General features: G+C 40.1%; 9 protein-coding genes and 1 pseudogene across 9 annotated transcripts; all 10 read left to right on the top strand.

Annotated features, from left to right (window-relative positions):
- Positions 1-12,774: 12,774 nt before the first annotated feature.
- LOC117259903 (extracellular calcium-sensing receptor-like) lies at positions 12,775-17,276 on the top strand. Its single transcript, XM_033631689.2, has 6 exons — positions 12,775-13,073; positions 13,392-13,689; positions 14,496-15,290; positions 15,399-15,626; positions 15,784-15,907; positions 16,363-17,276. Exons 1-6 carry the CDS (start codon positions 12,808-12,810, stop codon positions 17,274-17,276), a joined length of 2,625 nt encoding a protein of 874 aa, XP_033487580.2. The 5' UTR covers positions 12,775-12,807.
- An 8,204-nt stretch (positions 17,277-25,480) lies between these two features.
- Positions 25,481-31,533, top strand: LOC117259902 (extracellular calcium-sensing receptor-like). The gene is made up of 6 exons (XM_078167045.1): positions 25,481-25,674; positions 25,956-26,253; positions 26,349-27,143; positions 27,295-27,522; positions 27,723-27,846; positions 30,620-31,533. The coding sequence occupies exons 1-6, from the start codon at positions 25,643-25,645 to the stop codon at positions 31,531-31,533; spliced, it is 2,391 nt and encodes a 796-aa protein (XP_078023171.1). The 5' UTR covers positions 25,481-25,642.
- A 2,935-nt stretch (positions 31,534-34,468) lies between these two features.
- LOC117259318 (extracellular calcium-sensing receptor-like) lies at positions 34,469-39,328 on the top strand. The gene is made up of 6 exons (XM_033630586.2): positions 34,469-34,656; positions 34,888-35,185; positions 36,477-37,271; positions 37,370-37,597; positions 37,771-37,894; positions 38,415-39,328. The coding sequence occupies exons 1-6, from the start codon at positions 34,625-34,627 to the stop codon at positions 39,326-39,328; spliced, it is 2,391 nt and encodes a 796-aa protein (XP_033486477.2). The 5' UTR covers positions 34,469-34,624.
- A 15,788-nt stretch (positions 39,329-55,116) lies between these two features.
- Positions 55,117-60,719, top strand: LOC117259900 (extracellular calcium-sensing receptor-like). Its single transcript, XM_078167048.1, has 6 exons — positions 55,117-55,304; positions 55,528-55,825; positions 58,169-58,963; positions 59,127-59,354; positions 59,536-59,659; positions 59,806-60,719. The coding sequence occupies exons 1-6, from the start codon at positions 55,273-55,275 to the stop codon at positions 60,717-60,719; spliced, it is 2,391 nt and encodes a 796-aa protein (XP_078023174.1). The 5' UTR covers positions 55,117-55,272.
- A 13,619-nt stretch (positions 60,720-74,338) lies between these two features.
- LOC117260037 (extracellular calcium-sensing receptor-like) lies at positions 74,339-78,580 on the top strand. Its single transcript, XM_033631905.2, has 6 exons — positions 74,339-74,529; positions 74,753-75,050; positions 76,023-76,817; positions 76,998-77,225; positions 77,400-77,523; positions 77,667-78,580. The coding sequence occupies exons 1-6, from the start codon at positions 74,441-74,443 to the stop codon at positions 78,578-78,580; spliced, it is 2,448 nt and encodes an 815-aa protein (XP_033487796.2). The 5' UTR covers positions 74,339-74,440.
- A 3,211-nt stretch (positions 78,581-81,791) lies between these two features.
- LOC117259154 (extracellular calcium-sensing receptor-like) lies at positions 81,792-86,330 on the top strand. Its single transcript, XM_033630398.2, has 6 exons — positions 81,792-82,073; positions 82,298-82,598; positions 83,502-84,296; positions 84,395-84,622; positions 84,801-84,924; positions 85,417-86,330. The coding sequence occupies exons 1-6, from the start codon at positions 81,841-81,843 to the stop codon at positions 86,328-86,330; spliced, it is 2,595 nt and encodes an 864-aa protein (XP_033486289.2). The 5' UTR covers positions 81,792-81,840.
- A 5,228-nt stretch (positions 86,331-91,558) lies between these two features.
- Positions 91,559-95,772, top strand: LOC117259155 (extracellular calcium-sensing receptor-like). Its single transcript, XM_033630399.2, has 6 exons — positions 91,559-91,752; positions 91,987-92,284; positions 93,220-94,014; positions 94,115-94,342; positions 94,516-94,639; positions 94,859-95,772. Exons 1-6 carry the CDS (start codon positions 91,721-91,723, stop codon positions 95,770-95,772), a joined length of 2,391 nt encoding a protein of 796 aa, XP_033486290.2. The 5' UTR covers positions 91,559-91,720.
- A 761-nt stretch (positions 95,773-96,533) lies between these two features.
- Positions 96,534-99,590, top strand: LOC117260356 (extracellular calcium-sensing receptor-like). Its single transcript, XM_033632354.2, has 5 exons — positions 96,534-96,822; positions 97,021-97,833; positions 97,914-98,141; positions 98,258-98,381; positions 98,545-99,590. The coding sequence occupies exons 1-5, from the start codon at positions 96,568-96,570 to the stop codon at positions 99,459-99,461; spliced, it is 2,337 nt and encodes a 778-aa protein (XP_033488245.2). The 5' UTR covers positions 96,534-96,567; the 3' UTR covers positions 99,462-99,590.
- Positions 99,591-103,888: 4,298 nt separating this feature from the next.
- LOC117260357 (extracellular calcium-sensing receptor-like) lies at positions 103,889-107,186 on the top strand (annotated as a pseudogene).
- A 12,114-nt stretch (positions 107,187-119,300) lies between these two features.
- LOC117260082 (extracellular calcium-sensing receptor-like) lies at positions 119,301-122,020 on the top strand. Its single transcript, XM_033631962.2, has 4 exons — positions 119,301-120,077; positions 120,259-120,489; positions 120,784-120,907; positions 121,053-122,020. Exons 1-4 carry the CDS (start codon positions 119,382-119,384, stop codon positions 121,964-121,966), a joined length of 1,965 nt encoding a protein of 654 aa, XP_033487853.2. The 5' UTR covers positions 119,301-119,381; the 3' UTR covers positions 121,967-122,020.
- The last annotated feature ends 2,435 nt before the right edge of the window (positions 122,021-124,455 follow it).

Here is a 124,455-nt window from a genome sequence, read left to right as displayed (position 1 = left end):
TTGTTATGTTTGCCTGGAGTGGATCATGTGTTTAGTCGTTTGTGTGTGTGTGTGTGTGTGTGTGTGTGTGTGTGTGAGAGATCAGTGTTATTCGTACTGTATTTACACCTTAAAGGAGCTGCATGCATCATTTAGAGCATTAATGACATGTAGTGGCAAACAACTATGTTTTATTAAGAAACAGCTGAGTAAAAGCATCTTAAGCAGAGATTGGAGTTACGCTCCCTCTGTGTGTGCTGTAATCTAAGCTTCTTTGTTCATTGTCGTGGTAGTTGGTCTGGCTGCATGTGTATCTTACTGTATGTAACTCCATTTGCCTGAGTCCCACTGGTATTATTATGATTATTTTTCCAAGCCTCTACTGTCTTGTTTGAAAGATGTTTGGGAACCCTCTGGCTACGGGTGAACTGCAACTTTACAGTACTTAACTTTCCCCATCAATCTTTTTTTTTTTTTAAACTCTGGGTCATGTCATGGTGGCAGCAAAAAAAAGCAATGCCCTGCATGCTTCCCTTTTTCAGCAACCTTTTCTAGTGTTTCCAGGTTAGATGAGACATGTACTCACCCCAGCATGTTCCCGGTCTGTCCCAGGGTCTCCTAACAGTTGGACATGCTTGAAAAACATACAAAGAAAGGTGTCCAGAGGCATCTTGATCACATCCCCAACCACCTTAACTGGCCTTTTTTGTTGCAAAAGAGCATTGGCTTTTCTCTTAGCTCCCTCTAGATGTCTGAGTGCTTCACCCAGTCTCAAAGAGTGAGCCCAGCCATCATATAGAGAAAACTCATTTCAGCCACTTGTATCCACAATCTCATTCTTTAATTTACTACTCAAAGTTCATGACCATCAGTAAGAGTTGAAACATAGATTGATTGCTAAGTTCAAAACTTTGCCGTATGGCTTAGCTCCCCCTGCATCACAATATTGCAATGTCCCCATCATGCTGCACCAATCCACCTGTCAATACCATGCTACATTTTACCTTCACTTGAACAAGACCCCAAGTAGTCCTTCATTTGGGGCCATTATTCAATTACAACCCAGAGGGGGTAATCCAGCATGTTTCAGCAGCAAAACATGGCCTCAAACCTAGAGGTGCTGACTATTTCCAGTCACTTAGCAATTAGCTCAGCAGTCTTGTAAAACCAAAAAAAAAGCATCATCTATAAAGAACAGAAACACAATTTGGAGGACCCCAAACTGGACACTCTCCTTCCATTGGTGGCGCTTTGAAATCCTGTCCATTAAATTCACAAACAGATTTGGCAAAGAGGAACAACTCTGGCTTAGGCCAAAACCTAGGGAAATTTGTTTGACTAACTTTGTGTACTGTCCCAGACCGCCATGGAACACCAAAGAGGCATGTCAGCCAAGGCAGCCCAACAATGTCCAGATGTCAGACATCTCAGGGCAAATCTCATCCACACTTTACACTCTGCCATTGATTACCTGGGAGACAACTCTCAAAGATATGTTTGAGGTTATTTCTGAGTCTTGAACTCTGCCTCCTTCACAAACAACATGCTGGTTGAGTTCAGCAGGTCCTCAAAATGCTCTTTCCACCATTCAACAACATCCCCAGTCCAGGTTTGCAATTCTTTTCCATTGCTAAAAATAGCCAGAGCCAAACTTATTGAGCTTTTCCTGAGTTGCTAAGGGTTTGCCAGAACTTACTTGAGGCCCCCTAAACGTCCATCTACAAAGTCTCTTCAAACTTTTTCTACACCCAGGCTTTTGCTTTGGAGACTTCCATCGCTCTTGCACCCAGTGTTTGACTTGTCTGTTGCTTCAGGAGACCCCTGGACAACCAAGACCAGAAGACCTCTCCCTTTAGCTTGATGCCCTCCTTCAACTGCTCAGCAACAGCTAGCAAGTACCTGGTTTAAAAAGTAGAGCATTTAGCAACTGAAAAGATGTTTGAGACCAAAACAGAGCTAAAAGGAGAGCAGAGGGAGATATAGGTAACAATACAGGTGTAGTGACATTTAATGCAAGACAAAACTTAAGATTAAAAGTTGACATGTCAATTTAAGAAATGATAGCCATGTACTGTAATCTGATTTCAAAAGCATGGCATTTTTTTCGGTATCCCAACTGACCAAGCTTCTTTTTGCATGTTCTGACATAGCCCTCCCCTCCTCAGCACCGATTGGTGATGTACATCCTCATGACATCAAGCAGCAACCTCCAGGACTGAAAAATTAAGCCAGCATTGAATTGCCAAAAACTGCAATTCCTTGAATGGCCAGTTAATGCCTGGTATACACTTCACAAGATCAGCCCGATGCAGCGATGTATGGTGTCGGGATGGATTGTGAACGACAATGAGTGTCGTACGCGATAATCCATCATTTCATCTTGTGTAGTGTGTCATAGTAGACGACAACCCACACCATGTCTGAGACGCCTCATTACATTCCAACAGAAAGTCTTGCATGTTTGATTTTCTTTTTGTCGTTCACAACTTCTCCGGTCACAGCTGTCACTTTGACCAATAGGAACACAGAGCAGTCTGCAGCTGTAGACAACTGTACAGCAACAACACCCAGCCTTTTTGATATTTCTTCTAGGGATGTTAGCGCACAGAGTAAAAGGGGAAAAATGATGGCATCAAACAGCAGAGGCACTTTAGCAACCCAGTGAGTACTGCCATTAGCATCAAGCTAGCAAACAATGTTACTTCTTCATGATGGAGATGGACATAAAATTAAACAATAAAAAAATTAGTGGCTTTTACTCACCACAACTGCAGAGGCTACCAGCTTCATTTGAAACAGACTATATTAGAAACGGGCTGTTACTCATTATTCCCTCTGCATTTATGTTTTTACTTTTTATTCGCTCCCGTTTGCCTTGATAAAGTTAATGCATCATGCCGTCATGTCAAACTCAACACTTCCTGTATCTGTATGAAATTAAAAGCCCATTATAACTTTGGTTGAGAGAATCCCTTCATTTTCTAAACAGGCTTTTATTGTGAGACATTTGCAGGAACATGTTGTGGAGGATTCAGTAACTTGCACATTTGCGTATGGTACTTGGGGCAGCAATGAGTGTCGTACGCATAGCTCAGTCCATAGGGACTTGGGTTGGGAACCAGAGGGTCGCCTGTTCAAGTCCAGACCAAAATATGGAGTGTGGACTGGTAGCTGGAGAGGTGCCAGTTCACCTCCTGGGCACTGCCGAGGTGCCCCTGAACAAGGCACCAAACCTCCCAACCGCTCGGAATGCCTGTCATGGGCAGCCCACTCTGACATCTCTCCACTTAGTGCATGTATGGGTCCAGTTTGTGCATGTGTGTGTTCGGACCTGTGTGTAATTGACAACAGAGTGAAAAATTGAATTTTCCCACGGGGATTAATAAAGTGTACAGTACAGGCCAAAAGTTTGGACACACCTTCTCATTCAATGCGTTTTCTTTATTTTCATGACTATTTACATTGTAGATTCTCACTGAAGGCATCAAAACTATGAATGAACACATGTGGAGTTATGTACATAACAAAAAAAGGTGAAATAACTGAAAACATGTTTTATATTCTAGTTTCTTCAAAATAGCCACCCTTTGCTCTGATTACTGCTTTGCACACTCTTGGCATTCTCTCCATGAGCTTCAAGAGGTAGTCACCTGAAATGGTTTCCACTTCACAGGTGTGCCTTATCAGGGTTAATTAGTGGAATTTCTTGCTTTATCAATGGGGTTGGGACCATCAGTTGTGTTGTGCAGAAGTCAGGTTAATACACAGCCGACAGCCCTATTGGACAACTGTTAAAATTCATATTATGGCAAGAACCAATCAGCTAACTAAAGAAAAACGAGTGGCCATCATTACTTTAAGAAATGAAGGTCAGTCAGTCCGGAAAATTGTGAAAACTTTAAATGTGTCCCCAAGTGGAGTCGCAAAAACCATCAAGCGCTACAACGAAACTGGCACACATGAGGACCGACCCAGGAAAGGAAGACCAAGAGTCACCTCTGCTTCTGAGGATAAGTTCATCCGAGTCACCAGCCTCAGAAATCGCAAGTTAACAGCAGCTCAGATCAGAGACCAGATGAACGCCACACAGAGTTCTAGCAGCAGACCCACCTCTAGAACAACTGTTAAGAGGAGACTGCGCCAATCAGGCCTTCATGGTCAAATAGCTGCTAGGAAACCACTGCTAAGGAGAGGCAACAAGCAGAAGAGATTTGTTTGGGCCAAGAAACACAAGGAATGGACATTAGACCAGTGGAAATCTGTGCTTTGGTCTGATAAGTCCAAATTTGAGATCTTTGGTTCCAACCGCCGTGTCTTTGTGAGACGCAGAAAAGGTGAACGGATGGATTCCACATGCCTGGTTCCCACTGTGAAGCATGGAGGAGGAGGTGTGATGGTGTGGGGGTGTTTTGCTGGTGACACTGTTTGGGATTTATTCAAAATTGAAGGCACACTGAACCAGCATGGCTACCACAGCATCCTGCAGCAACATGCCATCCCATCCGGTTTGCGTTTAGTTGGGCGATCATTTATTTTTCAACAGGACAATGACCCCAAACACACCTCCAGGCTGTGTAAGGGCTATTTGACCAAGAAGGAGAGTGATGGAGTGCTGCAGCAGATGACCTGGCCTCCACAGTCACCGGACCTGAACCCAATCGAGATGGTTTGGGGTGAGCTGGACCACAGAGTGAAGGCAAAGGGGCCAACAAGTGCTAAACACCTCTGGGAACTCCTTCAAGACTGTTGGAAAACCATTTCAGGTGACTACCTCTTGAAGCTCATGGAGAGAATGCCAAGAGTGTGCAAAGCAGTAATCAGAGCAAAGGGTGGCTATTTTGAAGAAACTAGAATATAAAACATGTTTTCAGTTATTTCACCTTTTTTTGTTAAGTACATAACTCCACATGTGTTCATTCATAGTTTTGATGCCTTCAGTGAGAATCTACAATGTAAATAGTCATGAAAATAAAGAAAACGCATTGAATGAGAAGGTGTGTCCAAACTTTTGGCCTGTACTGTATATAAAAAAAAAAGAAAAACAATGTAGCTCCTGCTATCTGCTGGCACATGAACTGACACAGTGACTGAAATAATAGTAATAATAATAAAAATAGGACAAGAATAATCCAATGACATCACACATGTCATGAAAAACGACCAGGGATAATTGGTGTGGACCATCATGTAGTGTGTCATGTTGTTGGCCAAGTCACTGCACAATTTTATGACTCCACAATCGCCTAATAGGACATAGTGACTGTCAGAACGGACAGGGATATCGCTGTTTGTCAGTCTGGAAACTGAAGTCCCACAGGATCTAAGCCCTGTTGTTCTCCACCAGCTTTCGGTGGTATGTCCCACATTGGGATTTGGGTACTTGCAGTCTATACTGGGTACAGATGTTCCTGTACACTATCCCAGCCACTTGATTGTGCCTCTCCATGTACGCTGATCCTACCTGCATCTTACACCCTGCCACTACATGCTGGACAGTCTCAGGGGTATCTTTGCACCGTCTGCACCTTGGGTCTGATCTGCTGCGACAGACCCTGGCCCTTATGGGCCTTGTGCTTAGGGCCTGTTCTTTTGCTGCGATGATTAGCGCCTCTGTGCTGTCTGTCAGTCCAGCATTCTCCAGCCACTGGTAGGTCTTCTTGATATCAGCCACTTCCTCTATCTGACGGTGGTATGCACCCTGTAGGGGCTTGTCTCTCCATGTTGTTTGCTTCTCTGCCTCTTTGCCCTCATCCAGTTTCTGTTGTATGAGGTATTCACTTAGCAGCTCATCCTTTGGGGGCATCTTCTTGATGTACTCCTGGATTTCAGATGTTTCATCCTGGATAGTGGCTCTGATGCTCACTAGTCCTTGGCCTCCCTCTTTCCACTTAGTGTATGACTTGGGGTGGAACCCTCCATGCATGGTGAGGAGCTTTCTTGTCTTGATATCAGTGGCTTCTATCTCCTCCTTTGGCCAGCTTATGATCCCAGCTGGGTATCTGATGACTGGCAGTGTGTACATGTTGATGGCTCAGACCTTCTTCTGACCATTCAGCTGACTCCTCAGGACTTGCCTTACTCTCTGGAGGTATTTGGTTGTGGTCGACTTCCTTGCAGCCTCCTCATGATTTCCATTAGCCTGTGGGATCCCAAGGTACTTGTAGCTGTACACACACACATACACACACACACACATATATATATATATATATATATATATATATATATATATATATATATATATATATATATATATATTCATTTTCCATAACCACTTAACCTGTCAGGGATCGGAGCCAATTCCACCTGACATTGGGCACAAGGTGGGGTGCACCCAGGACAGGTCATCAGACTCTCACAGGGCTGACAAATAGAGACAGACATACCATTCAAGATCACACACACCTATGGCCAATTTAGTGTCACCAGTTAACTTAACCTGCATGTCTTTAGACTGTGGGAGGAAACTGGAGGACCCGGAGACAACCCATTCTGATATGGGGAGAGCATGCAAACTCCACACAGAATCCCCCCCTACCCCAAACAACCAGAAAAAGTGTTTGTACCAGGAGTATTTTGGTTATGAAAAAAACCTAATGGCTTGTAGCAATGGTCCTAGTACCCCACACTCCCCCCAAAGGACTGCCATGGGGACACAGTCCTAAGCCTTTTCCAAGTCCATAAAACACATGTTACACGGCAAAGACGGAAAGCACATTGCTCCCCATGGATCTGTGGTTTGACATCAGTCAGAGCCTCATTTTCAGCACCCTGCAATAATGTTTGTCATGGATGCTGAGTAGTGTGATTAAACCTGATAATTGGTGCACAATTTCAAGTCTCCTTTTATAAAATTGGGAACCACAATCCTGTTCTGCCACTGTACAAGCACTGTCCCAACCTCAACGCAATACTACAGAGGTGTGTGAGCCAATATCAGTCCAGATCCTTCAGCATCTCAAGCTAATGTCAACAACCAAACCTGGTGCCTTGCCACTGAGGAGCTTCTTGACAATCTGATTTCTACCAGGAATATGTGTGAAGTGTTCCCCTAATCTTCAAACCCTGCCTTCTCCACAGAGGACATGTTGGTTGGGTTAAGGAGTTCTTTAAAGTGCTCTCTCCACCATGTGACAATCTCTTCAGTTTAGATCCACACTTCTCATACCCTGCCAACAACAGCAATGTGCCAAGCCCTGTTTTCCCTTCCTGAGTCCTCTAACAATTTGCCAGATAATCCTGGTGGCCAGTCAAAGGTCCTTCTCTAAAGCTTCCCCAAAACTCCTTCCACACTCAGATTTTTGTTCTGGCAACCATTGTGGATGCAGCCCTTCTGGCCCCCATGTACTTGCTTGTTGCTTCAGGGGACCCCCGGTACCAGCCAAGGCCAAAAGGCCTCTTTTTCAGCTTGACAGGCTCCTTCACCTGCCCAAGCACCAAATATCATACAGGTAAAGTTAGCAACTAAGTGGTGGACAAAGTAAAGCATTTAGCAGCAAAATAGTTGGAGACCAAAACAGACCTAAAGGAGAAACAATATTGGACTTATATTGACCAGGTTCAATAGCCATATCAACTTTATAAGGTGATAATGTTCTATGTAATGTTTGTTTCTCTGCCCCCATCCATCCATCCATCCATCCATCCATCTGTTTTCATCTGCTTATCTGGGGCTGTATCATGGGGGCAGCAGGCAGAGCAAAGCACCCCAGGCGTCCCTATCCCCAGCAACGCTTTCCAACACCTCCTTGAGGAACCCAAGGCGTTCCCAGGCCAGATGAGATATGTAATCCCTCCAGTGTGCTCTGGATATGCCCCAGGGCCTCCTACCAGTAGGATTTGGCAGAGAACCATGGCCTCAGATTTGGAGGTAATGACTGTCATCCCAATCGCTTCACACTTGGCTGCAAATCGCCCCAGTGCATGCTGGAGGTCATGGTGCAATGAAGGCAATAAAACCACATCATCTGTGAAAAGCAGAGATACAATTCTGAGGTCCCCATACTGGACCTCTTCCTCCTCATGGCTGCACTTAGAGATCCTGTCCATGAATATCACAAACGGGATCGGTGACAAGCGACAACCCTGGTGGAAGCCAACACCCACTGAGAACATCTTTGACTTTGCACCAAGCACACAGACGCAGCTCTCACTTTGGTCATACCGGGACCGGATAGCTCGTAGCAGTGAGCCCGGTACCCCATAGTCCGGCAGTACCCCCCAGAAGACCCTCCGAGGGACGCGGTCAAAAGCCTTCTCCAAGTCCACAAAATACTTGTAGACTGGATGGACAAACTCCCATGACCTCTCCAGCAGCCTTGCAAGGGTAATGAGCTGGTCCACTGTTCCACGGCCAGGAGGGAATCCTGATTGCTCCTCCTGAATCCAGGGCTCAACAATCGGTCAGAGCCTCAATTCCAGCACCCTGGAGTAAACTTTACCCAGGAGGCTGAGCAGTGTGATACCCTGATAGTTGGAGCACACCCTCCGGTCCCCTTTTTAGAAAATGGGAACAACCACCCAGTTCCGACAATCTATAGGCACCATATCCAACCTCCACGCGACACTGAAAAGGCCTGTCAGTCCAACAGTGTCCAGAGCCTTCAGCATCTCAGGGCGAATCTTATCTACACCCGGCACCTTGCCGCTGAGGAGCTTTTTGACTACCGAAGCAACCTCTGCCAGGGATATGTGTGAGAGTTCTTCAAAGTCTTCCTTCCACAACCCAATGATATCCCCACTTCGGGTCAACTGAGCACAGCCTGAGACAAACCCAAGAGGTGTGAATGTTGTATGTAACACTTCTTTCACTGCCCCCAAGAGGCACTTAAAACAAAACAAAACAAAATTATAGCTGCTGCGCCGCAATGGTCAGGGCCAGGCAATTTTAGGCAAAATTAGGCAATTCTGAGCAACACCCACACTAAAACAAAGCATATCACAACATACAAGTTACATCATATAATTATGGCATGCCCTTCAAATTGTGGATGAGTGGTTGAAGTGATCAGACTCATAATATAACAAAGGAAAGAAAAAACTCAAGAACAAGAAAGTAAGAATAACATTAACTGCTAGCAATTATGAACAAACTGGCCTGATCTAGCTTAAAGCTAAACATTATCCATGGTGACAAAGATGAAAACATTTTTTAAAATGTAAAAGTAGGTATTGGATAGACTCTGCATATTGACTGATAGCTAAGCCAAATAAACAGGGAAAAGAGACAAGGGATAACAGGGAAAAGTGTTGATAAAGAGTATTTCTCTCTCCTCAAAACTGCGGAGAGACAATGGATAACAGGGAAAAGTGTTGATAAAGAGTATTTGTCTCTCCGCAGAACTGCCTGGATCATAATTATTTTAACCTTGGTAGTCTCTAATCCACATAGCATGATGCCTGAACATAGGACTTTCACATTAGAATGTCTGTTCTGCCTTAGCTGAGGCTTGAACTCACAATGTCTGAGACTGAGGTCTGTCTTTTATCTCACTGAGCTAACTGGCAAGTGACAGTTCATGTGTGGCTTCACAAATTGACTAAGCCAAGCATCAGGGTGCCAGACAGTAGCCATCCATGCCATGGAAAAGCAAATTTCAAAGTGAAAGTTCCAAAGCTGTAGCACATATGGTTGATTTGTTATGAATTTTCAAAGTTTTGACATTTAGAGGCTTGCTGTAGCGCCACCATCAGGACTATTGTCTTGTGTTTCCAGTTGAGGACATCTGGCATGGGACTGGACCTTTATGAAAAGTTGGGGTAGATTCCTCATAATGGAGATGTTGCACAAGCTGAGGCTTGAACTCACAATCTTCAACACCAAGAACCATCCTCTATCTCACTGAGTTAATGGGCAAACAAAAATGTCACATGTAGTTTCACAAATTGACTAAGCCAGTCACCTGTGTGCAAGACAGCAGCTGTTAGTGTGTAAAGGCAGATTTCAAACGGCTGTCAAAAATTCAGTTATTAAGACAAAAATCCGAAAATACACAAATTGCATCTAGACAGCATGGAGATGTTGGTAATTTCTTTTTAACATATCCATAAGTGAAAAACTGATGTTTAAAAATGTAATTTTTGCATTGACTCCAATTGTTCGCATGAGAGCGAAATTCAAAATACTGTAAAAAATTCAGTTTTTGAGATAAAATTCTGATATTTTCAAAACATCATCTACCATGACTCCAAAATTTTGTCATTTTTTTTAATGAACATTGAAAATGTATTTAGCAAGAATTTGCAAGTATATGTTTACAATACCGTTTACAGTCAAACATTTTGATGCACTGTAGGCTCAATTTTCGATGAATCAATAATCTGTGTGGATCGTTTGTGTAGGACAGTCTGAAGATGCTCTGCAGCAAGTTTGGTGTCAATTGAGCAAAAATTGTGGGAGGAGATAGGTTTAAGAAGTTTTACAGTTTTTGAAAAAAACAGAGTGATGGACTTCATAATTTGCAATAGGTTTAAATGTACAAAAGTTTTTTCCGTACTGGGGCTACATTTTGGTGAAAGTTGCAAATCTGTAGCACATATGGTTGATTTGTTGTGAATTTTCAAAATTTTTAACTTTAGAGGCTTGCTGTAGCGCCACCATCAGGACTATTGGCCTGTTTTTGCAGCTGAGGCAATCTGGCATGGGACTGGACCTTTGTGCAAAATTTGGTGATTTTTCGCGCATGGGAAGTATGATTTCCTTGGAAGAAGTAGAAGAAGAACATGCAGCAAAACAATAGGGTCCTGGCAGCTTAGGCTGCCCGGCCCCTAATAAAACCAGAAAAGTGCACTCAGGTGCAGATTATGGTTGATCACTGCCACTCTAGATGATTGATGATTCCAGCAGATGTGGTGCAACACTTTTCAGAAGAGTCTAACAAGCCTGTATGAATATGTAACTTGTTTATTTTTGACAAGGCTGTGGTGTGTTGCCCAGAGCAGACTGAGTTCACTGTATGTAAAATATAGATACAATGTAATTATGAGGATGAATGCATTTTTAAAACATAACCGCAAATCTTTGATCTATGTCATTCATGACTGAACTTTTGACAGCATTAGCTTTGTCTGTAGCCTACAGCACAACAAACTAGGAAATAACAACAATGAACAAAATTAAAATAGACACACGAAACCATTTAATTACAGAGCCTAATGACTTACTTTGGGTTGAAGCGCTGTGTGGTGGATGTACCAAAAGTGGGTCGCAGCCATGGTGGCCGGAACAGGGCTCAGTAGTTCCGGGTGGAATTGGTCCCTCTCTACTCCCTTACAGTCAAGATGACGTCAAGAATAACAACAACAACAACAAAAAATGTATTCATATGGTATCCTTCCCTAACTTTAGTGGATCATAACATATCGGATATAAAATTAATCTGCAGATGCTCTGGTTCAAAATAAGATCAAACATTCTATGGATGTCAGTTTTTAAACCACAATAAAGGCCTTAGCGTGGCCTACAACAGACTAAGTTAGGATTTTGGTTTTAAAGCAAGTTTAAGTTTTCCAGAAAATTTGCAGCACCTACCAGCTGCTTAAGAGGAGTGAGGAGTCAGGCGTCAATGATGGTATAAAGGAGACAATGACACAGTCTTTTCAACAATTGTGTATCATGAAAGGTCCTTTAGCATTTAGTCATAAATACGCACACAAAATATTAGACTGATTGTAACAGTAATCTGCGCCAGACCTAGAGGTATCTGGGCCAGCAACATGTGATACACAAGGTAAATAGCACTATAAATTGGTGGTGCACTGGCTGTAGATCAATAAAGAGACACACAATGGATTCAAGTGGCAGAAGCTTAACAATATAAACAATATAAAAGTTACTTTCAAGAACTTATGCTGAACTCATCTATAAACACTGATAAAGTGAAAACACAATTTCAGCAACATGAAAACACATTTCCACATCTCAAATCATTGCTATGAGATCTACAGGATTACAGCTGTGCTTTACTGCATGTAACAGGCAAATTAGAATGTTGTGCTGCATTTGAAACTCTCAGCAGATACAGACAATTAACTGCACACTAAAACATTATGTATTTGTCATAGTCATCCTAAAACACAGAAAACCAGTTTCTTATTCATCTTTGTGTGAGCATAAACTAGAGAGTTTAAAGGGAGTTTTTACCATACCTGTCAATCAATGAAGACACACATGATGGATAACCATCCTAATCGAGCCAGCGCCATTTTATTTCTGATTCGCGCTCAGTAGGGCCTGAAACAAATGACTTAGCCTGATCCACAGGGCAGCACAAGAGCCATCTACTGATCTGGTGGTGTAAATACATGATGCATTCAAGTCAACTCTGTTAGTGTAGTTCTTTACAGCGATATCTGAAGAAAATAAGGGGGGTGTTGTTTATTTTCTAAATAGAAACTCAACATATAGCATTTTCAACATTTTACATAATGTCAACAGTACTGTTGTGTTGTGGGGCACTTCAGTTTGCCTAATGACTCTTATTTTCTAAATGTTTCATCACCTTCATCCTGCATTATTTTTCAATAATTTTTCACCTCCATAATTTTAAAGGATTATTATTAAAAAAAAAGGGCAAACATTACTTAACACAACTGAATATTCTAATTCAATAAGATATACAGTTAAGTTATTCAGGATAGGCAATGGCCAAAAACTGTTTGTTGTTTGGACACCTTCATCTTGCCCCTCCTTGTAGGAGGATAAATGCAGAGATAAATCATCAGTACTCTTATTAATTATTATTATTATTTTATTTTTTTTTTTCATAAAGGCTGCTCCAAAATGTATAAATGCTGGTGCAAACGTCTTCTCATATTAAGTTACATGTGATGTCACCCAGTGGTTTAACTCTCTTAGACAATATGTTGTCCATGCAGAGGTGGCCAGAGAAGTGTTGGGCACTCTTACAGCTGTTGCTGGTGGTGTCTGTCTCTCAGGCTGAGGAGCTGGTGTGCAGACGGAGAGGGGATCCAGAGAACCCCCAGCTATCTACAGATGGAGACATTATGTTGGGGGGAATCTTCCCTTTTCACAGCAGCTGGAAAACCAGACAGGACACCTACATGCACAAACCACTGCCACTGCAATGCACCAGGTAAATTATACTGTAGAAATTTATTTTGAATTTAAATATATATGTGGAAGTTGGTAAAGATACAAAACAGGTACTAATAATAATAGTAATAACAATGCTAATAATACTAATACTGATAGTCCTACTACTGCTACTGCTACTACCACTACTACTACTATAATGATAATATATTAAAGGATATCTAATTGATCATTAAAATAAGAAACATTTCCTCTTGTTTGTATTAATAAAAACAATGGTTGTGATTTCTCATGTTACTGTTTCTTTTCCAAGAATAAATGGTTTGCAATTCCAATATTTATATCTCTCAACATCTAGTTTGAATTTCAGAGGTTTCCAGTATGCCCAGGCTATGCGCTTTGCAATAGAGGAGATTAATAACAGAACAGACCTGCTGCCTGGCGTCTCTCTGGGCTACAAGATCTATGATGCCTGTCGCTCCATGGTCAGAGCTGTGAGAGTTACACTGGCTTTGACTAATGGTAATGAGGTGTTATCTGCACCCTCGAAAGCACCTTGTACCAGACCAGCCCAAGTGCAGGCCATTATTGGAGAGGCCTCTTCCTCTCCTTCCATGGCTATAGCCACTGTAATCGGACCCTTTCATATGCCAGTGGTGAGTAAGATTTGTCAAAATGAATTAATGATATTAACTTTAGTCATTTTAACAACAATGCATTGATATACAAATATTGTTGACTAATTATTAATAATGCTAATATTTATGTTCATTAAACCGTTTATTATTACACACATTATGATTTTTTATACATCATACTCAGTATTTCTTCAGAATCTATACATTTAAGAAAAAGTATTGTATTGATTGACCAGATATTTGTAACACTTTGTTAATGCTTATTGATTGATTTGTAAACTGTTTATACCCATCATTTGGATGTTTATTATACAATTGCAACTGATGATTTTAATACTTTGTTAAAGCATTATTAAATACTGTGTAGGGCATCTACAAAAAGTGCAACATTATACTGGACAACCATATAATGTTTATAGATGATGCCCTCCGGGAAGGGGAACAGGAGCATAAAAAGCAGGACAAGCAGAATGATAAAGAGTTTCTTTCCATGGGCTGTCAGGACACTCAATACCTACATGATCTGAACTCTGAACTATCGATATGGTGCAAGACATACCTTTTCATAAGCTAAAATAACATGAGCAATATCTCACTTCTAAGTGTGTGTGCACTCTTCATTTTTTATATGTTTTATGTTATTCTGTTTTAATGCACCTTACAGAAGTAGCAAGCACAATTTCATTGTATAGGTGTCTATACAATGACAGTAAAGACTATGTTATCTTATCTTAATTATAGAGCTTTTACACATTGTAGTGTACTGTTTAAATGTTTTATATTTCAAATACTAACCTTGGGATATTTCTTCTTTTTTTTTTTAGATCAGCCACTTTGCCACTTGTGCTTGTCTCAGTGATAAAACCAAGTACCCATCCTTCCTCAGGACAATACCCAGTGACTACTACCAGAGCAGAGCCCTGGCACAGTTGGTCAGACACTTTGGTTGGACTTGGGTTGGAGCTATTAGAACAAATGGTGATTATGGGAACAATGGCATGGCCACATTTACAGAAACAGCCCAGCGGCTGGGCATCTGTCTGGAGTACTCTGTGTCTTTGTTTAGAACAGATCCACCAGACAAAATACAAAAGATAATTGACATTATCAAAGCTTCCACTTCCAAGGTGATTGTCACTTTCCTCTCCCCTGCTGATATCGACATGCTAATACACGAGATGTCTCACCACAACTTGACTGGATACCAGTGGGTAGGGACTGAGGCCTGGATTTTTGATCCCCAAACTGCAGCCATGGATAAGCATCACATTCTGGATGGTGCCATAGGCCTGTCCATCCCCAAAGCACATGTCAGTGGCATGAGAGAGTTCATGTTGGATGTGAAGCCTCTCAGTTCATCTGGTGATGAAGTGTTTACAGAGTTTTGGGAGAAATTATTCAGCTGTAAGTTCAAGCAGTCAAAGTCATCAGCAGAGAATCAGAGAGAATGTACTGGACATGAAGATCTGACTGGAGTGCAGAACAGCTTCACTGATATGTCGCCCATGCCGATCTTTAACAACATCTATAAAGGAGTGTATGCTGTGGCCCACGCACTTCATCGAATTCTCTGTTGTAATAAAACATGTAACAACAAGGTGGCACTTGATCCATTTACGGTGAGTTCATAAATAATTTATCAGTCTTTCATAGTATATTGCCATTAAGCCTTCCAGATGTGTGTCAGAAAATTATCTACATTGAGCCATTTCTCTTTTTTTTCCCAGATTTTACAACACATAAAAATTATTCATTTCAAAACAAAGGAAGGAGATGAGGTTTACTTCAATGAAAATGGAGACCCAGCAGCAAAGTATGAAATTATAAACTGGCAGCCAACAGAAAATGGCATTGTGGACTTTGTCACAGTTGGTTTTTATGATGCATCTTTACCTGCAGACAAACAGCTGAATCTGCAAAATAAGTCTTTAATTTGGGCAAACAACTCACAGCAGGTAAGCTACTGGAATAGTTATACAGTCGATTTCAATTCTTATTGTGCTTGGAACATAATGTTTGTTATGAATGTATCACAATAGATAATAGAGGCTTGCAAAGATGGCAACTTGTGAATGCCCAAACATTTTTCTCATCATCATTTTGTTTATGCAGGTGCCTGTGTCAGTTTGCAGTGTGAAGTGTCCTCCAGGAACTCGCAAGGTTCTCCAGAAAGGAAAGCCTGTCTGCTGCTATGACTGTTTAACATGTGCAGAGGGAGAAATAAGCAACATTACAGGTGTAGTATTATTTTGTCCTTTTAAAATTATATTTAATAAAAAAAGGTTTTGCTCAAACTAGCAGTCTTTAATTTGTTTCCCACCTCCTCATAGTAAGCAGGCAGATTATTGCAATTATTGAGATAGAGAGTGAATGAAATTGTGTGTGCAATTGGACTGAAAATTGACATTTGAAAAAAAGAAAAAGTTACAATGCTCAGTTATTAGAAACAAATATGTGTACAATGAAAACAAATAAAACCTCAATTCATGAATTTAACCTATTCATCATGACGCTTGTACTCACAAATCCAAATCATTCATGATGGTACCATGCAACTGTCATACAGCTGTCCATTTATTATCCAGTAATTATGTGCTGTATGTCTTGTATGCATGGAAAATAAGCAATATAGTGACAAAAACATCAAATGTACTGAGCAAGTCTGACACCTGCTTTAAAATCATTTTTCAGATTCTATCACCTGTGTGCAATGCCACCCTGAATTCTGGTCAAATGAGAGAAGAGATGCCTGTGTTAAGAAGGAGGCAGAGTTTTTATCATACCAAGAGATAATGGGAGCACTGCTCACTGCAGCGTCCTTGCTGGGAACATGCATCACTGCTGTTGTGGCATCCATTTTCTTCAGATACAGCAAAACTCCTGTTGTCAGAGCCAACAACTCTGAGCTGAGCTTCCTGCTGCTCTTCTCCTTGACTCTGTGTTTCCTGTGTTCTCTGACCTTCATCGGTCGGCCCTCTAAGTGGTCCTGCATGCTGCGACACACAGCATTTGGCATCACCTTTGTTCTCTGTATCTCATGTGTTCTGGGGAAAACTATAGTGGTGTTAATGGCCTTCAGGGCAACACTTCCTGGTAGTAATGTGATGAAATGGTTTGGGCCCGCACAGCAGAGGCTCACTGTTCTGGCTTTCACTTTTGTACAAGTAATCATATGTATCCTCTGGTTAACAATTTCACCTCCTTTTCCATTCAAGAACTTTAAACAATTTGAGGACAGAATCATCTTAGAGTGCACTCTGGGTTCAGCTGTAGGCTTTTGGGCTGTTCTTGGGTACATCGGACTTCTAGCCATGTTATGTTTTATTCTTGCTTTTCTGGCTCGGAAACTGCCTGATAATTTCAATGAGGCCAAATTTATCACTTTCAGCATGCTGATATTCTGTGCAGTATGGATCACCTTTATTCCAGCATATGTCAGCTCTCCTGGGAAGTTCAGTGTTGCTGTGGAGATATTTGCTATTCTGGCCTCCAGTTTTGGACTGCTCATTTGTATATTTTTTCCAAAATGTTATATTATCTTAGTCAAACCTGAGAAGAATACAAAAAAGAATATGATGGGGAAAGGGGGACCAAAACCATTTTGAAAACTTAAAATGTCATTATGGAAAATGCCATCACAATTTTGTCATAAAAATTAAAGTTAACAACTTTAAATACAACTTGATCAACAATTATATAAACTTATATGGTTTGAACTATATATTGGATTTTTTGTGAGTGTGTGTGCGTGTGTATTTTGTACTGCATTTAGACTTTAAAGAAGCTGTAGGCAACATTCAGAGCACTGATGTAGCAGCAAACAACTATTTGCTTTGTAAAGATACATTTGAAAATGTGTTTGCTGTTATCAAAGCATTTTTGTTCATTGTCATGGTAGCTGGTCTGGCTGCATGTATATCTTATTGCATGTCAGTCCCTATGTCTGGGACACAGACATAGGCCATAGGGATTATTATCAATGTCCCTCTATTTCCAAGTGTGTATTGCCTTGTCTGAACCATGCTTGGGAACAAAAAATTTGCATCCCCCTGGCTATGGGCAAACTAAACCATCATTTTTTTTTTTTTCTTTTTTAATTTCTTTAACTCTGGGCCATATCATGGTGGCAGCAGGCAGAGCAAGGAGCATGCTGGAGGTCATGGTCTTATGAAACCAATAGAACAGCGTCTTCTACAAATAACAGAAACACAGTTTGAAGGAACCTAAAGCTGACACTCTCCTCCCATTTGCATCTTGAGATCCTGCCCATGAATTCACAAACAGATTCGACAAAGTGGTATAACCCGGAGGACAAAAGCTACCAAAACATGTTTGACTTTGTGCTGAGAATACCCTGGTTGTACTGCATGGCCTGTAGGCTGGGGACAGGGTCATAAGTTATACTGTACAAAGGGCAAATCTCACCCACACCTTATACGTACCTTGCCATCAAGGAGCTTCTTGACTACCTGGGAACCAACTCCAGAAGATATGTTTGAGGTTATCCCTGAGTCTTAAACTCTGCCTCCTCCAAGGACAACATGGTGGTTGAGTTCAGGACATCCTCAAAATGCTTTTTCCACCATTCAACAACACCCCCAGTTCAGGTTTGCAATTTTCCACCCCTTCCAAAAGTAGCCTGAATCAAACCATTCCCTTCTTGAGTCATCTAAGGGTTTACCAGAACTTCCTTGAGGCCCACCCAAAGTCCTTGTACATGACCGCTTCAAACAAAGAAGAGCCCTGGAAAACCAAGACCAGAAGACCTCTCCCTTTAGCTTGATGTTCTCCTTCAACTGCCCAGCAACAGTTAGCAACAACCTGGTTAAAAAAAGTACTGCATTTAGCAACTGAAAAGATGTTTGAGACCAAAACAGAGCTAAAAGGAGAGCAGAGGGAGAAATCAGCAACATTACAGGTGTAGTGATATTAAATGCAAGACAAAACTAAAGATTAATAAGGTGACATGTCAATTTTAGAAATGATAACCTTGTATTGTAATCTGATTTGAAAAGCATGCCGTTTTTTAACCAAACACACACACAGAAAAAAATCAGTATCATTATATTAAAAATCTTTGCATCAAATATCCTAAACATATACCAACACATAATTCTGAAGTATGCTACATAATTGTATGCACAATCTTTGAAAAGCATATCAAGGTTAAAGCCCCAGTGTGAAAAATGTATGTAATTTGAGTGTATTTGAAATTTCATTGTTTATTGGAAAATGAGAAATCTCTGGTAAGATCAAAATCACCTTGTTTTCAGCCCATTCCTTCTTAGTCTTCTTTGGTCACAGCCATGGAGGGAGAAGGCAGGGATTGTGGCATATATTGTCAGCAGCAGTATATTAGTCAGTGCAGCCAATACAAGTCACAAGGTCAGAAATTACTAAAGATTCTGTAAGCAACATTTATGCTATACTATAGCATGCCACCATTTGCTATGCAAGGATATAGTTAAGTATTGGCATCTTGAGCAGAAAATGACATCATACTACCTGTGTGTGTTTAATCAAAGCTTCTCTGTGGTTTGTTGTGGAAAGCCAGTCTGGTCGTGCATGGATGTTAGTGTATGTGTGTATCCCCTTGGCCTGTTCATCACTGCTGCTTTGCACATTGCTAATCTGACAGTTACTACTGCTGAACTGGGAGGGCGTCATCGTGGAAGCATTGTGCCCGCCATCTGAATCTTCTTTGTATAACACTGTTAGCTCTGTCAGCAGTGTTGACATTATCTAGTGGTGGTTTATGGAGTTAGCAGTGCTACCTGCTAGCCATTTACTTAGCCACGTCAATGTTTAAAACTGCATCCTGACAAGTCATATGCTCTGAAGTTTGCAAAGAGCCACTGTAATTGTGAAGTAAATTTCAGAGTAAATTACAAAATGTTTATTAATATTAAGGCCTGTATAAGGGCAATATAATGACAATAATCTGGCACAGAAAGTAATCAGAAAATACCCTCCTGTCAAAAACTCTGGAGTGAACTGAACATCAACATCACATCTACTAAGTAGAATCCACTCAGCTAAATAAATCTGGAACTGAACCTCAAATCATAAAAAATGTAGCTAGGAGTGATTTTTATCTTTTGAGCTATTATTCCTTAGTTTCTCAGGTACACAATGTCATCACCTTAACTTTGTGTATGGAGCCTCCATGTAAAATGGTAATAAGAGATGGGCAACATCTGTGTTATTGTGTTTGAAATATGAATTTCATTTAAAGTAAAATTCAAATGTATTTGAAACAAAGTTTAGTGTTTTTGTATTTTTAAAATTCTCAAAAAAAAAAAGAAAAAAAACATTCTCAATTATTCATAAAACAAAAAACTACACTAGGTCAAAATCTAATATATTACTGGACTGTGTATGAAACAAGTCGGGGCTTTTATTTTAAAATGAGGAATATTCATTTGAAACAGGAGGTGGTGGCATTCAGTCAGTCTCAGACTGACAGGCTTTCATTCTGTTGTTAACGGTGCATCAAGGTAGGAGAAGAGTAACGCACACGTTGGGATTCACAGGACTACATATGATTATTTGTCATTTGGTAAAATCTAAACTGGAGATTTAAAGACTTCCTTCTCTGCATGCTCTTTGTCTTCAAACAAAGACAGCTATTTGACACCCATCTCCAGGAGGTCTCACCTCACACCTCAGTGAGACACAAGTCTCACAACTTGATTGGACAGGACTTCTACAGTGACATGTGACTCTGTGATGTCACAGGCCTGTAGAAGGCCTGCTCCCTTCCAACAGATCCCTCTCTTTATCCAGCTGCTAAACAGCTCACACCTCTTTCCGGCTGGGCCTGGACCAGCCCAGATGCTCAGACCCTTGCTCCTTGCCCTGAACCATCAAAGGTGAGGAAATTGATCACAGACTCTCTAACCTGAACCAGAAAGTTAGAGATGCAAGCACAAGGTTTGCAACTAGCTTTCCAGCAACAAGGAACTAAGTGAGTTAGCACCCAGCGTTTAACTCTGCAAGAACCCAGAGCGACTGGCTTCCTCGGATCAGAACCTTTGGAACAAGGACACAGCAAAGACTGCAGCTGGAACCACAGCTCTTCCCAGCCTTCTTCTGCCAGCTAACAAAGCACCACACCACCAAGTGACTCTTTCTTTCATCCACTCAAGAATCGGTGATGTAACAACTGGGTATAGCTTCATCACAGCTTTACAGGCTAAGCAAGACTGTTTAACTTGTTGTATGTGTGGGAATGTGGAAAATGTACCCCTTTCCCTGGCTGATTGCCTGCAGTCAGAGAGCCTTTTGACTTGGCTGCAGCACCTGTTCATGGTGAACTCTCCTCTCACACAGGTATGCAGACTCATCGCTGTGGTGTTCACTCTGGTAATGTTTTAATGAGCGCAGCATAAGGTTGAACTTTTGTGATTTTAACTTTTCTAGGGTGACAGCTAGACACGAGCGTCCTGCCTATCACGGGGGTACAGAGCGATATTGACGGTAATGCAAACCAAAGGCAAGCACAAGCTCAGGCTTGTGCTTGCCTTTTGTTTGTGTCTCACCTGTGTAACCACCTGTCTGTGTGCTGCAGATGCCCTTTGTGTTTATAATATTTTTAAATATACCGTAAATATAACGTTACTGAAAGTTATTGTGCATTTATTTATGTTTTGGTCCAGGATTGCCATGACAGCCGACGAGCTGCCAGGCCAGAGACCCAAAGATAACGTAAACAATAAGCTGCCATGCTAGAGACCCAAAGATACCAGTAAACAAAATACATGTGTTTATCTGCATTTTCATGTACTTTGAGATGTGTGGTATTTATAATGTTTTCTTTTAAATTAATAGTTGATGCATCAGATTCCTCCCTCTGCTCCTGCATTATTGTACCACGGGAGTTTGTGTACCTTTGCAAAGTAGGCTTATATTTTATTACCTTTTAGTGTCTTTTTTTTTAAATAAATATGTGTAATACATTGAACACTGGGCTGGCAACTAATGTATTTTGTGTTTTCTTTAAAGGACCAGGCCAGCCACTGTTTTCTACAGTTAATTTACATTTCTGTGTTTGTTTTATCTGATTTTAATTGTCCCATTGGACTGTGGGCCAAGCTACGCTGTACTGTAACTTATGTTTTTGTTTCTTTGGATGGAGGTTTCATTTCACATTTCTATCCTCTCTTTTGTACCTGCAGCTTGACTCTGTGCAAGGCCGGGTCCGTGGTGTACACTGCCTCCCTTCTGTGGTGGGACTGCACCGGTGGTAGCTACTTTGTAGTGGTGTGTATACTTAATCATCACACTGCATGATATTTGGCTGCAATAGATAAATACTTTGTAGTGGTGTGTATACTTAACTGACACTGCATGAATTTTGTTGTCATTTACGAATAGATAGACATTAAGATTTTAATGCATGCTTGGGTGTGAGATTTTTTTTGGTTGGCATAGCAGACTCGACCTTCTTATAAGGACAGTTAACTGATTTTACCATCCAGTGTTTTATTGTTTTGCCTCATGCCTGCATTTTATTGACATTTTATATATTTTTAGATTGTAATAAAGCCAATTACTTTTGCACAAGATACGCCTCTTGTTAGATTGTTCCTGTTTGGGGAAGTCAGAGTGGGTCACACATGTGCTGATCAAATATTTAAGGTTTAAGGGTTTCTCCTGCCCCTTAGCAGGAGGTGGCATTGTCAGGCACTTTTAAGAGTAAATCTTAGTTCCAGGTACTACATATGTGATTTAATGCTGTCGTTGAGTTATTGTTGTGATTGTTTGCAGTTAGGTCATTGATTAGTTGGCTTCGCCAAAGCTAAGTGTTTAGTTTGCTAATACTGTTCACTAACAGATTCTCGCACACAACTAAACAATCTCTGCACTAATCCAGACTGTTTGCAACACAAATCACCTTGACATAGACTCATTAACAAATAGGCTTTCAACAGAGCTACACCCAACCAGGCATCTCAAAGTTCCCGCTTCTTTTCCTTTGTCTTTGTCCTGACCACACGGTCAGACAAACACCTCCCCCGACCCGACGGCAGCTTTGATTCGGCCATTTGTAGTCCTCTGTTGTCAGCCATTTTGTTTTGTAGACCAAACGGCTCCTTGATCACCACACCTGCCTTTGTCTTTCTCTTCTTTCTCTCTCTCTATCTCACACACACACACACACACACACACACACACACACACACACATACATATATACACACCAAGCTTGTACATAGTTAGTTAGAATTTGTGTGTTTTGGTTTGCTTTGCTAGTTTGTGAATAAATATAATTCTTTGGAATCATACCTGCTGTCTGTTTAATGTTGCACAAGAGTGAATGAATAGTCAACCTCTGCTGCATCAAGAACTCCGAGATCCTTCATGCGTTACTGTTCATTTTGGTTGTTGTCATTAATTTAATTATTAATCAATCCAAATTAATAGTTTAGCATATTTAATGAGACTGATATCTTTAACTGGCTATCATTTTCCCCTTTACGGGAATGGTGCCCCACGAGGTGATTTAATGTTAATTAAGTCACATTATTTAACATAATTATTAATTATTATTAATAATTATTAATTATTTCCAATAGCCAATTAAATCCCTACATATTTGGTGCCTCTTGGTGAGACCTAATATATTGATCCCAACAGCAGATTGTTTTGTTGAGGAGCTGGTAATGGAAAAAGAGGGAATGCCGCACACTCAGCTCCAAGTACAAAAGGAATTTTATTTAGGACAACGTTTTGGCACAGGGCCTTTGTCAAGTCTTAACACGACGGTGTTAACAGTGCAGTCAAACCAAAACCTTTCGAACTAAACAATACATGATTAAAACAAAACAAAATTCTCACACAGCAAAAGTGGCCAGCTTTCTTTGGAGCTGTACCCACTGATCAAGCCTCTTTTTGTACGCTCTAACATTACTCTGCCCTCTTCAACACTGGTTTGCAATGTGTGACAAAGCAGCAGCAACCTCCTTTGGCTGTAACCAGCCCTTCTGAGTGCTTGAGGTCACAGCCTGATGAAACCAATAGAACCACATTGTCTACAAAGAGGAGAGATGCATTTCAGAGATCCCCAAACGGGACACCATCCAGCTCTCAGCTGTGCCTTGAGATCCTGTCCGTGAATACAATTGGATAAAAGAGACAATCCACGACAACCCACCAAAAAAGTGTTTGACTTTGTACCAGGAGTACTTTGGTTATATAAGAACCTAATGGCCTGTAGCAATGGTCCTAGTACCCTTTTTTCCTGCAGTTTTTGCACTGGGGACACAATCCTAGGCCTTTCCCAAGTCTATAATACATTACATGGTCAAGACAGAATGCACATTGCTCCCCATGGATCTGTGGTTTGACATCGATCAGAGTCTTGGTTCCAGCACCCTGCAATAAAATTTGCCATGGATGCTGAGCAGTGTGATGAAACTCAATAATTGATACACAACTCCTTCTCCTTCTGTACAACTGTGAACCACTATCCCAGTCTGCCACTGTGCAAGCACTGTCCCTGAGCTCCATGCGATACTGTAGAGGTGTGTCAGCCAGTATTGCCCAACAATGTCCAGATCCTGCCAGCGTCTCAGGGTCATGTCAAACAGAGACACAGCCAGAAAATCTTTGATCCACGTCATTCATGACTGAATTTTTAACAGCAATAGATTTGTCTGTAGGCTACAACACAAAAAAGTAGGAAATAACAAAAATAAACACAACTACAAAAATTGAAACCATTTAACCACAAAGCCTATTTACTTACTTTGTGTTGCAGCCGTGGTGGCCAGAACACAGCGCAGTAGCACCCGGTGGAATTGGTCCCCTTCCCACTCCCTTACAGTCAAGATGGTGGGCAAGAATAACAAAAACAATTTATTTATTCATATGGTATCCTCCTTAACATTGGCGGGTTGTCACATACCAGACATCAAATTAATCTGCAGATGGTCCGGTTCAGAGTAAGACCAAACATTTCTATGGATGTCAGTTTTTAAACCACAATAAAGGCCTAAGTGTTGCCTACAACAGACTGGATAAAGCTTCTTATTTCAAGGAAAGTTAAACTTTTTCAGAAAATTTGCAGCACCAACTACCTGCTTAAGAGGAGTGAGGAGTCAGCAGTCAGTGATGGTTTAAAGGAGTCAATGAAACAGTTTTTGCAACAATTGTGAATCACTGCAATGGTGAAAGGTCCTTGAGCACACAAATGTGCACACAAAATATTTGACTAATTGTTCTAGTAAGTATTTGAGATTAGCTGCAGACAGAAAGATCCATACACCTCACAAACACACACACACACACACACACATGATCCGCTCCAGGCTTGCTCCTGGTGGAGAAAACAAAAATCATTAGTTAATGTGATATTAACAGTACTGTTCTGTTGCCTAATGACTCTTATTTTCTAAACTTTACATCACCTTCATCCTGCATTATTTTTCAGTGTTTAAAACTATGATTATTAACTGAAGTAAAATTACACCTCTTCAATGTTAGAATGTTACTGTAAAAAAGGCAAAGATTTTGTGCAGCACAACTAAATATTCTTATCCAATAAGATATACAGTTAAGTTATTCAGAATAGGCAATAGCCAAAAACTCCTCTCTGTTTGGACACCTTCTTCTTCTTGCCCCTCCTTTGGGTCCACAGAGACAAGACATCAGTACTCTTATCATTTTCTTTTTAAATGCTGCTCCAAAATGTATAAATGCTGGTGCGAACTTCTCATTCACATTAAGTTACATGTGATGCCACCCAGTGGTTTAACACTCAGACAATACGATGTCCATGCAGAGCTGGACAGAGAAGTGTTGGGCACTCTTAGAACTGTTGCTGGTGGCGTCTGTCTCTCAGGCTGAGGATCTGGTGTGCAGACGGAGAGGGGATCCTGAGAACCCCCAGCTATCTAAGGATGGAGACATTTTGTTGGGGGGAATATTCTCTTTCCACAGCAGCTGGAAAACCAGACAGGACAACTACATGCACAAACCACTGCCACTGCAATGCACCAGGTAAATTATATTGTAGAAACCTATTTTGATTTCAAATATCTAAGTGGACCTCAGTAAAAATACAAATCAGGTACTACTACTAATAATAATAATTATAATAATAAATACATAATAGGTTATCAAATAGAGTAATGATATGAGAAATATTCCCTCTCGTGTGTATTAATACCATCAGATGTTTTTCTTTTTTTTTGTGGGTTTTTTTTTTAATTTCCTGTGCTACTGTTTCTATTTGAAGGATAAATATCTAATCTAATATATAGATATCTGTCGACATCTAGTTTGAATTTCAGAGGTTTCCAGTATGCCCAGGCTATGCTCTTTGCCACAGAGGAGATTAATAACAGAACAGACCTGCTGCCTGGCATCTCTCTGGGCTATAAGATCTATGATGTCTGTGGTTCCATTGCCAGAGGTGTGAGGGTTACGTTGGCTTTGGCTAATGGTAATGAGGAGTTATCTTCACCATCCCAGGCACCGTGTACCAGACCAGCCCGAGTGCAGGCCATTATGGGAGAGACCTCTTCCTCTCCTTCCATGGCTATAGCCACTGTAATCGGACCCTTTCATATCCCAATGGTGGGTAACATTTGTAAGGTGTGCAAATACAGTGTGTTCTGTAAATGTTTTATATTTCAAATATTTATCTCAGGATATCATTTCAATTTTTTTAGGTCAGCCACTTTGCCACTTGTGCTTGTCTCAGTGATAAAACCAAGTACCCATCCTTCCTCAGGACAATACCCAGTGACTACTACCAGAGCAGAGCCCTGGCACAGTTGGTCAAGCACTTTGGTTGGACTTGGGTTGGAGCTATTAGAACAAATGATGATTATGGGAACAATGGCATGGCCACATTTACAGAAACAGCCCAGCAGCTGGGCATCTGTCTGGAGTACTCTGTGTCTTTGTTTAGAACAGATCCACCAGACAAAATACAAAAGATAATCGACATTATCAAAGCTTCAACTTCCAAGGTGATTGTAGCTTTCCTCTCCCACATGGATATGGATGTGCTCATACATGAGTTGTCTCATCACAACTTGACTGGGTACCAGTGGGTCGGTAGTGAGAGCTGGATCTCTGATTCCCAAATTGCAGCAATGAATAAGCATCACATTCTGGATGGTGCCATAGGCCTGTCCATCCCCAAAGCACATGTCAGTGGCATGAGAGAGTTCATGTTGGATGTGAAGCCTCTCAATTCATCTGGTAATGAATTATTTACAGAGTTTTGGGAGACATTATTCAGCTGTAAGTTCAAGCAGTCAAAGTCATCAGCAGGGAATCAGAGAGAATGTACTGGACATGAAGATCTGACTGGAGTGCAGAACAGCTTCACTGATATGTCACTCATGCCTATCTTTAACAATGTCTATAAAGGAGTGTATGCTGTGGCCCACACACTTCATAGTATGCTCAGCTGTAATAAAACATGTAACAACAAGGTGCAGCTTGATCCATATACGGTGAGTTGAACAACTTCAATTATAGTTTTTACAGTAAGTCACATAAGTAAGAAAAAGGTTTTAAATTTAAAAAAAAGGTTGTCTATTATGGTGTTAAGCCAATAAATCTTTGATGTCAGATGATGATCTACACTGATGCATATCCTCTTAGACTTCACAACACATAAAAAGGATTCACTTCAAAACAAAGGAAGGAGAGGAGGTTTATTTTAATGAGAATGGAGACCCAGCAGCAAAGTATGAAATAATAAACTGGCAGCCAACAGAAAACGGCATTGTGGACTTTGTCACAGTTGGGCTTCATGATGCATCTTTACCTGCAGACAAACAGCTGAATCTGCAAAATAAGTCTTTAATTTGGGCAAACAACTCACAACAGGTGAGCTATCATGTTATTGTTGTAACCGTTAATCACAGTGAATTTCAGTTGTTGTAATTGCATAAGTGATGAGTTACTGTTATTGAATCACAGAGATCTGTTTTTATGCATCAAAACTATTAAAAAAGGCACAAATAAAGACAGTAACTTATCAAAGTGAATGCCTGTGTATTTTTCTCATTGTAATTTTGTCATTGTAGGTGCCTGTGTCAGTTTGCAGTAAGAAGTGTCCTCCAGGAACTCGCAAGGTTCTCCAGAAAGGAAAGCCTGTCTGTTGCTATGACTGCTTAAGATGTGCAGAGGGAGAAATAAGCAACGTTACAGGTGTAGTGACATTTAATGCAAGAAAAAACAAAAGTTTCAAAGGTGACATGTCAGTTTAGAAGTGATAGCCTTTTTATTGTAATCCGATTTCAAAAGCATGCCATTATTAACCAAACACACAAAAAAATCTATATCATTATATCAAAAATCATTGTGTTAGATATCCTAAACACATACCAACACATAATTCTGATGTGTTGTACATAAATATATGCACAATCTTGAAAAACAATATCGAGGTTAAAGCTCCAATGTGAAGAATGCATTACATTTGAGTGCATTTAAAGTTGCTCCAATTTTAAATGTGCAGAGACAGAAATAAGCAAAATTACAGGTATAGTAGAGTTATGCATTCTTATGAAAAGATCATGAAAGGGTCAGTTCCCCCAAAAACAATGGTTTATAGCAAACGTTTTGACATCCTTCCCTATCTGAAATTTTAATAAATTAATTGACAATCAGTGAAAGTGCATCTGCATTAGGACTAAAAACTGACATTTAAAAAATGCAACTATATAAGCACAAATTATTGAATATTAGCTCTTAATAGTGTATCTCCTACTTGCAAAATCTAAATCACCTATGATGACAGCATGTTAATGTGAACTGTGATGAGGCTATTTTTTACATCGCGTCTGTCACTGTGTACTAACAGCAAGCGAGCGTCTGACTATCGCACCGCTTTGTGTTACACTGGACACTCTCTGACCACACTGGAATCGTTTAATATGGAATTCCATCACATCATGTAGACAGACCATTTATCTAGCAGCTGTGGTCTCACAGTAACCACTGAAAACATGGGTGGGTACACACTTCATTATTTTTCATATTCACAACACTGCTGATCACTGGTAACTTAAAAATGTCATTGTTGTAGCTACCATACTATATCATACCACCATGTTCACTTTGTAAAACAAGCTCGCTTGTTAGCAAGCTCTGCTGAGCATCCCACACAATATTTACCAGAAACGGTCATTTCCCTGGTGATCTCCCTTAATAGAATAGAACAGAAACAGGGCATCTGATAAAAGCTCCCATCAAAAAACTGTGCAGCATCGCGCTGTGTTACTTGCGGGCAGTTAAAGCAACTCTTACCTTTCTTGCATTTCACACAGCACTTTGAAAATTTGAATATCCACAACTCCCACCTCCCTCCAAAGTCCCATCCTCCTGCAACTCCACCTCCCTCCGTTACGTCCTCATTATAGACGAAGCCGTTGGCAAGGTAACGTTAGATATACGGCAGTCAACAACGACAGTCAAACGCAACCCCGGAGTTTTAAAACTCAACCGGAGTCAGTGATGACTGATGAGTTTTAGAATAAGGTTACAGTGCTAACGTTAGATAGTAGCGTTAACGTTACTAGTAAGTGGAAACGCACAAGGAAGATAACGTTAATGTTTCAGAGGCTACGCTACAGTAGGCTAACGTTAGCCATTAGCAACTGGATGCTGTGTTGTCATAATGTTATGAACTGAACTGAACCAGCACAAAAACGAAATGACATTTTGCATACCCCAAGCAAACAGAAACAAAACATATTTGTGCAACATATAAGAAAGAACATATAGTGCAATAGTAAGATGAAAAGGGTCGACATTTCACAGTCAAAAACTCCACATCCTGAGAGCAGAACTGAGAGCTCCTCTTCACATCACAGCACCATGAATTGTTTGTGTATACACCACAGAGTTTACCAGATGATGCTGCCGTGCTGTCTGTTCTGTGTAGTGTTAGCCCCGTTAGCTCAACACCGGAGTCTGATATGTTACCATTCATCCATGTCTCAGTGAACACAAGGACGCAGCAGTCCCTCTCTCCTTGGTGAGTGGATCTACATAGTCGGATGTAATCCATTTTCATGTCCAGTGAGCGGACATTTGCCAGAAGGACACTGGGAACAGCTGGTTTGATGGGGTTAGCTCTTAGCCTAGCTAACCCCTCCGCGCTGCCGGCGTCTCCCCTTTGGGACAGCTCCAGGCGAAACCACGGTCATCTCAGGGCTAGCTTGACGTAGCAGGCCAAGCTTGCTACACATCCTGAGCTCGCTTGGTTGTAGCGTTAGATCTCCGCAGCAGTTTCTAATGTCTGTCAGAAACTCGTGACTGTATTGCACTGATGAATTTACTTCTTGTTGCATCATTTCTTTCTTTTGCCAACTGATTTCCCTGTTGGAGCGGCTGGAGTTGGAAGCGGTGGTCCGCATTTCTTTGTTTTTGTTACGGAGAAAAGTTTATATCCACAAGGGTCCCAGTCACTAGTTTATATCCTCAAGCGTCCCTGTTACTAACCTGTTTGTCGTCTCAGACTCAGGGTGGAGGGTGTGGGGGGTGGTTACGCGAGCGGTTACGTCAGTCGGAGGCCTCCATGTGGGGAAGACAGACAGGACAGGAGAAAACTCCGACCAATCATTTGATTCGGTCCGAATGCAATGATTGGTCTGAGTTGATATGAGAATGGTATAATTATGAGTTTTCATCTCTGGTGGAATTCAATTACATTTTAGTGTGCCATCAGCGTATTAATAGCATTTAAACCTAAACAAAGAAAAGTGTAAAATTTCCAGAAAGCTAAGTGTTGCTTTAAGACAAGGCAATAGAAAACAGTGCAATCAAATTGATTTAGTCACTGAAAGTTGCTTGGGTTGCATCCAGTTAGGACATGTGTGTGTTCTGTATGTAAGACGTATCACAGAGGAAAAAACAAAAAGACAGTTGTACTGTACTAAGCAAGTCTAACCATTACATATTGGGTTTTTTTTTTCAGATTCTATCACCTGTGTGAGATGCCACCCTGAATTCTGGTCAAATGAGAGAAGAGATGCCTGTGTTAAGAAGGAGGCAGAGTTTCTATCATATGAAGAGATAATGGGAGCACTGCTCACTGCAGCGTCCTTGCTGGGAACATGCATCACTGCTGTTGTGGCATTCATTTTCTTCAAATACAGGAAAACTCCTATTGTCAGAGCCAACAACTCTGATTTGAGTTTTCTGCTGCTCTTCTCCTTGACTCTGTGTTTCCTGTGTTCTCTGACCTTCATCGGCCGGCCCTCTGAGTGGTCCTGCATGCTGCGACACACAGCATTTGGCATCACCTTTGTCCTCTGTATCTCATGTGTTCTGGGGAAAACTATAGTGGTGTTAATGGCCTTCAGGGCAACACTTCCTGGTAGTAATGTGATGATATGGTTTGGGCCTGCACAGCAGAAACTCAGTGTTCTGGGTTTCACTGTTGTTCAAGTTATCATATGTATCCTCTGGTTAACAATTTCACCTCCTTTTCCATTCAAGAACTTTAAACAGTTTAAGGACAAAATTATTTTAGAGTGCACTCTGGGTTCAGCTGTAGGCTTCTGGGCTGTTCTTGGGTACATCGGACTTCTGGCCATGTTATGTTTTATTCTTGCTTTTCTGGCTCGGAAACTGCCTGATAATTTCAATGAAGCCAAATTTATCACTTTTAGCATGCTGATATTCTGTGCAGTATGGATCACCTTTATTCCAGCATATGTCAGCTCCCCTGGGAAGTTCAGTGTTGCTGTGGAGATATTTGCTATTCTGGCCTCCAGTTTTGGACTGCTCATTTGTATTTTTTTCCCAAAATGTTATATTATCTTAGTGAAACCTGAGAAGAATACAAAAAAGGATATGATGGGGAAGGGGGCACCAAAATCATTTTGAAATTTACAATATCATAATGGCAAATGCCATCATCATTTTTTACATAGGAATTTGTTATCTGAACTGTTGAGTAGATATCTTCAATTCACTGATGACTTGAATTTTACTTTCTTTTAGTATTTTCCACTTTTTGTGACATAGAATATTGAGATAACAGTTTTTAATGCAACTTAATAAACAATTGCATTAACCGTTATAGATTGAGCCAGATTTTTTGTCTTGTATTTGAACTGTATTTAGACTTTAAAGCTGTATGCAACATTCAGAGATAAATGTAGCAGCAAACAATTTTTTGCTTGGTAAAGACACAGTAAATTAAAAGTGTCCTTAGCAGAGATTGAAGTCACACTCTGGCGATGTTATTTTTTTTTTTTTTAAATTCCGAAGGGTGTACTGCCTTGTCTGTGAAACACGCTTGGGAACAAAAATTGTGCATTCCACTGGTTACCTAATTGTCACCTTACCACTGATAAAGCCACCCTGACACATGGTGCCACTATCCAGTCCTGTCAACATCTCTTGCTCTGTTGGCACTGTTGCTGTTGTTAGCTGTGTTGGTCTCAATGTTAGCTGCCACACACTGGCTTAGCCTCCTTCATGTTGAGAGCTGTGTGCAGACAATGCAGGCCCGGACAGTGAATCACAGATATGCTCCCACTGCCACATACAACTGCTTTAATATACAGATATTTTAGTTCATTCTACCTTTCATTAACCCCAGCCTCTAGTCTCTGTTGCTTAGTTGGAATCTAGGGGGCCAGGTCATGGTGGCAGCAGGCTAAGCAGGACTGTCCATGTGTCCCTTTTTCAGCAACATTTTCTGGCGTTTCCAGGTCAGATGTAATTCAGAATCTCGACAGCATGTTCCTGGTCTACCCCGGGGTCTCCTACCAGTTGGACAAGTCTGGAAAACCTACAAAAAAGGTGTCCAGAGGCATCTTGATCAGATCCCCAACCACCTCAACTGGCCCCTTTTTGTCGCCAAGAAGCATTGGCTTTACTTTTAGCTCCCTCTGGATGTCTGAGCTCTTCACTCGGTCTTGAAGAGTGAGCCCAGCCATCCTGTAGAGGAAACTCATTTCAGCCACTTGTATCCACAATCTCATTCTTTTGTTCAATACCCAAACCATTGGTAAGGTTGAAATGTAGATTGCTAAGTCCAAAGCTTTGCCTTATGGCTCAGCTCCTTCTTCACCACAACATTGTGATGCTCCCATCTTGCTGCACCAATCCACCTGTCCATCTCACACTCCATTTTACCTTCACTTGTGACCAAAACCCCAAGTAGTCCTTTATTTGGGGCTAAAACTCAGTTCCAACCCAGAGGGAGCAATCCACCATTTTTGGCAGCAAACCACGGCCTCAGACTTTGAGGTTCAAACTCTAATTACAGTCGTTAATGACACCTTTACCACTCTTGATGCCAGGATGACAGTGAAAGAGTTCATCAACTTTGAGTTGAGACCGGGGGCAAAACCATAAACATTTGACTCACAGAGTGGCCCATCTCACCACTGTCCATTTAGTTACAATCTAGGTTGTGGGGAGAATTCAGTAGGCTGTCCCTCCTACAGGAGTAAACTCCAAAAATATATATTTGAGGTTATCCCTAAGTCTTAAACTCTGCCTCCTCCATAGACAACATGATGTTTCAGTTCAGGACGTCCTCAAAATGCTCCTTCCACCATTCAACAACATCCCCAGTCCAGGTTTGCAATTCTCCTCCCCCACCAAAAATAGACTGAATCAAAACTTTTCCTTCTTGAGTCATCTAAGGGTTTGTCAGAACTTCATTGAGGCCCACCAGAATGTCTTTGTACATGACCTCTTGAAACTCCTTCCACACCCAAGGTTTTGCTTTGGTGACTTCCATAGCTTTAGGCCCAGTACTTGATTTGTCTGTTGCTTCAGGAGGCCCCTAGACAACCAAGAACAGAAAGCCTCTCCCTTTAGCTTGATGCCCTCCTCCACCTGCCCAGCAGCAGTTAGCAACTACCTTGTGAAAAAGTAGAGCATTAAGCAACTAAGAAGTTGGAGACCTAGACAGAGCTAAAAAGATAGTGAATATTGGACTGAACATTTATCAGGTACATACACATGCAACTCCAACTGAATACTAATAGTGCACTGCATCTTCTCTATGTGTAAATAAGCTAGCACATACAATTGCTTATATGATAGCCATATCAACGTTATAAGGTAATGTTTTATGTAAAACTTATTTCGCTGCCCCCAAAAGGTCACACTACATTACAATGAATAAATAAATAAAAATGCATTGTTAACAAAACTGTACGGTTGTGGGCCACTTCAGTATGCCTTCTTAGTATATTTTTTTAAACTTTACATGACCGTCACCCATATTATTTTTTTAATGTGTAAATTACCGATATAAATTCAAGTAGTCTATAAATTGTGCCAATATTATTAGAAAAAGGGAAACTTTTGTACAGCGCAACTGAATATGCATTTTTCTTTTTTTGGGGGGGGGGGGCATTTTGTAGCCTGGCACCTGGTCCCTACCTTTTCATCAAGTCCCAACCCCACTTGCACAATTTGCCCAAGAAGGTATATGAGAAAATGTAGACAGAGGGCAGGGTCTCTGCTGATAAATACACTGCCACACAACTCTTTTTGGATTATAAATGGTGATTATGATGAAGAATCTCTTGTATAGTATACCTTTAAGATATTCAGAATAGGATAAGGCAGACAACTCCTCTGTTTGGACACTTTCTTCCTGTTGCCTCACCTTGTAGGTCCACAGAGATAAAACATCACTGTTCTATTATATTTTTTATGCTGCTCCCAAATGTATAAATACCAGTGCAAGCTTCTAATTTGCATTTACATGTGATCCTAACCCAGTGGTATAGCTGTCATACACAGTATGATGTCCACACAGAGGTGGCCAGAGAAGTGTTGGACACTCTTACAGCTGTTGCTGTTGGTGTCTGTCTCTCATGCTGAGGAGCTGGTGTGCAGGCGAAGAGGGGATCCTGAGAACCCCCAGCTATTTAAGGATGGAGACATTTTCTTGGGGGCAATCTTCTCTTTCCACAGCAGCTGGAAAATTAGGCAGGACAACTACATGCACAAGCCACTGCCACTGCAATGCACCAGGTAAATTATACTGTAAAAATAAATTTAGATTTCAAATATCTAAGTGAAAGTGGGTACAGATACAAAACAGGCACAGCAAAGGGCATCAAACTCAATATAAAAATATGAGATTTTTTTTTTTTTTACTTTTCTGTGTCTAAATACCATCAGATGCTTCTGTTTCTGTGATGCTGTTTCTAGTCCATGGATAAATTGTTTTCAGTTCTAATATTTATATCTGCCGACATCTAGTTTGCATTTCAGAGGTTTCCAGTATGCCCAGGCTATGCGCTTTGCCATAGAGGAGATTAATAACAAAACAGACCTGCTGCCTGGCATCTCTCTGGGCTATAAGATCTATGATTCCTGTCGCTCCATTGCTGGAGGTGTGAGGGTTGCATTGGCTTTGGCTAATGATTATGAGGTGTTATCTGCACCCTCAGAAGCACCATGTACTGGACCAGCCCAAGTGCAGGCCATTATTGGAGAGACCTCTTCCTCTCCTTCCATGGCTATAGCTACTGTAATCGGACCCTTTCATATCCCAATGGTAAGTAAGATTGGTCAAAATGAAAATATACTTGTGAAAACAATTATTACCCTGTATTTCTTCCAGCTGGTCAAAACAAAAGGGGTTTAAAAAAGAATTATAGGTAACACTTTATAATAATTGTCATTAAAAGAAATTATTAATTAAACTTCAGGTAATGGTCATTTTAATGTTAACAAACAATGAAATGATAATTGAATAATATTTGCTAATTATTAATAATGTCTTTATTTATGTTAATTTATCAGTTTATTTTTACACACTGTACGATTTTATGTGCCGTATTAGGTATTCAATAAATATTTGTGAAGGTAAACCTGTAAACCTTTAAGAATTTGTTTGAGAAAACATTTGACTGATTGACCAAGACAGTTGTAGCACACTGTTAATGCCTATTGATTGGTCTGTAAACTGTCTATACCCATCATTAGGATGCTTATTATAAAGTTGCAACTTATGATTATGATACTTTATTAAATGGTTAATAAATATTGTCTGGACAATCTACAAGTATGCAACATCATACTGAAAAACTACAGAATGTTCAAAGAAGGTTTACAAAACAATTATTAACCATTTACAAAGTCTTACAAATGTGTAGTTTTATTATTTATCATTCCATTGCTTGTAAACAGTGATAACACAGTAATAATTTGATATTCATTTTTAAATAGGCAAAGAAAAGTATAAGGTGTGCAAAAAATGGTTGTAATGCAAAATGATGACATTACTAAGCCAACATTATTATTTATCATTTCATTGTTTGTTAACAGTAAAATAACTATGAACTTAAGTTTTTTTTAACTGTAATTTATCAGTGATGATCATTATAAAGTCTTACCACATTGTAGTGTGGTGTGTAAATGTTTGATATGAATATTTATCGCAGGATATCATTTCTTTTTTTTTTCTTTTTTTTCCCTCTTAGATCAGCCACTTTGCAACTTGTGCTTGTCTTAGTGATAAAACCAAGTACCCATCCTTCCTCAGGACAATACCCAGTGACGACTACCAGAGCAGAGCCCTGGCACAGTTGGTCAAGCTCATTTTTAAATAGGCAAAAAAGCAAAAGGTGTGCAAGAAATGGTTAAAAAAAAACAAATTATGGCATTTCATTGTTTGTTAACAATAAAATACCTACTAACTTAAGTTTTTTTTTTTTTTACTATTAATTTACAATTTATCAGTGATCATTATTATAAAGTGTTACCACATTGTAGTGTGCTGTGTAAAGGTTTGATATTTCAAATATTTATCTTGGGATATCATTACTTTTTTCTTTTTCTTTTAGATCAGCCACTTTGCCACTTGTGCTTGTCTCAGTGATAAAACCAAGTACCCATCCTTCCTCAGGACAATACCCAGCGATGACTACCAGAGCAGAGCCCTGGCACAGTTGGTCAAGCACTTTGGTTGGACTTGGGTTGGAGCTGTTAGAACAAATGATGATTATGGGAACAATGGCATGGCTATATTCACAAAAAAAGCCCAGCAGCTGGGCATCTGTCTGGAGTACTCTGTGTCTTTGTTTAGAACAGATCCACCAGACAAAATACAAAAGATAATTGACATTATCAAGGCTTCCACTTCCAAGGTGATTGTCGCCTTCCTTTCCGCTGGTGATATTCTTGTACTAATACACGAGATGTCTCAACACAACTTGACTGGGTACCAGTGGGTCGGTAGTGAAAGCTGGATCTTTGATCCTCAACCTGCAGCCATGGATAAGCATCACATTCTGGATGGTGCCATAGGCCTGTCCATCCCCAAAGCACATGTCAGTGGCATGAGAGAGTTCATGTTTGATATTAAGCCTCTCAATTCATCTGGTAATGAAATGTTTACAGAGTTTTGGGAAAAAATATTCAGCTGTAAGTTCAAGCAGTCAAAGTCATCAGCAGAGAATCAGAGAGAATGTACTGGACATGAAGATCTGACTGGAGTGCAGAACAGCTTCACTGATATGTCGCTCATGCCGATCTTTAACAATGTTTATAAAGGAGTGTATGCTGTGGCCCACGCTCTACATAGTATGCTCAGCTGTAATAAAACATGTAACAACAAGATGCAGCTAGATCCATATACTGTGAGTTCATAAATATATTATCAGTCCATCATGGTGCACGCCACACGGCCTACAAAATTGTATCAGATAATGATCTACATCGATGTATATTCTTTTAGATTTTACAGCACATAAAAAGGATTCATTTCAAAACAAAGGAAGGAGAGGAGGTTTACTTTAATGAGAATGGAGACCCAGCAGCAAAGTATGAAATTATAAACTGGCAGCCAACAGAAAATGGCATTGTGGACTTTGTCACAGTTGGTTTTTATGATGCATCTTTACCTGCAGACAAACAGCTGAATCTTCAAAATAAGTCTTTAATTTGGGCAAACAACTCACAACAGGTAAGCTACTGGAATGTTCATACAGTCTATTTTAATAGTTAAAAATTTCATATGGTACTAGTTGTTGTTGTTGTTGTATCATGATGTTTTTTATGCACAATCGAACCTTACAAGAACAACACCTTGTCAAAGGGAATGCCAATATTTTTCTCATCGTCATTTTGTTTTTACAGGTGCCTGTGTCAATTTGCAGTGATAAGTGTCATCCAGGAACTCGCAAGGTTCTCCAGAAAGGAAAGCCTGTCTGCTGCTATGACTGTTTAACATGTGCAGAGGGAGAAATAAGCAACATTACAGGTGTAGTATTATTTTGTCAATAAAAAATATATATATATATATTTTTTTAAAAAAAAAAAGTAATTTAAGGGTCAGCTCATTGAAGTTTAAAATACCAAAAGGCGTGCAGTTTGTTTGACACCTCCTCACAGTTAGCAGGCAGATTTGGTCTAATCTGCTGGGGTTTGACATCTCTCTGAAACTGCAATTATTGAGATTGAGAGTGAATGAAATTGTGTGTGCAGTTGGACTGAAAATTGATATTTGAAAAAAAATGTACAATACTAGTCATTAAGACCCAAACATTTGTGCAACAAAAACAAATTAAACCTCAATTTATGATTATAACCTTTTTGCACTATTTCTTGTACTAACAAATCCAAATCATTCATGATGGTACCATGAAACTGTCATATGGCTATCATTCATTATCCAGTAATTATGTGCTGTACATCTTCTATGCATGAAAAATAAGCAATATAGTGACAAAAACATCAAATGTACAGAGCAAGTCTGACACCTGCTTTAAAATCGTTTTCAGATTCTATCACCTGTGTGCGATGCCACCCTGAGTTCTGGTCAAATGAGAGAAGAGATGCCTGTGTAAAGAAGGAGAAAGAGTTTCTATCATATAAAGAGATAATGGGAGCACTGCTCACTGCAGCGTCCTTGCTGGGAACATGCATCACTGCTGTTGTGGCATTCATTTTCTTCACATACAGGAAAACGCCTATTGTCAGGGCCAACAACTCTGAGCTGAGCTTCCTGTTGCTCTTCTCCTTGACTCTGTGTTTCCTGTGTTCTCTGACCTTCATCGGCCGGCCCTCTGAGTGGTCCTGCATGCTGCGACACACAGCATTTGGCATCACCTTTGTCCTCTGTATCTCATGTGTTCTGGGGAAAACTATAGTGGTGTTAATGGCCTTCAGGGCAACACTTCCTGGTAGTAATGTGATGAAATGGTTTGGGCCTGCACAGCAGAAACTCAGTGTTCTGGGTTTCACTTTTGTACAAGTTATCATATGTATCCTCTGGTTAACAATTTCACCTCCTTTTCCATTTCAGAACTTTAAGGAATTCAAGGACAGAATTATTTTAGAGTGTGCTCTGGGTTCAGCTGTAGGCTTCTGGGCTGTTCTTGGGTACATCGGACTTCTGGCCATGTTATGTTTTATTCTTGCTTTTCTGGCTCGGAAACTGCCTGATAATTTCAATGAGGCCAAATTTATCACTTTTAGCATGCTGATATTCTGTGCAGTATGGATCACCTTTATTCCAGCATATGTCAGCTCCCCTGGGAAGTTCAGTGTTGCTGTGGAGATATTTGCTATTCTGGCCTCCAGTTTTGGACTGCTCATTTGTATTTTTTTCCCAAAATGTTATGTTATCTTACTGAAACCTGAGAAGAATACAAAAAAGGATATGATGGGGAAGGGGGCACCAAAATCATTTTGAAAACTTAAAATATCATTACGGAAAACGCCACTAAACTTCCAACATTAGAATTAGAGATAACAACTTTAAATACAACTTGATCAACATTAGATAAACCCTTATGATTTGAACATGTATTTTGATTTGTGTGTGTGTGTGTGTGTGTGTTTGTGTGTGTGTGTGTATTTTGTACTGCATTTAGACTTTGAAGGAGCTGTATGCAACATTCAGAGTATTAATGTAGCAGCAAACAGCTATTTGCTTTATAAAGATACTGGAGAGGAAAAGTATCTCAAGCAGAGGTTGAAATCACGCTCCCTCTGTGTGTGCTGTAATCTAAGTTTCTTTGTTCATTGTTGTGGTCGCTGTTCTGGCTTCATGTATATCTTAGTGCATGTCAGTCCCTTTGTCCGTTACACATTGGCATTAAAATGGCCCAAGCACCACAAGGTGCAAGGATTTTTATTCTTCTTCCTCCAAATGAATCGCATTTGGTGAAAAAAAAGACATTTTAGGAGTCTCATGCTCAGCTTCCAAAAAATGGCTCAATACCCCCCACTACATTATTTCTAAGAAGCAACCCCTGAAGCTGGTTTGACCTACACATACAAAAACTGGTAGGCACATGTAAAGTCCCAAGACTAAAACAGTCTTGGAGCCATACCCTAAACCCAATAGGAAGTCAGCCATTTTAATTTTTTTGCAGAATTTTTGTGCAGTTTTACAATTTCCAGGGGCCATACTTTAACAAACTCCTCCTACAGATTAGATTCAGTTGACTTCAAATTGGATGTTTACCATCTTAAGACATTGGTCCTTAAAAGGTGTTCAAAACTTGAGTTTTCGTCAAACTATGTGACCGTGGTGAGGTTTCAAACATCTATGTTCCGCCACCAAACAAGAATTGCTCCAACTATCTATCTAATTCCAGCATACATGGTCCAGTCTGCCCCATATTTCACATGTTTGATGACAGTCCTGGGCTGAACACATCTACATGCCAATAATTAGTTATTACAGTTATAGAACCCCCTTCTGGCATCAGGAAAGATGTTTTATACTTTGATGTACAGTACAGGCCAAAAGTTTGGACACACCTTCTCATTCAATGTGTTTTCTTTATTTTCATGACTATTTACATTGTAGATTCTCACTGAAGGCATCAAAACTATGAATGAACACATGTGGAGTTATGTACTTAACAAAAAAAGGTGAAATAACTGAAAACATGTTTTATATTCTAGTTTCTTCAAAATAGCCACCCTTTGCTCTGATTACTGCTTTGCACACTCTTGGCATTCTCTCCATGAGCTTCAAGAGGTAGTCACCTGAAATGGTTTTCCAACAGTCTTGAAGGAGTTCCCAGAGGTGTTTAGCACTTGTTGGCCCCTTTGCCTTCACTCTGCGGTCCAGCTCACCCCAAACCATCTCGATTGGGTTCAGGTCCGGTGACTGTGGAGGCCAGGTCATCTGCCGCAGCACTCCATCACTCTCCTTCTTGGTCAAATAGCCCTTAAACAGCCTGGAGGTGTGTTTGGGGTCATTGTCCTGTTGAAAAATAAATGATCGTCCAACTAAACGCAAACCGGATGGGATGGCATGTCGCTGCAGGATGCTGTGGTAGCCATGCTGGTTCAGTGTGCCTTCAATTTTGAATAAATCCCCAACAGTGTCACCAGCAAAACACCCCCACACCATCACACCTCCTCCTCCATGCTTCACAGTGGGAACCAGGCACGTGGAATCCATCCGTTCACCTTTTCTGCGTCTCACAAAGACACGGCGGTTGGAACCAAAGATCTCAAATTTGGACTCATCAGACCAAAGCACAGATTTCCACTGGTCTAATGTCCATTCCTTGTGTTTCTTGGCCCAAACAAATCTCTTCTGCTTGTTGCCTCTCCTTAGCAGTGGTTTCCTAGCAGCTATTTGACCATGAAGGCCTGATTCGCGCAGTCTCCTCTTAACAGTTGTTCTAGAGATGGGTCTGCTGCTAGAACTCTGTGTGGCATTCATCTGATCTCTGATCTGAGCTGCTGTTAACTTGCGATTTCTGAGGCTGGTGACTCGGATGAACTTATCCTCAGAAGCAGAGGTGACTCTTGGTCTTCCTTTCCTGGGTCGGTCCTCATGTGTGCCAGTTTCGTTGTAGCGCTTGGTGGTTTTTGCGACTCCACTTGGGGACACATTTAAAGTTTTTGCAATTTTCCGGACTGACTGACCTTCATTTCTTAAAGTAATGATGGCCACTCGTTCTTCTTTAGTTAGCTGATTGGTTCTTGCCATAATATGAATTTTAACAGTTGTCCAATAGGGCTGTCGGCTGTGTATTAACCTGACTTCTGCACAACACAACTGATGGTCCCAACCCCATTGATAAAGCAAGAAATTCCACTAATTAACCCTGATAAGGCACACCTGTGAAGTGGAAACCATTTCAGGTGACTACCTCTTGAAGCTCATGGAGAGAATGCCAAGAGTGTGCAAAGCAGTAATCAGAGCAAAGGGTGGCTATTTTGAAGAAACTAGAATATAAAACATGTTTTCAGTTATTTCACCTTTTTTTGTTAAGTACATAACTCCACATGTGTTCATTCATAGTTTTGATGCCTTCAGTGAGAATCTACAATGTAAATAGTCATGAAAATAAAGAAAACACATTGAATGAGAAGGTGTGTCCAAACTTTTGGCCTGTACTGTACATGTCCTACAAAGTTGACCAGATCCACCTGAACTTTGGCCAAAACAGCCATAACACCTTGGTGATGCTTTACTGTGAAAATTGTGAATCTTCTTTGGAGGACGTCTCTAAGGGGGCATGGTGAGTTTCAGTGTTTTGACAAGACAACATAAACTGTTGCAACTTTACGCCACATGGTCAGATCTTGTCAAAATTTGATACATATGATGACAGTCATGGCTTGAACACATCTTCAGAGGAATTTTGAAACATAGTCATAATGCCACGTAACGGCAACAGAAAATTACAATTTTTATATTTTGATGTCCTCCTTCTAGCAAGTTACAGTAAAAAAAAAAAAATAAAAACTTCAATTAGTAACCTGGGCAATTATTTGCTTAAATCACTGAACTCAACAGGCATATATTTGGGACAGGTGTCTATATGGGACAGGCCTTTGATTCCTTTTACACAAACCTGTCGCTCAGCTAAGATGGGAAAATACGATCAAATAGTTTATTTCAATCAATTTCAATCAATCAATTTTATTTATAAAGCCCAATATCACAAATCACAATTCGCCTCAGAGGGCTTTACAGCATACGACATCCCTCTGTCCTTTGGACCCTCACAGCGGATAAGGAAAAACTCCCCAAAAAAACCCCTTTAATGGGGAAAAAAATGGTAGAAACCTCAGGAAGAGCAACTGAGGAGGGATCCCTCTTCCAGGACGGACAGACATGCAATAGATGTCGTACAGAACAGATCAGCATAATAAATTAACAGTAATCCGCATGACACAATGAGACAGAGAGAGAGAGAGAGAGAGAGAGAGAGAGAGAGAGAGAGAGAGAGATGCAGGTAATGACAGTAGCTTACAACAACATTGTTGAAAGTAATAATATTATAGTTATAGTTCTGGCTACTGTGGTACAATATGTTGAAAGTATGTATTAATATCTGGTAGTATACATGTGTGACAATAGTCATATGTGTATAATAACAGTAGAAGTATGACTAATGACTAATGATGGCAGCAGCAGCAGCAGCAGCAGGAGGCATCTGGCAGGACCACGGCAGCAGCACAACCACACATGTCACGCTGTCCAGGCACCGCTGCGATATGAGTTAATCTGAGAGACAGTGGAGCACAAAGGCTCTGGAGAAGAAGCTGAGTTAGTGACATCCAGAATGGCCGAGTTAGCAAGATGCAGTAATAGAATACGAGAGAGAGAGAGAGAGAGAGAGAGAAGGAGAGAAGGTGCCCGGTGTATTATAGGGGGGTCCTCCGGCAGACTAGGCCTAAGTCAGCCTAAGGGCAAGCCTGAGCCAGCCCTAACTATAAGCTTTATCAAAGAGGAAAGTCTTAAGTCTAGTCTTAAATGTGGAGACGGTGTCTGCCTCCCGGACCGTAACAGGAAGATGATTCCACAGGAGAGGAGCCTGATAGCTGAAGGCTCTAGCTCCTGATCTACTTTTGGAGACTTTAGGGACCACGAGTAACCCTGCGTTCTCAGAGCGCAGTGTTCTGGTGGGGTAATATGGCACTATGAGCTCTCTAATATATGACGGAGCTTGACCATTTAGAGCTTTATAAGTTAACAGTAGGATTTTAAATTCAATTCTGGATTTTACAGGGAGCCAGTGCAGAGAAGCTAAAACAGGAGAAATATGATCTCGTTTCTTAGTTCCTGTTAGTACACGTGCTGCTGCATTCTGAATTAGCTGGAGAGTTTTTAAGGACTTACTAGAGCTACCTGATAATACAGAGTTACAGTAATCCAGCCTAGAGGTAACAAAAGCGTGGACCAATTTTTCTGCATCTTTTTGGGTCAGGATAGGCCTAATTTTCGCAATATTACGCAGATGAAAAAATGCAGTCCATGAGGTTTGTTTTAAATGAGAATTAAAAGACAAATCTTGATCAAATATTACTCCGAGGTTTCTTACGGTAGTGCTAGAGGCCAGAGCAATGCCATCTAGAGAAACTATGTCATCAGATAAAGAGTCTCTGAGTTGTTTGGGGCCAAGAACAATAACTTCAGTTTTGTCTGAATTTAACATCAGGAAATTGGTGCTCATCCAAGTTTTTATGTCGTTAAGGCAGTTATGGAGTTTAGTTAATTGATTACTTTCTTCTGGCTTCATCGATAAATACAACTGAGTATCATCCGCATAACAATGGAAATTTATAGAGTGATTTCTAATGATGTTACCTAAAGGAAGCATATATAGAGTAAATAGGATTGGTCCGAGCACAGAACCTTGCGGAACTCCAAAACAAACTTTGGTACGTAAGGATGATTCATTATGAACGTCAACAAACTGAAAACGATCAGATAAATAAGATTTAAACCAGCTTAGTGCAGAACCTTTTAGGCCAATTAAGTGATCCAGTCTCTGCAGTAGAATTTGATGGTCAATTGTGTCCAACGCCGCACTAAGATCTAATAAAACAAGTACAGAGACGAGTCCTTTGTCTGAAGCAATCAGAAGGTCATTTGTAATTTTAACTAGTGCTGTCTCAGTGCTATGATGCACTCTAAATCCTGACTGAAATTCCTCAAATAAATTATTATCATGGAGAAAATCACACAGCTGGTCTGTGACTACTTTCTCAAGGATCTTTGACATAAAGGGAAGATTAGATATTGGTCTATAGTTGGCTAACACCTCTGGATCCAGGGTGGGCTTTTTTAGTAGAGGTTTAATTACAGCTACCTTAAAAGACTGTGGTACATAGCCTGTTAATAAGGATATATTGATCATATCTAATATATGAGTGTTAACTAAAGGAAAGACCTCCTTAAGTAGCCTAGTTGGGATGGGGTCTAAAAGACACGTTGATGATTTAGATGAAGAAATCACTGCTGTCAATTCTTGAAGAGAAATTGGGGAGAAGCAATCTAAATATATATTAGGTTTTACAGCTGTGTTTGAGGTTAGATATGTACTATCTGAGGACAGGAGGTCATGAATTTTGCCTCTAATAGTTAGAATTTTGTCATTAAAAAAGCTCATAAAATCATTACTGCTAAGGGCTAAAGGAATACAAGGCTCAATAGAGCTTTGACTCTCAGTCAGCCTGGCTACAGTGCTGAAAAGAAACCTGGGGTTGTTCTTATTGTCTTCTATTAATGCTGAGTAATAGTTTGCTCTGGCATTGCGGAGGCCCCTCTTATAAGTTTTGAGACTGTCTGTCCAGATTAAACGAGATTCTTCCAGTTTGGTCAATCGCCAATTCCTTTCAAATTTTCGCGATATTTGTTTTAACTTTCGGGTTTGAGAGTTATACCAAGGAGTGAACTTTCTTTGCTTTTTTAACTTCTTTTTAAGAGGAGCTACAGAGTCAAGTGTTGTTCGCAGCGAGTCTACAGCGCTATCGACAAAATGATCAAAGTCGGTATAGGAAACCTCTGTTACTGAGGGACTTGGTATTGAATTTAATGACAGAGTAATCTTTTCCTTAAATTTTGCGACAGCACTATCTGATAAACATCTAGTATAGTAACTGTTGCTGAGTGGCGTGTAATCGAGTAAAAAGAAATCAAAAGTAATCAGATAATGATCTGATAGCAAGGGATTCTGTGGAAAGACTTTTAGGTTATCAATTTCAATTCCATACGTCAGAACTAGATCGAGGGTATGGTTAAAACAATGAGTGGGTTCATGTACACCCTGACTGAAGCCAATGGAGTCTAATAATGAGATAAAGCGGTAGGCAGGGAGTCATTATCAACATCGACATGAATGTTAAAATCGCCTACAGTAATAACTTTATCTGATTTAAGAACTAAACTGGATAAAAACTCTGAGAATTCAGATACAAATTCAGAATACGGGCCAGGAGCACGGTACACTATAACAACTACAAGTGGCTGCGAGGTTTTCCAGGTCGGATGTAAAAGACTAAGAACGAGGCTTTCAAATGAATTATAATCTAGTTTAGGTTTAGGGCTGATTAACAGACTAGAGTTAAAAATGGCTACAACTCCCCCTCCACAGCCGCTGCCTCGAGGAATGTGGGTATTATTATGACTGGGAGGAGTGGACTCATTGAGACTGACATATTCATCTTGACACAGCCAGGTTTCTGTGAGACTGAGTAAATCAATATGATTATCTGATATTAATTCGTTTACTAACACTGCTTTAGACGATAGAGACCTGATATTTAACAGTCTGCATTTAATTCTCCTGTTTTGTCTTTCTGTCATAGAAGAGGTTTTAATTTTTATGAGGTTGTTATGCACAACTCCTCTTTGTTTAATTTTAGATTTAAATAATTTAGGTGGTCGGGGGACAGACACCGTTTGTAAAAAACTATGAAAACTATGGCTGGGTAACTGAACTAGAAGCTCAGAGAGGCGTATAGGACTGCGTCTCCGAGTCCTGGTCTCAACTCTGGGTTGTCAGGGATTTAAATTACTAATAAAGTTTGCCAGGTTCCTAGAAATGAGAGCAGCTCCATCCAAAGTGGGATGAATGCCGTCTCTCCTAATAAGACCAGGTTTTCCCCAGAAAGTTTGCCAATTATTAACGAAACCCACATCGTTTGCTAGACACCACCTGGACAGCCAGCGATTAAGTGATGACATGCGGCTAAACATGTCATCACTGGTCAGATTTGGGAGGGGTCCAGAGAAAACTACGGAGTCCGACATCATTTTTGCATATTCACACACCGAGGCAATATTAATTTTAGTGACCTCCGATTGGCGTAACCGGGTGTCATTGCCGCCGACGTGAATAACAATCTTACTGAATCTACGTTTAGCTTTAGCCAGCAGTTTTAAATTTGATTCAATGTCGCCCACTCTGGCCCGAGGGATACATTTGACTATGGCCGCTGGTGTTGCTAACTTCACGTTCCTCAGAATAGAGCTGGTAATAACCAGAGTTTTATCCTCAGCGGGTGTGTCGCTGAGTGGGGAAAAGCGGTTGGAAACGTGAACAGGCTGGTGGTGAGCCGTGGGCTTCGGCTTGGAGCTGTGCTTCTGGCGAACCGTAACCCAACCTCCCGGCTGAACGGGAGTTGTCGGAGGACAGTTAGCAGAGGCTAAGGCTATGCTATGTGGCTCCGCACCGGCTACAGGGGGCTGGCTAACTACCGCAGCTACTGAATGGTTTTCCATGGTGCGGAGCCGCGCTTCTAATTCACTAAGCCTCGTCTCCAATGCAGCAAATAAGCTACACTTATTACAATTACCACTGTCGCTAAAGGAGGCAGAGGCATAACTGAACATTTGGCACACCGAGCAAGAGAGAGCAGAGGGAGAAGCCATCGCTAACTGTAAAGCTAATGTAGCTACCAAGGCTAGTAACATGCAAACAACAGCTAAGAGATTAGCAAGAAAGTTGTAGAAAGGAGGAGAGCTATAAGTGCTTAAACAGAACCAGTGTGGGTTAAGACTTGAAGTAGACGTTAAAGCAACGTTAAAGCAACTGAAGTGAGAAAGCAGGCTAGCAGAATCCACCAGAGCAGTACAGAGACGCTGTCACAGAAACACCAGAAATGACACAACTCGCTTACCGCAATACGTCAGCACGTAAGTTATTTGAACCAGTATGAATATTATTTGTATAAAAATTAGGCTTTGAATAACATATCAGTTATGAATGATTCTTTTGACCTAGCTCAAAGAGACAGCACATTAGAGAGAGAGCGTTATGACACTCGTTTTACGGTACTAGAGGATTATGCGACCAGGGGCCTCATTTATAAAACTGTGCGCAGGAACGGTGACTAAAGTTGACATATGAACAAAGCACAGAAGGTGCTTATGTGCAAAAATATCCTGATTTATAACACAGTGTGCATGCATGTCCCAAACCTGTTTCCCTTTATAAATCACAATCAACTCGAAATGTGGCACAGGTGAAGGAGCGTCTCGCCCCACCCATAAATGCCTATACTGTAAATGGCCAGTGAAACACCCTGAATTAATATTCATTAACAAGACACAGCACGAAGGAAAGCACGGCAAACACAGCAAGAAAACTTATAAAAGAAAACTTCACACAGTGAAGTCGAAGTTCTTGTTGGGGAGGTTGATAGCAGAAAGACAATGTTGTTTGGTGGACTCAATATGGGCATTACTATGGCTAAAATGCAGCGAAGTGGCAGCTGGTGGCAGATGCTGTAAATGCTGCTCCCTATGACTGTCTCAGAAGTCAGGAAGAAGTGGTTCAATGTTTAAGGTGTTAAGGCTATTTGCGGTGATTTATTCAGACAGAAAATCGAAGACCGCACATTTTCCCGTCAAGTTTGATTTTTATGAATCTCAAAGTTTGCGTAGAAAGTAGTGTATGCCGCCTTCTGTGCATATGCCACGTTTATAAAAGAGGCCCCTGGTATACCGACACAACACCACTTTATCCTGTTAAAACAATATTCATAACTTGGATTCATTTTCATGTAAAAAACTCTTATTTCGGGTTTTTTTTTTTAACCCTGTAAGACCCAGATATAGAAAAAAAATGAGCACATTTTTTTTTACCTCTCAGATATTGTTTTAGGAGGCCTCTGATGTAGAAATCAAAGAGTTTTCAAATTTTTTACATTTTAGTAAGTTTTTAGGGAAATGTTGTAAATTTGCAACGTTGGGCATAGTTGGGAGCAGAACTTCTATGTTTGTACTCACTTTGTCTGAACAGATATACAGAACATTTAAGTATTCATTTGCAGGGTTGATTGCTTACTTAACCCCATAACAGTATATATCATGAGTAATAATCACACAACAATCATAGTTTTATGAATAAGCATTTATAAATAAAAATATTGGGAAAAAATATATTTACAAAACTTTTTCCTCTGTCACTTTCAATGTGGTTTACTACATTCAAACAATACTGTCTGGCTGGCCTATTATGCTCTCTGCTTATCATACTAAATGGAACACATGCATCCCCCCCAGAGCACTTACAGGTTCACATTCAAGACCATTCGCACCTGTCCCTGAACAATGCAACAGGCATTGGATCGTTAAATTCTTGGGCTAAAGAGATACTGTTGGTCCACTGATCCCAATTAAGGTGATAAAAACCTTTGGATGATGGCAAATACATTCAGTTTCTTATTTTCATTTTCAAGACCATATCACATTACATACAATAACAGAAGGATGGCACACGGCGTGGCCAAAGTACAACCAATGTTACTCAAACAGAGGAAGAACGTTCTTTAGACAAAACACCCAGTTAACAGATGACTTTAGATGGACGGTTCAAATAATACTTTGGCTAATACCTTTCTCTGGAAGTCATTAAGCTTCATTCTGTCATTCAAACTGAATATAAAACTCATGTCCCACACCATCACCATCATCGTCATCATCATCATCACCATCACAGAGGTTACAGATCCTCTGGTTTCTGTCCAGCCTGTCACATCTTCACTGACTTCAAGACTTCTGGTGTTATTTACTCTAAAGTTACAAACAGCCTTTTTTGTTTTCATGCCACAGATCCTTCTCCAGTTTAAACTCTTGTTTAAATATATATTATATACCACATGATGTCACACTGCTGAGCTCACTTTACCACTTTTGTATTAGCCTCTGTTCATCAGTTAGTTTGAACCAGCTGATGTTGTTACACTTTGGTGTAGTGATGGGCAAAGCAGTTCTTTAGATGTTACTGAATCACTAAAGGAACACATGCATCCCCCCAGAGCACTTACAGGTTCACATTCAAGACCATTCGCACCTGTCCCTGAACAATGCAACAGGCATTGGATCGTTAAATTCTTGGGCTAAAGAGATACTGTTGGTCCACTGATCCCAATTAAGGTGATAAAAACCTTTGGATGATGGCAAATACATTCAGTTTCTTATTTTCATTTTCAAGACCATATCACATTACATACAATAACAGAAGGATGGCACACGGCGTGGCCAAAGTACAACCAATGTTACTCAAACAGAGGAAGAACGTTCTTTAGACAAAACACCCAGTTAACAGATGACTTTAGATGGACGGTTCAAATAATACTTTGGCTAATACCTTTCTCTGGAAGTCATTAAGCTTCATTCTGTCATTCAAACTGAATATAAAACTCATGTCCCACACCATCACCATCATCGTCATCATCATCATCACCATCACAGAGGTTACAGATCCTCTGGTTTCTGTCCAGCCTGTCACATCTTCACTGACTTCAAGACTTCTGGTGTTATTTACTCTAAAGTTACAAACAGCCTTTTTTGTTTTCATGCCACAGATCCTTCTCCAGTTTAAACTCTTGTTTAAATATATATTATATACCACATGATGTCACACTGCTGAGCTCACTTTACCACTTTTGTATTAGCCTCTGTTCATCAGTTAGTTTGAACCAGCTGATGTTGTTACACTTTGGTGTAGTGATGGGCAAAGCAGTTCTTTAGATGTTACTGAATCACTAAAGGAACACATGCATCCCCCCAGAGCACTTACAGGTTCACATTCAAGACCATTCGCACCTGTCCCTGAACAATGCAACAGGCATCCCCCCAACAAATCCAGAACATTCAGAACCCATTTTTCTATCTCCTAATGCTACAAACTGCTGCTTGGGCAACACTGAGAAAAATAGCTCAGGATCATTTAGAAGTTAAAAAACAAACAAAAAACTACAAAGATACAGGGAGTTTCAAATACTGCTATAGATGTTGGAGTTTCAAATACCCCATACAATTTATTCATGTGTTTAATTATGGTCTAAGCTAAACTAAGTAAAAATTTAACAGAAAAGCACATTTAGAGCTTCGTTACAATGAATCATCTAATACTTTAAATTTCTACTACATTTTTTTCAATTTGTGACCATGTGAGAAGTGCAGTGACCTTATGTAATGTGTAAGGAAGCACAGGCTATTATGACTACCACACTGACCCAACGTTGTAGAATTACAACATAGACATAACAAGCTATAAATCAAATTTGATGAATGTTTTCCCAAAATAACTAAATATCTACGTGTTCTAGACATTGTAATAAACACAAAAAAAATATTTAAGGAATTTTACTTACTTTAATCCTGACAAATCCAGTCATGCAAAAAAAGGAGATGAGCTCAACGGGAAGTTGGCAGGTAGAGTGCGTTCATGGCCAGATGACCAGACCTATAAACACTTCTTCTATCCAACAGCATTGTGAGGACAAACAATAGGACCCATTAACTATGTAAATGTGGTCTTGAGAAAAAAAAAAAAAAACATTTGCAGGCCTTTTTTTTAGAATTGTTAAAAGTGATGTTGTAAATTTGCAACAGTGGGTTTTACAGGGTTAATTCTGATTGGTGGACCCATACAGACTAAAGGAATATGAATAAGATAATGGGTAATCGAAGAATGGACTCGTATTCTGATTTTTTGACAGCTTCAGAGATAGGGAGTCACTGCTTGTTCTTTCATTGCGGTGGTATATCTGAATAAATTGCAGTCTTCTCTGGTGCTCATGGTTTCAGTAAAATGAACTGAACAATTGAATTGTGGAGAATTTAACCAAACTAACAAAGTGTAGCATATTTATTTGTCAGAATGTGTAGCCACACCAGGTTAGTAAAAGGGACTGGGCATTTAATTGGGACCAGGCTTTTAATTGAAGTTTTATGATAATCATACCCACCATTTGCTGAAATAGGTCCTTAGATCTTGATGATAATCAGAAATGAAGCATTTGACTTTTCATCAGATGCGGTTGCCGTGGCAACACCTTTTTCGACATACCTGTTAAGCCCGAAAGTCCCCCAATGTGAGACTTTGAGAGCGACTTTGCAAGCACAGTGTGAAACAATACACTGATCACGAAGAATATAGTGATGTTTCACATCAAATTAAACAGCAGAACCTGGGCTACAAGGCTGTAAAAACCCTTTTTACATGCCCCAAATACAGGTCAAACAACAGCTAATTAAAAAACAACAAATCCAACTCCATACAGCACCGATATCCCGACCCACTCGGTATATTTCGGGCTCTAACTCGACCACACTTTACGCAGAACACACACCGTTCATCTCAAATGAAAGCTGAGACTCTGTTTCCACACATATGCACCAAAGCACTCTACGCCAAACCATCAGAGAGCTAGAGGCCAAAGAACAACAACAGAGATCTTTTCGCCAAAATATATTTGTAATATCTCTCTTACCGTGTTGTTTTTGATGTGAAAAGCGCATTCTGCCGTTGAAACACGCTTCATTCCAGTTCACCGTGATGTTATCTGTCATTCAAATGAATCTGGGTGGAAAAACTTGCCGGCCGGAGGTTCTGGGGGAAGCATAACAATGACCACTCATAGCAGCTGACATCGCCCCACAACGCGTACACAGCACTGTAACGCGTGGCTTACAGTGCTGTCAAGTTTTAGTGGGTATAGTGCCACTCTATTGGTTCTAACGAATCAAACGAGGTCTCAATCACTCAAATCGGCCAAGACATCACGGAGATACGGGCCTCCAAAGCTCAGAATAGAAACTCAGTTTCAAATGTAGTAGGTGTGTATTGGTCAGTTTGGAGTGGGAAATCGAGAAAAAGAAAAAAACCGGACAGTTGTATGTGTATATCCTAAACATCATTAGGGATTTACAGAAACAAAAAATGAAAGATATAGGATTGTGCATGACAAAAATGTGCCATCTTCATTTACTCTTCACATATAACACATTTACTGATATTTACACATCTTATCAAATCTCACAAGTGTTCCCTTTACCATGACACCAAAAGTATTCAAATAGACCTTGTGGTTGCAGAGATATATTCATTTCATTATGGATATGCAATTTTTGAGCAGAGGCCTATAAAATAGGCTTAGCTTTGAAAAGGTTAAGGGGCAAGGGATGCTTGAAAACTCATGAAACTTGTCATACATCTGAAGTCCTAAAATGTGTTATCTGATGTGACAGGGGTGCTCAGTAGTGCCCCTTAAAAAATTTCAACCGAGCAGCCCTGCAGTTTGTTTCACCTAGAGGTATGAAAATTAGGAGGCACAGGTAACATCCCAAGACATAGAAAAAAAAGCCTTTTGGAGCCATGCCCTAAACCCAACAGGAAGTCATCCGTTTTGAATTAAATGTTTGATTTTGGGCCATTTTCAGGGGTCGTACTTTAAAGAACTCTTCTTACAGATTTGATCTGATCAACTTTGAATTTTTTCTGTAATAATTTAAGACCTTTAACATCAAATGCCGAGTTTTCGTCAAACTGTGTCACTGTGGCAAGGCGTCAAACTTCCAGGTTTAGCCGCCAAACAGGAAGTCGTTGTAACTTCCGTGTACCTTGTCCAATCTGCCCCAAACTTCACATGTTTTGTAAGGCTTCAGTCCCAAAGCCAACTACATGTGTGTAAGGTGTCATGGTGATTGCTCCACTTAATGGTGACAGAAAGAAAGACTTGTCAAACAATTATCTTTTGATTTACCTGAAATTTACATGGTGGTGTCTACAATTGATTTACAGCAACATGACACATAATTAGTGTGTTCTCCAGTACCACACAGTGGATACAGAATATGGTACAAAATGTTCAATAGGTCATTCCAATGCCCACACTCTAAGACGGGAGTACCAACTTACTCCTGCGTGCAGGGTCTGACTTTCACAGAAATGAACAGTGGCATCAGTTGGCATCCTGGCAGCACCCCCGAGTTGCATGAAGGTGCGAGGGCCCGATCATCGCTGCTTGCAGCTTTGATTATTATTATCATTATTTTACCAAGTGTGTACTGCCTTGTCTGAGACGTTGGGGGAAAAAAATTGCATCCCAATGGCTACCTATTTGCTGCCTTGCCACTGATAAAGCCACCCTGACTCACAGTGTTGGGACAGTTTTGTTGCAGAGGCATTATGCCCACCGTCTGATCCACCCATTAGCTGTCAGCCGCCTGCTGACCTCTAGCATGTTGAGAGCTGTGTGCCAGCAATGCAGGCCCAGAAAACTATACAAGACAGTTGGGGTCTGATAAAGGGCAACTTTACTGTACTTCACTTTCAACATCCATCCATCCATCTTCTTTTTTAATAGGGGCCTGGCCACAGTGATGGGACACTCTCCCCCCTTTGGTTGTGCCTTGACATCCTGCCCATGAATATCACAAACAGATTTGGAGGTGAAAAACTATTAAAACATGTGTGACTTTGACCTGAGAATACATTGGTAATATATGAACTACATGGCTTGTGGGCTGGGGACATTGTCATAACATGAATGCTAATAGTGCACTGCGTCTTCCCCATGTGTAAATAAGCTAGCACATATAATTGCTTATATGATAGCCATATCAATGTCATGAGGTAATGTTTTTTGTAAAGTGGTAGTCACAAAACAAAACAAAAACATCAGTCAATGCATTGTTAACAAGACTTTACTGTTGTGGGGCATATCAGTATGCCTAATAAGTCTAATTTTCTAAACCTTACATCAGGTTCATCCTGCATTATTTACCGATGTGTAAATTACAAAATTACTATTTTAAATGTCAGGATATATTGTGCCAATATGATTATTATTTTAGAAATGGACATTTTTTGTCTGGCACAACAGAATTTTCTTATCTGATAATATATGAATTTCAAGGTATTATGCATGAATTGTCAGCTACTATTTGTAAACAGTTTTGCCAGCAAAGGTGAATTTGAAGACCAACTGTTCGCCTTGCTATATTTGCATTTTTTTTGGCACTGTGCAGTGTGACACCTGGTTGCTACCTTTTTTTAAAGTCCCAACCTTACCTGTGTGCTGTGCCCAGGAATGTCCCAGACATAGCAAAATAATATGAAAATATGAAAATGCAGGAAGAGGGCAGAGTCTCTGCGATAAATACACTGCCACACATTTATAACTGGATAATAAGTACTGATTATAAGGAAAATCCTGTATGGTATACCTTTAAGATATTCAGAATAGGATAATGCAGAAAACTCTTTTGTTTGGACACCTTCTTCCTGTTGCCTCACCTTGTAGGTCCACAGAGATAAAACATCACTGTTCGATTATAATTTTTTATGCTGCTCCCAAATGTATAAATACCAGTGCAAGCCTCTAATTTGCATTTATGTGTGATCCTAACCCAGTGGTTAAGCTGTCAGAGACAGTACGATGTTAATGCAGAGGTGGCCAGAAAAGGGTTGGACACTCTTACAGCTGTTGGTAGTGGCCTCTGTCTCTCAGGCTGAGGAGCTGGTGTGCAGGCAAAGAGGGAATCCAGAGAACCCCCAGCTATCTAAGGATGGAGACATTTTGCTGGGGGGAATCTTCTCTTTCCACAGAAGCTGGAAAACCAGGCAGGACAACTACATGCACAAGCCACTGCCACTGCAATGCACCAGGTAAATTAGACTGTAAACACGAGTTAGATTTCAACTATCTAAGTGGAAGTGGGTACAGATACATAACAGGCACAGCAAAGAGCATCAAACTAAGTATTAAAATATGAGATATTCTCTTTCTTGTGTCTTAATACTATCAAATGCTTTTTATTTCCTGTGCAGCTGTTTCTATTGCAAGGATACATTGTTTGCAGTTCCAATATTCATATTTGTCAACATCTAGTTTGAATTTCAGAGGTTTCCAGTATACCCAGGCTATGCTCTTTGCCATAGAGGAGATTAATAACAGAACAGACCTGCTGCCAGGCGTCTTTTTGGGCTATAAAATCTATGATGTCTGTAGCTCCATTTCCAGAGGTGTGAGGGTTACACTGGCTTTGACTAATGGTAATGAGGAGTCATCTGCATCCTCCCAGGGACCATGTACCAAGTCAGCCCAAGTGCAGGCCATTATTGGAGAGACCTCTTCCTCTCCTTCCATGGCTATAGCCTCTGTAATCGGACCCTTTCATATCCCAATGGTAAGTAATGGTAACATTGGTTAAAACAAATATTGTCCTGTAATTCTTACAAAATGGGTTTTTTAAACATTTAGCACTTTATAACCATTTCAAATAAATGGTAAATTGATAGTTAATTAAACCTATATTAATTTTAATGATAATCAATAAAGAAATAATAATTTAATTCTCTTTACTAATAGTAATGCAATAATTTATAATAATGTAACAGTTTGTTGTTACACACATTTTAACATTTTATATACTGCATTTAGTGTTGATTAAGAAATAGATCAAATATTGTATCGTATGTAAACTTTTAAGAAACGAATTGAGATTGATTAACTACAGTACAGGCCAAAAGTTTGGACACACCTTCTCATTCAATGCGTTTTCTTTATTTTCATGACTATTTACATTGTAGATTCTCACTGAAGGCATCAAAACTATGAATGAACACATGTGGAGTTATGTACTTAACAAAAAAAAGGTGAAATAACTGAAAACATGTTTTATATTCTAGTTTCTTCAAAATAGCCACCCTTTGCTCTGATTACTGCTTTGCACACTCTTGGCATTCTCTCCATGAGCTTCAAGAGGTAGTCACCTGAAATGGTTTTCCAACAGTCTTGAAGGAGCTCCAACTAAACGCAAACCGGATGGGATGGCATGTCGCTGCAGGATGCTGTGGTAGCCATGCTGGTTCAGTGTGCCTTCAATTTTGAATAAATCCCCAACAGTGTCACCAGCAAAACACCCCCACACCATCACACCTCCTCCTCCATGCTTCACAGTGGGAACCAGGCATGTGGAATCCATCCGTTCACCTTTTCTGCGTCTCACAAAGACACGGCGGTTGGAACCAAAGATCTCAAATTTGGACTCATCAGACCAAAGCACAGATTTCCACTGGTCTAATGTTCATTCCTTGTGTTTCTTGGCCCAAACAAATCTCTTCTGCTTGTTGCCTCTCCTTAGCAGTGGTTTCCTAGCAGCTATTTGACCATGAAGGCCTGATTCGCGCAGTCTCCTCTTAACAGTTGTTCTAGAGATGGGTCTGCTGCTAGAACTCTGTGTGGCATTCATCTGGTCTCTGATCTGAGCTGCTGTTAACTTGCGATTTCTGAGGCTGGTGACTCGGATGAACTTATCCTCAGAAGCAGAGGTGACTCTTGGTCTTCCTTTCCTGGGTCGGTCCTCATGTGTGCCAGTTTCGTTGTAGCGCTTGATGGTTTTTGCGACTCCACTTGGGGACACATTTAAAGTTTTTGCAATTTTCCGGACTGACTGACCTTCATTTCTTAAAGTAATGATGGCCACTCGTTTTTCTTTAGTTAGCTGATTGGTTCTTGCCATAATATGAATTTTAACAGTTGTCCAATAGGGCTGTCGGCTGTGTATTAACCTGACTTCTGCACAACACAACTGATGGTCCCAACCCCATTGATAAAGCAAGAAATTCCACTAATTAACCCTGATAAGGCACACCTGTGAAGTGGAAACCATTTCAGGTGACTACCTCTTGAAGCTCATGGAGAGAATGCCAAGAGTGTGCAAAGCAGTAATCAGAGCAAAGGGTGGCTATTTTGAAGAAACTAGAATATAAAACATGTTTTCAGTTATTTCACCTTTTTTTGTTAAGTACATAACTCCACGTGTTCATTCATAGTTTTGATGCCTTCAGTGAGAATCTACAATGTAAATAGTCATGAAAATAAAGAAAACGCATTGAATGAGAAGGTGTGTCCAAACTTTTGGCCTGTACTGTACATATTTGTAACACATTGTTAATGCTAATTGATTGGTTTGTAAAATGTATACATCCATCATTTGCATGTTTATTATAAAGCTGCAAGTGATGATTATAATATTTTGTTAAATGGCCAAATATTGTGTAGGGCATCTACAACAATTACAAAAATAATACTGGACAACCACGTTTATAGATCCACTAAACAGTATTTCTCAACTTTTTAACAAGGTATTATAATCATAAGTAGCATCTCCATAATAACCACCCAAATAATATTTATCGAACATTTTCTTAAATGTTTATTAATAATTTTATAATCATTCGCAAATGGAGAATAAAGTGTAGAAAGTGTTATAATGTGTGCAATGAACTGTTAAAATCACATATTATGGCATTACTAATAATGAGTAAACATTATTATTTATCAGCTCATTGTTTGGTAATAGTAAAATAATAATTAATTAATGTTTGAGTAACAATAAATTTACAATTAATCAATAATGGTTATCATATTATTATTATAAAATGTTACCACATTGTAGTGTGCTGTAAAAATGTTTTATATTTTGAATCTTTTTGAATTATCCTTTTTTTTGTTGTCTTTCTTTTAGATCAGCCACTTTGCCACTTGTGCTTGTCTCAGTGATAAAACCAAGTACCCATCCTTCCTCAGGACAATACCCAGTGACGCCTACCAGAGCAGAGCCCTGGCACAGTTGGTCAAGCACTTTGGTTGGACTTGGGTTGGAGCTGTTAGAACAAATGATGATTATGGGAACAATGGCATGGCCATATTTACAGAAACAGCCCAGCAACTGGGCATCTGTCTGGAGTACTCTGTGTCTTTGTTTAGAACAGATCCACCAGACAAAATACAAAAGATAATTGACATTATCAAAGCTTCCACTTCCAAGGTGATTGTAACTTTCCTCTCCCCCACCGATATGAATATACTAATACAAAAGATGTCTCATCACAACTTGACTGGGTATCAGTGGGTCGGTAGTGAAAGCTGGATCTTTGATCCCCAAACTGCAGCCATAGATAAGCATCACATTCTGGATGGTGCCATAGGCCTGTCCATCCCCAAAGCACATGTCAGTGGCATGAGAGAGTTCATGTTGGATGTGAAGCCACTCAATTCATCTAGAAATGAATTACTTACAGAGTTTTGGGAGACATTATTCAACTGTAAGTTCAAGCAGTCAAAGTCATCCACAGAGAATCAGAGAGGATGTACTGGACATGAAGATCTGACTGGAGTGCAGAACAGCTTCACTGATATGTCGCTCATGCCTATTTTTAACAATGTATATAAAGGAGTGTATGCTGTGGCCCACGCACTTCATAGTATGCTCAGCTGTAACAAAACATGTAACAACAAAGTGCAGCTAGATCCATATACGGTGAGTTCATGAATAAATTCATCATGTATCTTCACCAGGCCTACATGATGTGTGTCAGATAATTATCTACATAGATTCATGTATCTTAAAAAAGGTTAATTTCAAAACAAAATCCTACAAAATTGTGTCAGATAATGATCTACACTGATGCATATTTTGTTAGATTTTACAGCACATAAAAAGGATTCATTTCAAAACAAAGGAAGGAGAGGAAGTTTACTTTAATGAGAATGGAGACCCAGCAGCAAAGTATGAAATTATAAATTGGCAGCCAACAGAAAATGGCATTGTGGACTTTGTCACAGTTGGTTTTTATGATGCATCTTTACCTGCAGACAAACAGCTGAATCTGCAAAATAAGTCTTTAATTTGGGCAAACAACTCAAAACAGGTAAGCTACTGTAATAATTACACAGTCTATTTCAGTCGTTCAAAATTGCATATTGCAGGAGTTGTTGTTCTTTCATTATGTTTGTTTAAGATGCTTAAAAATGCATAATAGAACCTAACAAGAACAACACCATGTCAAAGTGAATCCCACATATTTTCTCATAATCAATTCGTTCTTGCAGGTGCCTGTGTCAGTTTGCAGTGAGAAGTGTCGTCCAGGAACTCGCAAGGTTCTCCAGAAAGGAAAGCCTGTCTGCTGCTATGACTGTTTAACATGTGCAGAGGGAGAAATAAGCAACATTACAGGTGTAGTATTATTATGCTGTAGTAAAATGAGAAGAATAAAAAAAAAGTTGTGTGTGGTAATTAATGCATGGAAAATAAGCAATATAGGGACAAAAACATCAAATGTACTGAGCAAGGCTAACACCTGCATTTTCATTATTTTTCAGATTCTATCACCTGTGTGAGATGCCACCCTGCGTTCTGGTCAAATGAGAGAAGAGATGCCTGTGTAAAGAAGGAGGTAGAGTTTCTATCATATAAAGAAATTATGGGAGCACTGCTCACTGCAGCGTCCTTGCTGGGAACATGCATCACTGCTGTTGTGGCATCCATTTTCTTCACATACAGGAAAACGCCTATTGTCAGGGCCAACAACTCTGAGCTGAGCTTCCTGCTGCTCTTCTCCTTGACTCTGTGTTTCCTGTGTTCTCTGACCTTCATCGGCCGGCCCTCTGAGTGGTCCTGCATGCTGCGACACACAGCATTTGGCATCACCTTTGTTCTCTGTATCTCGTGTGTTCTGGGGAAAACTATAGTGGTGTTAATGGCCTTCAGGGCAACACTTCCTGGTAGTAATGTGATGAAATGGTTTGGGCCTGCACAGCAGAGGCTCAGTGTCATGGGTTTCAGTCTTCCACAAATTATCATATGTATCCTCTGGTTAACAATTTCACCTCCTTTTCCATTCAGGAATTTTAAGGAATACAAGGACAGAATTATTTTAGAGTGTGCTCTGGGGTCAGCTGTAGGCTTTTGGGCTGTGCTTGGGTATATCGGACTTCTGGCCATGTTATGTTTCATTCTTGCTTTTCTTGCACGGAAACTGCCCGATAGTTTCAATGAGGCCAAATTTATCACTTTTAGCATGCTGATATTCTGTGCAGTATGGATTGCCTTTATTCCAGCATATGTCAGCTCTCCTGGGAAGTTCAGTGTTGCTGTGGAGATATTTGCTATCCTGGCCTCCAGTTTTGGACTGCTCATTTGTATTTTTATTCCAAAATGTTATATTATCTTACTGAAACCAGAGAAGAATACAAAAAAGAATATGATGGGGAAGGGGAAACCAAAATCCCTCTAAAAACTTAAAATACTATAATGACAAAGGCATTTAAGTGCTACTACTGTATAATGTGTACATGATCGGTTAACTAAGTTGTCAAGTAGACCGTGTTCATATAAAGACTTGCATTGTACTACTGTAAAATGTTTCCACTATAAATCATTTAATTAGTGACATAGCAAAATTATATATTTATATGATTTATTTATATAGGTCTGTATATATATCAGTCCCTCCAGGATCTCGCAGCAAAAAACACCTTGAATTTGTGGCCAATTTTGTCAAAAATAACGATAAAAATTGCTGCATTTCTTTTGATTTTTTTTGCGGGAAATTGTGGCAAATAACAAAAATTGCCACTGATGACAAAAGGAGAAAAAAAAATGTGATTTTTTTTTTAAAAACTACTACCTTCAAAAAAAAAAAAAGAGCCATGTAATCACTTGCTCTAATAATCATACAGAATATTACAAAAATAGCTGCAAATGTTTTTTATAGTTCTCTTCTTTAGTTTTATTTAATGTAATTATTGTGGCTCTCAAACAGACAATGTGACTGTAAAACAGCATGTAAGCTACATCTTCTGTAAACATAACATTTTAATATATTCAACACAAATTGTATGCATTTAACCAGTGCAAATTCTTATGTCAATGCAGAGTGTTTCTCCATATTGCAATGCCATTAGTGTGATTTAATGATGCGTCTGATGGCGTTTCAAATGACATTGCATGTGTGACGACTTCCGGTAAGCCGGAAAATGCGGAAAAACGCAGAAAATTGTGGGACTTCTGAAAAATTGCAAGCCCCTGCAAATATTGCAGACTTTTGTTGAATTTGCATTAATTATTGCGATCGCAAGATTTTCTGGAGGGATGTATGTGTGTATATATATTTATATATATATATATTTCATGATTTATGTGCATTTTGTATTGCATTTGAGAAACACATGAAGCTATATCATTACATTCTACCTTTCAGTGACCCAGCCCGTCCCTGTTTCAATGCAACAGCCCACAGCTTTTCTATTATGATTCACTTTCACAGTCCATCATCTTTTTTTTCTGTTTATCTGTGGCTGGGTCACAGTTTCAGCAGTCTATGCATGGTTGTTCAGGCGTCCCTCCTAAGCACCATTTTCAGACTTCTCCTTGCGGATCCTGAGTGAGGCGTTCCCAGGCCAGATGAGCTATACAGTCCCTGCAGCCTGTAGTGGGTCTGTCCTGGGGTCTCATACCAGTTGCACATGCCTGAAAAACTTCCAAAAGGCGGCACCCAGAAGTATCTTGCATTAAGCATCTGCTGGGGAATGCAATTCAGCCACTTGTACTCACAGTCTAGTTCTTTTGGTCACTAGCCAAAGCTCATATTCATAGGTGAGGGTTGGGCCATAGATCAACCACTTAATTGGAAGCTTTGCTCTCTGCCTAAGCTGCCTCTTTACCATTACGGTGTGGTGCAGTGCCCTCATCATTCTGCACCAATCCACCTGTCAATCTCACATTCTGTTTTACCCTCCCTTGTGAACAAGATACCAAGACTTGAACTCTTTTTCTTTGGGCAAAAACTCCCTACCCATCCAGAGGAAGTAGTTCACCATTACCATGGCCTCAGACTTGGAGATACTGACTCTCGTTTGATTTGCCTCTCAATATGCTGCAACCCGCCCCAGTGAGCAATGGAGGTCACAGCCTGATGAAACAAATAGAGCCACATTGTCTACAAAGAGGAGAGATACAATTTAAAGGTTCCCAAAGCAGACACTCTCCTGCCTTCAGCTGTGCCTTGAGATCCTGTCCAAGAATATCACAAACACAGTTGGTTACAAGGGACAGCCCTGGTGGAGGCCATCACCCACTGACAAAGTATTTGACTCTGTACCACTTATGTTATGAAAAAACCCTAATGGCTTGTAGCAAGGGACCTAGTACCCGATACTCCCCCACAGGACTGCCCTGGGGACACAGTCATGAGCCTTTTCCAAGTCCATAAAGCACATGTTTCAGGGCCAACACAGAATGCACATTGCTCCCCATGGATCTTCAACATCAGTCAGAGCCTTGTTTCCAGCACCCTGCAGTAATGTTTGTTATGGAAGCTGAGCAATGCGATTAAACCTGATAATTGGTGCACAATTTCAGGCCTCCTTCTATAAAACTGGAAACCACAACCCTGGTCTGCCATTGTGCAAGCACAGATCTTCCATGAGGCCAACCAAAAATCCTTCCCTATAGCCTCCCAAAACTCCTACCACATTCAGGTTTTTGTTCTTGCAACCATTGTGGGTGCAGCCCTTCTGGCCCCCAAGTACTTGCCTGTTGCTTCAGGAGACCCCTGGACTGGCCAAGGCCAAAAGGCCCCCTTTTTCAGCTTGACAGCCACCTTCACCTGCCCAGCACCAAATGTCAGACAAGCAAAGTTAGCAACTCGATGGTTAACAAAGTAAAGCATTTAGCAGCTAAATAGTTGGTGGAGACCAAAACAGAGCTAAAAGGAGAATCAATGTTGGACTTACACTGACCAGGTACAATAGCCATATCAACTTTATAAGGTAGTAATGTTCTATGTAATGCTTGTTTCCCTGCCCCATCCATCCATACATCCATACATCCATCCGTCCGTCTGTCCGTTCATCCATCCATCCATCCATCCATCCAGGTGGTGCTGACTCTCATCCCGACCGCTTCACACTCAGCTGCAAATCGCCCCAGTGTATTGCTAGATGATGAAGACAACAGAACCACATCATCTGTGAAAAGTGAAGATACAATTCTGCGGTCCCCATGCTGGACCCCTTCCTCCCCCTGGCTGTCCCTCGGAAACCTGTCCACGAATATCATAAACAGGATCGGTGACAAGGGACAACCCTGGCGAAGACCAACACCCACGGAGAACATTGTTGACTTTGCACCGAGTATGCGGACGCAGCTCTCACTTTAGTCATATAGGGATTGGATAGCTCGTAGCAGTGAGGTACATAGTCCAGCAGTCCCCCCCACAAGCCCCCCTGAGGGACGTGGTCGTAAGCCTTCTCCAAGTCCACACAACATACAGTACAGGCCAAAAGTTTGGACACACCTTCTCATTCAATGCGTTTTCTTTGTTTTCATGACTATTTACATTGTAGATTCTCACTGAAGGCATCAAAACTATGAATGAACACATGGAGTTATGTACTTAACAAAAAAAGGTGAAATAACTAAAAACATGTTTTATATTCTAGTTTTTTCAAAATAGCCACCCTTTGCTCTGATTACTGCTTTGCACACTCTTGGCATTCTCTCGATGAGCTTCAAGAGGTAGTCACCTGAAATGGTTTCCACTTCACAGGTGTGCCTTATCAGGGTTAATTAGTGGAATTTCTTGCTTTATCAATGGGGTTGGGACCATCAGTTGTGTTGTGCAGAAGTCAGGTTAATACACAGCCGACAGCCCTATTGGACAACTGTTAAAATTCATATTATGGCAAGAACCAATCAGCTAACTAAAGAAAAACGAGTGGCCATCATTACTTTAAGAAATGAAGGTCAGTCAGTCCGGAAAATTGCAAAAACTTTAAATGTGTCCCCAAGTGGAGTCGCAAAAACCATCAAGCGCTACAACGAAACTGGCACACATGAGGACCGACCCAGGAAAGGAAGACCAAGAGTCACCTCTGCTTCTGAGGATAAGTTCATCCGAGTCACCAGCCTCAGAAATCGCAAGTTAACAGCAGCTCAGATCAGAGACCAGATGAATGCCACACAGAGTTCTAGCAGCAGACCCATCTCTAGAACAACTGTTAAGAGGAGACTGCGCGAATCAGGCCTTCATGGTCAAATAGCTGCTAGGAAACCACTGCTGAGGAGAGGCAACAAGCAGAAGAGATTTGTTTGGGCCAAGAAACACAAGGAATGGACATTAGACCAGTGGAAATCTGTGCTTTGGTCTGATGAGTCCAAATTTGAGATCTTTGGTTCCAACCGCCGTGTCTTTGTGAGACGCAGAAAAGGTGAACGGATGGATTCCACATGCCTGGTTCCCACTGTGAAGCATGGAGGAGGAGGTGTGATGGTGTGGGGGTGTTTTGCTGGTGACACTGTTGGGGATTTATTCAAAATTGAAGGCACACTGAACCAGCATGGCTACCACAGCATCCTGCAGCGACATGCCATCCCATCCAGTTTGCGTTTAGTTGGACGATCATTTATTTTTCAACAGGACAATGACCCCAAACACACCTCCAGGCTGTGTAAGGGCTATTTGACCAAGAAGGAGAGTGATGGAGTGCTGCGGCAGATGACCTGGCCTCCACAGTCACCGGACCTGAACCCAATCGAGATGGTTTGGGGTGAGCTGGACCGCAGAGTGAAGGCAAAGGGGCCAACAAGTGCTAAACACCTCTGGGAACTCCTTCAAGACTGTTGGAAAACCATTTCATGTGACTACCTCTTGAAGCTCATGGAGAGAATGCCAAGAGTGTGCAAAGCAGTAATCAGAGCAAAGGGTGGCTATTTTGAAGAAACTAGAATATAAAACATGTTTTCAGTTATTTCACCTTTTTTTGTTAAGTACATAACTCCACATGTGTTCATTCATAGTTTTGATGCCTTCAGTGAGAATCTACAATGTAAATAGTCATGAAAATAAAGAAAACGCATTGAATGAGAAGGTGTGTCCAAACTTTTGGCCTGTACTGTATGTAGACTGAATGGGCAAACTCCTGCAACTGCTCCAGTAGCCTTGCAAGGGTAAAGAGCTGGTCCACTGTTGCACGGTCAGGACAGAATCTGCATTGCTCTTCATGAATCCAGGGCTTGACAATCAGTCAGAGCCTCAATTCCAGTACCTTGGAGTAAACTTTAGCCGGGAGGCTGAACAGTGTGATACCCCGACAGTTGGAGCACACCCTCCGGCCCCCTTTTTTGAAAATGGGCACCACCACCCAGTTCTGCCACTCTACAGGCACCATACCCAACCTCCATGCAACACTGAAAAGGCATGTCAGCCAAGACAGCCCAACAGTGTCCAGAGCCTTCAGCATTTCAAGGTGAATCTCATCCACACCCAGCACCTTGCTGCTGGGGAGCTTTTTGACTACCTCAGCAACCTCTGCCAGGGATATATGGGCAAGAGTTCCCCCGAGTCTTCAGGCACTGCCTCCTCCACGGTGGATGTGATGGCTGGGTTCAGGAATTCCTCAAATTGTTCCTTCCACAGCCCAATGATATCCCCAGTTTGGGTCAGCAGTTCTTCTCTGCTGAGCACAGCATGAGGCAAGAGGTTTATAAGGTGATAATATTGTATGTAACACTTCTTTCACTGCCCATAAGAGGCCCTTGAAACAAAACAAAACAAAACAAAACAAAACTAGAAAATCAAGGATCAAAGCTGATCGCTGCCACTCTAGACAATTGATGATTCTAGCAGATGTGGTCAGCATGTTTCAGAAGACTCTAAAGAAGCTAATTTAATTATGTAACTTGTTTACTTTTGACAAGGCTGTGGTGTGTTGCCCAGAGCAGACTGAGTTCACTGTATTTAAAATATAGATACAATGTAATTATGAGGATGAATGCATTTTTAAAACACAGCCACAAATCTTTGATCCATGTCATTCATGACTGAACTTTGAACAGCATTAGCTTTGTCTGTAGGCTACAGCACAACAAAGTAGGAAATAACTACAATGAACAAAATTAAAATAGACACAAATGAAACCATTTAATTATTTAGCCTAAGGACTTACTTTGGGTTGAAGCGCTGTTTGGTTGATATAACAAAACTGGGTCACAGCCATGGTGGCCGGACCACGGCACAGTAATGCCCGGCAGAATTGGCCCCTCCCTGCTCCTTTACAGTCAAGATGGCATAAAGAACAACAACAACAAAAAAAAAAGACTTCAAATCATATGGTAACTTCAGTGGATCATAACATATCAGACATCAAATTAATCAGCAGATGCTCTGGTTTAAAATAAGACCAAACTTTTCTATGGATGTCAGTCTTTAAACCACAGTAAAGGCCTAAGTATGACCTACAAGAGATTAAGTTAGGCTTTTTGTTTTATGGCAAGTTTAAGTTTTCCAGAAAAGTTGCAGAACCTGCCAGTAGCTTTAGAGGAGTGAGGAGTCAGGAGTCAGTGATGTTATAAAGGAGTCAGTGAAACAGTTCTTTTTAACAATTATGAATCATGCAACTTGGTCCGAGAACTGTCACCTTTTTGTGGTGGAGGAGTTTGAGTGCCCTAGTGACCCTAGGAGCTATGCTGTCGGGGGCATTTTGCCCCTGGTAGGGTTTCCCATGGCAGGTTGGTTCTGGGCGAAGGGTCAAGGGACGAAGAACGAATCAAAAGACCCTTCATGATGGATAACAACAGGAGAATGTGTACCTGGCCCACAGGGTTACCGGGGTCCCGCCCTGGAGCCAGGCCTGGGGTTGGGGCCCGTGTGCGTGCCCATGGCGTCCGGCCGGGCCCGGCCCAAACCAGCTACATGGGCTCGTCCCCCTGCAGGCCCACCACCCGCAGAGGGATCCAGAAGGGAGTGGTGCATTGTGGATCGGGCAGCAGACCAAGGCGGGGGCCTTGGCGGTCCGATCCTCGGCTACAGAAGTTGACTCTTGGGAATTGGAATGTTCCCTCTCTGGCGTGGGCAATGACAGCAGGACCTGGAGGGGCGTGACTGGGAGGAACGGCCTGCCCGATCTGAACCCGAGTGGTGTTCAGTTATTGGACTTCTGTGCGGGTCGCAGTTTGGCCATAACTAACACCATGTTCGAGCATAAGGATGTCCATAGGTGCACGTGGCACCAGGAGAGCCTAAGTCGCAGGTCGATGATTGATTCTGTAGTCATATCATTTGACCTGCGGCCATATGTTTTGGACACTCGGGGGAAGACAGGAGCAGAGCTGTCAGCTGATCAACTGACCTGATCAACTGACCTGGCAGGCCCAAACGAGCAGTGAGGGTCTGCTGGGAATGCCTGGCAGAAGAACCGGTCAAGATGATCTTCAACTCCCACCTCGAGGAGAGCTTTGACCGCGTCCCGAGGGCAGAGGGGGACATTGAGTCTGAATGGGCCTTGTTCAGCTCTGCCATTGTTGAGGCGGCGGTTGTGAGCTGTGGTCGCAAGGCTTTTGGGGCCAGTCACAGGGTAATCCCTGGTGGACACCAGAGGTGAGGGGAGCCGTCAGGCTAAAGAAGGAGGCCTACAGGGCATGGTTGGTCTGTGGGTCTCCGGAAGCAGCTGGCGGGTACTGGCGGGCCAAGTAGAGCGCAGCTGCGGCAGTCACGGAAGGCGACAGCTTGCTCACACTGTTTACAGTGGGGGCGGGGAGCTGCTGACGTCAACTGGGGACATTGTCGGGTGGTGGAAGGAATACTTTGAGAAGCTCCTCAATCCCACCAACACGTATTCCAGTGAGGAAACAGAGCCGGGGGTCTCGGGGGCGGGTCACCCAATTTCTGGGGCAGAAGTTGCTGAGGTAGTGAAGCAACTCCGTGGCGGCGGAGCCCCGGGGGTGGATGAGATTTACCTTGGATATCTCAAGGCTCTGGATGTTGTAGGGCTGTCCTGGCTGACACGCCTCTGCAACATTGCATGGACATCGGGGGCAGTGCCTCTGGAGTGGCAGACCGGGGTGGTGGTCCCCATCTTCAAGAAAGGGGACCAGAAGGTGTGTTCCAATTACAGGGTGATCACACTCCTCAGCCTACCCGGTAAGGTCTACTCCAGGGTGCTGGAGAAGAGGGTCCGGTCAATAGTTGAACCTCAGATTGAGGAGGAGCAATGTGGTTTTCGTCCCGGATGCCGAACCGTGCACCAGCTCTTTACCCTTGCCAGGGTGCTGGAGGGGGCATGGGAGTTTGCCCAACCAGTCCACATGTGTTTTGTGGATTTGGAGAAGGCTTATGACCGTGTCCCCAGGGGCATCCTGTGGGGGATGCTATGGGAGTATGGGGTTGGTGGCCCCTTGCTTAGGGTCATCCAGTCCCTGTACCGAAGGAGCATGAGTCTGGTTCGCGTGGCCGGCAGTAAGTCGGACTTGTTCCCGGTGAGAGTTGGACTCCGCCAGGGCTGCCCTTTGTCACTGGTTCTGTTCATAACTTTTATGGACAGAATTTCTAGGCACAGCCGAGTGGTGGAGGGTGTCAGGTTTGTTGGCAGGAGGATCTTGTCTCTGCTTTTTGCGGATGACGTGGTCCTCCTTGCCCCATTGAACAGTGACCTCCAGTTCTTTCTGGGATGATTCGCAGCCAAGTGTGAAGCGGCTGGGATGAGAATCAGCACCTCCAAGTCTGAGGCCATGGTCCTCAGCCTGAAAAGGGTGAATTGCCCACTCCAGGTCAGGGGGGAGGTCCTGCCTCAGGTGGAGGAGTTTAAGTATCTCGGGATCTGGTTCACGAGTGAGGGTAGGATGGAGTGGGAGATTGACAGGCAGATTGGGGCAGCATCAGCAGTGATGCAGGTGCTTAACTGGTCCATTGTGGTGAAGAGGGAGCTTAGCCAGAAAGCGAAGCTCTCGATTTACCGGTCGATCTATGTTCCAACCCTGACCTATGGTCACAAGCTCTGGGTAGTGACCGAAAGAACAGGATCGCGAGTTCAAGCGGCCGAAATGAGTTTCCTCCGCAGGGTGGCTGGGCTCAGCCTTAGAGATAGGGTGAGGAGCTCGGACATCCGGGAGGGACTTGGAGTAGAGCCGCTGCTCCTCCACATCGAGAGGAGCCAGTTGAGGTGGTTCGAGCATCTAGTAAGGATGCCTTCTGGACCCCTCCCTCCAACCGGGAAGAGACCTCAGGGCCACCCCAAGACAAGCTGGAGGGATTACATCGCCTGGCTGGCCTGGGAACGCCTCGGGGTTCCCTCGGAAGAGCTGACGGAAGTGGCTGGGGAGAGGACTATCTGGGCTTCTTTGCTGAGGCTGCTGCCCCCATGACCCGGACCCAGATAAGCGGAGGACGGTGAGTACAACTATGAGTACGAGCAACTATAAACTAGAGAGTTTTTACCGTACCTGTCGATCAATGAAGACACACAAGATGGATTACCGTCTTAATCGTGCCAGCACCATTTTTTTCTGATTCGCACTAAGTAGGGCCTGAAAAGAAATGACTTAGCCTGATCCACTGGAGCATGTGAGCGCCATCTGTTGGTGTAAATCCACGATGTGTTCAAGTCAACTATGTTAGTGTAGTTCTTTAAAGTGTTATCTTTTTTCTTTCTAAATAAACTAAGCGCAAAAAGTAAGGAAATTTGAGTTTGGTAGATTATGTCTTTGTTGAAAGAATGCTTCTTGGCAGGAGAGGGTGGCCATGACTACTGTGTGTTATGTTTGGGAATTGAGCATGTAGTGGCTGCTGGTGATAATCCAGCTTCATGCATGAACTGCTTCTGCATGTCTGCTTGGCAAAAGGAAGCCCATTGCCATTCATTTGGCAGACGTCCACCAGCCCCTTCTCAGGGCCTGCAGTCAGCTATGTGCCCTAGGTTTGCAGGTCCGGTAGTGGGGGATGGGGAACCATCAGAGCTCTCCCCCACCTCCATTATTACAGTTTCAGTAGGGGTGAACGGATTGTGTCATATAGGAACTCCCTTGCTCCCGGGCGCTCTGCTGGGTTGGATAGGTGCCCCTCCTCCCCTGGGTCGTCTTAGGAGGAGATAGATATTCTTGACCTTGGGCCCTTAGAGAATTATGAATTGGCCTCAGAGGGGCAGCAGGTGCCTGTAAAGAAGCATGACCAGCAGTCACTTCTCCTTCAGGAAATTATTTGCTGGGATGCTTTGGCTCTGGGACTCGGCCTGCCAGCTGATCAGGGTCCCGCCCCTTCACCTTTTTAAGGATGAAACAGGGGGGCGAGGTTCCTTGTGCCTCTCCTTTATGATTTCAAGGAGGTGGTCAGGAGTCAGTTCACAACACCGACAGCAGGAGCACGCTGGTTGGGGTTCTGTTGTTGTATGGTTGGAGTTGACAACCGGGGGAGGATAGGCTGGGGGCCATTGCCCTACATGGATCAGGCTTTGGCTGCCTTGGTAGCTCCGTCAAAGTCCCTCCTGGGCAAGGTGAACTGCCTGAGTAGAAACTGCAAGGTAACGGATGGCTTGTTTGGAAAAATGCATGGAGCCATGGCAGTCCAGACACAGCTGGCAAACACGGGTGCCATACTGTCCCTGTACCAGTCCCATCTGGTTGGCCAGCTAGAGGAGGGGTGTAGTGCGGATCTAATAGCTGAACTATGACGTGTCTCCTCACTTTTTCCAAAGCTCAGGAAAGAGCAGGGTGATGCAGCTGCCAGTGCTATGGTAAGTTTTTGGGTGGCCAGGCACCATCTCTGGCTGTTACAGTCCATGCTGCAGCCAGAGGATAGGGTGTGTCTGCTCAATCAGCATGGTGAGCCTGCCTCTGCCTTGTTTGGGCCTGATGTATCCATGATGATTCAATAAGGCCAGGAAGCCCGTCGCTGTGCTAAGGTGTCAGGCACCATGAAGTGAGGTCAGGGCTGGCAGGGGCCTCAGCTGTAGCAGCCCAAGCAGCCTCATTCTGCTTAGGGACAGGAAGATCCGTGGTGCCAGCTGGATGCAGCAGACGGGGCAGAGGATGTGACAGTGGCCAGGGGCCACGAAAGCCCATAAGCCCATGCCTCAGTCCTGACGCAACATTACCCCCAGCCTTCCCTTGCCCTCAGACAGCATGGGAGGCTGTGGGGGCATACCAGTGGGTTGTTTCAACAATGTTCCTGGGGTATCGTTTACTGTCCCGAAGCACTCCTCCTTAGTGTTTCCAGGTCAGAAGATATGCATTCCCTCAAGCATGTTCCAGGTCTATCCCAGGGTCTCCTACCAGTTGGTCATGTGTAGTGTAATGGTTACTGAAGTGTGTATACTGTACCTTTAAGTTGAACTATGAAAGACACGTGTTGAAGCAATGTACTCTGTGCACTGACAAATCACACACTGGTTTATTATTTCATGTATTCCTATGATGCACACACTCACTGAGCATTTAAGCATTGTGGTGGAGAAGTACCTAGGCATCATTTCTAAAAATAGCATGAGGATGGGCTCAGAAACACTGGTGGAAAGTTAGGGGAATTACAGCTTGTCCTGAGAATGACCCTAGTAAGAGGAGGTGGTCTTAGATTGTCTAGGAAAAACATTATGAGTACGAGTCAAGAGGTGGGGTTTAGGATAAAAGGAGAAAAAGTGAAGGCTCAGCAGAAATATGACACCGTTATGGTGGTAGGATGAAAGGAAAAAAAGTGTAAACTCAGCAGAAGTGGGATACCGTTACAAACAGAGCCAAGTGGGAAGGATTAAGAAAGAGACGACTCAGCAGAAAATCTTCACAATAAATACGAGTGCGCAAACAAAGAAATTTCAGTCTTGCTCCGGAGTTTGACTCATAGAGTTGTGTTGTGCTGATGCCTGCTTACACAATAAAACTCAGTTGCATCTGATTCTATGTGTCTCCAGTGATTTTTTTTGTATCTCTGAGTATTTGAGTTTTTTTGATATCTAATAGAAAACAACAAAGGTCCATTCGAGACGAAAGGAGCGAGGTCGCGAGCTTCCTGGCCCTGCTCCTGACCCTTTGATTTATGCTTCTACACATGCCTGAAAAACATACAAAGAAAGGTGTCCAGAGGCATCTTGATCAGATCCCCAACCACCTTAACTGGCCTTTCTGGTTGCAAAGGAGCATTGGCTTGACTCTTAGCTTCCTCTGGATGTCTGAGTTCCATAGCCAGTCCTGAAGAGCAAGCCCAGCCATCCTATAGAGGAAACTAATTTCAGCCACTTGTATCCACAATCTCATTCTTTCATTCACTACCCAAAGTTCATGACCATCGATAAGGGTTGAAACATAGACTGCTTGCTAAGTCCAAACTTTTGCCTTACAGCTCAGGTCCCTCTTGACCACAATATTGCAATGCGCCCATCATGCACCAATGCACCTGTCTATACCATGCTCCATTTCACCTTCACTTGTGAACAAGACCCCAAGTAGTCCTTCATTTGGGGTCATAAGTCAATTCCAACCCAGAGGGGGTAATCCAGCAAGTTTCAGCAGCAAAACATAGAGGTGCTGACTAACTCCAATCACTTAGCACTTAGCTCAGCACAGTCTTGTGAATCCAAAAGAAAAACATCATCTACAAAGAACAAAAACACAATTTGGAGGACCCCAAACTGGACACTCTCCTGCCATTAACTTGAGAACCTGTCTGCAGAGGCCAAAACCTAAGAAAATATGTTTGACTTTGTCAAACTGTTCCAGACCTCCATGCAACACTAAAGAGGCATGTCAGCAAAGACAGACCCACAATATCCAGATCCTTAACATCTCGGGGCAATCTCATCTACACTTTGCCATCAGGAGCTTCTTGAATATTTGGGAGGCAACTCTTAAAGATATGTTTGAGGTTATTCCTATTAGAGTCTAGAACTCTGTCTCCTCCACAAACAGCATGCTGGTTGAGTTCAGGAGGTCTTCAAAATGCTCTTTCCACCATTCAACAACATCCCCAGTCTAGGTTTGCAATTCTCCTCCCACCAACATACTTTATACATGACCTCTTTAAACTCCTTCCACACACAGGTTTTTGGTTTGGGGCCCTCTACAGCTTGACCATACCCCAGGATTTGACTTGTCTGTTGCATAAGGAGACCCTGGACAACCAAGACCAGAAAGCCTCTCCCTTTAGCTTGATGACCTCCTTCACCTGCCCAGTAACAGTTAGCAACAACCTGGTTAAAAATGTAGAGCATTAAGCAGCTTAAAACATGTCTGAGACCAAACAAAGCTAAAAGGAGAGTGAACATTGGACTGAACATTAATCAGGTCCAATCTAAACTGTACTGTTGTGGGCCATTTCAATATGCCTACTTAGTATTTTTTTTTAAACTTTACCCATATTATGTTTTAATGTTAAAATTACAAATATAAATTCAAGTAACCTATAAATTGTGCCAGTATTATTGTAAAAAGGGAAATGTTTGTACACCATAATTGAATATTGTTATCTAATAAGATATGAATTTCCAGGTATTAAGCAGGAATTGTCAGCTACTATTTGTAAAAAGCCAACTGTTTGCCTCGCTATATTTGCATTTGTTCGGCACTTTGTAGTCTGGCAGCTGGTCACTACCTTTCATTAAATCCCAACCTCACCTGTGTGCTGTGACCAGGAATTTCCCAAACATTAGAAAAATAAGAAGGAAATGAGAGGTGTAGATAGAGGGCAGGGTCTCTGCCAATAAACACACTGCCACACACCTTAAACTGGATCATAAGTGGTGATTGTGATGAAGGATTACTTTTGTGAGGGTCCATACATTGTTTTTTATTAATTCATTTTTGTTTGTTTTTCTGTAGGAAAAAATCTTGTATAGTATACGCTCAAGATATTCAGAATAGGATAGGGCAGAAACCTATTTTTCTGTTTGGACACCTTCTTCCTCTTGCCTCACCTTGTAGGTCCACAGAGATAAGACATCACTGTTCAATTATAATTTATTTTGCTGCTCCCAAATGTATAAATACCAGTGCAAGCCCCTAATTTGCATTTACATGTGATCCTAACCCAGTGGTGTAGCTGTCATAGACAGTATGATGTCCACAGAGTGGTGGCCAGAGAAGGGATGGGCAGTCTTACAGCTGTTGCTGGTGGCATCTGTTTCTCATGCTGAGGAGCTGGTGTGCAGGCGAAGAGGGGATCCAGAGAACCCCCAGCTATCAAAGGATGGAGACATTATGTTGGGGGGAATCTTCTCTTTCCACAGAAGCTGGAAAACCAGACAGGACAACTACATGCACAAGCCACTGCCACTGCAATGCACTAGGTAAACTAGACTGTAAACATCTATTTAGATTTCAACTATCTAAGTGGAAGTGGGTACAGATACACAACAGGTACAGCAAAGGGCATAAAACTGAGTATTAAAATAAGAGATATTCCTGCTTATGCATCTTAAAACCACCAAATGCTTTTTATTTCCTGTGCTATATTTTTATTGCAAGGACAAATTGTTTGCAGTTCCAATATTTATATCTGTCAACATATAGTCTGAATTTCAGAGGTTTCCAGTATACCCAGGCTATGCTCTTTGCCATAGAGGAGATTAATAACAGGACAGACCTGCTGCCTGGCGTCTCTCTGGGCTATAAGATCTATGATGTCTGTAGCTTCATTGCCAGAGGTGTGAGGGTTGCATTGGCTTTGACTAATGGTAATGAGGAGTTATCTGCATCCTCCCAGGAACCATGTACCAGGCCAGCCCAAGTGCAGGCCATTATGGGAGAGACCTCTTCCTCTCCTTCCATGGCTACAGCCACTGTAATTGGACCCTTTCATATCCCAATGGTAAGCAAAATTAGTCAAAAGAATTATTATTCTGTAATTCTTCTAGCTGTTCATAACAAAATGGGGTTTTTAAACAATTAACACTTCATAATAAACATTTAAAATAAATGGTAAATTGATAGTTAATTGAACGTATATTCATTTTAATGGTAATCAATTAATAAATAAATGTTGAATGTCGTATAATTTATTGTCATTTAATTTAGTTTGTTATAACACACATTGTAAAATGTTATACACTATATTTAGTATTTGTTAAGAAAAAGACCAAATACTGTATTGTAAGTGAACTTTTAAGAAAGTGATTAAGATTGTTAATGCTACTTGATTGGCTTGTAAAATGTCTATACCCATCATTTGGATGTTTATTATAAAGTTACAACTGATGATTATAATACTTTGTTAAATGGTCGATAAATACTGTGTAGGGCATCTACAAAAATTTCAGCATTATACTGAACAACATTATATAGATTCACTAAACAGTATTTAAGATAAGATAGGATAACATAAACTTTGTCAGTCCCACACTGAGGAAATTCAACTTTATTATCAACTTTTTAAGAAGGTATCACAAGTCGCAACTCTATAATAACCACCAAAATAATATTTAAGGATGAAAACAATATCAATTGAGAAAGTGTTATGAATATCTGGCCCAGTGTTATGTTTTTTACAAACAGTTTTTTAAAGGTTTATAAATAATATGATAATCATTGGCAAATAGAGAAGAAAGTGTAGAAAGTGTTATAATGTGTGCAATAAACGGCTAAAATAACAAATTATGGCATTACTAATAATGAGTTAACAGTAGAATAATTATTAATGAATGTTTAATTACAAATAAATGTACTATTTATCATTATTGGTTATCATATTATTATTATTATACAGAGTTACCACATTGTAGTGTGCTGTGAATATGTTTTATATTTTTTGATCTTCTTCGAATTATCTTTTTTTTTCTTCTAGATAAGCCACTTTGCAACTTGTGCTTGTCTCAGTGATAAAACCAAGTACCCATCCTTCCTCAGGACAATACCCAGTGATGCCTACCAGGGCAGAGCCCTGGCACAGTTGGTCAAGCACTTTGGTTGGACTTGGGTTGGAGCTATTAGGACTAATGATGATTACGGCAACAATGGCATGGCTATATTCATAGAAACTGCCCAGCAGCTGGGCATCTGTCTGGAGTACTCTGTATCTTTCTTTAGAACAGATCCACCAGACAAAATACAAAAGATAATTGACATTATCAAAGCTTCCACTTCCAAGGTGATTGTAACTTTCGTCGCCCTCCCCGAAATTGGCATGCTAACACATGCAATGTCTCAACACAACTTGACTGGGTACCAGTGGGTCGGTAGTGAGTGCTGGATCTTTGATCCCCAAACTGCAGCCATGGATAAGCATCACATTCTGGATGGTGCCATAGGCCTGTCCATCCCCAAAGCACATGTCAGTGGCATGAGAGAATTCATGTTGGATATTAAGCCTCTCAACACATCTGGGAATGAAATGTTTACAGAGTTTTGGGAGAAATTATTCAGCTGTAAGTTCAAGCAGTCAAAGTCGTCCACAGAGAATCAGAGAGAATGTACTGGACATGAGGATCTGACTGGAGTGCAGAACAGCTTCACTGATATGTCGCCCATGCCTATCTTTAACAATGTTTATAAAGGAGTGTATGCTGTGGCCCACGCACTTCATAGTATGCTCAGCTGTAATAAAACATGTAACAACAAAGTGCAGTTAGATCCATATACGGTGAGTTCATATATAAATTCATGGTGTATTGTCTCCAGGCCTACAGGAAGTGTGTCAGATAATGATCTACATGGATTAATGTCTTTCTAGATATTACAGCACTTACAAAAGATTCATTTCAAAACAAAGGCCTTCAAAATTGTGTCAGATAATGATCTACATTGATGCATGTCCTTTTAGATCTTACAACACATAAAAAGGATTCATTTCAAAACAAAGGAAGGAGAGGAAGTTTACTTTAATGAGAATGGAGACCCAGCAGCAAAATATGAAATAATAAACTGGCAGCCAACAGAAAATGGCATTGTGGACTTTGTCACCGTTGGTTTTTATGATGCATCTTTACCTGTAGACAAACAGCTGAATCTGCAAAATAAGTCTTTAATTTGGGCAAACAACTCACAACAGGTAAGCTATTATAATAATTATACAGTCTCTGTCAATTATTAAAAATTGCGTATTGCACTAGTTGTTGTATTATGATGTTTAAGATGCATAAAAATGCATAATAGAACCTAACAAGAACAACACCTTGTCAAAGTGAATCCCACATATTTTCTCATAGTCAATTTATTCTTGCAGGTGCCTGTGTCAGTTTGCAGTGAGAAGTGTCGTCCAGGAACTCGCAAGGTTCTCCAGAAAGGAAAGCCTGTCTGCTGCTATGACTGTTTAACATGTGCAGAGGGAGAAATAAGCAACATTACAGGTGTAGCATTATTATGCTGTAGTAAAATGGGAATTAAAAAAAAGTTGTGTGTGGTAATCCATGCATGAAAAAAAAGCAATATAGAGACAAAAACATCAAATGCACTGAGCAAATCTAATAGGTGCTTTTATATTATTTTTCAGATTCTATCACCTGTGTGCAATGCCACGCTGAGTTCTGGTCAAATGAGAGAAGAGATGCCTGTGTAAAGAAGGAGGTCGAGTTTCTGTCATATAAAGAGATTATGGGAGCACTGCTCACTGCAGCGTCCTTACTGGGAACATGCATCACTGCTGTTGTGGCATCCATTTTCTTCAGATACAGGAAAACGCCTATTGTCAGGGCCAACAACTCTGAGCTGAGCTTCCTGCTGCTCTTCTCCTTGACTCTGTGTTTCCTGTGTTCTCTGACCTTCATCGGCCGGCCCTCTGAGTGGTCCTGCATGCTGCGACACACAGCATTTGGCATCACCTTTGTCCTCTGTATGTCTTGCATTCTGGGGAAAACTATAGTGGTGTTAATGGCCTTCAGGGCAACTCTTCCAGATAGTAATGTAATGAAATGGTTTGGGCCTGCACAGCAGAGGCTCAGTGTCCTGGGTTTCAGTCTTGCACAAGTTATCATATGTATCCTCTGGTTAACAATTTCTCCTCCTTTTCCATTCAAGAATTTTAAGGAATACAAGGGCAGAATTATTTTAGAGTGTGCTCTGGGCTCGGCTGTAGGCTTTTGGGCTGTTCTTGGGTACATTGGACTTCTGGCCATGTTATGTTTTATTCTTGCTTTTCTGGCCCGGAAACTGCCTGATAATTTCAATGAAGCCAAATTTATCACTTTTAGCATGCTGATATTCTGTGCAGTATGGATTGCCTTTATTCCAGCATATGTCAGCTCCCCTGGGAAGTTCAGTGTTGCTGTGGAGATATTTGCTATTCTGGCCTCCAGTTTTGGACTGCTCATTTGTATTTTTATTCCAAAATGTTATGTTATTTTACTGAAACCAGAGAAGAATACAAAAAAGAACATGATGGGGAAGGGGGCACCAAAATCCCTCTGAAAACTTAAAATAATATGATGACAAAGGCATTCAAGTGCCATTATAATGTGTACATGATCGGTTCACCAAATTGTCAAGTAGACTGTTTTTATTTACTGAAGACTTGCATTGAACTACTGTAATATTTTTCCACTGTAAATAATTTCATTAGTGACATAGCAAATTTATATATGTATATGTATATATTTATATGGGTCTATATATTTTCAGTGATTTCTCTGCATTTTGTATTGCATTTGAGAATTTAACATAAAGATAAATCATTGCATTCTACCGCTCAGTGACCAAGCCTGTTTCTGTTGCCTTGTTTCTATGCAACAGCCCACAACTTTTCTATTTCGAAAATTTTTCTGTTAATCTGCGGCCGGGTCACAGTTTCAGCAGTCTATGCATGGTTGTCCAGGCGTCCCTTTCCTAGGCAACGCTTTCAGACTTCAAGCAGTGGAGGTGCAGCGTGCAGTGTAGATCCACAGATATAAAACATCAGCATTCTTTTTTTTTCTTTTAAATGCTGCTTCAAAATGTATAAATACTGGTGCAAACTTTTTATTTATATTAATGTACATGGAATGCCACCCAGTGGTTTAACTCCCTTAAGGTGCTTTCAGACCTAGAGTTCACTTGCTACTGTCTGAATCAGGGACCAATTTGTTACAAAGTTGCATAATTGCATATATTTGGTTCAGGTTATCACATCAGCATTTACAAGCAGGCCAGATCAGATTTCTTGGTCAAAACAGCTGCTCTTGATTCGTCACAATTTCCATGCGGGAAAAATCCAGGAAGTAAATAAAACATCGAAGAAGAGTACACTTGCAAGATAAGTACAACACTTTCTAATGTCACAATGGAGGGACAAGTACACAGGTTGATTTTAGCGCTGGTCATCGTGTTCTATATTGCTTGCACTGTTCACTTAAGGCAAACCATACAGTTTGAAGACGAGGTACAGCTCCAACAAGAAAACAATATTTTGATATTTTGATGATTTGTGATATTGGGCTTTATAAATAAAATTGATTGACTGATTGATTGATGCACTGGATGTGCCAAATGTGCATATTAAGGCAGCACAGAGGGAGGTGCACATTAACAATCGTCTGGGTCTGGAACATGCTTATGCATGTTTAACCCAAACAATGTGTAATATGACTGCAGTTTGTTCGGATCAAGGTCAGAACACCTGCTCATGACAAACAAACCACTCCAGAGTTAGTTTGTAACCTGACCGAGACCCACTCTATAAGAGGGTGTCAGTCAGGGTGTTTTGGTGTGCACCCAAGTACGATTGCTGCGTTCACACCTGCCCAAAGGAACCACACTTAGGGGGCAAACAACCTTGAGTTCAATTGAACCGAATCAAACAGTGCAGGTGTGAAAGCACCATTGGACAATATGATGTCCAAGCTATCTATTAATACCATCAGATGCCTTTTTTTATTTCCTGTGCTACCGTTTCTATTCCAAGGATAAAGTGTTTTTGCAATTCCAATATTTATATCTGTTGACATATAGTTTGCATTTCAGAGGTTTCCAGTATACCCAGGCTATGCTCTTTGCCATAGAGGAGATTAATAACAGGACAGACCTAGCATCTTTCTGGGCTACAAGATCTATGATGTCTGTGGCTCCATTGCCAGAGGTGTGAGAGTTACACTGGCTTTGTCTAATGGTAATGAGGAATTACATGCATCCTCCCAGGCACTGTGTACCATATCAGCCCAAGTGCAGGCTATTATGGGAGAGACCCCTTCCTTTCCTTGCATGGCTTTACCCACTGTCATTGGACCCTTTCATATCCCCGTGATGAGAAAAATCATAAAAAGGTGTTATATGTCCAAATACTGTGTGTTCTATAATATTTGAGATTTTGTATCTTTATATTGAGATATAATTTCTTTTAGGTGAGTCATTTTGCATCTTGTGCTTGTCTCAGTGATAAAAAGCAAGTACCTGATCTTTCTCAGGACAATACCCAGTGACTACTACCAGAGCAGAGCCCTGGCACAGTTGGTCAAGCACTTTGGTTGGACTTGGGTTGGAGTGATTCTAACAAATTATGATTACGGCAACAATGGCATGGCCACTTCATAGAAACAGCCCAGCAGCTGGGCATCTGTCTGAAGTACTCTGTGTCTTTGTTTAGAACAGATCCACCAGACAAAATACAAAAGATAATTGACATTATCAAAGCTTCCACTTCCAAGGTGATTGTCTCTTTCCTATCCCTTACTAACGTGAATATACTAATAGATAATATGTCTCACCACAACTTGACTGGGTACGAGTGGGTAGGCAGTGAGGCCTACATCATCAGTCTATCATGGTGTATCGCCACCAGGCCCACAAAATTGTGTCTGGTAATGAGCTACATCAATGTATATTCTTTTCAATTTAACAACACATGAAAAGAATTCATTTCAAAACAAATGAAGGGAATTAGGTTTACTGAGAATGGAGACCCAGTGGTTCAGTATGGAAGTATAAACTGGCAGCCAGAAGACTATGGCATTGTGGACTTTCTCACAGTTGGGCTTCATGGTGCATCTTTACCTACAGACAAACAGCTGAAACTGCAAAATAAGTCATTAATGTGGTCACACAATGTGAAACAAATGAGCTACCACATTATTAACATAACTAATAATCAAAGTCCGTTTCAGTTGGTGTAATTGTAACTTAGTTCATTCTACCTTTCCCCATCCTAGGCTGTCTCTGTTAGTGGGATCTTACAACTTGTAACTTTACTGTAGTTCACTTTCATCATCCATCCACCCGTCCGTCCCTCCGTTTGTCCTACTGTCCATCCATCCACCCATTTTTTTTTTTTTTTTAATAAAGTGTGGGCCATGTCATAATTGCAGCAGACTAAGCAAGGCTGTTCATGCATCCCTTTTTTGGCAACCTTTTCTCGTGTTTCCAGGTCAGATAATATATTTTTTGAAATATAAACCAACAAATTGCTCATAGCCATGCACTTATAATTGGGTCAAAAGTGATTATTGTCATGAAGAATTACTTTTGTATGAGTCTATACATTGTTTTTAGTTTTTTTTCACTTTTTTGATAGGAAAATCCTATATAGTATACCTTTAAGATATTCAGAATAAGATAAGACAGAAAACTCTTCTTCTGTTTGGACACCTTCCTCTTGCCTCACCTTGTCATTTTGCTGCTCCCAAATGTATAAATACCAATGCAAGCTTCTAATTTGCATTTACATGTGACCCTAACCCAGTGGTTAAGCTGTCATAGACAGTATGATGTCCACAGAGAGGTGGCCAGAGAAGTGTTGGGCACTCTTTCACCTGTTGCTGGTGGTGTCTGTCTCTCAGGCTGAGGAGCTGGTGTGCAGGCGAAGAGGGGATCCAGAGAACCCCCAGTTATCTAATGATGGAGACATTTTCTTAGGGGCAATCTTCTCTTTCCACAGCAGCTGGAAAACCAGGCAGGACAACTACATGCACAAGCCACTGCCACTGCAATGCACCAGGTAAGTTATACTGTAGAAAATCTATTTTGATTTCAATTATCTAAGTGAAAGTGGGTACAGACACAAAAAAGGCACAGCAAAGGGCATCAAACTGAGTAATAAAATATGAGATATTCTCTTTTTTGTGTCTAAATACCATCGGATGCTTTCATTTTCTGTGATGCGGTTTCTATTCCATGGATAAATTGTTTTCAATTTTACCATTTATATCTGCCGACATCTAGATTGCATTTCAGAGGTTTCCAGTATGCCCAGGCTATGCGCTTTGCCATAGAGGAGATTAATAACAGAACAGACTTGCTGCCTGGCATCTCTCTGGGCTATAAGATCTATGATGCTTGTCGCTCCATTGCCAGAGCTGTGAGGGTTACACTGGCTTTGGCTAATGGTAATGAGGAGTTATCTGCATCCTCAGAACCACCACCTTGTACCAGACCAGCCCAAGTGCAGGCCGTTATGGGAGAGACCTCTTCCTCTCCTTCCATGGCTATAGCCACTGTAATCGGACCCTTTCATATCCCAGTGGTGAGTGAGATTGGTCAAAATGAAAATATACTTGTGAAAACAATTATTATCCTGTATTTTTTCTCACTGGTCAAGACAAAGGTTTTTTTTTTTTAAAGAATTGTAGGTAACACTTTATAATAACCGTCATGAAAAGAAATGATTAATTCAACTTTAGGTAATAGTCAATTTAATGTTAACAAACAATGAAATAATAATTGAAAATTGTTTACTAATTATTAATAATACTTTTATTTATGTTTATTTATCAGTTTATTTTTACAAACTATATAATTGTATGCGTCATATGGTAAATATCTGTGATGGTAAACCTGTAAAGCCTTATGAAATTGTTTAAAAAAACATTAGACTAATTGACCAAATAGTTATAGTACTTTGTTAATGCCTATTGATTAGTCTGTAAACTGTCTATACCCATCATTAGGATGCTTATTATAAAGTTACAACTTGTGTTTTTGATACTTAATTAAATGGTTAATAAATATTGTGTAGAGCATCTACAAGCATTGCAACATTATACTGAAAAACCACAGAATGTCCATAGAAGGTTTACAAAACAATTATTTACCATTTACAAAGTGTTACAAATGTCTAGTTTTGTCATTCCATTGCTGGTAAACAGTGTTAACGCAGTAATAATTGGATATTCATTTTTAAATAGGCAAAAAAGCACAAGGTGTGCAAGAAATGGTTAAAAAAAACAACAAATTATGGCATTTCATTGTTTGTTAACAGTAAAATACCTACTAACTTAAGTTTTTTTTTTTTTTACTATTAATTTACAATTCATCAGTGATCATTATTATAAAGTGTTACCACACTGTAGTGTGCTGTGTAAAGGTTTGATATTTCAAATATTTATCTTGGGATATCATTACTTTTTTCTTTTTCTTTTTCTTTTAGATCAGCCACTTTGCCACTTGTGCTTGTCTCAGTGATAAAACCAAGTACCCATCCTTCCTCAGGACAATACCCAGTGACGACTACCAGAGCAGAGCCCTGGCACAGTTGGTCAAGCACTTTGGTTGGACTTGGGTTGGAGCTATTAGAACAAATGATGATTATGGGAACAATGGCATGGCCACATTTACAGAAACAGCCCAGCAGCTGGGCATCTGTCTGGAGTACTCTGTGTCTTTCTTTAGAACAGATCCACCAGACAAAATACAAAAGATAGTTGACATTATCAAGGCTTCCACTTCCAAGGTGATTGTCGCTTTCCTCTCCGCCGGTGATATTCTTGAACTAATACACAAGATGTCTCAACACAACTTGACTGGGTACCAGTGGGTCGGTAGTGAGGGCTGGATCTTTGATCCCAAAACTGCAGCCATGGATAAGCATCACATTCTGGATGGTGCCATAGGCCTGTCCATCCCCAAAGCACATGTCAGTGGCATGAGAGAGTTCATGTTGGATATTAAGCCTCTCAATTCATCCGGTAATGAAATGTTTACAGAGTTTTGGGAGAAATTATTCAGCTGTAAGTTCAAGCAGTCAAAGTCATCAGCAGAGAATCAGAGAGAATGTACTGGACATGAGGATCTGACTGGAGTGCAGAACAGCTTCACTGATATGTCGCTCATGCCGATCTTTAACAATGTCTATAAAGGAGTGTATGCTGTGGCCCACGCACTACATAGTATACTCAGCTGCAATAAGACATGTAACAACAAAGTGCAGTTAGATCCATATATGGTGAGTCATAAATGAATTATCACTCTATCATGGTGTATCGCTACCAGGCCTACAAAACTGTGTCAGATAATGATCTACATTGATGGATATTCTTTTAGATTTTACAACACATAAAAAGGATTAATTTCAAAACAAAGGAAGGAGAGGAAGTTTACTTTAATGAGAATGGAGACCCAGCAGCAAAGTATGAAATTATAAACTGGCAGCCAACAGAAAATGGTATTGCAGACTTTGTCACAGTTGGTCTTTATGATGCATCTTTACCTGCAGACAAACAACTGAATCTGCAAAATAAGTCTTTAATTTGGGCAAATAACTCACAACAGGTAAGCCACTGTAATAATTATGCAGTCTATTTTAATAGTTAAAAATTGCATATGGTACTAATTAATGTTATGATGTTTGTGAATGATGTATCAAAATGCACAATAGAACCTTACAAAGACAACATCTTGTCGAAGTGAATGCCTGTACATATTTCTCATCGTCATTTTGTTTTTACAGGTGCCTGTGTCAGTTTGCAGCGAGAAGTGTCCTCCAGGAACTCGCAAGGTTCTGCAGAAAGGAAAGCCTGTCTGCTGCTATGACTGTTTCAGATGTGCAAAGGGAGAGATAAGCAACATTACAGGTGTAGTATTATTTTGTCAATAGAAAATATATTTAAAACAAAGGTCATCAAAGGGTCAGCTCATTTAAATTACCAAAAGGCCTTAGTTTGTTTCACACCTCGTCATTGTGGTATCTGAGCAGGCAAATTTAGTCTCATCTGCTGAGATTTTGACTTTCTCTTTCTGAAACTGCAATTGTTGAGATCGAGAGAGAATGAAATTGTGTGTGCAGTTGGACTGAAAATTGACATTTGAAAGAAAAAATTACAATGCTTAGTTACTGTACAACAAAAACAAATAAAACATCTGTTTATGAATCTAACCTTTTCGTCCCCTTGCTTAAACAAATCCAAATCATTCATGCTGGTACCATTCAACTGTCATATGGCTATCCATTTATTATCTGGTTATTATGTGCGTTATGTCTTGAATGCATGGAAAATAAGCAATATAGAGACAAAAACATCAAATGTACAGATCAAGTCTAACACCTTCTTCAAATCATTTTTCAGATTCTATCACCTGTGTGCGATGCCACCCTGAGTTCTGGTCAAATGAGAGAAGAGATGCCTGTGTAAAGAAGGAGGCAGAGTTTCTATCATATAAAGAGATTATGGGAGCACTGCTCACTGCAGCGTCCTTGCTGGGAACATGCATCACTGCTGTTGTGGCATTCATTTTCTTCACATACAGGAAAACGCCTATTGTTAGGGCCAACAACTCTGAGCTGAGCTTCCTGCTGCTCTTCTCCTTGACTCTGTGTTTCCTGTGTTCTCTGACCTTCATCGGCCGGCCCTCTGAGTGGTCCTGCATGCTGCGACACACAGCATTTGGCATCACCTTTGTTCTCTGTATCTCATGTGTTCTGGGGAAAACTATAGTGGTGTTAATGGCCTTCAGGGCAACACTTCCTGGTAGTAATGTGATGAAATGGTTTGGGCCTGCACAGCAGAAACTCAGTGTTCTGGGTTTCACTGTTGTACAAGTTATCATATGTATCCTCTGGTTAACAATTTCACCTCCTTTTCCATTCAAGAACTTTAAACAGTTTAAAGACAAAATTATTTTAGAGTGCACCCTGGGTTCAGCTGTAGGCTTTTGGGCTGTGCTTGGGTACATTGGACTTCTGGCCATGTTCTGTTTTATTCTTGCTTTTCTGGCTCGGAAACTCCCTGATAATTTCAATGAGGCCAAATTTATCACTTTTAGCATGCTGATATTCTGTGCAGTATGGATCACCTTTATTCCAGCATATGTCAGCTCTCCTGGGAAGTTCAGTGTTGCTGTGGAGATATTTGCTATCCTGGCCTCCAGTTTTGGACTGCTCATTTGTATTTTTTTCCCAAAATGTTATATTATCTTACTGAAACCTGAAAAGAACAAAAAAAAAGATATGATGGGGAAGGGGGCATCAAAATCATTTTGAAAATATAAATATCATTATGGCAATTACTATTCTAATTTTGACATAAGAATTAAATATAACAGCTTTAATACAACTTGATAAACAATCACATTAAGCTTCATGGTTTGAGCTATAGGCCTACACATATATATATATATACATACATATATATATATATATATATATATATATATATATATATATATATATATATATATATATATATATATATATATATACATTTTTTTTTAAATTGTTCCCCTGTTAGCTGCCAGCTGCCCGCTTCGCCTCCTCCATGTTGAGAGCCATGTGCAGGCCATGCAGGCCCAGACACTTAATCACAGATATGCTCTAAGTGTCATAAACAACTCCTTTAGTGTAAAGATATATTATTCTACTCTACCTCTCACCAGAGTAGCCTGTCTCTGTTGCTTAGTTGTGGTCTTACTGATTGAAACATAATTGTACTTCAGTTTCACCATCAATCCATTTATTTACTGTAGGCCACGTCATGGTGGCAGCAGACAAAGTAAGGCTGTCCATGCATCCCTTTTGCGGCAACTTTTTTCTAGTATTTCCAGGTCAGAAGGGATATGCACTCCCTCCAGCATGTTCCAGGTCTACCCCAGGGTCTCCAACCAGTTGGACATGCCTGGAAAACCTACAAAGAGAGGTGTCCAGAGGCATCTTGTTCAGACCACCCTAACTGTTCAGACCACCCTAACTGGCATTTTTTGTTGCAAAGGAGATTTGGCTTTACTCTTAGCTCCCTCTGGATGTCTAAGCTCTTCACCCAGTCTTGAAGCTACATGTATCCACAATCTCATTCTTTCATTCACCACCCAAAGCTCAAGACCATTGGTAAGGGTTAAAACATCGACTCATTGCTAAATTAAAAGTCTTGCCTTATGGCTTGGCAATGTCACCATCATGCTGCTCCAATCCACTTGTCTATCCTACGCTCCATTTTACCCTGTCATATGAACAAGACACCAAGTACTCTTTCATTTGGGGCCATAACTCAATTCCAGTTCAGAGGGAACAATCCACGATTTTTCAGCAGCAAACCATGGCCTCAGACCTAGAGATGCTGACTCTAATTCCATTTGCTTCGCACTTGGCTCATCACAGTCTTGTGAAGCCAAAAGAAAAACATCATCTACAAAGAACAGAAACACGATTTTGGACGAACCCAAACTGGACACTCTCCTTCCATTGGCGGCGACCTGAGATCGTCTCCATGAATATCAGAAACAGATTTGGCCAAGAAGAACAACCCTGGCAGAGGCCAAAACCTAGGACAATGTGTGAGAATACTTTGGTTATATATGGGCTACATAGCTTGCTGGCTGGGGAAAGGGTCATGGTATACAAAAGCCCTACATGGCAAGGATGACATCCACATTGCTCCTTCTTGAAATGAAGTCTGACAACTGGCTGGAGCCTCCTTTCCAGCACCCTGTAATAAAGTTTGCCCTCTACAGGCACTGCCCCAACAGGAGGCTTGTCAGCCAAGACAGCCCAACAATGTCCAGATCCTTCAACATCTCCGGCAAATCTCACCAATAACTTGCACCTTTCCATAAAGGAGCTTCTTGACCACCTGAGAGACTACTCTCAAAGATATGTTTGAGGTTATACCTGAACCTTCAAACACTGCCTCCTCCACAGACAACATGCTGGTTGAGTTCAGGAGGTCCTCAAAATGCTCTCTCCACCATTCATCAACATCCCCAGTCCAGATTTGCAATTCTCGTCCCCTGCCAAAAACAGTGTGAGCGAGACTGCCTGAGTTCCTCCTGAGTCATCAGAGGGTTTGCCTGAACTTCCCTGAAGTCCATCTACAAAGCCTCTTTAAACTCTTTCCACACCCAGGATTTTGCTTTGGCAAGTTCCAAAGTTTTACCCCCCAAGTACTTGACGTGTCTGTTGCTTCAGGAGACCCCTGGACAACCAAGGCCAGAAGACTTCTCCCTTAAGGTTGATGCCCTCCTTCACCTGCCTAACAGCAGTTTGCAACTTACTGGTTAAAAAAAGTAGAGCATTGGAGCATCGGTGGCTTAGTGGATAGAGCAGGCGCCCCATGTACAAGGCTGTTGCCACAGCGGCCTGTGGCCCTTTGCTGCATGTCATCCCCTTCTCTCTCTCCCTTTCACACTTGTCTGTCCTGTCCATTAAAGGCAAAATGCCCAAAAAATAACTTTAACAAAAAAAAAAAGTAGAGCATTTAGCAGCTGACAAGATGTTGGAGAGCAAGACAGAGCAAAGGAGAGTCAGTGTTGGAGTTAACATTAATCAGGTAGACATGAAATTAACTCCAAATGAATGCTATTAGTGCAATGTGTTTTCTCTATGTGTAAATAAATTAGCACATATAATTGCTCATATTATAGCCATATCAATGTTATAAGGTAAATGCCTTATGCAAAGCTTGTTTCTCTGCTCCCAAGAGGTCACAAAACAAAAAACATCAGTCAATGCATTGTTAACAACACTTTACTGTTGTGGGCCCTTTCAGTATGCCTAATAAGTCTAATTTTCTAATCTTTATATCAGCTTCATCCTGCATTATTTTTCATTTATTTTTTGTTTAAATTACAATTATAAATGCAAGTATAAATTGTGCCAATATTATTGTAAAAAGGGGGGTAACAATTTATATTAAGGTATTATAATAATGCTTACTAAGCACAAATTAACAGTTGAGCACTTAAAAGATGGTATAAGATGCTTATTAACATTAATAAGACTAGACTAAGTGTTTATTACAGCATAACTGACTGAGTTATTATTGCTATATATAATTAACCCTTATAAATCATAATTAATATAAATAGACATCTTATTAATTAATATTTAGGATAGCTTTATAAACTGTTATCAAGTTTCTATTAAGTGCTTATAATACTCCTATATGCAATAATAACTGTGTTAATTATGCTATAATTAACACTTATATAGTCTTATTAATGGTAATAAACATCTTATTCTGTCTTTTAAGTGCTCATTAACTGTTAATTGGTGCTTATTAATATAATTAATTAATTATTTAATATAAAGTGTTACCAAAAGGGGAAACTTTTGTACAGCACAATTGAATATTCTTATCTAATAAGATATGAATTTCAAGGTATTAAGCATGAATTGTCAGCTACTATTTGTAAACAGTTTTGCTGGTGAAAGTGAAATTGAAAAACCAAGTGTTCGCATCCCTATAATTGCATTTTTTTGGCACTGTGTGGTCTGGCACCTGGTTGCTACCTGTTCTTAAAGTCCTGACCTCACATGCATGCTGTGCCTGGGAATGTCCCAAATAAAGCAAAATAAGAGGAAAACAAGAAAATGCATCTGGATGAACTCCAATTTCCTTATGTTTAGATATTGTTCTTGGCCCCAAACAACTCAGAGGCTCTTTATCTGATGACATAGTTTTTTCTGGATGGCATTGCTCTGGCCTCTAGCACTACCGTAAGAAACCTCGGAGTAATATTTGACCAAGATTTGTCTTTCAATTCCCATTTAAAACAAACCTCACAAGCTGCATTTTTTCATCTGTGTAATATTGCGAAAATTAGGCCTATCCTGACCTGAAAAGATGCAGAAAAATTGATCTATGCTTTTGTTACCTCTCGGCTGGATTACTGTAACTGTCTATTATCAGGTAGCTCTCATAAGTCTTTAAAAACTCTCCAGCTAATTCAGAATGCAGCGGCACGTGTACTAACAGGAACTAAGAAACGAGATCATATTTCTCCTGTTTTAGCTTCTCTGCACTGGCTCCCTGTAAAATCCAGAATTGAATTTGAAATCCTACTCCTAACTTATAAAGCTCTAAATGGTCAGGCTCCGTCATATCTTAAGTAGATCAAGAGCCAGAGCCTTCAGCTATCAGGCTCCTCTCCTGTGGAATCATCTTCCTGTTGCGGTCCGGGAGGTAGACACCGTCTCCACATTTAAGACTAGACTTAAGACTTTCCTCTTTGATAAAACTTATAGTTAGGGCTGGCTCAGGCTTGCCTTGTACCAGCCCCTAGTTAGGCTGACTTAGGCCTAGTCTGCCGGGGAACCTCCTATAATACACCGAGCACCTTCTCTCCTTCTCTCTCTCTCTCTCTCTCTCTCTCTCTCCTTTGCTAACACTCATGTCCTGTTACTGCATCTCGCTAACTCGGCCGTACTGCATGTCACTTACTCGGCTTCTTCTACGGAGCCTTTGTGCTCCACTGTCTGGCAGGTTAACTTATATCCCAGCGGTGCTTGGATAGTGTGATGTGTGGGGTTGTGCTGCTGCCGTGGTCCTGCCAGATGCCTCCTGCTGCTGCTGTTATCATTAGTCATACTTCTACTGTTATTATACACAAATGATTATTGGCACATATGTATACTATCATATATTAATATATACTTTCAACATATTGTACCACAATAGCCGTAATTATAATTCTAATATTATTACTTTCATTAATGTTGTTGTAAGGTACTGTCATTACCGTCTGTCCTGCATCTCTTTCTTTCTCTGTCTCTCTCTCTGTCTCATTGTGTCATACGGATTACTGTTATTATTATGTTGATTTGTTCTGTATGACATCTATTGCACGTCTGTCCGTCCTGGAAGAGGGATCCCTCCTCAGTTGCTCTTCCTGAGGTTTCTACCATTTTTTTTACCCCGTTAAAGGTTTTTTTGGGGGGAGTTTTTCCTCATCCGCTGTGAGGGTCCAAAGGACAGAGGGATGTTGTATGCTGTAAAGCCCTGTGAGGCAAATTGTGATTTGTGATATTGGGCTTTATAAATAAAACTGATTGATTGATTGATTGATTGATTGATTGAGGTAGAGGGCAGGGTCTCTGCCGACAGACACACTGCCATGCTCCTCAAATGGGTCGTAAGTGATGATTGTGATGAGGGATTACTTTTGTATGAGTCCATGAACTGTTTTTTTATTTATTTGTTTTTGTTTATTTTTGTGCAGGAAAATCCTGTATAGTATACCCTTAAAATAGAATACCTATTTACCTACCTATAAACAGAAACCTATTTTTCTGTTTGGACACCTTCTTCCTCTTGCCTCACCTTGTAGGTCCACAGAGGTAAGACGTCACTGTTCTATTATAATTTTTTATGCTGCTCCCAAATGTATAAATACCAGTGCAAGCTTCTAATTTGCATTTACATGTGATCCTAACCTAGTGGTGTAGCTGTCAAAGACAGTATGATGTCCACACAGAGGTGGCCAGAGAAGGGATGGGCAGTCCTTCACCTGTTGCTGGTGGCATCTGTCTCTCAGGCTGAGGAGCTGGTGTGCAGGCGAAGAGGGAATCCAGAGAACCCCCAGCTATTTAAGGATGGAGACATTTTCTTCGGGGGAATCTTCTCTTTCCATAGCACATGGAAAGACAGACAGGACAACTACATGCACAAGCCACTGCCCTTGCAGTGCACCAGGTATAAGTAGACTGTAAAAATGTATTCAGTATCCATTATCTAAGTGGAAGTGGGTACAGAAACAAAACAAGCACAGCAAAGGGCATCAAACTGAGTATTAAAATATGAGATATTCTCTTTTGTGTGTCTTAATACCACCAAATGCTTTTTATTTCCTGTGCTACTGTTTCCTACTGTTTCTATTCCAAAGGTAAAATGTTTGTAATTCTAATATTTATATCTGCTGACATCTAGATTGCATTTCAGAGGTTTCCAGTATGCCCAGGCTATGCTCTTTGCAATAGAGGAGATTAATAACAGAACAGACCTGCTGCCTGGCATCTCTCTGGGCTATAAGATCTATGATGTCTGTAGCTCCATTTCCAGAGGTGTGAGGGTTACACTGGCTTTGGCTAATGGTAATGAGGTGTTATCTGCACCCTCAGCTACACTTTGTACCAGACCAGCCCAAGTGCAGGCCATTATTGGAGAGACCTCTTCCTCTCCTTCCATGGCTATAGCCACTGTAATCGGACCCTTTCATATCCCAATGGTGAGTAAGATCGGTCAAAATGAAAATATACTTGTGAAAACAATTATTTTCCTGTATTTTTTCTAGCTGGTGATACTAAAAGGGGTCTTAAAAGAATTGTAGGTAACACTTTATAATAACCATGTTTAAAAAATAGTCAGTCAAAAGTTCCTTAAACTTTAGATAATGGTCATTTAAATGTTAACAAACAATGAAATGATAATTGAATAATGTTTATTAGTTACTAATAATGCAGTTAGTGGTACACACATTATAAAATGTCGGACACCATATTAAGAATTTAAATATTCAACATTTAAGAAACTGCAAATTTTGTTTGTTTTGAAACAAACAAAATTAAACTGTTTGACCAGATGGTTGTACCACATGGTTAATGCCTATTGATTAGTGTGCATACTGTCTTTACCCATCATTTGGATATTTATTATAACGTTGCAGCTGATGATTACAATACTTTGTTCAATGGTTAATAAATATTGTGTAGGGCATCTACAAGCATTGCAGTATTGTAGTGGACAACCATATAATGTTCATAAACAAAACAATTATTAACCATTAACAAAGTGTTACAAATGTCTGGTCTGGTGTTCTGTTTTTGTTTTCTTCTTTCTTTTTTGTTTGTTTTTGTTTTTATTTTACTTTGATTTTTATGAACAGTTTCTTAGAGGTTTATACATAATTTGATGATCATATTCTCAAGAATACAATTAAATAACAAATTATGGCATTACAAATACTGAGTCAACATTAATATTTTTCATTTCATTGTTTTTTTTAAACCATAAGATAAGAACTAGTAACTAAAGTTTCTTTTAACAATAAATTCACAGTTCATCAATGATGATAATTATAAAGTTTTACCACATTGTAGTGTGCTTTGTAAATGTTTTATATGTCAAATATTTATCTTGGAATATCAATCCTTTTTTTTCTAGATCAGCCACTTTGCAACTTGTGCTTGTCTTAGTGATAAAACCAAGTACCCATCCTTTCTCAGGACAATACCCAGTGACTACTACCAGAGCAGAGCCCTGGCACAGTTGGTCAAGCACTTTGGTTGGACTTGGGTTGGAGCTATTAGAACAAATGATGATTATGGGAACAATGGCATGGCCACATTTACAGAAACAGCCCAGCAGCTGGGCATCTGTCTGGAGTACTCTGTGTCTTTCTTTAGAACAGATCCACCAGACAAAATACAAAAGATAATTGACATTATCAAAGCTTCCACTTCCAAGGTGATTGTCGCTTTTCTCTCCCCCGCTGATATTGATTTACTTACAGAAAAATTTTCTCACCACAACTTGACTGGGTACCAGTGGGTTGGTAGTGAGGCCTGGATCTTTGATCCTGAAACTGCAGCCATGGATAAGCATCACATTCTGGATGGTGCCATAGGCCTGTCCATCCCCAAAGCACATGTCAGTGGCATGAGAGAGTTCATATTGGATGTGAAGCTGCTCAATTCATCTACTAATGAATTATTTACAGAGTTTTGGGAGACATTATTCAGCTGTAAGTTCAAGCAGTCAAAGTCATCAGCAGAGAATCAGAGAGAATGTACTGGACATGAAGATCTGACTGGAGTGCAGAGCAGCTTCACTGATATGTCGCTCATGCCTATCTTTAACAATGTCTATAAAGCAGTGTATGCTGTGGCCTATGCACTTCACAGTATTCTTAGTTGTAACAAAACATGTAACATGAAGGTACAGCTAGATCCATATACGGTGAGTTCATAAATAAATCACAAGACTATCATGGTATATCACCACTAGGCCTACAAGCTGTGTGTCAGATAATGATCTACACTGATTAATATCTTTTTAGATTTTACAACACATAAAAAGGATTCATTTCAAAACAAAGGAAGGAGAGGAGGTTTACTTTAATGAGAATGGAGACCCAGCAGCAAAGTATGAAATTATAAACTGGCAGCCAACAGAAAATGGCATTGTGGACTTTGTCACAGTTGGTTTTTATGATGCATCTTCACCTGCAGACAAACAGCTGAATCTGAAAAATAAGTCTTTAATTTGGGCAAACAACTCACAACAGGTAAGCCACTGTGATAATTACACAGTCTATTTTAAAAACTGTATATGGTATTTTTGTTGTATAATAATGTCTGGTAAAGATGCATCAAAATAAATAATACAAGCTTACAGAGCCAACATTTGATTAAAGTAAATGCCCAAACATTTTTTCTCATTGTCATTTTGTTTTTGCAGGTACCTGTGTCAGTTTGCAGTGAGAAGTGTCCTCCAGGAACTCGCAAGGTTCTCCAGAAAGGAAAGCCTGTCTGCTGCTATGACTGTTTAAGATGTGCAGAGGGAGAGATAAGCAACATTACAGGTGTAGTATTATTATGCTGTAATTAAATGTGAATGAAAAAAGAACATTGACTATACTATTTCAGAAAAATCCAAAAACATGCAACTGTCACATGGCTAACCATTTATTATCCAGTAATTATGTGCAGTATGTCTTGTATGCACGTAAAATAAACAATATAGAGACAAAAACATCAAATGTACTGAGCAAGTCTAACACCTGCTTTTAAATCGTTTTCAGATTCTATCACCTGTGTGCAATGCCACCCTGCGTTCTGGTCAAATGAGCGAAGAGATGCCTGTGTAAAGAAGGAGGCAGAGTTTCTATCATATAAAGAGATAATGGGAGCACTGCTCACTGCAGCGTCCTTGCTGGGAACATGCATCACTGCTGTTGTGGCATTCATTTTCTTCACATACAGGAAAACTCCTATTGTTAGGGCCAACAACTCTGAGCTGAGCTTCCTGCTGCTCTTCTCCTTGACTCTGTGTTTCCTGTGTTCTCTGACCTTCATCGGCCGGCCCTCTGAGTGGTCCTGCATGCTGCGACACACAGCATTTGGCATCACCTTTGTCCTCTGTATCTCATGTGTTCTGGGGAAAACTATAGTGGTGTTAATGGCCTTCAGGGCAACACTTCCTGGTAGTGATGTGATGAAATGGTTTGGGCCTGCACAGCAGAGGCTCACTGTCCTGGGTTTCACTCTTATACAAGTTATCATATGTATCCTCTGGTTAACAATTTCACCTCCTTTTCCATTCAAGAATTTTAAGGAATACCAGGACAAAATTATCTTAGAGTGTGCTCTGGGTTCAGCTGTAGGCTTTTGGGCAGTTCTTGGGTACATCGGACTTCTGGCCATGTTATGTTTCATTCTTGCTTTTCTGGCTCGGAAACTGCCTGATAATTTCAATGAAGCCAGATTTATCACGTTTAGCATGCTGATATTCTGTGCAGTATGGATCACCTTTATTCCAGCATATGTCAGCTCCCCTGGGAAGTTCAGTGTTGCTGTGGAGATATTTGCTATTCTGGCCTCCAGTTTTGGACTGCTCATTAGTATTTTTGTTCCAAAATGTTATGTTATCTTATTGAAACCAGAGAAAAATACAAAAAAGAATTTAATGGGCAAGGGAGCACCAAAATCCTTCTGAAAACTTCTAATAATATGGTGGCAAAGGCATGCAAGTGCCTTTTTAATTTTTACATAACCAGACTGTTAAGTAGACATCTATTTTTTATGATCTTCAAGACTGGCATTTTACTAGTGTAATATTTTTTGTCCTTGTTGTTTTTCTGTATATCATTTAATCTCTGACATAGACATTGGCATATTGAGATCACAATTTTTCATACAATGTAATATGTCATTATATCAATCAATACTTATAATTACACACAAATAAATGCATAAGCCTACTGTTTTCACAACATTCATACAAAGAATAAAGAATAAAAGAAAAAATTTCACAGACAAAAACAACTTGTTTGGTTTCCTCTGGTCTCCTGAGGCTTTAGGTCAACCATGACAACTTCCCCCTTGTTGTTGAAGGTATATAAAGCCCTGCCATGAGCTGCTGAGCTGATCAACCCAGACTGAAGAGCAGAGCTATGCTATTGTTGAGGCTGCTTCTCTTGATTCTTCTAATGGGGAAGGGAGACTCTGTGTGCCGACTGCAAGGCTCAGCACAACCACCTGAACTGGCTCAAGATGGCGACCTTGTTATAGGAGGCATTTTTTCATTTCGCACAGGGCAGAATTATGTAATTAACACATTTCAGGCAATTCCAGAAGCACGGAAATGCATCAAGTATGTATTGTTAGGCCTATTTTAAAATGGTTAATGTGTATATTGTACTGTATTTGAGACTTAAAAACAAAGGTAAATTATTATATTATCTTTTGTCACCCCAGCTTCAATTTTAGAGAATTCAAATTTGCTCATACAATGATATTTGCTATAAATGAGATCAACAGAAATCCTTCCATGCTCCCTAATGTTAAACTTGGCTACAAGATCTATGATAACTGTGGAACTATGGACATACTGAGAGCTGCACTGGCACTGGTGAGTGGACTAAAGGGAGAAGTAAATGATGACAACTGCACTAAAACTGAGACAGTCCAAGCTATCTTGGGACATTCAGGATCGAGACCCACTATTGCATTTGCACAAGTTGTTGGAAGGTTTCATATACCTGTGGTAAGTTTCATAAGCAAGGCTGTTGCAGCTAGTGTTATGTCTTATTTAACTTTTTGTTAAGTGCTGTTATAAATATCTACATTTTATTACTATGTTCTGCAAAATTGTAACTGTTGCATGAATCTAAATGGTCATTATGCAAAAATGATCATATTTGCTCTTTCACGAGCAGTAAAATGTTTGTATCTGCCACTGCAGATCAGCCACTTTGCCACCTGCGCCTGTCTGAGCAACAGGAAAGAGTACCCCACTTTTTTCAGAACTATTCCCAGTGACTACTACCAGAGCAGAGCACTGGCAAAGCTGGTCAAGCACTTTGGCTGGACCTGGATTGGGGCTCTAGCTGTGAATAACAAATATGGCCTCAATGGCATAGCGACATTTATCCAAGCTGCACAAGAATATGGAGTGTGTGTTGAGTATTCTGAAGCATTTTCATCATCAGATCCACCTGATAGCCTGCAGAGAATAATAGAGATCATTAAGCATGCCACTTCCAAAGTGATAATGGCTTTTATGTCTCACAGAGAAATTAAGTTGCTGGCAAAAGAATTGTACAAACAGAACATAACAGGACTGCAGTGGGTTGGCAGTGATGCCTGGATCACAGATCACTCTCTGACTGACAGTGAGGGACACAGCATCCTCGTGGGCTCGCTAGGCTTCACTGTCAACAAAGCTCAGATCCCGGGGCTGGAGGAGCACCTGAGGCAGCTCCACCCCTCACAGTTTCCTGACAGTCAGTTTGTCAGAGATTTCTGGGAAGACGTGTTTGACTGCACTCTGAATGACACTGAAAACACACAAAGAAAGCTGTGCAGTGGTTTTGAGAGCTTGCAGAATGTTGAATCACAGTTCACTGATGTGTCTGAGTTGAGATTCACCAATAATGTGTACAAGTCAGTTTATGCAGTGGCTCATGCTATTGACAACCTGATGAAATGTGAGGAGGGTAAAGGGCCCTTTTCAAATGACAGCTGTGCTGATACCAAACACATTCAACCATGGCAGGTGAGGAACCATCAGTTAAATGTGAAAGAGTGATAACAGTAGGAACCTGTCATTTACCCCCTGTATATCTTCTTTACCAGGTCTTGCAATATCTTAACACTGTGAATTTCACCACCAAAGAAGGGGAACGAGTTTATTTTGACAGTAATGGAGACTCGCCGGCAAGATATGAACTTGTTAATTTACAAATGACAAACAAAGGAACCATGGAAGGAGTTACAGTTGGCATTTATGACACGTCTCTTCCAGAGAGTCATCAGTTTATTAAAAATAATATCCCTATTGTCTGGGGAAATGGACTAACCAAGGTAAAGCAGATACCGAGGTTTGGACTCCTGAACTGTTGACTGATTTACTAAAAACATTGTCCTAAAAATCTTGATATGGATGTTGAGTTTTATATTTATATTTTTTGACACAGGAGGTTCCTGTGTCAGTTTGCAGTGAGAGCTGTCTCCCAGGAACACGAAAGGTCCTCCAGAAAGGAAAGCCAGTGTGCTGTTATAATTGCATACCCTGTGCAGCAGGCAAAATCAGTAATTTAACAGGTAAACAACCAGTATTTAATTTGCTGTTTGAAATGCGCTATTTCATAAATAATGGCTTAAACAGAAATAAAACAGAAAATCAGAGAGCAGGTTTATAACAGTTTACTTCTAAAATCATAACATCAGTTTAACTCCACATTTCTCTGTGCTCTTTTTTTTCCAGATTCAATACACTGTATGAAATGCCCACCAGAGTACTGGTCCAACAAACAACGAGGTGCCTGCATCCCCAAAGCTATAGAATTTTTGGCATATGATGAAATCCTGGGAACACTGTTAGCCTTATTTTCTCTGCTTGGAGTTTTCCTAACTATGATCACAACATTAGTCTTCTACGGACACAGAGAAACCCCTCTAGTACGAGCCAACAACTCTGAGCTGAGCTTCCTGCTGCTCTTCTCCTTGACTCTGTGTTTCCTGTGTTCTCTGACCTTCATCGGCCGGCCCTCTGAGTGGTCCTGCATGCTGCGACACACAGCATTTGGCATCACCTTTGTTCTCTGTATCTCATGTGTTCTGGGGAAAACTATAGTGGTGTTAATGGCCTTCAGGGCAACACTTCCTGGTAGTAATGTGATGAAATGGTTTGGGCCTGCACAGCAGAGGCTCAGTGTTCTGGGTTTCACTCTAATACAGGTTCTAATTTGCATACTTTGGTTGACAATCAACCCTCCCTTTCCTTTCAAAAATTTGTTGCTCTATAAGGACAGAATCCTATTGGAGTGTAATCTTGGCTCAGCTGTAGGATTCTGGGCTGTGTTAGGGTATATAGGACTTCTTGCTTTATTGTGTTTTGTAATTGCTTTTTTGGCAAGAATGCTGCCTGATAATTTCAATGAAGCTAAATTTATCACCTTCAGCATGTTGATTTTCTGTGCAGTCTGGATCACCTTTATTCCAGCATATGTCAGCTCTCCTGGGAAATTCACTGTAGCTGTGGAGATATTTGCCATTCTGGCCTCCAGTTATGGACTTCTTTTTTGCATTTTTCTGCCAAAGTGTTTCATAATTTTGTTCAGGCCTGAGCAGAACACTAAGAAACACATAATGGGAAAGACATCTAACAGTGACATACGTTAGTAACCATTGCCCAAATCACGTGGAATGTAATTTTCCTCTTTTAAAACCAAAATCAGTGCTTCTTATTTTTGTAAAATTGTATATCTTAATGCAGTTAAATAGATTTTAGTGAATAAATCTTTAATTATATTCAAGTTTGTTGTTTGTTTGTTTGTTTGTTGTTGTTTTTTTTAAGATAAACAACCCTTCCCCATGACACACACTATTCTGTTTTTCATCCATTCATAAATACTTTTCTGCCTTTTAGGTAGCCCTTAATTTCAATACAATGTTGAGCATCAAACTTCCACTAAAGCTGAGTCTTTATATTTTGTTACAAAAGCACAATTTAAAAAATCATGTTTCAGGGGACTGGTGTCTTCACCAAGTGGCTCAATAATAGCCCATTTACAGACTTATAGACTGCCTGGGGCTGCAGGCCTTTCACACTGCAGGGAATGTTAGCAACAACGTGTATGACTGAGTCATTAAAATCCCTGCTCCAGCCAGCAGGGGCACTGCTAAGTAAACACGTCAGCACTCACTCATCTTCACGTCCCCTCTTTGCAAAAAAATAAATAAAAATAAAATAAATACCAGATGGGTGTAGACATGAGTTTACCATTATTAAAAAAATGTCCACTGTTGGCCATGGAGTCCCCTGTTGGTGAATGTGTAATGACACACGGGTCCACTGTTAGGTAGGTTCACAGGTGTGCGTGCACACACACACGCACACGCGCACACACACACACACGCACACACACACACACACACACACACACACACACACACACAATAAGAAGAAATTCTGAAAGCACTGCAGCTTCAAAAATGATAACACATAACCAATGTGAAAATATTCCCCTGTCTAATGAATGATTATGTAAGTAGGACTAGACTCCTCTGTTGCACCAAGACCACATTATCTTCATTTATGATGTTTGCCTTTTGATAGATATATTCTAGATATATAATACACACATCTAGAGGTTATATTTATCTCCAACACATTCTCATCTCAAGTTGTCAATTATTGTATATTCACCATATTTGTCAGTGGCCTTTCATGTCTTAAAGTTATGTGCTAGATATCCTCCTGCATCTGCAGTATGTTCTCATCCCAAGTCATCACATATCAACGCTTTGTCATACATATTACAATCAAAGTATCCTGCTGCATCTGCTGTTGATGTTCTGGGAGACCAGTACCAGCGCTGGGACATCAACAAAAGCACATGGTTAGGTTTACAAAACACATCTTGATTTGACTACATTCATACCAGAAATGAACACCTGGCACCAAGGTGAAAGTCAGGGACTTTGCAGCTCCTTATATTATGTGATTACTGGCATTATTTCAACCTGAAACCATCCTGCAGCGAATCATAGCACTGTGGCAGGTGTCGTCTGGCTTCTTAATGAATTGATGGCTCCCGTCCGAGTATCACGCTGCCGTGACAGCAGTGTATCATAACAACTAAAGGTTACATCTGGCCATGTTACAAACTGATGCTGCCTGGTGATCCATCAAACCACTGCAAAAGGTGGTTTTTGCCGTCAGGTGTCTGACATCAAAATTACTGACAATACAGCTGTATTTGACAACTTTGAAATGAGTATAGGCTGGGTTGACACAGCTCTTCCACAAGATGGTTTATTGAAACTGAGCACAATGAAATAGACAGTCAATATTTTGAGAAATATTGAAGAATATTGAAAAGTATACTGTGCAGGATGTGCTTTCCGAGAAGAAGTACAAATAAAATAAAATAAAGTAAAAGCCAACCTCTTACCTGAGCACTGTGGGGGAACATGCCCATAAAAGTCTGCACACAGAAAATGGAAATTTAAAAAGAATTCAGGCAGAGGGTCTCTGCAGAAAAATACGCTGTCACCTATTTCTAGTGGGTCATAAGTGATGAGGATTACTTACGTTTTTAACAAAAAAATCTGCATTGTATATCTTAAGTGCAAAGTATGCAAGCTACACTAGCAACTCTTGTTCACCCCCTTTCAGTTAAATTATAGCTAAAATGTGAACTGTAATGTAAAGCATGTCTAATTCTCCCTGTTGTAATCAGGTGTATTCAGATAAAAGGATAGGTTTGTGTTTTTCCAGGATTATCTAAATACAGTACTCACATGCCAATATGTACATTAAACTAGTTATCAGTCCCTCTCATCATTATTCCTGTCTATACTGAGGGTAAAATAACCCAGATTTCGTTGATAGTGGTATGGTGGCCTTTTTTTGACATTTTAGGCTCTGCCTGTCAGACCAAATCCAAGTTGTACATTTTCATGCTCAATCTCCTTAACTGTACTTTCTCTTCTCAGCTTAACGTTTTCTTAAACAAACATTTAAGGCAAATCAATAAGTTATAGTAAGTTAATTACAGTGGGAAAAATGATGTGAAGGGAAAGTAAATGAAAATTCACACTGAAATTCAAATATGATGCAATACAGCAGAAATAAAGGTCACATGTGTACAAACATAAAAAAACACACAAGAAAAACAGTGGGAGAAAAATAAGTCCCCATCTGTTGTAAGCATGACTTCATTACCCAGTGGCTTGACTCAAGTGGGAAAGCTACAGCAGGGCCCCACAACACTGACACTGGAGATTAGACATTACAGACTGCTTCATCCTTTTAGACAACAACAGGAACCGCAGCTGGCATATTGCTTCAAGCAGAAACAACAGGGTCTGTTAATTAACATCATTGTCACAACATGTAAATGTTACATTTTAAATCACTTAAGGGTTTGTTTTGATCTTTCCTCTGCTTCCTTGTTTATTGTTTTTCCTTTTAGCTCTTAGATCAGGACTGCTGTACCATGCCACTGTTGCCTTATTAGCAAACTAAAAGAAATGTTGTAGTTTTAACCATTGGCACTATAGCCTATCATAAATTTATATGTCACTATTGATCATGTTTTGGACTACATACTCTTTAGTTAGAGAGACACGAAGGCCCTAAATCACCAGTCAAATGCCCTCTGACATGTGCTGCAAACATTATAGAATATTCTGACATTCTAAATTTTTAAGAAGACAAGTTATAGCCCCAATAATGCATTATAGCAAATACCATGTCCTGTCTATTCTGACTTTGCAGGTACAGTATGACAGGCCTGCATAATACCACATAAGGAGCACTTAACCACTGAAATGTTATTTTCATCATATTCAAAATTTAAAATGGATTTTACTCTCATTGCTAAGAAAATAAATCAATAATAAGTGAAAGAGGCATTTCCCTTTACCCCTACCTCTGAGTGCAATTTATCCTCATATAGCGGTTCATATGATATTCTACAAAAATGCACACACAACAGTTCATTAAGTATCCTACGAATTAGCGACCCACAAATGATGTAATATCCTTTACGCAAAGTTACTTAATTAACATAAATTTAGGTTTAGGCAAGTTATGTTACTGTTAGGTTTAAGAAAATATCCTGGTTTAGGTTAGAATAAATACTTTGTTGGACATGGACAGTGGTCTCCTCCGTGAAAGTCCCGTGTTTGTTTGACCTGCCCATCCGCTCAGACCTACTCTCTATGCCAACTTTATCGCTCTTTAAAATACATCACCTGACTTCCTCTTTTGATCAGCCAAAATTACTACACCCACTAGAGGTTGCAGCCTAATAATGAACGTAAATATAAGTTGCAATAAGAAGCATGCACAGACGACCTATATGGACATTATTTGGGGAAAGGCCAGCTTGGCATAATAGTGATATACTGTGTTAATCATGAAATGCTCATGGAGAGCACACCCCCCAAAAGACTTTACATTCTACTAACTTTATTATAAGAAAATGTTGGACAAAAAAAAAATAAATAAATAAATTTAAAAACAAATACCTGGTTTGGAATCAGAATGCAAGCATTTATAGACAGTCATGGTAAACAGTACATACATGATTGTTGGTTTTCTTCCTCATTGAAATAATTTCAGCATCACATGAGAAAACAGTGTTTGAATATATTTAAAAATCCTCTTTCACAATGTTAAGAAATTGTTAGTTTTGTTTATTTGACTCATGACCTTACCTCTTGCAAAAAATTAAGATATCCTATTAAGAAAAAAATCAACAAGCAAACGGGTCAGACTTCTTTAATTTTTTTGTGAGGGACACAAATAAACAAACAAACAAACAAAAGGCCTAAAAAGATGGAAGTTTCAACCAAAGAGATTATAATCAAATAGTTATTAATCCCAAAGTATGTCTATTTGATACTCTTCAATTACTGTACATCGCACACCTTTTTTTTCCTCTGTCCCCATGGGTACCTACCTCATTTGCTTTACACCCTAAAGCAGCAGGTCCATGGATGGGAGCATGGACTTGAACTAGGTTGAACAGGTCTTGGTAGGGTATAAAGAGTGACAAGGGGCAGGAGTTAAAGAAGCCAGTCTGAAGAGAGTAGCAATGCCTCAACTGAATTTGGTCCTGCTGGTTCTTCTGATCAGGAGCGGAACACCTGTGTGTCAGTTACAGGGGAGGACACAACCTTCTGAGCTGTCCAAGGCTGGAGACTTTGTCTTAGGTGGCATTTTCACCTTGCGCACTGGGTACAGAGGCAGTGTGCCCAGCTTTCAAACCTCACCCGACCCTCCAACATGCCTGCAGTAAGTATTTTTGATTCTGTTCAGTTATGTGCTTTCTTGTTCTATACATTTATTTGCAAATCAAATAATAAAAAATGTATTTTTGTCCTAGCATCAACGTAAGAGAATTCAAATTTGCCCAGACCATGATCTTTGCAATTGAAGAAGTAAATCAAAATCCTGCTATTCTTCCCAACCACACTCTGGGCTACAAGATACACAACTCCTGTGGAATGACAAAAATTATAAAGTCTGCCATAGATTTAGCCAGCGGGCAGAGGGAGGTCATAAAAGAGAAGAACTGTACAAAGGCTGACACTGCACAGGCTGTACTAGGCCACTCTGGCTCTGCACCCACAGTGGGATTTGCTCGAATTTTAGGAAGGTTCAGGATACCAGTGGTAAATATTTTACCTTAATTAAGTTTATTAAGAGCTTGTTTCTAAATCACTGTCATTTGAGTTATAGTAATTCTGGATTTCAAAGAGCTTCTTGACTAACTTGTCTAATAATATAGATTCTATCTTCTTTTGTAGTATATGAGATTTTTCTGGATGATTAACATATAATGAAGAAATTTCTTTTCTGTCTAAATATATTTTGCACAGCTCAGCCACTTTGCAACCTGTGCATGTCTCAGCAACAGAGAGGAGTTTCCATCCTTCTTCCGAACTATCCCCAGTGATCTCCACCAGAGCAGAGCCCTGGCGAAGCTGGTCAAGCACTTTGGCTGGACCTGGGTAGGGGCAATAAGCAACAAAAACGACTATGGTATTAACGGGATTGCCACATTTATACAAGCTGCACAAGAAGAGGATGTGTGTGTAGAGTATCATGTGGCATTTGAGCAAACAGGTCCTCTTCATGAGTTATCAAAAGTAGTTGAAACTGTGAAGTACTCCACCTCTAAAGTCATTGTGGCATTCATGTCTCACAGAGAAGTGAATGTGTTGGCGACTGAGTTGTACAAACAGAACATAACAGGACTGCAGTGGGTTGGCAGTGATGCCTGGATCACAGATCACTCTCTGACTGACAGTGAGGGACACAGCATCCTCGTGGGCTCGCTAGGCTTCACTGTCAGCAAAGCTCAGATCCCGGGGCTGGAGGAGCACCTGAGGCAGCTCCACCCCTCACAGTTTCCTGACAGTCAGTTTGTCAGAGATTTCTGGGAAGACGTGTTTGACTGCACTCTGAATGATACTGCAAACACACAAAGAAAGCTGTGCAGTGGCAATGAGAGCTTGCAGAATGTTGAATCATATTTCACAGATGTTTCTGAGCTGAGATTCACTAATAATGTGTACAAGTCAGTTTATGCAGTGGCTCATGCTCTCCACAGCCTGGTCACATGTGAAGAGCAGAGAGGCCCCTTCTTAAATGGGAGCTGCACTGATACTACAAACATTCAACCATGGCAGGTCAGGAAGAAAACAAAAAGTCTATCTGTTTATATCCCACGAAATGCAGATGTTATTTGGAAACACATCTGAGTTTCAAATCAAAAGAGCCTGCTGTGTTTAAATAAGACCTTCCTCTTCCCTTCAGGTGCTACATTACTTACAGAATATCAACTTCACAACAAGTCAGGGGGAAAGAGTGATGTTTGACCAAAATGGAGATTCACCTGCAAGATATGAGCTCATAAATTTACAACAAGTGACCTCAGGGACCATGCATGTTTCCACAGTTGGGATTTTTGATGTCACTCTGCCCCCTGAGCGTCAGTTTATAATGAATGGCATGAAGATAGTGTGGGGAAGAGAAAGTCACACGGTACATATTCATATTGCTTTGTTTTCACATTTCTGTTTTGTTAGTCACAATGCCATACTGCATAATATTTCATAACTGACAATAATAAAGTACAGCAAAACTGGTGTTCACATTTTCTCAATGAAATTTAAGTGACTTGTGATCACCTAAAAAACAGTGAACACAAAAACAAAATTCCTCCACATATTCCTGCACCAGGTGCCTGTGTCAGTGTGCAGTGAGAGCTGCCCCCCAGGAAAACGCAAAGTCCTGCAGAAAGGAAAACCTGTTTGCTGTTATGACTGTATACCATGTGCAGAGGGAGAAATCAGTAACATCACAGGTTTGATTAAGAAACACAAAAATGTTATATGCTCTGTCTGGAATTTGCTATTCCCTTTCCATGCATGCATATGACCTAATCAGTGTTTTTGTCTCTTTCAAACACAGACTCTATAGAGTGCTTCAAATGTCTCTTTGATTATTGGCCGAATACCAGAGGAGACACTTGCATCTTAAAGGAAATTGAATTTCTGTCTTACGCAGAGATCATGGGGATCATTTTAACATTTTTTTGTTTGATGGGGGCGATTTTGACAGCTATGATAGCATTAGTGTTCTTTCACTTCAGAGAAACTCCTATTGTGAGGGCCAACAACTCTGAGCTGAGCTTCCTGCTGCTCTTCTCCTTGACTCTGTGTTTCCTGTGTTCTCTGACCTTCATCGGCCGGCCCTCTGAGTGGTCCTGCATGCTGCGACACACAGCATTTGGCATCACCTTTGTTCTCTGTATCTCATGTGTACTTGGAAAAACAATAATTGTGTTAATGGCCTTTAAAGCTACTCTTCCAGGTAGTAATGTCATAAAATGGTTTGGGCCTGCACAGCAGAGGCTCAGTGTTCTGGCTTTCACTCTCGCACAGGTTTTAATTTGTATACTTTGGCTGACCATCAACCCTCCATTTCCCTACAAAAATATGAACCACTATAAGGATAGGATTATACTGGAGTGCGCTTTGGGATCACCTGTAGGATTCTGGGCTGTACTAGGATACATAGGACTCTTAGCTGTGTTATGTTTTGTACTTGCTTTTTTGGCTAGAAATTTACCAGACAATTTCAATGAAGCTAAATTCATCACCTTCACCATGCTGATATTCTGTGCAGTCTGGATCACCTTTATTCCAGCATATGTCAGCTCTCCTGGGAAGTTCACAGTGGCTGTGGAGATATTTGCTATATTGGCCTCCAGTTATGGCCTTCTTCTCTTCATTTTTATCCCCAAATGTTATGTTATTTTACTGAGGCCTGAACAAAATACCAAAAAGCATGTAATGGGCAAAACAAAAGATATTCACTATTAATTTTATGTTGTTGTGATTCCTTTCTATTTTTCCCCCTTATTTATTATCACTAATTATTTACTCAGTGTCTATGTCTAAGTTCTAAAATCACATTTTCCCCCCATTTTGTTATGGACACTACCATTCTTCTTGAAGTACTAGTACTAATATTAAAAGTGTTAATATTGAATTTAATAATTAACCATTACTCAATAAACAATAAATATAAATTTGCATTGCATAAGTATTTGAGTATCCCCACTTACTGACATATATATTTTTTCTACTTCACACCAGTGCATGTGTGGAGCATGTACACTATTACATTATGATAAGAAATCCTGAACAGTTCCCAGCATTATTAACTTCATGTACCACTTCTCCACTTCATGTACATATCATGTACACATCCACAAATACAAACACCTTGTGTAGCATAAACAAAGCCTTGTATATGATTCGTCTATTCCTGCCTCCATCCATGCTTAACATGACTTGTCATAGTAATGATATCTTATCCCTACTTCTCCCTAAAGATAATATTTTTCAAATCAATAGTCATGCAGTAACTTTGTCAAGAAAATGTTTTTCTCACATGCCTCTAGGTAAAAAGGGTGAACATATTGATTTATTGATTGAAAAGAGACCTCATTTAACAACAGCAAAACTGTATCAAAACATCCATTTACAAAGTCACACATGGCAGTAAAATCTAAGTCTCAAATATCCAGTTGCATGCCCAGTACTTCCCAAACACGTGCATTTCTGCTGAAACATTACTGTTTTAAACTGAACCGAAACAGAGACTTATCTATGCTCTCTTCACAGCTAGACTACAAAACTGGTTTCATAGTGAAAATATAATCTTAGTATACAACTGCATAAATGAGACTTGGATTAAACTGCAGGAGTTGTGTAAGAGTTTGTAAGTGGATATTTAGGACTAACTGATATACAAATAGTCATTTTGTGGGTGAAGTATTCCTTTAATACTTGTGCATTTTCTGGTGTGACTTGTCTTAATGTCATCCCTGAGAAAGCTGCAGAGTGTATTGTGGAGGGCTATACTGCAGGGTGAAGACAGAACAACATGCAACAAGCATTACTGTAAAACTTCAATTAATAGCCTGGCCTATTATTTGCTTAAATCACTGAAATCTACAGGCCTATATTTGGGACAGGCCTTTAATTCCTTTCACACAAAACTGCTGCTCAGCAAAGATCAGGAAATATAATCAATTTGTTTATTTAAACCAGTATGAATATTACTTGTTGAAAAAATAGGCTTCAAGTAATATATATCATATATCAATTATGAATCATCCATTTGACTTGGATTAATTTTTATGAAAAACTCTTTTGATTCTTTTGATCTGAGGACCCTTATGGACTAAAGGAATATGAATAACCTACGGGCTAATTGAGGAATGCACACATAATTTGAGATAGTCAACAACACAGTTATATACATCTGAAGAACTTCTATAAAAAATTGCTTGGCAACCAGACCAGGCATCTAATTGAGACAGGCTTTTATTTGTCAAAATGTCCTACTAGCCAAACCAGGCTAGTAAAAGGGACTAGGCATTTAATTAGTACTGGGCTTTTAATTTCAGTTTTACGGTAGATGGTGGCACATGCAGGTTTTTTAGCAGTAATTCACCAATTAATAGTTTTCACTGGTGCAGCCCATGCAGTTATAGATTCTATACAGACCCTAGGTGGAAAATTGTTTAATACAAATTTTACGCTCGACAGAAAGAGCAGAAATTGAATATTCTCTTCATCCATCTGCACCGACTGTTTGTGTATGTTAAAAAGACTTCAGTACTGACCTCTCCCAACATTTATTTTTAATGTATTCAGTGTTTATACTCAAAAAACAGTCATGAACATGCATTCACTATGTATTGCTGCTTTACAGAATCAGCTGTAAAAACCTAAAGGCCTTACTCGAGTCAGTCGCAGTAAGTAGTACTTTAAACCTATAAGACTGATTGTTATTAGGAAACAAGGCCCATGTGAATTGCTGTCAGATTCATTCTCCATGCCTGACATCCTTTAGGTCTGCACACACAAAAAAAGGTATTGCATGTACCTCAGAGAATGGACCACTGTTGCCTCCTACACCTGAGTAACAGACAGGAAGCTATAAAACACATCCTTGCAAGAATCCTGACTGTGCCAAAGGCAAGGCTCTGAGATGACAACAGTCACATTTGTCTTCTTAACACTGTTCACTTGGATGGTGTCATCTGGCACATGGCCCAGACTGGATCGGCGCACTGAGCTCAGTCACTATGATGAAGAGACCAAGAGCTGCAGCTCAAGTGCATCATTTAAAAATGCTGTTATTCATGACAAAACAAAACTGACACTGACACATGAGAGGTGAGTAAATTGTTAAATTACTGTTTTCTCAATTTCCTCCACTTTTATCTTGCTCATTAACTTGCTTTTTGTTTTGTCAAGGACCTGGATACCCCAGTGTGGTTTCCCACAGATTCACCAGCAATTAGTTTGTAATTTAATGATTTCCTCAGCGGAAAACCAGTCTGAATTATGGGGGCCTAAACACCATATTGAGAGACCCCTCAAAAGACAATTAGACGATCTCTAGAGGAGCTTTTTCAATTACAGTTTGGAGTCATTTACTGTAATCATATACACAGTAACAGTGTCACAGTTGAGCTATTATGCTTTTTAAATTGCACTGTTAGATCTGAAGATGTTTCACTTTTTTTTTTTTTAATTTCTTTATTTTTGAAATTGCCTTTAAAACACCAGTTTTGGGAGTCTGGCAAATGGTGCAGTTTTATAGTTAGGGCTATGCATATGTGATAATTTGCTAAATAATATGATCATAAACCAATGTTTGTAACCTTTTTTCTCACCTGTTTAGATCTCCTACAACGAGTGTCACCTCAGAGACGAATTTCACACAGGATAGGATCAAAAAAGACAGTGTTCTCTTTCCTGGTGTGACTTTGAACTGCATGATCTTGACTGGCTGTTTGAATCTGTTGCAAACACTGAAGCAAAACGGACATGTCTGCAAGAGTAAATGTCAACAGTTGTTGTCATATTTTTTGTCTAAGACAAGATGTGTACTATTTAGCATAGAGGTGAGCACCAGAGTTACATCGTAATAGGGATTATATACATCATATTGCATGTGAAATTAAATCTATATTTGGTATTTTATTGCCTTTCTTGTGCATTGAAAATGTATTTCTGCTAATACCAATTTACTATGAAATGTATTAATAATCCTGTTTTTTTCTGTAATTTACTTTTATACAGACACAGGCTAATAATGACAGCACACATTTGAATCACAGAAGTATCTGTCCTTCATCTGTTGTCCCAAGATATGTGGCACAGTGCTCCCATATCACTATCTTTGTTCAAGTGGACTTCTGGAAAACACTTGATTGTATCTTCTGTAAGGCATGCAGCCTTGAGGGCAAAATCCTGCAAGGCTTTTTGTACAGAGAACTCAGACCTGCATTTCCAGAACTCCTTGTCTTCATTCTGTCTGAGAGCCAAACAAGCCTGATGTCCTCAGAAGAATCAAAGAAGGCATATGTCAGGATTTGCTATGTGCAGGTTTGCATGTACACCTATAGTATTTCTGTGCAGAGCCTTAATTCTGCCTCAGTCTCTCCAGAGTGGTGTGTTTCACAGCATCATCGGGGCCCATTCTTGATGGACAAAAATTATACAGTGTAACATATGTTTTAATGTAAATAAGCTTTGAAAAACAGATAAAACATTTAGCATTTTGTAGTCAGAGATTAATGCTGTGAAAAATGTGTTGAGACTAAAAAGAACGTGGAAAGATCTTGCCATGTATGTGCATAGAAATACTGTATTTTGAGGTTTGTATGAGCATTCTAGGCAAGACTCTCCTGTCACAACATATATATTTGAATGTGATATAGACATAAACTGTGATAAATGTAGATATCTATTTTTAACTCATTCTGTGAATTTATGAGCAGGGATGCAAACACTGCATTCTATGAATCGTATATGACATAAAGCACTTACCATAGTAAAAAAGGTACAGAAAGGTCTGATGGCTGACAAAATTATATCATCTCAGTGTACTTTCACCTTGCATGAATGTATGTTGTGTGCTATAACTAATTTTCATACCTTGTGAACAGATGGCATCAAAGATCTCTGCACAACATTGTCTAACAGAAGCATTTCAAACACAAGCAGGTAACATAGATTTATAGAAAACAGAGATGTCATTAATTGTAAGAAAAGCTTTTAATCCCTTAGTTTAAAGTTTAAAAAAGAGTAATAATTTAACACTTTATTTTTCACAGATGGCATCAAATTTACTGTTTACACAGGCAGGGTGGAGAGTGTGTGCCCTGCAGACACCAGCACATGGGTTGCAAAATATTTTTTGGCAGCTGTGTTACTACTTGGAATCTACATGACAAGAAAACAAATATCACCAAACAGAGTCAGTCCTGCTCATGACAGTAACTCCACAATGGTGATACTTTTTACCATGACATTACGCTGTTTTTCACCATTGGTCATCGTCCACCAGCGCTCTGAGTGGTCTCGGATAGCTGCCAGGATTTCTTTTGTCGTCTGCCTCTCCTTTGCTCTTGGGAGAACTGTGCATGTGTTAGTAGCCTGGAGAGCTTCTCATACCGTCATAAAACTGTTTTGTCCCATGCAGCAGCAATTAAGGGCTCTGCACATTACTGTGTTGTTTATCTGGTTGACTTTCATCTCTCCTATTTCAAATAAGAATATCAAACAGTGGTTTGAAGATGAACTTGTGGAGGGTAATGTGGGATCAACACAAAGATCCTGGGGTGTGTTAGAGCAGATACTGCCTACTTTGTACTGTGTGTTGGTCTCACTTCCCAGTTTGCTTCAATCCATGCTAACTAAACTGAATTTGCTGAGTGTCCTCTTACATGTGCAACTAGTAGCCTGTCTACAAAATTCAAGGGTACCAAGAAAATATACACTGGTTATTAAGATCAACAGGGTAATTTGAAAAAAATATATATATTATTTAGCCTGCTATACTGTATCTAAATTTAAATATGATGTAATAATGCATAATCTAAAATTGAACCTATAATGCAAACAAAGCAACAACAAAAATGCCATGACGTGTTCCAGTCCCATAAACATCCTTAGCAGCTGATGGTGCTCTTGGTGAATATTTATTTTTTAATCTAAAACAGGATAGCAGACACTCTTAAGTAACTGAAGTCAGTAACAGTTGCCTCTGTTGCTACATTTTTTTAAGCTCTGCTACAATTTCCGACTGAAAGCGACACTAATATTGAGCTGTTTAACTATATTAAATATTTCTTTTTAATGGAGATGTCTCCTGTGTGTTTGTTGGTAGAAGTCTTGTATGATGGAATAGTGATGTAAAACCTGTATACAGTAAGCATACTGAGGGTGCTTAAAACTTATTTTAAATTATGTCCCTACATGTGTAAGTTGACCAATCCTAAAATAAAGTATTTAATAAAATTATTATAGCATGCCAATGACCTGAAATATACAATATATAACACCTTGAAAATATTGATATTCATGACCTCGTATTACCTGTTATTCAAAGATAAATACAGCAAGGGTAGAACATGACAACGACCACTTTCCCTGGTTAGCGGCATAGAACAGCAGAATGATTGTAGCAAGTATTAACAACAAGAAGCTGGAATTGGTGTGTTGATATAGAATTAGTATTGGAACCATTTGAAATATTTGGTATTGATATGTATTGATAAATCAATATTTTTGATCACACCAACATTTTTAATATTATTTATACTTTTTCAGTTAGTAATTAGAATCACTTAATATCACGATAATTTAACATACCGATTTACAAATTGTTTGAATAAATGTGCACATTAATGGCTTTAAAATAACAAAATAATAATGCAAATATTCAGATTTAATGTGCTAATTAATTTTCTTTCATCATGCATGTCCATAAACAATAAGTAGATATTTTGGATAAATAAACTGAATGGCACAATATTTCAAAGAGGCTGTAATTTTATACTGTTTTGCTAATGTGTCTTGCAATGGTATTATTACAATGCATTGTCTCTTGCTTGCTTTAACATTTAAGGTTCAAATGACTAAAGTTAAACATTTAAAGTTTATGCTCAGTGATTGCTTTATTGAACCAACTCCCTTTAAAACCTCTTGTACTCCACCCCCATTTTGTAGCGAAAATGCCAAAATGACATATCCAAATTAAAATGACTGTAGCGTCTGAACCGCTCTGACTACATGCATGCATGAGGTCTTGCCAGAAATAAAACTCCCTGAAGTTTCTTGTGAAAGTGTCAGAAACACTCTAGGTGATACAGAGACAGAGTAATAGGCCTCTGAAGTCAGTAAAAAGTTGAAGATTTTGCCTAAAAATAAAATAAAAAAATGTTTTTCAGGATGAATAACTATCTGTGGCTTCATCTGAGCAGGTAAATGACACTGTGGGGCTGTAGGCACACTATCAATGAACATTTGTTTCAAATTTGAAGGAAATTGCTCAAAGCATGACCATTCTACAGTGTTTTTTCCATGAAAAGATCCAGGCGGAGCTCCAAATGACAAGTCAGTCACTCGGCTTCAAAACAATACTATCAGTGATCAAACAACACTCAGCCAGCTTCAAACATTGTACCTTATTGAAATCAGGTGTGATTATGATAGCTGATGTTGTTTATGACACAGAAACACCATAAAATATCACCAAATAAAGCCATATGAAACGTGAAAGTTATGATCCCACTTTCTAGGTGGTATATCTCAGCCAAAAATAGTGGTAGGAGTGAGACTCCTGCCTTTTATAAACCAGCTACGTGCCCGCTAACAGATCCGCATGAGATCGTGAGTAATCCTATAACTTTTCCCATTGAAAACGGCATGACATGAGTGGTGACTCATCGCGATTTTGGACTTTGTGTGTTTAGGCTGCTCTGGTGCGAAATCCATAAGAAATAAAAGAAAAACTATGTTATTTTTGAAAAGTCGAGAGCTTCCTGAATCCGGCAATACCAAACATCACATGGTTTGATGACATAGTGCGCCTGGGAGATACCATTTAACAGACGAGGGAGGGAGCGCGGATGTGGGCATCCGAGCGGAGTTAGAGAGGTTTTAATAAAGAAGAGAAAAGAAAAGAAAAGGGGAAAAAAAAGAAAAAGTAAAGAAAAGAGGGACATGTAGCCACTAATGACACTTAACATGAAAGTCCAAATTGTAAAGCAACAACATCAGCTGCATATATTTATGGAATCACAGGCCCAGATAAAAGCTGCTGTTACTTATCTGTGTGTTTGACCTGATTTAATATTTGGTGCAACACATTGGCTACACATTTAAATTATGAAATTGAAATTGTAATGAACTGACTTCCAACCTTTTTGATATTCCAATTATAATTGACACATAACTGTAATGATGAGGCAGGTCATCAGGAAATATGTCATCATCAGTTGTGATGGCTTTCATTAAATATATACATACAGGTGAAGGAAAAACTAAAACAAAGTTTCTTAGTGAGGCAAGACCAGGCAAATTTATTTATATAGCACATTTCGGCAATAAGGCAATTCAAAGTGCTTCACATGAAACATTCAAAGCAACAAGACAAAGTGCAAAAGAAACACTTTATAAAAGGACATATAAATACAATTATACAACAACTGTCGAAGATGTGTAAAGAGGCAGGGACAACAGCTATCTACTCCAATCACAGCCTCAGGGCGACTGCCATACAGAAGCTGTAGAAGCTTCAGAAGAAGATGCGGGTCTTGAAGCTAGGGAGATCATGACAGTGAGTGGGCACAGGTATGATGTTGTTTTAACGTAGCCTTTGTGTAAAGTTAGTCTTCTAATTAGGAGTCGGGCCCTAAGATGTACCTTTTGTCTTGCAGGTCTAAGAGCTCGTTAAAAAGCTACTGGAAGCCATCCATGGAGAGCAGGAAACGATGGAGCAACATACTGTCAGATCAGAAGGCAGAGTCGGCTGTGCCTGTGAAGCAACAGTCCACCATGCAGTCACCAGAGACTTATTTCACCGGCTGCTCAATTAATGGAAATGTGCAGATTAATGTGCATAAAGAGTAAGTGCCTGGCGCACCATGTCTGCGTTACATAGCAACGATGACAGCGGAGTCCTGAGGGAACTATTTTTGTTGGCGGAAGACAAATAAAATGCTTAAATTATCTATTTTGTCCTCATTTTTCAACATTTCTTAATCAGCCTTGCTTATTTAACTGTTGAACTGTTGTATAAAAGCAATATCACACTCGAGCTCGTGATGTTATACTACTATATCAATCACAGCTGTGACGATATACGAGTATAACATCACTCCCTCTCGTGTGATATTGCTTAATTTTAAAATGCCATGAAAGAGCTAGAGAATAGAAAACAAAAACGAGACTAAGACAAGTATAAAACACAACAATACAAGTTACAGTGCAGTGTAAGAAAGGAATAAATATTTGATTTGGCAAAAGGCTGCAGAGAAATAGAAAAGTCTTCAGCCTTGATTTTAAAGAACTTAGAGTTGCAGCAGACTTTTAGTGTTCTGGGAGTTTGTTCCATGTAGTGAGAGAGGCCTCAATGGTTCAAAGTGTATCAGACGGTCAGATATGTATTGAGTATTGGTATTGGGTAGATACATCTCTACCCAGTCCATCACAATACAATTACTATTTATAGAAAGCAGCTCAAATCTTGTGTATCATTAAATTATGTTGTGTATGTTGTGTATATAATGTGTATAATAGACCAAGCAAAGATACACCTCTGCTTGGTCTATCACAACAAATAACTAATATTAAATATTATCAAACAGCTACTGAGAAGAGAGGCATTTTGGATTAATGAACTGTCCACCATTGAACCCTCGGGTATGAATGACGCACAAGATATGAGTTGCTTTTTATAAATTGATATTGTGCTATGGTAGACTCACGTGTCTGTTAGTTATTTGTTGTGATGTGTTATGATGTTATGATGGATGTTAACCAATATATCCACCAGGAGGCAGCCCAGCGTTAAAAGTTTATGACAACAACAAACTCAAAAACAAACATGGCGACTGTGGAGGAGATATTGATAATGTACCTCTTGCATAAAAGACAAAAACAGAGGCAGTGTTTTAGGAGGCGGTGGTCGGTGAGGCCGTTAAATACACTGGAGGACGGAGAACTCTTTTCTCTAGTACTGCCGATGAGAGAAACTGAATTGTTATTTCTTCTTCGTGTCTCACTAGAGCTACGTATCGGGTAGTGACAGCAACACTGCCCCCACGGTTCCCGTTGGTACTGCTCCGTTAGGACTGTATCCGTAAGCTTTATGGAAACGTGCAGAAATACGGATGAAATGAACGTACGGAGTACGGAGAAGGCTCTGTCCGTATCCGTATTTAACGTTGAGCATAAATGGGCCTTTAGCGTATCATTGTGTTTGTTTAATATCTAATAAAATATAATTACCTCTAGTTTTTGTCTAATTTGTTGCAAAGTACGTATTGTTGGCTCTTATTAGGATATAACTGTGTTTGTTTAATATCTAATAAGATATAATTACCTCTAGTTTTTGATCTAATTTGTTGCAAAGTACGTATTGTTGGCTCTTAATAGGATATAATTGTGTTTGTTTAATATCTAATAAAATATAATTACCTCTAGTTTTTGTCTAATTTGTTCCAAAGTACGTCTTGTTAGTCCTAATTAGGATATAATTGTGTTCGTTTTTGTCTAATTTGTTTCAAAGTACGTCTTATTAGCTCTTATTAGGATATAATTGTTTTTCTTTAGTGTCTAAATTGCGAACATATTTCTACCTAATTTGGTAAAAACTACGGATTGTTACATCTTATTAGAGCAACATTGTCTATTTTACTGTCTAATAAAGATTATATTAGGTGTAGTTTTTTCTAATTTGATACAAAATACGGCTTATTACGTCTAATTAGCGTGCTGTAAAATAAAGTGCTACCATTTTTCCAAAAGATATTCCCTCTTTTGGTGTTTTGATGATGGTAGCAGAGAACACTGTCACACACATTGGTCCAAAATCTCCCATAGGTTATCAATTGTGTTGGGACCTGGTGACTGCCAAGGCCATAGCATACAGTATAATTCACATAATTTTTTTTACTCATTAAATCATTCAGTGATCCCTCTTGACGAATGGATGGGAGCATTGTCATTCTGAGACCACTCCAGTTGGGATATAAATGTTTCATTGTAGAATTAAGGTGATCACTCTGAATAACTTTATATTGATTTGCAGTGACTGTTCCTCTCAGGGGACAAGTGGAAATCATGTCAGAATAAATGTCCCCCAAAGCATAAAAGAGCCAGCACTGGATCTCTTCACTGTAGGGTTCAAGTATTCAGGGCTGTACTGTTCTCTTATGCTCCTCATATGCACTTGGCTGCTTGTCAAGAATATGGTGGCTGACTCATCTCACCATATCACTTTTTCCCACATCTCTGAAGACCAGTGCCTGCGGGTTTTCCACCACTGAACTCAAATTGTGCATTCATCTCTGTCATAATGGGTTTTATGTGCTACATATCCCTTTCTATGTAATTGTCGACAGACTGTTCTTGCTGACGTGGTCTGATCATGTCCTGCAAACACTTGAGGAACAGTTACTTCTCTGTTTTTTCTTTCATATTGCATTAATGCATGCACATCATGGTCATCAAATTGGCACAATCAAACACACGTTCTAATTCAATTCTTTTTCATGCCACAGAGAATTATTGCATGTTAACTGCTTAATTGTACCATGCAGTGCACTTGTGTGGAAGCATCTGCATTCATTAAAGTTTCTCTTTTAAGTTACTTTTTTCTTTGATTTGTCATCTATCTGTATATATTTCAGGCAACATGTACACTGTAATTACAGCCAGAACATTAAGGCTGTAATAGATTATATCTTTGTTGAACGCATAATGATATTTAGAAAGGGGTGTTTATTAAATTCAACAACAAAAGAACATTCACACATTTCAATGGGCTAATTAAGTGGATATGTTGATTAGAATGACAAAACAGTGGATCTGAATATTTGATAGAACTACCTTTCCAATCATTGTGTTGATTCTCAGACACACACAAAAAAAAAAAGGATTAATTAGGCCTGGCCTTTTCTTTCAAACGTCAATCAGCTAAGTCAGTTTCTTAAAAGTGCAGTGATGCGTAAAAAACAGAATAATCTTTTGAGAATTGAGTGTGTGCTCACATTGGCTGCTGATGTTTCTCATATGGTGGGAAAAAGCTATAAAGGTCAGCTCCCAGGTCAGAGCTGCTTCAGTGAAGGGGAAGGTGGCTCGTGATGGGTTGGATCATTATTATCTTATTCACTCTTCTGGTAAGGGGAAGGTCAGAGAACCAAACATGCAAAGTGATTGGGCAGACGGGCTTTATGGAATTTTCAAAAGAAGGTGATCTTTTTATAGGAGGAGTTTTCTCTATGACTAGTACACGCAAACTGGTAGATAATGGCTACCAGGCATTTCCGCACACATACTGCACAAAGTAAGTGCTTAAAATATGTTCAAATTGAATGCAGTGTATGAAAGAAAATGCTTCATGTGCAGACCTGATGTGTTGCAAAATGATCAGCCGTAATTACATGTTTATTAGTAATGTCCCAACACCTAACACTGTGTTTTCAGGTGGAATGACCGAGAATTGAAGTTTGCGCGAACTGTAATTTTCACTGTGGCGGAGATTAACAGAGATTCTAAGCTCCTTCCTGGAGTGAGTCTGGGCTATAGGCTGTACAATGGCTGTGGGAGTGAAAACCTGATAAGAGCAGCCGTAGAAGCTGTAACTGGAGATGATTCAAAGGGCTGCAGTGGTCAGATCCAGGCTCTCTTAGGCCATTCATCTTCTGGAGTGAGTGAGGACATAAACATCATTCTAAGCCCGCTATCAATTCCACAGGTGGGAAAATTTCAACTACAAACTGTCTCATTTTTATTGTCATAGTTGTAGATTTATATTTCTATCTTTATAAGTTATATAGATTTACTGTATTCAAGATTTTATTGTCTTTGAAGGTAAGCCATCTTTCAACTTGTGCTTGTTTGAGTGACAAAAGACTCTACCCCACATTCTTCAGAACTGTGCCAAGTGACCGCTTCCAAATAATTGGTCTGGTGCAGCTTATGGAGTACTTTGACTGGCGCTGGGTGGGGATCATTTACTCTGCAAGTTTGTACTCAGAAAAAGGTACAGCTGAATTCACTAAAGAAGCAAAGAAAGTGGGCATATGTGTTGAATACACATTACCTTACTCTAAGACATCTAAATCCAAGTTGGAAGCTATTGTAAAGAAACTAAGGGAATCCTCGTCAAAGGTGGTCTTGCTGTTTATGTCCTTGTCCTATACCAAATCGTTCCTATCAAAAATTGAGAAGTATAACATAACTGGAAAGCAGTGGCTTGGTGGTGAGTCTTGGATCACACAAGCAGACCTGGCTTCTGTTGAGAGAAAGAGTATTTTACAGGGGGCAATGGGCTTTGCCCTTCCTGAGGCATCAATACCAGATCTTGGTGAATTCTTACTCAGCTTGAAACCTTCAGATGAACCACAGAGTGCTATAATCAAAGCTTTCTGGGAGAAGTTCTTTGATTGCAGCTTCTCTCCATCAAATACCACTACTATGTGCACTGGCACAGAGGATCTCAGGACAATCTCCAGTGACTACACAGATGTGACACATTTCAGGGCTGAGAATAATGTGTACAAAGCTGTGTACTTGGTAGCCTATGCCCTTCATGCACTATTGCAATGTAAAAATGGTTCAAATCCCACCACGGGAAAGCCCTGTGTGAACAAGAATCAAGTCCAGCCTAAGCTGGTAAGGTTTTTCAGGCATAGTATAGGCTACTTTGTAATTATTTAATGATGTTGTGTGGCTAATGCAAAAACAAAATGTTTAGTTTTCATTTAGGGCAGCATTTGAATACTAAATATATAGTCCCTATTTTGCTTGCAAGTTTTATGTTTGCTAAAACTGACAAATTCTTCTTCCTTTGTAGGTGTTGGAACACATTAACTATGTGAACTTCACGACACAGAATGGAGCAAAGGTTTTCTTTGATGAAAACGGAGACTCAGTTGCCCAGTATGACTTAGTTAACTGGCAGATGAAAGAAGATGGCTCTGTTGAGATTGCAAATATTGGTCAATATGATACCTCTTTTCCAGAGGGGAAAAAATTCAAACTGAAAGAGAACACCAAAATAGTATGGGGAGGAAACAGTAATGAGGTACAGTAAAGTGAATGGAACTTGCAGGTGTAATCCAGGTTCTCTGAATGAAGAGACTATATCTCCATCCGTCGTATCTAACATGTACAGTAATTGACCCCAACGATGTCAGTTGCCCCACAAGGGTTTGTCCCTGTTTATGTGGAATATGCAAGGTGGAGACATAGTCTTGACACAATGGAGACTTTCTGAATAACAAATTTCACCTTTGCAAACATTCCGATGTCATGTCATTCCAATGATACACAAAACAATTGTTGCATTATTGAGTTTTTACATGTTTTGCCTCATTAGGTGCTAAGGTCTGTCTGCAGAGAACCATGCCCACCAGGGACTCGTAAGGCTACAGACAAGTTTAAGCCTGTGTGTTGCTTTGACTGTTTTGAGTGCCCTGAGGGTACAGTGAGCAATCAGACAAGTGAGTGAGGATTTTAAAACTGAATTCATTAATCGGTATTGTAGAAGGATAAATTTAAAAAAGATTGATAGAAAGAATAAAAAAATGTTTTGTTTTCATTTTGGTGAAATGGTTGTATTTCTGTATGGTTTCACTTCTTTCACAGATTCTCCAGACTGTTTGATCTGTCCACCAGAATTTTGGCCTAATGAAAAGAAAGATAAGTGTCTTCCAAAACCAACTGAATACCTTTCTTACAAAGAGATCATGGGAGCACTTTTAACTGGATTTGGCTGTGTTGGCATATTTTTATCTCTTCTGACATCAATTATTTTTTTGACCCATAAAGAGACTCCTATTGTAAAAGCTAACAACTCTGAGCTGAGCTTCCTGCTGCTATTTTCATTAAAACTGTGTTTCCTGTGTTCTCTAACCTTCATCGGCCGGCCCTCTGAGTGGTCCTGCAGGCTCCGACACACAGCATTTAGCATCACCTTTGTCCTCTGTATCTCTTGTGTTCTAGGGAAGACCATAGTGGTTCTAATGGCCTTCAGGGCAACACTTCCTGGTAGTAATGTGATGAAATGGTTTGGTCCTGCACAGCAGAGGCTCAGTGTTCTCACTTTCACCCTCATTCAAGTTGTGATTTGTATTCTTTGGCTGACAATCAACCCTCCATTCCCTAAGAGGAACATGAATTACTATAAAGAAAAAATAATCTTGGAGTGTGCCCTGGGTTCAGCTGTTGGATTCTGGGCTGTGTTGGGTTATATTGGATTTCTAGCTCTCTTGTGTTTTATACTTGCTTTTCTTGCTAGAAAACTGCCAGACAGCTTTAATGAAGCCAAACTTATCACCTTCAGCATGCTGATATTCTGTGCAGTCTGGATCACATTTATCCCAGCATATGTCAGCTCTCCTGGGAAGTTCACTGTAGCTGTGGAGATATTTGCTATATTAGCCTCCAGTTTTGGTTTGTTGGTGTGTATATTTTTCCCGAAATGTTATATTATTATCTTCAGGCCAGAGCAAAACTCAAAAAAACATTTGTTGGGGAAAATACCACCAAGAACTCTTTGATTTGCAATTCAAAAGTGCCCTTGAAAAAATGGCCTTAATGTTACATGTAATCTAACTTTATAGACCAACTAGATTGCTTATTGAAGTATTGCAAAAACTCAAGACATTTTTTTGTAGTACCTTTTATACTTTTTGTGATGTGTTGAATAAACTTAATATTCTGACTTGGGTCTTTTTTCCCATTTTTATTTGATGATAAATACTGTAGAGCACATGGAATGTAGTTTGTTACGACATCATTTTCATATTGGCCACAAAGTGTAAGTAAGATTCTTTAGTGACATTCAACCACAAAGTTTCAAATTTTAGTTGTTTAGTGGTGTAACTTCAGTGAAATATTGCTAAGTTAACAAGATAGGCAACACAAAACAAATAGCTCCCAGTCTCCCCTCTATTGACCATTGCTAACTAAGTGTCCATGAGTAAGGCAATTATTAATTAATTTTTCAGTGTGGGCAGTCAGTGGCCCTGTGTAGAAGATCTGCAGCACGGGCAGAGAAATTGAGGATCGCAGGAGGGAAATGAGACAGTGCAGGGTACCATGCTTGAAACTCTGGTGAGGTGTAGAGACAGCAGTCCTTTGTCCATCTCTTGAAAAGTAAATTATATCTTAATGCTGACCAATTAGACACTCTGGTCAGATCTATTTTGGCCATTTACAATTGCTTTGGAACTCAAGTTTTATTCATGTATTACAGAACAATCTTTAATAATTAATAAAGGACATAAAGTATATTGGTCTTTTTTTTATAGTCATGCATGCAGGGTCATGCATCAATTAATGCATTAATTAATAAGTCATTACACTTGTTATAATGTGCTCCCTTCTACAGTTCCCATACTGAATTAACTAAACTTCCTCTGTGTAATACTAAGGACCACCTTTCACCTCATCTGCAACTACAAAGACCTTTCACTAATCAAACCAGCTAATCTGAAATTCATCTGAAAATATTTGTAATTGCTCATGTTTTTCGGATGGTTCTGGTAATCCATAGTCTCTGTTTGTGGAATAATTTAAGTGTCCACACATCCTCAGCAAGATGGCCGTATGTTCCCAAACACAGGCAGTGCCACACTGCAGCCACCTCTGAACAGTGTACAGAGGTGATCCACACAAGACCAGGACAGGACCTCACATTCTCACCATCACACCAGTCCTTAAAGCACGCCATAGTCCTCTGTTCTGTCAGATCAGCATTGAATAAAAGGAGCCTCCTGGTTGAATGGCACTGTTCAGGATTAAGCAAAGCTTCAGTACATCAAAGGATATTGCAGTTCCTAAGTTGGAAACTGATGCAGTGAGGATGTCACCCAGTTTATTTTCCTCGTTGTTTACTCACGTTTAGATTTGAAAACCTTGACCTGGCTAGCTTACATCTAACTAGCAAAAGACGTCAGCAGAGTAAAGTTTACAGACTAGTAAGCTGATTTTCACATTGTGATGACCGACTCGCAGCCACATGCCACCACCATCCGACGCCAACCACAAAAAGCACTCCTGAGACTTTAGCAAAGCTGACAGACAGAAGACTGGAAATGTCCTAAATCATTCAGCAAGTTGATTACAATATAAGTGAAATAAATAAAATGATTTTTGAGATGGTTTAAAGATGTTTGGGTAACACTTTGTATGAAGGTCAGGTCTATAATGCATTATGAGCACATTCATAAGACATTATAACGCATTTATAAAGCTTTATAAACGTCATTATAAATGTTAATAATCATGTATGACAACTTATAACAAGGTTTATAAAGTATTATAAGTGGTTACATAATGCATTACAAATTCAGCATTCATAATGCTTTATACTTCCATGCTAAAGTGACGATAGTGCTTGAAAGAAGAATCTGAAGTACTGGGTTACATAGCACATTATAACTATCATAACTTTAGCCAGTTATAAAGACTCAAAGAACTGCTCTGACATATAATAAATGCTTAATTTCTGAAACGGAATAATGCCTTATAAACATGAATAATATGCTATAGGATGACTTTAAGAGCTTTAAGTAAAGTGACAACACTTTAGGTGATTAGCAAGATACCACTTTCTAATGCTTTATAAACATGAATAATATGCTATAGGATGACTTTAAGAGCTTTAAGTAAAGTGACAACACTTTAGGTTATTAGCAAGATACCACTTTCTAATGCTTTATAAACATGAATAATATGCTATAGGATAACTTTAAGAGCTTTAAGTAAAGTGACACCATATACGTTTACTGGCAATAAAGCTTTATTACCATCATCATGTTAACATCTTCAACGACAGCTTACAGACAGCTTGAAAAGAATTTGTTTTTCTACAAAAAGTGTGCATTTTAAATGTTGGGCTACAGGCAATAAAACATCTTTAGATATTGTAAATCTTTTCAAAATAACTACATAAAAGGTGCATTTTAAATGCAAAACTAAGTGAATCTTGTTTTGCTAAATAAAAGTGAAATCCTTAAGGTGGAGTCAGTAGGATTTTCCAGTC

This window comes from Epinephelus lanceolatus, chromosome 4 (assembly GCF_041903045.1).
Source record: "Epinephelus lanceolatus isolate andai-2023 chromosome 4, ASM4190304v1, whole genome shotgun sequence".
Taxonomy (NCBI): domain Eukaryota; kingdom Metazoa; phylum Chordata; class Actinopteri; order Perciformes; family Serranidae; genus Epinephelus; species Epinephelus lanceolatus.
The sequence above is the reverse complement of the archived record's forward strand: the minus strand, read 5'-3'. Positions and strand labels throughout refer to the sequence as shown.

Coding starts and splice junctions, on each gene's coding strand:
- LOC117259903 (XM_033631689.2), top strand. CDS start 12,808: ATGTCACCCAGTGGTTTAACTCTCTTAGACAATATGTTGTCCATGCAG. Junction 15,627..15,783: donor GGGCAAACAACTCACAGCAG/GTAAGCTACTGG, acceptor TTGTTTATGCAG/GTGCCTGTGTCAGTTTGCAG. Junction 15,908..16,362: donor AGAAATAAGCAACATTACAG/GTGTAGTATTAT, acceptor ATCATTTTTCAG/ATTCTATCACCTGTGTGCAA.
- LOC117259902 (XM_078167045.1), top strand. CDS start 25,643: ATGCACAAACCACTGCCACTGCAATGCACCAG. Junction 27,144..27,294: donor TGCAGCTTGATCCATATACG/GTGAGTTGAACA, acceptor ATATCCTCTTAG/ACTTCACAACACATAAAAAG. Junction 27,847..30,619: donor AGAAATAAGCAACGTTACAG/GTGTAGTGACAT, acceptor TTTTTTTTTCAG/ATTCTATCACCTGTGTGAGA.
- LOC117260356 (XM_033632354.2), top strand. CDS start 96,568: ATGATATTTGCTATAAATGAGATCAACAGAAATCCTTCCATGCTCCCT. Junction 96,823..97,020: donor GAAGGTTTCATATACCTGTG/GTAAGTTTCATA, acceptor CTGCCACTGCAG/ATCAGCCACTTTGCCACCTG. Junction 97,834..97,913: donor AACACATTCAACCATGGCAG/GTGAGGAACCAT, acceptor CTTCTTTACCAG/GTCTTGCAATATCTTAACAC.
- LOC117260082 (XM_033631962.2), top strand. CDS start 119,382: ATGGAGTACTTTGACTGGCGCTGGGTGGGGATCATTTACTCTGCAAGT. Junction 120,078..120,258: donor ATCAAGTCCAGCCTAAGCTG/GTAAGGTTTTTC, acceptor CTTCCTTTGTAG/GTGTTGGAACACATTAACTA. Junction 120,490..120,783: donor GGGGAGGAAACAGTAATGAG/GTACAGTAAAGT, acceptor TTGCCTCATTAG/GTGCTAAGGTCTGTCTGCAG.
- LOC117259900 (XM_078167048.1), top strand. CDS start 55,273: ATGCACAAGCCACTGCCACTGCAATGCACCAG. Junction 55,305..55,527: donor CTGCCACTGCAATGCACCAG/GTAAATTAGACT, acceptor GTCAACATCTAG/TTTGAATTTCAGAGGTTTCC. Junction 59,660..59,805: donor AGAAATAAGCAACATTACAG/GTGTAGTATTAT, acceptor ATTATTTTTCAG/ATTCTATCACCTGTGTGAGA.
- LOC117259154 (XM_033630398.2), top strand. CDS start 81,841: ATGATGTCCACAGAGAGGTGGCCAGAGAAGTGTTGGGCACTCTTTCAC. Junction 82,599..83,501: donor GACCCTTTCATATCCCAGTG/GTGAGTGAGATT, acceptor TTTTTCTTTTAG/ATCAGCCACTTTGCCACTTG. Junction 84,297..84,394: donor TGCAGTTAGATCCATATATG/GTGAGTCATAAA, acceptor ATATTCTTTTAG/ATTTTACAACACATAAAAAG.
- LOC117259318 (XM_033630586.2), top strand. CDS start 34,625: ATGCACAAGCCACTGCCACTGCAATGCACCAG. Junction 35,186..36,476: donor GACCCTTTCATATCCCAATG/GTAAGTAAGATT, acceptor TTTTTCTTTTAG/ATCAGCCACTTTGCCACTTG. Junction 37,598..37,770: donor GGGCAAACAACTCACAACAG/GTAAGCTACTGG, acceptor TTGTTTTTACAG/GTGCCTGTGTCAATTTGCAG.
- LOC117260037 (XM_033631905.2), top strand. CDS start 74,441: ATGTTGGGGGGAATCTTCTCTTTCCACAGAAGCTGGAAAACCAGACAG. Junction 77,226..77,399: donor GGGCAAACAACTCACAACAG/GTAAGCTATTAT, acceptor TTATTCTTGCAG/GTGCCTGTGTCAGTTTGCAG. Junction 77,524..77,666: donor AGAAATAAGCAACATTACAG/GTGTAGCATTAT, acceptor ATTATTTTTCAG/ATTCTATCACCTGTGTGCAA.
- LOC117259155 (XM_033630399.2), top strand. CDS start 91,721: ATGCACAAGCCACTGCCCTTGCAGTGCACCAG. Junction 94,343..94,515: donor GGGCAAACAACTCACAACAG/GTAAGCCACTGT, acceptor TTGTTTTTGCAG/GTACCTGTGTCAGTTTGCAG. Junction 94,640..94,858: donor AGAGATAAGCAACATTACAG/GTGTAGTATTAT, acceptor AATCGTTTTCAG/ATTCTATCACCTGTGTGCAA.